This window comes from Balaenoptera musculus, chromosome 19 (genome assembly GCF_009873245.2).
Source record: "Balaenoptera musculus isolate JJ_BM4_2016_0621 chromosome 19, mBalMus1.pri.v3, whole genome shotgun sequence".
Lineage (NCBI taxonomy): Eukaryota > Metazoa > Chordata > Mammalia > Artiodactyla > Balaenopteridae > Balaenoptera > Balaenoptera musculus.
In genome coordinates, this window is record NC_045803.1 from 2,361,769 (window position 1) to 2,505,947 (window position 144,179).

General features: G+C 39.4%; 4 protein-coding genes, 1 long non-coding RNA gene and 1 pseudogene across 28 annotated transcripts in view; 2 read left to right on the forward strand and 4 right to left on the reverse strand.

Annotated features, from left to right (window-relative positions):
• Positions 1 to 322: 322 nt before the first annotated feature.
• Positions 323 to 15,523, reverse strand: ZNF471 (zinc finger protein 471). Of its 3 annotated transcripts, none has more exons than XM_036832235.1 (5): positions 15,482 to 15,523; positions 13,435 to 13,526; positions 9,376 to 9,502; positions 7,172 to 7,267; positions 323 to 4,261 (listed from the first exon to the last, which is right to left on the reverse strand). In XM_036832235.1, exons 2-5 carry the CDS (start codon positions 13,465 to 13,467, stop codon positions 2,241 to 2,243), a joined length of 2,277 nt encoding a protein of 758 aa, XP_036688130.1. In that variant the 5' UTR covers positions 13,468 to 13,526; positions 15,482 to 15,523; the 3' UTR covers positions 323 to 2,240. The 3 variants fall into 3 exon arrangements, with proteins under 3 accessions (XP_036688130.1, XP_036688129.1, XP_036688131.1); XM_036832234.1 differs by lacking the exon at positions 15,482 to 15,523 and adding an exon at positions 14,028 to 14,820; XM_036832236.1 differs by lacking the exons at positions 9,376 to 9,502; positions 15,482 to 15,523 and having other exon boundaries at positions 323 to 4,301; positions 13,435 to 13,503.
• Positions 15,524 to 26,004: 10,481 nt separating this feature from the next.
• Positions 26,005 to 79,896, reverse strand: LOC118885360 (zinc finger protein 420-like). The gene is given in 11 exon segments (XM_036833980.1): positions 26,005 to 26,300; positions 26,302 to 26,531; positions 26,533 to 27,142; positions 55,290 to 55,322; positions 55,324 to 56,371; positions 65,912 to 65,987; positions 66,763 to 68,078; positions 76,049 to 76,144; positions 76,393 to 76,519; positions 78,180 to 78,268; positions 79,564 to 79,896. Coding segments are annotated over 11 exon segments (3,756 nt in total). The 5' UTR covers positions 79,577 to 79,896; the 3' UTR covers positions 26,005 to 26,182.
• Positions 68,247 to 69,555, forward strand: LOC118885316 (annotated as a pseudogene).
• An 11,375-nt stretch (positions 79,897 to 91,271) lies between the features above and the next one.
• On the forward strand, positions 91,272 to 115,137 carry ZNF583 (zinc finger protein 583). Of its 9 annotated transcripts, XR_005017334.1 has the most exons (6): positions 91,291 to 91,766; positions 93,663 to 93,755; positions 104,695 to 104,821; positions 105,119 to 105,214; positions 108,819 to 108,874; positions 111,326 to 115,137. XR_005017334.1 is itself a non-coding variant. In XM_036832258.1 (5 exons), the coding sequence occupies exons 2-5, from the start codon at positions 93,747 to 93,749 to the stop codon at positions 112,801 to 112,803; spliced, it is 1,713 nt and encodes a 570-aa protein (XP_036688153.1). In that variant the 5' UTR covers positions 91,272 to 91,780; positions 93,663 to 93,746; the 3' UTR covers positions 112,804 to 113,807. The 9 variants fall into 9 exon arrangements, 8 of the variants coding, with proteins under 8 accessions (XP_036688153.1, XP_036688152.1, XP_036688156.1 ...); XM_036832258.1 differs by lacking the exon at positions 108,819 to 108,874 and having other exon boundaries at positions 91,272 to 91,780; positions 105,116 to 105,214; positions 111,326 to 113,807; XM_036832257.1 differs by lacking the exon at positions 108,819 to 108,874 and having other exon boundaries at positions 91,273 to 91,766; positions 105,116 to 105,214; positions 111,326 to 113,807.
• LOC118884582 lies at positions 110,487 to 121,423 on the reverse strand. Its single transcript, XR_005017336.1, has 4 exons — positions 121,383 to 121,423; positions 115,145 to 115,240; positions 113,801 to 113,887; positions 110,487 to 111,279 (listed from the first exon to the last, which is right to left on the reverse strand). It is a non-coding gene; the product is annotated as an uncharacterized LOC118884582 (long non-coding RNA).
• Positions 121,424 to 130,142: 8,719 nt separating this feature from the next.
• Positions 130,143 to 144,179, reverse strand: part of ZNF667 (zinc finger protein 667) — a 25,753-nt gene continuing 11,716 nt past the window's right edge. For all 14 annotated transcript variants that reach the window (XM_036832251.1, XM_036832254.1, XM_036832245.1 and 11 more), the window contains 3 exons: positions 142,548 to 142,674; positions 141,153 to 141,245; positions 130,143 to 133,532 (listed from right to left, as the gene is read on the reverse strand). In XM_036832251.1, coding sequence (XP_036688146.1) covers positions 131,953 to 133,532; positions 141,153 to 141,245; positions 142,548 to 142,674 — 1,800 coding nt within the window. In that variant the 3' untranslated portion in view covers positions 130,143 to 131,952. The remainder of the gene's footprint in view (positions 133,533 to 141,152; positions 141,246 to 142,547; positions 142,675 to 144,179) is intronic.

Below are 144,179 nucleotides of genomic sequence, written 5' to 3' on the forward strand. Positions count from 1 at the left end.
CCATCTTAAAATTGTGGCCAAAGGATGACTCATTTTCAGCTTCCTCCTGAGTCCCAAAGAGAGAGTATATGATTGGATTAAAGTGAACTGTGTACAGCTGGCAACACAAACAAAACCTCAGTGAATGACATCAGAACAGCCCAACCAACACAGCTGGGGGAAGGAGTCTGTATTTGTGTATGGATGGTTTCTATTTGTATTGTAGACAAAAACAACACATTTCATAATTTTAACTTTAAAAAGTTTATGTGCTTATAACTATGCCATCATATTACATAGTTATGAAAATTACATTCTCAATAAACTACAAAGCATTGTTTTGTGAGCATAGAGATCCACCTCATCCTTTCCAGTGACTGCTTAATAATCTACTGAAGTGATTTTCCACAATTAAGTAACCAATTTACTACTGCTGGACATTTAAACCGTTCCAAGTTTTTCAAAATTCTGTACTGAATGTGCTTATGCATCTATATTTCTGCACCTGTGCTTTTCGAGAAGATAAATTCCTAGATGTAGAATTGCAGCAGTGATTAATTACATTTTAAATACTGACAGGTCACACCATATTGCCTTCTAAAATGGCTTTCCACCTATTTACCCCCCCAATGTAATATAATAATATGGTTTCTCACATCTGCAACAGTACTGGATATTATCCATAAAATGTGTCCTGGTTTATGTTGGTGGTGAGGACTTTTAAAATTTCCATTTATCTGATCATTAGTGCAATTGAGATCCTCCTTTATTTAACTGTTTTAATTTCTTCATTTAAGAGTTGCTGTTATACTGTGTATCTCATCTTATCAGACTTTGTCAGACTGTGTATCTTACCTTATCCTTGCTACTTTCCAACAGCCCTTTTTTAAGGGCTATATGCTTCGTAATATATGGTTAAAATATATCTCAGTCTGTCATGTGCCTTTTAACTTTGAATACAGTGTCTTATACCGTGGAAAAGTTTAAATTTTTTACATGGTCCTATCACTCTGTCTCTTTTCATGACTTCTGGACTCTGTGTCCTGCTTACCAAAGCCTTCCTGAACTCAAAGGGATAGAAATATTCTACATTCTCTTCTAGAATCTTAATATTGTTTCCTATTACATCTTTAATCATATTGAATGAACTTCTCTGTAAGGGGTGAAATGTGGATCTGACCTTATTTCCAGTTGGATAACTGTCAAGCATCATTTAAGTAATCCATCTCTCCCCCTGACACATCAAAAATAATTACTTTTGCAATAAACTAAATTCATGGGTATACGATCTTTTTCAAAAATTTCCTTGTGATGCTTTCCTATTTACCATTCGACATGATTTTCAAAACAAAACTGTCAATGTAAAGATACCCTATAGGGATTGTGACCGGAATTGACTGTACAAACATGTTCACAATATTGAAACTTCCATCTAGAAACACAGATCTCCATTTATTCAGAACCTCTATTCTCCTTAACAGAGGTTAATAATTTCCTTCCTATATATAAAACCATGAGTAAATTCATCTATAATTTTTTTTCTTCTGGGTTTGATATTAGGGTTGAATTAGCCTCATGAAAGAAGTATTCCAAATACTGCAAAATAATCCATTTCAATTATTTTTTCTACACTCTAGAACAGCTTAATTATGATTCCTTGAAGGTTTAGAATTAACCTGTTAACCCAGGTGTCTTAGAAGAGGGCTACACTATTCAAGTTCTCTGTTTCTTCCATTTTAAATATTAGGAATTCTTACTTTCTGCCTTGAAAAAATATAGTCTTACATTCTTCCCAGTAAATTCTAGTTCTTTTGTTCCAGTCTTATCCAGAGTTCTAGACATTTCCTAAAACATATTCTATGTATCAGGTCACACTGAATTTCCTCACCAACAAAGGAACACAGCCTTATTTTGTGGTGATCTCAAGCTTTAAACATACTACTCATGCTAATCCTCATCATCCACATTGTTTCACTTCCAAAATTGTTATGATCTCCAAGTACATATACTGCCTTCCAGAGTTCATTGTTTAAAAATAACTTTCAAGCAGACTCTGAAGGATACTGAGCTAATATTATGGAGCACTTAGTCTGGATCAGGCACTGTGCTGAGCACTTTGTATGCATCAAGTAGTTCAAAATTTCATAGCAAGGGTTTTAAGAGAGTCATAAAATTACATTTACATTTTGAAAAGACCACTGTGGCAGTAGTGTGAAGAATGAACTTGAAGGGGACAAAAGAGGATGCAAGGAGACCAGTTATTAGACAATTGGAATAGTCCAGGTGAAATGACAGTGTTTTGGACTAGGGCAACGAGAATGGAAAGATGTGGATGAATTCCAAAAATATTCAGCAGACATATCGACAGGACTTGGTGACACAGAGGGTGAGGAAGAGCTGGGGGCCCGAGATGACTCTACAGCATGAATTTTCTGATGATGAGTAAGGTGCGCATTTTGTCTGAAGACCTTTCTGCATTCCTTACATTCGTAAGATCTCTCTCCAGTGTGGATTCTTCTATGTAGATTAAGGTGTCCAATCTGGCTGAAGGTTTTCCTACATTCCTTACACTGATACGGTTTTTCTCCAGAGTGAATTCTCTGATGAACGGTAAGGGATTGCCGATGGCTAAAGGCTTTACCGCACACGCTACATTCATAAGGTTTCTCCCCCGTATGACATCTTTGATGACAAATGAGCGACGATTTTGTTCTGAATGCCTTCTCACAGTCAACACATTCGTAGGGCCTTTGGCCAGTGTGAAGTCTCCGATGCTGAGAGCGGGATGAGCTATCACTAAAGGCCTTCCCACATTCAGTACATTTATAGGGTTTCTCTCCCGTGTGAACTCTCTGATGTTGAATAAGGCGGGTAGTCTGGCTGAAGGCTTTCCCACATTCAGTACATTCATAAGGTTTCTCTCCGGTATGAATTTTATGATGCTGTGCGAGGTGTGCTCTCTGGTTGAAAGCTTTGCCACATTCCTTACATTCATAAGGTTTCTCTCCAGTATGAATTCTCTGATGAGTAGCCAGCTGTGAACTGATGCTAAAAGCTTTTCCACATTCTTTACATTCATAGGGTTTTTCGCCAGTATGAATCCTCAGGTGACTAGCAAGGTGTATGCTCTGCCTAAAGGCTTTCCCACATTCCCTGCATTCGTAAGGCTTCTCTCCAGAATGCACTCTTTGGTGCTGAGTGAGTGAGGCATGATGGCTAAAGGCTTTCCCACAGATATCACATTCATACGGTTTCTCTCCTGTGTGAATTCTCTGATGGACAGTCAGGGATGAGCCATAGCTGAAGGTTTTTCCACACACATTACATTTGTAGGGTTTCTCTCCAGTATGAATTCTCCTATGCTGAATAAGTCCTATGTGATCACTGAAGGCTTTCCCACAGTCGATGCAGTCAAAGGGTTTCTCCCCAGTGTGATAATACCTCCAGTGACGGATAAGGGATGTGTTCTGCCTAAAGGCTTTCCCACATTCAATACATACATAGGGTCTTTTGCCAGTGTGACATCTCTGATGTCGTGCAAAGGATGAGCCATCACTGAAGGCCTTTCCACATTCCTTACATTTATAGGGCTTCTCTCCAGTATGAATTCTCTGATGCTGAGCAAGGTGTGCAGGCTGGCTGAAGGCTTTTCTACACTCCTTACATTTATATGGTTTTTCTCCAGTATGAATTCTTTGATGTTGAATAAGGTGAACATTTTGGCTGAAGGCTTTCCTACATTCCTTACATTCAAACAGTTTCTCTCCAGTATGTATTCTGTGGTGCTGGGCAAGGTGTTGACTCTGGTTGAAGGCTTTCCCACATTCCTTACACTCATACGGTTTCTCTCCAGTATGAATTCTCTGATGAACAGTAAGGGATGAGCTCTGGGTGAAGGTCTTCTCACATTCATTACATTTAAAAAGTTTCTTTCCTGCATAGACTTTCTTGTGTTTTATTACCATGGAATTTTTGGAAAAGCTTTTTTTATCTGACTTGTGATTATAAATATTCTCTTCTATATTGTCTAGTGGGACAAATTTCCCAGATTTGTTATATTTGTGGTCTATTTCCACTGTAAGGGTTTCTTTATGAGTGATTGTTTCTTGCCTGATAAATGTCTCTTGGCTTAACAACTGCCTCTCAAAAAGATCTTCACCTTTCCAGTCTTCTCCAAAAGTGGGACACTCAAGTCCATAGCTTATAATTCTCTCCATTAATACATCATCACACACAAACTGCTTCAGAGGTAATTCTTGTGTCTCATATACAGATTCCCAATCTGAAAGATTCAAAAAAGCAAATGTTTCCTTTATCATGGGCTATAACAAAGGAAACATTTAACACGGAAAAGGTGAATTGAAAATAATGAATCCCACAAAATGTATGATACACAGGCATGTCAACTGAACAAATATGCAAGCAGACCCCAGAGAATGAGACCTCATAGAGGAACATGGAAAAGGTGATTTAGAAAATTAAATGTAGGATAACAAAGTCCTGAAGTAGTAATGCAACGGTAATAATATGTTATGCCTATATGAACATAACAGGCTATAAATGAAACTCTTCCTCTATTCTTTCCCACTTCTGGGAGACTTGCATATATAGCTAGGCTAACTTTGTTTAAAAACCAATATCATCACATACCTACTACCGCTCAAAAATCTCTGTAGATTCCCAGAAATCACAAATACCTTGTGCTTTGTGACTTCCCTTGGGATTTAGGTAAAATCCTAGAGTCATCTCTTCATAATCAGAAAATAGTGTCCCTATGAACCATTTCCATGTGCCTTAATACAGTAAACTCTCTTCACTTCTCATAGATCCCTGAACTTCAGGCTGCATATTAAGGGATTTTCCCATTCACCTTCTCACTTTCACCAGGAAAAGTGGAAAGTAGGAAAAGTGTCACATCTTAATAGGGTTTTGCCATGTGTCTTTTTGTAGAAACTAGTCTTACAGTGATATGTGGGTTGGTATCACTATTATTAATCACGTTCTTATTTCCTGCCACATAAGTACCTGTCTTGCCTTGTGAGCTAGAATATAAGCTTTGGGGAAGGACTAGATGAGCCTTACACACTACTACTAAGTCACTTAACATGCATCACAGAAACTCAGGCATATATAAGAAATTCTCGATAAATCTATAAAGAAGAAATTTGTATTGAAGAGGTGACACTAAGAGAAAACTTTAGGGGAGAGGTGATATCAAGAAAGGGCAAAGGAGAAAGTGCTTCCCTTTCCCATCCTGTCCAGAGCAAATTATGGACTAATCCAATGCTCCCTAAATAGTTTTCTATTACATGTCAAGCATTAGGAACACTAGAGTGATTAGACAGTTGTTCTTGAGAAGTACAGAAAGTGATTAGGAAGACAAGGCCAACAAAGGAAGTAATCTGAGAAGAAGAAAATATGGAATATCAAATGCGAACCCATGTGGTAAAAAAGTAAAATTGGTATAAAAGTTCAGAGATGGGAAGGATCAAATCTACCAGAGAAGTTAAGAAAGACTCTGAGGTGTTAACAAGCTTCCTACCCCAGGTCATCTGTGGTATCAGGAACACCCAAGCTTCAAGAATTCTAGAACTGAGGCCATAAGAGTTCAGTGAACCAATCACCTACAGTTTTTCTTACATAGATGGGCTGAGGGGAGTAATACTAGAAAGAGAAAAACAAACCTGACAGCATCATCTACTCCTCCCTCAAATTCTTTCTTGTCTGTGAAGGCTGCATTCATCTCCAGCCTCGCATGGAGAGTCGTAGTTGTCCATTATCTTTTTGGCTTTTCTCAACACAGATGCTGAGATATCTTAGTCACTGAATTATACTTACATCTATACTGTGACTCAACATCCCAGCAGATTTACAGGCTTTATCCCCTTTCCCTCATCCTCCATCTATTCTTCACATGGCCAATTATTACCTCTTATCAGGAAAGTTCCTCTTTCTCTTTTCCTATTTAAGGCAGATGGCAGCTTCCTACATAACCAAAGTATAAAGAGTGTCTAAGCACAGCTTATTTCCCTCCTAATATTTGGGTATTTGGAGGATCCTGGAAGTCTAGGGTCCAAATCATCTCCAACTGTAAAGATCAAATACTGTTATAGAAGTGAAAAGAGAATTTCATAAAGGCATAATTATCACGTGTGATCCCAATATTCCCTTGTGTTTGTGAACTTTCGGTTCATTGGGGGAGGCAGAAAATAAGCATGTACACCAGAAAAAAAGTTAATTATAGGCTCTCCTAAGTGTTACAAAGAAAATAAACAGTGGCTTAGTAGAGAGTAATTGGGTTGGAAAAGGGAAAAGTTCACTATACAATGTGGTTAGGGACGGCCTCCAGTGAGATGATTTTTGAGCTCTGGCCTGATAGCCAAGCATGGACAGAGAGCTGACAGAGGAGTCTTCTAGGCAGAGAAAATAGGAAATTCAAAAGCCTGAGTCAGTAAAGAGCTTGGTGAGTTCAGAAAAGGTGACCATTGGGCTAGAGCAGTGCTTTTCAACTGCATGTCAGGCACTCATTGATAATGACATTTGTAAGACACATGGCACTGCTTATAATCCAGAGGCAACCAGACTTGGAACTCAGACTGCTGCTAGCCCCATGTGGTCTTCCAAGCTTAGAGACTCAGGATCTTGGCATACCTGTAACAAACTTGGAACATACCTGTATACCTTGCATAGTTTAGAAAACTCTGGGCTAAAGTATAGTGAAAAAACTAAAAAGTGATAGAAGATAGGGTTGGAGAAGTAGGAAGGAGCTGGTTACATAGGGGCTGGTGGGGTTTGGATTTTTCCTATTTGCAACAGGAAAGCAAAAAAAGATTTAAGCAGCAGGGTATGTTATGATTTTAGGTAGCATCTAATTTTAGAGTTAAGCAAAGATGTAAGAAGGAGAGAAGCTTATATAAGTCTGTATGGCAAAAGAAAAGAGGATGGGAAGGAGCTGGATAAAGATTTTTGCAGAATGAGTTATTAGAGAGAAGAGAGTCAAGTAGAAGAGAAGATATTTGGGGAGCCCATGCTAAGTAGTCAAGTTTCAGTTTTCTCCCAGGCTTGAGTCAAGGCGGCGTGACTCAAGGCTTGAGAAGTTTCTAAGAGCATAAGAAAGTAGGAAGTATCACCTTGGAAAATGGCTGAGCCATTACCTACAAAGAATTCCCCTATCTGGTTCTTCCACACTCACCTGGGAATGGGGTTCTTCTCATCTCACTCTTCATCTCCCAAGGCTCTTTCCCTTGCTCCAATAAGGAGATGACATATGGCTTAGAGATACAAAGTCCTGCATACAAAAATTGATATGAAAATTGGCCATGTTTTGGGCATTTCAGCTGGTTCCTTAATTCTGATGGAATGACATTACAGGAATGAATAGATCAAGGGGTGACAGACTATATAAAGCTTTTGGCATAGTTTAGTGGGACTGCCAACAGTCAATTCTATAAAAGTTAAACCATTTTCTAAGGGGCCGGGGCAGAAATTCAGCCCAGCATTTTCGGAGGATCATCAGACAGCAGTTAAGTGAGGTAATACAAAGGGCCCCTAGAGGACAGGGGGTTCGACCCCTGGTCAGGGAACTAAGATCCCACATGCTGCGGGGCAACTAAGCCCGCTCGCCACAACTACTGAGCTTGTAAGCCTCAACTAGAGAGGCTGCATGCCACAAACTACAGAGCCCATGCGCTCTGGAACCCACATGCCACAACTACAGAGCCCACATACCCTGGAGCCTGCGTGCCACAACTAGAGAGAGAAAACCCGCACGCCACAACTAGAGTGAAGCCTGTGCGCCACAATGAAGAGCCCACACACCTCAACGAAGATCCCACGTGCCACAACTAAGACCTTACGCAGCCAAAATAAAATAAATAAATAATAAATCTTTTTTTTAAAAAAAGGGGGCCCCTAGAGATAGTTTGGAGTTTGAGTCAGGTTAACTGCCTGATTTAAAGAAAAAAAAAAAGAATATTCTTCAGAAGAATATAACAGAATCCAGAGTTTCTACAATGCATTATTTACAGTGTCCAGGATAAAATCCAAAATTACTACATAAAAGGAAGAAAAAAAGAATCAGACTCAGAAAAAAAGACAATTAATGGAGACCTAACCTGTGATAACACAGGACTGATAACACAGAATCAGTAGACTAGGATTTTAAAACAGTTAAAACATCTATATTCAAGAATGTAAAGGAAAATATGCTTGTAATTTCTCAGCAGCGAAACAGAAATTATAAAAAAGAACCAAGTAAAAAGTCTAGAATTGAAAAATACAGTATCTGAAATACAAAAATTCTCTAGATGGGCTTAACAAGACATTGAAGAAGACATGGAAGGAATCAGTGAACTTGAAGAAACAACAATAGAAATTATCTAATAAATCAATAGAAAAAATTAGTTGAAGAAATAATGGCCAAAAATTTCTCAAATTTGGTGAAAGACATATTTAGTTTCAAGAAGTTCAGTGAACCACAAGCAGGTTAAAAGGGGCCTCTAGGCTGAAGCCCACGCGCCTAGAGCCCGTGCTCTGCAACAAGAGAAGCTGCCGCAGTGAGAAGACCAGGCACCGCAACGAAGAGTAGCCCCCGCTCGCCGCAGCTAGAGAAAGCCCAAGCACAGCAACAAAGATCCAATGCCGCCAAAGATAAACAAACAAATAAATAAATAAATGTAAAAAAAAGGGGGGCCTCTAGGAACTTTGCTGGTGGTCCAGTGGTTAAGACTCCACCCTTCCAATGCAGGGGGTGTGGGTTCAATCCCCAGCTGGGGAACTAGGATCCCTCATGCCATGCAGCACAGCCAAAAAAATAGTAATATAATAAAAAATAAAGATAAAACACCCTCCTAGGGGAAAATGAGGGAAAAAAGGGGGGGGGGTGGCCTCTAGACAACAGAAAGCTAATCCAGCCAATGGTGGGCCCCAGGGCTGAGAAGGGTCCATTTTAGTTTCCCTAAGAACATCTGAAGCAATTTTCATAGTTTGTGCCTCGCTAGTTCATTTATTGCAAGTTAATAAAAATATACAGATTTTAAAGCAATAGTCTGAATTTTTAACAATCCAGCTATACTCTTTGTGAACTTTGTTACGGTGGTAACAATACCATAGGACAGAGGAAACAAGGCAGCACAGGAGACCAGTGAGAGTCACATCACATCCTGTTCCCAACTGACTAAAGGGCACACTCATGAAGTATCTGATACACACCAAATTCACTTATTAAATCTGAAATTTTCATCAGTTCCTGAATATCCTCTTTGTTTCCCAGATTCAATTCTGACCTACACACAGTAAAAAAAAAAAAAAAGTTTCAATAATTAAAAAAAAACAAAAAAAAAACGTAAAGAGTCCCTAAGGGTAATTCTGAACTATGAGAGGGGAAAAAATCCTCACCCACTGATACCAGGCTCTGATAGTTCTCCAACATCATACTCCTGTATAAACTCCTCTGAGCAGGGTTCAGCCATTCCCATTCCTCCTGGGAAAAGTCTATTGCTACATCCTTGAATGTCAACAAGTCCTGAAATGACACAAAGACATTCTTGATCAACCAATGCTCATGTCCACACATGACTTCGAGTTGAAGTGTTAAGCTGTCCCTACTTTATGTGAGAAATAGCCCTTAGAGAAAAAAAAAAAAACTTAAACATATAATATTAAATGCTAACTTAAAATAGTACTTATTGAACTAAAATGCTAACCTAAAATGCTAAACTGCATTGTATATGATGGTGCTAATCCATTTCTCAGCATGGGGAAATATGGACAGGTGGCCACAGGGCAGTAAACAAGGGCTTCAAGTAAGGACGTATACCTGTGGTTGAACCTTCAAAAACAGCAAAAAAAGAATATCTAAGTTGATATTTTGTAAATGGTACTCTATGGGATCCTAGTGTTTCAGGGGAAAGAGGCATTGAACTGACATGGCTGGGGTTTTTTTCTTATGTAATAAAAAAATATATTTAGAATGCAATTTTTTTGTGCTGTACCATTAAGAATTAATTAGCATGCCAGGCCATACCAGAGTGACCTGGATAGCAATGTGAGAAATCACCCAGCATAGGACTACAACACATCCAACTTGTGTGCTGAATTTGAGTATAACAAACCAATATATACTTAGACAATATCAAAATGAAATAATTATAATTTTTACTTTCATAAAGACTTAATGTCCAGTTACCATCACCATCAGGTTGAGACAAATTTTTTTTCTTTTTTTTTTTAATTGAGGTATAGTTGATTTACAATAAGTTTCAGGTGTACAACGTAGTGATTCACAATTTTTAAAGGTTATACTCCATTTGTAGTTATTACAAAATACTGGCTATATTTCCCTGTGTTGTACAATATATCCTTGTGGCTTATTTATTTTATACATAGTAGTTTGTATCTCTTAATTCCGTACCCCTATCTTGCCCCTCCCCCCAGTAACCACTAGTTTGTTCTCTATATCTGTGAGGGTTGTGACAAATTTTTTTAAGTATTACGGGCATTTCATCTTCACATTTATTTCCACTGAAAATAAAAATCTTTGTAATGCTCAGTGTTGTCATTTGCAGCAACATGGATGGAACTAGAGGGTATTATGCTAAGTGAAATAAGTCAGACAAAGAAAGACAAATACTGTATGATCTCACTTATACGTGGAATCTAAGAAACAAAACAGAAACAGACTTTGTATAGATACAGAGAGCAAACTGGTAGTTGCCAGAGAAGAGGGGAGTACAGTATGGAAAAGTGGAACAAAAAAGAGTAAACTTACAGTGCAGAAACCTGACAAATACTACCTCAACCAGGTAATCAAGGTATAGTAATAAGTCATGTTGATAGTATGAACTCTTGATATATGATGAAAATGGAACTCTGTGATCTTCCTTCTAAAAACACATTACTCCAGTCTAACCAGGAAAAAAACATCAGGTTTGAGAGATGTTCTGCAAAATACCAGAGAACCTCTCAAAACTGACAAGGTCATCAAAAAGAAGGAAGGTATGAGAAACTGTCACAGACAAGGAGACAGAACTACCTAGAAGATAGAACTACTAAATGTATTGTGGTATCCTGGGTAGGATCCTGGAACAGAAAACGGATATTAAGTAAAAACTAAGGAAATCTGAACAAAGAATGGACTTTACTTAATAATAATGTATCACTATTGGTTCATTAATTTTAACAAATGTCCCATACTAATGTAAGATGTTAGAAACAGGGGAAGCTGATTGTGATGCATATGGATGCTCCCTGCTATCAGCAAATTTTCTAATATTAAAAAAAAGTTTAATTTTAAAAATCTATTTTAAAAAAGTAAATCCTGTAGGGACTTCCCTGCTTGCCTAATGATTAGGATTCCAGGCTTTCACTGCATGGCCTGGGTTCAATCGCTGGTGGAGGAACTGAGATCCCGCAAGCCACGTAGCGCAGCCAAAAAAAAAGTAAACCCTATCAAAAGGAAGACATCAAAGCTTTAAATTATCTCTAAGATTTTTAAATATACAAAGTCCAGCACTTAACTCAAAATAATGAGGCACATAAGACAAAATCAAGAGGAAAAAAATCAGAAAATAAAAACTCACAGAGGGACTTCCCTGGTGGTGCAGTGGTTAAGAGTCTGCCTGCCAATGCAGGGGACACGGGTTCAAGCCCTGGTCTGGGAAGATCCCACACGCCGTGAAGCAACTAAGCCCGTGCGCCACAACTACTGAGCCTGCGCTCTAGAGCCCGTGAGCCACAACTACTGAAGCCCGCGCGCCTAGAGCCCGTGCTCCGCAACAAAGAGAAGCCACCGCAATGAGAAGCCCGAGCACCGCAAGGAAGAGTAGCCCCCGCTCGCGGCAACTAGAGAAGGCCCCCGCGCAGCAACGAAGACCCAGCACAGCCAAAAATAAATTAATTAATTAATTTTAAAAAAAAGAAATACAAATAAAATTGAATGTAGTCTAGCAACAGAATCAAATATATACAGGAATTTAGTGTTAGATAAAGGTGGCATTCCAAATCAATGTGAAAGAGATGAATTATTCAATAAATTGGTCAACTGGACAGGCAACTGGGGAAAAAAAATGAACCTCTGCCTCACTTATCATGATAGGTTAAACATTTAATGTAACAATTTAATGTAAAAGTTTAATTTGAGCCTTACCCTCATAGAAAAATCATAAAAATCAAGTCTAAACTTATCAGAGTCTTAACTGTGAAGGGTAAAACAAATCTTTTAGAAGAAAAATAGGAGAATATCTATATGCCCTAGGGGTAGATAAAGATCTCCTACACAGGACACACAAACAAAGCACTAGCTATGACGGGAAAAAAAGTGTCTGTGTATGCATAGAAACAGAATGTCCCTGAATGAAATAACAGAAGCTGAGAATAGTTATTGTCTCCTCTTTTTTTTTCCGGGATCTTAGTTCCCCGACCAGGGATGGAACCCGGGCCCCTGCAGTGAAAGCGCTGAGTCCTAACCACTGGACCGCCAGGGAATTCGCAGTTACTGTCTCTTAAGAGAAGAATTGGGAGGCAAGAGAGAGGTTTTACATCTTGAATTTTGTACTATGTACATATATCACCAGTTAAAATTTTTTTTAATTTGCAAAAATTAAATAGGATAAGATTTTTTAGGTGAACAAATGAGGCTGGGAATTCGTACATAAAAAATAAAGGAAAATGTTTAAGAATTTAAGGATATAATCAGAAATTTGGACAAAATTCAGCTAGAGGGATGATTCCTGATGCATTCTAAGGACAGGAGAGGGCTATCCGATGCACATTTAATTTGGAACCCAACTCACTGATACTGAGACACCTTTATTCCATATAACAGAAACCAAATCTTTTCACAAGTGTCAACACTGAATTTAAAATGAAGTGGGGGGGCTTCCCTGGTGGCGCAATGGTTAAGAATCCGCCTGCCAATGCAGGGAACACGGGTTTGAGCCCTGGTCCGGGAAGATCCCACATGCCACGGAGCAACTAAGCCCGTGCACCACGACTACTGAGCCTGTGCTCTAGAGCCCGCAAGCCACAACTACTAAACCCACGTGCCACAACTACTGAAGCCTGCACACCTAGAGCCCATGCTCTGCAACAAGAGAAGCCACCGCAATGAGAAGCCCACGCACTGCAACAAAGAGTAGCCCCTGCTCGCCGCAACTAGAGAAAGCCTGCGCACAGCAATGAAGACCCAATGCAGCCAAAAATAAATAAATTAAATAAATAAATTTTAATAAATAAATAAATAAAATGAAGTGGGAAGAAGAGGGGGCTCTATGCCTCATCACACTCAGTTTTATTTACCCATTAGGCAGTCTGAGTTAAGGACAGTGCTCTCTGGGAGAAGTGGGAACCAGGCCCTTAGATAAGACTGTTAATCAGGGAATTTTCAAGAGGAAAGCAGCTTTACAAAGTCCTAAACAGTAAGACTGCCTTTCAAGAAGGAGAAATGAAATAACTAACCTGAGGTATGGCTTTCACTAGTTCAACTGTCATTTTCGCCTTCTTTTCCTGGCTTTTCTCTTGGAGAACAGCACTGTCCTGGAAGGGTAAGGCTGGAGGGAGAAAAAGGAGAGTGAAAAGATGAGGCCTTTGCACTCCCAGAATCACCAGCCTAAAAACTCTATCTTCTCCTTCTTCCTGCCAGCCTTCTTTGCTTCCACTGCCCACATAACTGGGAGATTATGGGCAACCGATGGCAGTTGAGGGGTATAACTTATAACTCTGTTTCTCTTATGCTCAAGGTCCTAAATTTAATCTTTTTTCTAAAAGTTGCTTTCCCATTCTTTGGTCTTATTATGAATAAAAATAATGAGATGTGCTAGGTACTCTGCATAGATTATCTTCTCTCACTTTATTTTAAAAATGATCCCATGAAATAGCTGCTTCCTCTATTTTATATTTTGTAGGTAAAGGTGGACTCTTTCCCTTCCTGTGTCCCTGCTTCATGCTTTGATACAGTCTTCAGTTTGAAAATCTGACTCCTAAATGCCACCAGAGGCCAGGGTGATCCACCTTCTCCTGCCAAACCCCCAGGGGCTTTGCTTTCCTCTCACCCTGGGACAGTGGATCCTTTAGCACCCAATTCTGCCACCTTCACTCTCATCTCTGTCTTCAAGCCCTCGGTTTCCCCTCCTTTTTGTCACCCAGAACTGAGGGTGTCTCCTGCTTCAGGCAGGAGCTCCAGTCACCCCGCCTCTTGCTTCTCACTGGAGCTCTTGGACTGGGAGCAGGGAATTCTACTCCAGGATCCTTATCCTGGCAACACACAATTCCATAAAGCAACACACACAAAGAAGCCAAAGCTATCAACCTTCCAAGTAGTTTCCCCACACACACCACAGTCACACAGGGCCAGTTACAACCATACAGGGTAACACACAGACACTGGCCCAAGACCTCACATACCTCCTGATCACACAGAGGACACAATCACAAGCACCCAACGGAAGGCACATCATATGCAGTCACATATATCACAGTCTCAGAGAGGCCATGGGTACAAACACACATGGTGATACACACACATCACACATATACCCCCAATCTTATTCTCTCACACACACCCATGGCTCACTGCCCCTCATCTCTGTCTCACTCACACCCACACTCTCCGCAACCTCACAGAAGCTATATGTGCAAGCCTTGTGGTGACAATCCATGGTTCACAGTCTCTCTCCTACTCACTTTGGTGTCACACCAACACATCACTAGTTTTCCTCTCTCTCTCTCTCTCTCACACACACATTCTTAATGGTCTCTGTTTCAGAGACACATGGATTTCTCACACACATAGATACACAAACACTGCAATTGCTACCTCTCTCACACACACACAATACACACCGGGGTCTCTGTCACACTCGGACACACACGGACTGTCATACAACCTCACACGCCGGACACACACACTCCAGTCTCACACGCTCACACAAACATGCTCTCGGTCTCACACACACACCCCCGCCCCCACGATCTCTCCCTCTCAGCCTCTCCTGGGGCCCCACACACTTGCTGACCTCTCACACTCGGGCACAGCCGTTTCCCTCACACACACCAACATGCTCTCGGTCTCTCACACTCACAGTCAGGTCTCTCTCTCGCACACACACCCGCCCTCACGATCTCTCCCTCTCAGTCTCTCCCGGGGCCCCACACCTGCTGACCTCTTACACACAGGCACACCCGTTTCTCTCACACCCACACCAACACACTCCGCTCGCACTCTCTTTGGACTTTTCACAGTCCAGTCTTGTCTCTCACACACACGCCGCTCCAGCCGCCCCACAGCCCCGAACCCGGTTCGAGCCGCGGCCTCGGCGCACCCGCGCGGGCCTCTGGGAAATGTAGTCGGTCCGGGAGCGACGGCGCAGCGGCGCCCAGGCCGGGGCTTCACTGCCGGGTCCGAGCCGCCGGCCTCGCCTGCCCTGCCCCGCCCCGCCCTCGGGCTTGGACACCAGACCACCCAAAACAACCCACAGGCCTCCCCCCGGAAGCCAGCCGCACTCACCCGAAGGACTTCGGAGCCGACGCCCGGGAACCGAGTGCGCAGGCGCCGAATCTCCTAGGTGGGCGGAATAAGGGGAGGGGTTAGACTCGAGGGGCGTGGGACGGGGCGTGGTTTAACGGAGAGGGGCGTGTTCTTAGGCTGTTGAGAATGGGAGGCGGAACTTTAGCGTCAGAGCGGGAGTGCCTGCGCAGGTATGTGACTACGCTCGAGGGGCTTGGCCCAGGGTTTCAGCGAAGAGATTACGATCTGGGGTCGCGGCCCAGGATTTCAGGGGCGTGGCGTGACTGGGTGCGAGTGTGCGCAGGCCCGTAGAATGCGCACTCGCCCCTCCCTCGCCTGGAGACCAGAAGCGTCCCTAGTTACGGGGTCTAAGCGAGGTGCGGCGGAGCCGCTCATGTACTCCTGTGTGTACCTGTGATTTGACGCTGTCTGTGTCCGTGTGACCGCCGTGTCGCTCCGAGTGCGGCCCTCTGAGCCTGTCTGTGGGAACGTGATTTTCTTTCTGTGCTAAGTTTTATGGCAGCAAGATCAGCGAGGGAACACCGAATGGGCTCTATTACCTCTGTGATAACAGCAAATTAGTACACTTCTCACCTGCAAAATGGGAATGTCGTTATTATCACTGTTCAGAAGCAGTGAATGAGACGCACGTCTTTGGACCAAATCACTGGGATTGAACCCCATTCTGCCCCTGACCAGAGTGTAAATGGTCCGTGGTATGGAAGACTAAGAAAACGGTAAATTAGTAGCTGCCTTGGACGTTGAAGTAAATAAGGAAAAGCCATTCAGGGGGATATAGCAGAGGAAAAAACCCCCACAAAGTCCCCTGACCTCTCAGATCTTACTTTCAAGTGAATGGAAACAGACCACCAAAGAATGAGTAAAATAAATAGTATATAGAATGTTGAAAAGGCTGTGGAGAAAACAGGGAAGAGGAATAGAGAGTAGAGGAAATTAGAGTATTTATTGTCAAAAAATGAGTAGTCAGGGCACTGCAACCTTTAACCATCATTCAAACTTTCATCCTGAATTTCAACATCGGCTCATTTGGGGAAGGGGGCGGAGGGAGATTCTTTACGTTGAATCTACTGTTATATTCTACCATTTCGTATTCACTTTGTTTGCAGTAACACTTTTATGTAGTCTTTCGGTTTGCATTTTCTCATTTTTCTATTTGAACTCAGAGACGCCTTAAGTATTACCCTCCACCAGTTCTGCCGTGGATATCCAAAATATTCTAAGACCATTTACTGAATAAATAGTCTTATTTTCCTGCTGATTTGAAATGTCCAATTCTGTTGTATACTAAATCTCTATATGTGAATCCAATCCATCTATTTCTGGACTCGGTATCTGTTTCATCCCTCACAACCCGCTCTCCTCTACGGAACAACTATCACACTGTTTTAATAGTGGGAACTTTATACTTCTGTGTTTGATAGTGGGTACCACATTTCCTACGTAAGGGTTCACCATTTGCAAAGTTGTGGTATTTATTCTCGTGGATTCCTCCTTTGTGTGGATTTTAAAATTGTCTTGGAAAATCTCCTAATAAATACTATTAGTACGTGGATTGGAATTTTAGTGAATTTATAGATTAATTGGTGGGGGAACAGACATCTTTGAAATTAAGAATTTTTCCTTTCAGGAATATAACGTTCCATTTACCATGTTGTTTTCATTCTCCTTTATTAATATTTTATAGGTATATATTTCATTCCAGTCTAGTATTTTTTTCATACTAAATCTATTCCTAAGGGTTATATTGGCTTCATCACCATTGGGAAGGATTTTTTTTTTTCTGATTACATTTTTAACTGGTTACTTGGGTAAGATTGCTTCTTCCTCTGTTCTAGATCAGACCGGATTTTTAATCCGCTTGTCAGTTCCCTTATTTTGTTGGTTGAATCTCTTGAATGTCTAAGCTGTACAACAATATAACAATTTTTTTTATTTTTCTATCCAACATTTACCTCTTATTTCTAGATTTAGTGTGTTGGCAAGTTTCTCTGATATAATACTTAATTGTCATGGTAATTATGGGTCTCTTTGTATTGTTCCTGTCTTGACCAGAAATACTATCAATATTTACCATTAAAAATAATATTGTTAGGCTTTTGAATCAAACTAAGAGATTTTATTCCATTTTGAAATTGCAGACAGTTTTCTCTGGTTTGGATGAAATTTATTTGTTGGAACCTACGGAGATGATCATTTCCTCTTTAACCTATCCATTTTCTGAGCTGTGTTAATAACGTGAGCAATCATTTATTCCTGGGTTGTGCCTTTTTTAGTTATGGTGGGTTACTCTTCAATGAAATTGCTGGATTAAATTTGTTAACACTGCATTTGGAAGTTCTGCATCTATATTGATAAATAATATTGGTCTATAGTTTTCTTATTCGATGCCATCCCTGTTGGGTTTTTATGAGTACATATATGTATGTATGTGATAATATTTACAAAAGTGTCTGGAATCATTCAGACCCAAGTTATTTTTAGTTACTTCTTGGGAAGAATCTTCAAATGGTAAAGACTTATTCAAGGGAAATTTTGCTCCATTTATTGTATATTAGTGTATTATTATATAGCATATTATAGTTCTCCACTGGGGCGATATCATCCCCAAGGGGGCAAAAATTGATTTTTTTAAAAAATTGATTCTTGGTGGGGGGAAAAACATTCCTTTATTCTTTAAAAGAAACAGACATACATAAACATATACAGTACTTCTGTGGTATTAAAATTTCATGGAGATGGGAATGATTAGAAAAAGAAAAGTCTAAAAAAAGGCTTCTTGGGAGGACAATACTGAAAAACAGTTTGAGAAGACACTGATCTATATATATATTTTTTGTTCTTTCATAAAGTAATATGTTCTTGTTTTATTTGAATCACTAGAAAATTAAAATTATTGAGTAAGAAAATATCAAAATTAAACTAACCCTCTGGTCAGGTGATTCAGATTTACAGCCATGTTTGGAATTCACTGTCATCAGAGATGCATAAGACTCCTGGATCTAGGATTGGCAGGTTGTTGGGAAAACAGGCAGAAACATAAAAGGCATTGTAGTTCTTTGATATAATACTTTGGGTGTGAGGCCCTTAGGAGAACTCTGGTAGAACTATGATTATCTTAGAGAAGGAAACCAGTGATGAGATACACAGGCGAGAGTAGGATTTTTCCACCCAACACTGTGTTTGGTGGACTCAGAATTTAGAATATCCACGTTGTTGACGTCATCAAAGTGAGCCTTGGCAGTTGGGAGACAGAGGTTCCTAAAGGAAAAAAAAAAAAGAACGCATCAGTTTAAAAAAAAAAAAAAAAAAAAAAAATCACCGTGGGAAACGCTGTCTGTTTCGCAGTACGGCAGCGCCACCTTCCGGACAGAGGCCCCAGGTGCAACGGCTCTATGTCCTGGAAGCCGAGATTTCTCTTTTGGAGGCCTCGTGAGTCTCCCCCTGATATCCGCAGGCCTGAGCAAGTCGACGAATGATTAGCAAGCAAGGGACCCCACCGGCTTCGCTGGCCAAATGAACATAGTATATTCAGGGGTGTAGCCGACCCGGCCCTGGCGTCATCTCAGTTTTACACGAAGGGGTGACAGTCACCCTTTCTGGGAAATTCTATCCCTATCTCTGTCTCCTAAAGATGCACTAGCTCTAGGGGCCTTTTGTCACAGAGGTTCCTCTGAAACTCCTGGACCCGATTTGTTGATATTTCGGCCAAGAAGAAGGCTAATGGTACCTGCTGATGGTGGCAGCTCTCCGGACCGATGACAACCTCAAAGAGGGAGAATAAAGGTCAGGTAGCAGAACAGGCCAAATGAAAAGCCATCAGCCTGCCTTAGACAACACTCTAAGGACCAGGCCTCACAAAACACTAAGAATCTAGAGGAGCAACGGCCTACTTTCTACCCAAACAGGAGAGAGAAGAAAGGGCAACTGATTTTATTAGTAATTGTTACATACTTTACTTTTTAAATTATTTTTTTGGAGTATAGTTGATTTACAATGTTGCATTAGTTTCTGGTGTACAGCAAAGTGATTCAGATATGTATATGTATTATGTATATATGTATTATTTTTCATATCCTTTTACATTATGGTTTATTACAGGATATTGAATATAGTTCCCTGTGCTATACAGTAGGACCTTGTTGTAATTTTTACATACTTTAAAAATCACAGCAGTTGGCTAAGACAGGGAGAAATAGGTCATACTAGTTGTCTCACATTTTAAGAGATACGATATGCAAATTGATGCAAAACAAAGCTTACGACTGTTAAAATAATCCTGGGATCTTAGATAAGGACTTTCCCCTCCCTAAGAACCAGAAAATATATTTCATGTAAAACAATAGTTCCTGGGGACCTCCCTGGTGGCACAGTGGATAAGACTCCACGCTCCCAATACCGGGGGCCCTGGTTCGATCCCGGGTCAGGAAAATAGATCCCACATGCATGCTGCAACTAAGAGTTCACATGCTGCAACTAAGGAGCCAGCGTGCCGCAACTAAGACCCGGTGCAACCTAATAAATAAATAAACGTTTTTAAAAAATTATCATCATTTATTTAAAAAAACAATACTTCCTATAAAATCTCTACTGAGATTGTGTCCAGTGCAGATGGGGGTCCCACTTAATACTCCAGGAAGATGAGATATTCATGGTTTTATTTTATTATTTTTTTAAAAGATTTTTTTTTTGATTTGGACCATTTTTAAAGTCTTTATTGAATTTGTTATAATATTGCTTCTGTTTTATGTTTTAGTTTTTTGGCCGCAAGGCATGTGGGATCTTAGCTCCCCAACCAGGGATCGAACCCACACCCCCTGCATTGGAAGGCTAAATCTTAACCACTGGACCACCAGGGAAGTCCTTCATGGTTTTAAAATACTGTCAGTTTAACTCTAGTCAACAAATATGCTCTAGGCACATGTTGGATCCTGAGAGTTCAGAAACCAATAAAATAGAGTGTCAGCCCATAAGGAGTTCATGGTCAAGCTAGAAACACAGATAGGCAGTCACTTTGTATTAGTCAGGTTTTTCTCCAGAGAAACAGAGTCAATAGGATGTATACAGACATAGAGATGTGTTGTAAGGAATTGGTTCACTTGATTACAGAGGTTGGCTAATCCAAACTCTGCAGGGTGGGCTGGCAGGCTTGAGACCCAGGAACACTGATGTTTCAGCTCCAGCCTGAAGGCCATCTGCTGTAGAGCCAGGAAGAGCTGATGTTTCGGATGAAGTCCAAAGGCCACCGTGAGAGAATTCTCTCTTGCTCAGGGGAGGCTGGTCTTTTTGTTGTATTCAGGCCTTATTATGGAGGACAATCTGCTTACTCAAAGTCCACCAATTTTAAAGCATGATTTTTTTTAACATAAATATATTTATTTATTATTTATTTATTTTTGGCTGCGTCAGGTCTTCGTTGCTGCGTGCGGGCTTTCTCTAGTTGCAGTGAGCGGGGGCTACTCTTCATTGCAGTGCATGGGCTTCTCATGGCGGTGACTTCTTTTGTTGTGGAGCACGGGCTCTAGGCACGTGGGCTTCAGTAGTTGTGGCATGCAGGCTCAGTAGTCGTGGCTCGTGGTCTCTAGAGCACAGGCTCAGTAGTTGTGGCACACAGGCTTAATTGCTCTGAGGCATGTGGCATCTTCCAGGACCAGGGCTTGAACACGTGTCCCCTGCATTGGCAGGCTGATTCTTAACCACTGCGCCACTAGGGAAGTCCCTCCACCAATTTTAATGTTAATCCCACGGGACTTCCCTGGCGGTCCAGTGGTTGAGATTCCACACTTCCACTGCAGGGGGATGGGTTTGATCCCTGGTTGGGGAACTAAGATCCCGCATGCTGTGCAGCACAGCCAAAGAAAAAATTTTTTTAATTTTCTAAAATGTTAATCCCATCCAAAAACACCCTCACAGAAACACCCAGAATAATGTTTGACCAAATATCTGGGCCCCACCCCATGGCCAGTTTTGCACGTTACACGTTCATACATATAGACAATGTGAAAGAGAGGTGTGGGTGTAAAAATGTATCTAAGTTTTGCATCAAAATATGAAAAGTAGCTCTCTTTCAGTTATGAGATCACAGATGGCCTTTGTTTCCCTCCTGTCATGTACTTGCACCATCAAAGTTCTCAACGATAGCCATATAGCACTTTAAAATACGAGAATTGAAATTGGGACATGGAAGCTCTTTTCTCTTTTCTAGAACATAAAACAGTGGAGGCTCCTCTTCTTACCCTTGGTAATGAGGCTTAATCTCAGATATTTAAGAAATCTTCAGTATGAATGAGTGCACTACTTTTTTTTTTCTTTTTTGGCCATGCTGCACGGCTGGTGGGATCTTATTTCCCCAACCAGGAATTGAACCCGCGTCCTTGGCAGTGAAAGCTCAGAGTGCTAACCACTGGACAGCCAGGGAATTCCCAGTGCACTACTTTTTATAAATGTTTATTTTAGTATACACACCAAAACAAGGTAGAAATCATAAGTAAACGGTTTGATGAATTTTCACAAGTCAACCTGCCCATGTAGGCAGCACCCTGAATAACAAAAAGAACATTACCAGCACCTTTGAACCCCCTGTTGTCCCTTCCAGACATCGTCACCTCCCCAAGTGTAACCACTGTCCCACTGGTTCTCCCAACTGGGGTGATTTTGCCCCCTCTCAGGGGACATCTGGCAACGTCTGGAGACATTTTTGGTTGTCAACTTGGGGAAGAAGGGCTCCTAGCACCTAGTGATTAGAGACCTGGGATGCTGCTAAACATCCTACAGTGCACAGGGCAGCCCCCTTCCCAAAACACCGATAAAACGTATCCGGCTCAAAATGACAATAGTGCCAAGTGACAATAGTGCCAAGGTCGAGAAACTTCAGTGTTTCAGCGTCATTATTTTGTGTTCACAGAAAGTTATATACAAGAATGTTCATAGGAGCTTTACTCATAATTCAAACATCCAGAAGCAACCTAGATATCTGTCAACAGGAGAATGGATAAACAATACATTATGGTTTATTAACACCATGGAATACTACTCAGCAGAGAATAAACTACTGAAAGATACATCGGTGAATCTCAAAAAGATTATATTGAGTGCGGGAAGCCAGATACACCAAAACAAACAAACCAAAAATTTATGCAGCCTGATTCCATTATTGGAAGAAGTGAGGGGAAAGGAAGAAAAAGAATTCTAAACAACAAAGTGGTTTCCTCTGAGGGCGATGAAAATGTATCTTGATTTGGGTCTTGGTTACAAGGGTGTATGTAGTCAATTGCCAGCCTGCATCAAACTTGAGTAGTGCAGAGAAGTAATCTCTACCCAAAGAGGGTATCTGAGATCGGAGATCTCTTTTCAAAAAGTTCCGCTTTGCAAGAAAGAGCTTTTTAAAGAATCTGGTGTTGCTTCGTGCAAAGGTCTGGCACTGCAGTTTACCCAATACTTTCAGGTCCTGTACAAATGGATTTCTGTCATGAAGATGTCATTTAATATCCTATAGATTATTGAGTACAGGTCTACGCCAGTCACTCCAGAAATTGTAATAACCTCTCCTGATTTAATCCACATCAATACATTTTGCTAAAGCAGAATTTTGATCTACTTTGTTTGGATAAGTACCTCCAAAAATCCATATCCACAAGCATTTCCTTGACTAGGTTGAGAAATCTTAGTGAATGCTTTGAATGATTCCTGAGTGTCTTTCATATCTTCCTATTATCCTTCCACGATTCAAACTCTGGGCAGTATTATAATCAGATTCTGGTTACCAGTCAGGCAAGCAGTGGATGGGCTAGGAGAGGCAGGGTTCCTCCAGATAAAGACCAGTTAAACATTGTAGTTGAAAGCTCTCTAGATCCTGAATCCTGACAGACGTCCTTATTCCAATAACAATCTCAGTCTTTTTCATTTAATGCCCTCTGTATCACACAAGCCACCCAGAAAGGGTATACATTTAATTATCAGTGTAGCTAGGCAAACCATGGGACCACTGTCTGATTTTGGGTTACAGCCGTCACAGCCCTAAGGCTTATGAGATTCCTTCAGCAGAACGGCATTAAGATCCCGAGTTCAAGTCAATGAATTAATAAGGCCCTCCCTGCATTCACTGATTTACTGATAAATATCTATTAATGACCTACAACATCTAAGGCACCTTTCTAGGGACTGGAGAAAATTCTTTCCCTCATGGAGATTACGTTCTGACACTGGAAAGATGCACATTAAAAAAATAAATATGGGGAATTCCCTGGCGGTCCAGTGGTTAAGACTCTGCTTTCACCGTTGAGGGCCTGGGTTTGATCCCTGGTGGGGGAACTAAGATCCCACAAGCCGCATGGCGCGGCCAAAAAAAAAAGTAGTATAATAAATTAGCAAACTAAGGGCCATAGAGAAAAGTGAAGCAGAGATGGTGGGGCAAGGCACATGGCTTGACAGGATTAAATTTAACCTACAATTTCTGAGGGAGCTAAACTCAGTTATCTTGATTTTCTTGAGTTTGCAGTCCTTTCCCCTTGACTTGAATGTACTTATTCCACTTGCCTCTGAAAACTCCTGTTTATTTTTCAAAGCCTAGCCCTGAAACATTTCTCTGAGAACTTTTCTGAATCTCAAAATCATTCAGTAGTGAATCCTTTCCCTTCTTAGACATGGTTCATTTTCTTGTACCACCCAGTACATTGTACTCTGGAGTTGTATGTGCAATTTAAACTCTGTGAAACCCAATTCTCTGCCCTTTGCACAAAACTTAAATTACATGACTGCTTGCTATTTGGATGAGTCTTGTCATCAAGAGAAAGTAAGGCAGCATCATGATATTGAAATCACAAGGTTGGGGGTGTATGTGGTAACTTATTTATCTATCTTAATGGCACCTAAAGCAACACCTGAGAAGTATCTGAGGACAAGGAAAGTTTGCACCAAACCACAAAATGTGAGTGTTGGGTCTCACCAAGGCCTCCTTTACTGTCATCTGAAGCCACGTGGATTTGTTAGAATGCATCCAGCTCTAGGAACTGTTTCCATTGCGGAAATCTTGCTACGGATTAATATAACTCACAGAGTGGTACAAGGACCTGGAAAACTTCTTAGTGAATGTGTGCAGAATCTGGAAGTCCACAGCTAGACCTCTCCCCTGGAGAAAGTCTTGTAAATGGGCCAGAAGCCATGGAGGAGATTCTCTGTGGACTTTTTGCAACGGCAAAAACTTAGAAACCACCCATGCAAAAGTGTTCATCAACCAAGGGATGGAGAGACAAGTGCTGGTGTGTTTGTACGGTGTGGTTGTACTGTGGTAAAGGGGAACCTCATTTAACGTGTACATGAATCTCAAGGTCAGTTTCAGTTGCAGGAAGAATTCAGTGTAATTCCCTTTATTTAAAGTTCAAAACCAGGAGAAAATAGACATTTCATTTAGGATTACATCCACAGGGGATAAAACAATAATGAAAAGCCAAAGAACTGTAACGTGACTTTGTAAACTGCTATCCTGAGGCACTGAGGGGTGAGAAAGAAATTGCGTTTCAAGAACACTCCATGGATTCGAAGGTGCTGGTAATATCCTCCATCTTGGCTTGACTGGTCAGTATGTAGGTATTTGTTTTTCTTCTCTAACTGGCGCATGCATTTTGTCAATGCTTTTATATATGCGTTGAAGAGAAAAATCAAGAAAAGTCCTATGTGCTCAAGTTTAGGAATATCCCCTAACATCTATCGACGATACCCCTTATATCCTAGTGCTGCTCCTTTGTGTCAGTCTCTTGATTCTTGTTCAAAGGTGATAAACGCAGTGATGAGATCTTTAAAATACAACAGTTGTAGGAAGTGTGGAAGAAAACTCAGGAAAGGACGCTGGTTGGCTAATTCAAAGCTAAACATGGGACCAAACCTGGGTGCCATTTTTAGGATGCAAAGCATTAAGTCGTGGCTGCTTGTTTTTTCACACTGTGCATCATCCAAGCCGCATCCCCCCGCCCCGCCATTTGAGGGGAGTTCTCCATTGCGTTTGAACTTGGTAGCATATGTCTCTCTTATCAGAACAGAAGCAAAAGCCAAGAGGTGATCTCTTTGCCTTGTCTTTGGCCGTCAGGACACCTGCATTTTAAACTTGGCTTCAGGGCGTTAAACGTGAGGTGACAGAGACTGAGGGCCAGTAAAGTTTCATTTGTGTAGCAGTGCTGTTCATTAGTGATGGTAGCAGTGTAGGATCTGTGTAGGAGCGGGAGGCCAGAGCTCTCCAGATCACAGGATGATGGTTTCACGGTCTGTTCTTAACTTGCCTTGCTTCCTCTCCCTTTTCAGAAGTGGGTTCGTTGCTATCCCATTCATTCAATTAGCGCTTTTTTAAAATTTATTTTTTACTTAAGTATAGTTGATTTACAATGTTGTGTTAGTTTCAGTGATTCACTTATACATATATATACATATATGTATATGTATGTGTGTGTATATATATATATATATATTCTTTTTCTGATTCTTTTCCCTTATAGATTATTACAAAATATTGAGTACAGTTCCTGGTGCTATACAGTAGGTCCTTGTGGGTTATCTATTTTTCAATGAGCTCTTGAGACCTTGAGAATAAACTGCTTTAGAGAGTCAGAGTCAATTGAGGCTGCTTGTTCCCAAGACCTGGAATGATGCTTAAATAACTGGAATAGTAACATTTTCAAGTCCCGTTGGCTTTTGTCAATGTTCTCCCGTAGGAATTCGCTGATGTCGAGTAAGGTGTGATGTGCAGCTGAAGGACGTCCCACAGTCGTGGCAACCAAAGGGCTTTTCCCCGGTATGAATTCTCTTATGCTGACAGAGTCGAGGAGGTGTTAAAGGCCTTCCCACACGTGTGGCGTCCAGAGGTGTTAAAGGCCTTCCCACACGTGTGGCGTCCAGAAGGATTCACTCCACTGTGAGTCCTGTCGTGCTCAACCAGTGAAGAGTGGCTACAGAAGGTCTTCCCACACACGTGACATTCGTAGGGTGTCTCTCCCATGTGACTGCTCCTGTGAAGGACGGAAGGGGACCTCCAGGTAAAGGCCCTGTGCACAGTCCTCACACGGATAGGGCTTTTCTCCGGTGTGAATTCTCTGATGCTCCATCAGGGAAGACGGACGGACGAAGGATTTCGTACACTTGCTGCATCCGTAGGGCTTTTCTCCGAAGTGACTCTTCCGGTGCCTGATGAGCTGGGCGCTCGGGGTGAAGGCTCTGCCGCAGGCCTTCCACTCGTAGGGCTTTTCCCCGCTGTGGATTCTCTGCTGGTCAACCAGGGCCAAGGGGCGCCTGAAGGCCTTCCCGCACTCGCCGCCTCTGGCGTGGGTGCTCTGATGCTGAGACAGGTGGGTCATCTGGCTGAAGGCCCGTCTGCCCTGTCCGCAGGCGTAGGGCTTCTCGCCCGTGTGGAAGCGCTGGTGCTGGGTGAGGTGGGCCCTCTGGTGGAAGGTTTTGCTGCACTCGCCGCACTGATAGGGTCCCTCTCCCGTGTGGATCCTCGGATGCTGGACGCCCGTCGAGCATCGGCGGAAGGATTTCCCACGCTCGTGGCGCCGGCAGCGTTTCTCTTCCCTAAGGATTTTCTGACAGACGATGAGGTGCGTCACGGTGCGGGAGGTTTTTCTGTATTTTCTACACCGCTGCTTGTTTTTTACGTCGCTGTTTCATGTTGGTATGTTTCTTCTTTTATTCTCTTCCGTAAAGACAATTCCTTGCTCTCCCGTGTTGACTCGCTCTCTGAAAACGAATATATAAATATATTAATATAAATAAATGTATATATTCCTACTCCTGGGAATCTATCCTTAGAAAAAGGCTCTAGTACTTAAGGATATATGTACAAGGACATTCATTGTCATACTCTACTCACAGAAAAAGCTGGAAACAAATACCCATTTATTCTTATTCTTATTTTTATCTTTTTTGTAATTAAAAATTGTTTTATTGTGGAAAAATACACAAAACATAAAATTTACCATGTTAACCAATTTTAAGTGTACAATTCAGTGGTATTAAGTACATTCTAATGTTGTGCAACCATCACCACCATATATTATTATTATTTTTAATTTGAAATGCATTTTATATTTTAACTTTTAAATTTTAAAAACTGAAGTATAGTTGATTAATAAATATCCAGTTAAAGTAGCTATTTAAGTTGATCTCTCATGAATGGGATTAGTGTCCTCATAAAAGGGACCCCTTCCACTGCCTGAGGGTACAGTGAGAAGATGGTCATCTGTGAACCAGGAAGTGGGCCCTCACAAGACACCAAATCTGGCAGCACCTTCATTTTGCACTTCCCAGCCTCCAGAACTGTGAATGTAAAGGTTTGTTGTTTAAGCCACCTGGTCTGTGGTATTTCCATTATAGCAGCTCGAGCAGACTAAGATAGACATCAAGAGTTCACGTGGCCCAAACTGCCCATGCAAGCTGGGTACTGTCCACACCACCAGCTCTCAGGTGGGGTGGGCCCAGCAGCAATCTTCCATGAGATGCGAGAGGTGCACCCAGGACTGGGCTTGAACAGATCTACACAGTATGGGTGAGCCGCACACACAGGTGGCCAGACCCCTGCACCATCCACCCTGGACGTGTTGATCCTTTGCTGCTCTGGTGTGTGTGCAGTGGTCACCCTGTTTGAAATTCTCCAATCATGGATCCTAATTTGCCAAGGGTATCTAAGAACATCTCTCTCTTTTTTTTTAAATTGAAGTATTGTTGATTTACAATATTGTGTGAGTTTCAGGTATGCAACAAAGTGATTCAGTTATACATATATATGTATATATCTGTATTCTTTTAAAACATTATTTTCCATTACAGGTATTACAAGATATTGAATATAGTTCCCTATGATATAAAGTAAGGACCTTGTTGTTTATCTATTTTATATATGGTAGTGTTTATCTGTTGAACCCAAACTCCTAATTTATCCCTCATGCCGTGCCCCCCCACCCCCACCCCCACTGCTTTCCTCGTTGGTTACCATAGTTTGTTTTTTATGTCTGTGAGTGTATTTCTGTTTTGTAAATAAGTTCATTTGTACTACTTTGCAGATTCCACATATGTCATAATATAATATTTGTCTTTGTCTGATTTACTTCACTTAGTATGATAATCTGTAGGTCCATCTATGTTGCTGCAAATGGCATTATTTCATTCTTTTTTATGCCTGAGTAGTATTCCATTGTACATATATACCACATCTTCTTTATCCATTCATCTGTCAGTGGACATTTAGGTTGCTTCCATGTCTTGGCTACTGTAAATAGTGCTGCTGTGAACATAGGGGTACATGTACCTTTTCGAATTATAGTTTTCTCTGGATATATGCCCAGGAGTGCGATTGCTGGATCATATGGTAACTCTGTTTTTAGTTTTTTAAGGAACCTCCATACCGTTCTCCTTAGTGGCTGCATCAATTTACATTCCCACCAACAGTGTAGGAGGGTTCCCTTTTCTCCACACCCTCTCCAGCATTTGTTATTTGTAGACTTTTGATGATGGCCATTCTGACCGGTGTGAAGTGATACCTCATTGTAGTTTTAATTTGCATCACTCTAGTGATTAGCAATGTTGAGCATATTTTCATGTGCCTGTTCTAAGAACATCTCTTAATTCACCTTGTTAAACAGTAAACTCCATGATGGGTTCTATTCTCTTAGAAAACCCCCATTCTTGGCCAGAATTAGAGATTGAATATGTTTGTTAATGAAATAGCTATTGGAAAAAAAAAAAAGAAACAGCTCTTGGATGGATATATTTATTCAATTAATTGGAGGACAGAGTAAGAACTTTCTGGAAGATAAAGAGAACAGAAACTTTGAGGAATGTTTTTGAGAAAACAGCCTTATGAAATGAATGAAGGATGAGGTGGTGAAAACAATCCAGAGAGTAAAGATGGAGGGCTGATCATAAACGGGTGTGTGGGGGGAGGGTCGGCAGGACACAATCACATTTGGAGGCTGGAGGTAATTATTTTAAAAGATATGAAAAAAAAAAAGATATGAGAGTAGGTTGACCACTGAGGATGAAAGTTGGATCTACTGGGGAGCTCAAACCAAAGACCCTCTGAAGGGAGATGTCCAAACACCTTAAAACTGCAGTCACCTCAGGGAGCAGCTGGCATTTTGCATGTACATCCTTCCCTCTGCTTGGTTCCCTACTCTCCTGCCTGTGGAGATCTTGCCTCCTCGGCCCTCATCACCCAGGGCTGGCTGTGTGCCTTGCTCCAAGAGGAAAGCTACTTCGGGCTCAGAAATGGAAATGCCTTTGGATAGAGAAAGAAATGGCAGTTGGCCATGCCATCATTATCCAAGAATTCAGCCACTACCACAGGAATCAGGATAAAAGTCCTTGTAAGAATGGCCAGGGACTTCCCTGGCAGTCCAGCGGTTAGGGCTCCGCGCTTCCACTGCAGAAGGCGTGGATTCGATTCCTGGTGGGGGAACTAAGATCCTACAAGCTGTGCAGCGCAGCCCCAAAAAACCCTAGAAAACAAAAAACCAAACAAAACAAACAACAAAGAATGGCCAAAGTTTAAAGGTTTCTGAAGGATGGGAAAGAGGAAGTTGTCCATTTCTAACTGTACTCTTCATGGAACATGGAACAAAAAAATGAAGTAAAGGCCACTATAGTCCCCCAGAGATTTCCAACAGAAGGAGGAAGATACAGCAGAAAACAGATGCCGAATTAAGGGCTGGACGCACTTACTCAGCCAGACCAGGTTCTGGTAAGTCTCTGACATCACAGCTGTGTACAGTTCTCTCTTTAGCGGGGTTCAGGAATCCCCACTCTTCTTGGGAGAAGTCTACGGCTACATCTCGGAATGTCACTGATCGCTAAAATGGCAAACACTTTCTTACTCACAAGGCCTGAGGGAGAAGGGCAAAGTTCTTGGCTGAAAAAAAGGAGGTACTACATAGGCACTGTGGTGTGTACTGTAGGATCCAGGTTTGTTTTTTATTTTTTTGTGTTTTGCCAAATACATGTACATACGTGTAGACAGTGAAAACCAACTCTTTGGGTAAAAGAATTATCCTATATTATCAACCAAATTGTTAAAACTGGCTGCGGGCCCTGTTGGAGGAAAGCATTTCAGGAACTTGTTTGGAAAACAAGGATTTTTGAGGAAAGCACGAACCATTCTGCCTCTAGACTGCGTTTCCAGCCTGCAGTTCTAATCGACAGATCCTGGCCCCGAGTTGCAATATCCAGCTGGATTTCCAGCCTCCAGCCAGCCCTGCTCAATTCAGTCTGGCCCCCACATGCTAAGTGGTAGAAGCCAATTCCTTAATCTATGTTGTTGCTACTGTTTCTCCTGAAAAACAGGGATCTTGTACAATTCAGTGGTTTTTGTGGACTGACAAAGACTCCTTAGTTTGTCTGAAGTCTGAAGACAAGGGGAGACTGTCAGCAACCCAGGACCTCAGTTCAATCCTGAATGGATTCCAACACACAGCTTTACGTATGTCTTCCTGTCTGTATAGTGTTTACTTGGGCCGTTAAATGTGTAAATGTATATAGACAGAACTTTACCACCTTCTGGATTCTGTAATTGTTTAATATGTTCTATAATGTCTAACACATCACATCTTTAAAAGCCATCTGTCCATTTATCTTTACATTTCAAAAAAAATCTGAATATACGGTCAGCATATACTTATGCTCAGTATTTAATGGTGAAATTTAAATGTAAGTACAATGAAATGTGAAAACTGTATACCCCCCCAAAAAAACTGGATTAAAAAAAAACTGGATTATGGATTTCTCTTTTTGTAAGTGCATTTCATAATTTACTAGAATACAGGAAAACATATTTGTTTAAATTTGTGTGCATGTGAAACAGAAGCTGTTCTCCAACTAGTAAGGAAAAAAGAAAAATCTCACTTCTTTTAAAATTTGTCCTTGGACGTGGGATTAAAGCTCGGGGCACTTGATAATCTGAAGTATTCATGAGGATCTCCGTTTTACTAGATGACTTTATTCTTTAGGGTTAGAGTTAACCTTTATTCTCTAGGGTCTCATTGCAGAAAAAAAAAATCATAACTGACGTGTGATATGCCTTCCAGAAGTCCACTGGTCATGCTCTCCTTCATGGGGCTTCTCTTTTGAAGAACCTGTGAATGCAGTGCTGAGAAGGAACTATATATATATATATATATTTAAAAGCCTCAAATCGGTGTCATTGCCTTGAATCTACCCACCCTGTAAAACATCAAAACAGAGCAGTGCCCAATCACACCTTTTTATGAGCACTATTGGTTCTCCAAGTTGTGAGGGATCCTACTGCGATGTCTCCACATCTGTTCCTCAAAATGGTCATTGATAATAATGACGATCATAACAACAATTACTGTTCTGAGTGCTTTACATGTATTACCTTCATGCTCCATCAGGGCTGAGGCAGCCCTTCCTCTCTGTCCAATATCTCTCCCTGAAAGGGCAGAATCCTGAGATGCAGAGTTGCGGAAGGAGAAAGGTGTGATAAGAGAGACTGGGTCTACTTTGCAGCTCCTGGCATCACTAGTTTAGAAATTCCTCCCTCCACAATATTTAAATAATGTTCAAAAGACTTCAGCATAGCTAATAAGCATGGGAAGAGGTGCTTGACATGATTTCTCATCAGCAAAATGGGATTTAATAGGACAATGAAAACAGAAGAATCCAGTCAAGTAGCAAGATGAAAAATTAATACAGAGAAATAAACACCTGATGTAAACACAAATAATTAAGAGAGGACATAATGGTAGGGGAAAAAAACCCATTTCCAGTGACAACAAAGAAGATACAATACTTAGGAATAAATTTAACAAAAAATGTGCAAAGCCTATATGACATAATCTTCCGAAAACTCTTGAAAGACGCAAAGTAGACTTAAACAAACACAAAGATACCCCTTTTTCTCAGATAGGAAGACCAAGCCATCACAGTGATGTCAACTTCCTAAGATGATGTGAACACTGTATTTGGTCTGTATACCCTCAGCTAAAGACAAAAAGAAGGCTCCCCATATTCCCCAAATAAGGATAGGTGTGTGTTAGCAATTCTGATGCTCTGTGCATTCTAGGACTAAGCAAGTAAGTAAATATATTGTATCAGTGGAAGACATGTTTCCTCCTATCACAGAACAGAGTTTGAATACAGAAAAGTGGAAATCTAGAATGAACTTTGCAATGGTGTACTGGAATTGAAGATATTTGTGATTGCACTTTTTTTTAATATAGATCTTTATTGGAGTATAATTACTTCACAATACTGTGTTTCTGTTGCACAACAAAGTGAATCAGCCATATGCATACACATGTCCCCATATCCCCTCCCTCTTGAGCCTCCCTCCCATCCTCCTTTTCCTACCCCTCTATGTGGTCACAAAGCACCGAGCCGATCTCCCTGTGCTATGCTGTTGCTTCCCACCAGCCAACTATTTTACATGTGGTAGTGTATGTATGTCAATGCTACTCTCACTTAGCTCCAGCTTCACCCTCTCATCCCATGTCCTCAAGTCCTTTTTCTATATCTATCTCTTTATTCCTGCCCTGCAACTAGATTCATCAGTACCTTTTTTTTTTTTAGATTCCACATATATGTGTTAGCATACGGTATTTGTTTTTCTCTGACTTACTTCACTCTGTATGACAGACTCTAGGTCCATCCACTGCACTACAAATAACTCAATTTCGTTTCTTTTTATGGCTGAGTAATATTCCACTGTATATATGTGCCACATCTTCTTTATCCATTCATCTGTCAATGGACATTTAGGTTGGTTCCATGTCTTGGCTATTGTAAATAGTGCTGCAGTGAATGTTGTGGTACATGTGTCTATTTGAATTATGGTTTTCTCAGGGTATATGCCCAGTAGTGGGATTGCTCAGTCATATGGTAGTTCTATTTTTAGTTTTTTAAGGAACCGCCATACTGTTTTCCATAGTGGCTGTATCAATTTACATTCCCACCAACAGTGCAGGGGGGTTCCCTTTTCACCACACCCTTTCCAGCATTTATTGTTTCTACATTTTTTGATAATGGCCATTCTGACCGGCGTGAGATGATACCTCATTGTAGTTTTGATTTGCATCTCTCTAATAATTAGTGATGTTGAGTATCTTTTCATGTGCCTCTTGGCCATCTGTATGTCTTCCTTGGTGAAATGTCTATTTAGGTCTTCCGCCCATTTTTTAACTGGATTGTTTGGGGTTTTTTGATACTGAGCTCCATTAGCTGTTTGTATATTTTGGAGATTAATCCTTTGTTTCATTTACAAATATTTTCTCCCATTCTGAGGGTTGTCTTTTTGTCTTGTTTATGGTTTCTTTTGCTGTGCAAAAGCTTTTAAGTTTAATCAAATCCCATTTGTTTATTTTTGTTTTTATTTCCGTTACTCTAGGAGGTGGGTCTGAAAAGATCTTGCTGTGGTTTATGTCAAAGAGTGTTTTTCCTACGTTTTCCTCTAAGAGTTCTATAGTGTCTGGACTTACATTTAAGTCTTTAATCCATTTGGAGTTTATTTTTGCGTATGGTGTTAGGTAGTAATTTCATTCTTTTACATGTAGCTCTACAGTTTTCCCAGCACTTATTGAAGAGGCTGTCTTTTCTCCATTGTATATTCTTGCCTCCTTTGTCATAAATTAGGTGCCCACATGTGCGTGGGTTTATCTCTGGGCTTTCTATCCTGTACCATTGATCTATATTTGTTTTTGTGCCAGTACCATACTGTCTTGATTACTGTAGCTTTGTGGTATAGTTTGAAATTGGGGAACCTGATTCCTCCAGCTCCGTTTTTCTTTCTCTAGATTGCTTTGGCTATTCAGGGTCTTTTGTGTTTCCATACGAATTGTAAAATTTTTTGTTCTAATTCTGTGAAGAATGCCATTGGTAGTTTGATGGGGATTGCAATGAATCTGTAGATTGCTTTGGGTAGTATAGTCATTTTCACAATATTGATTCTTCCAATCCAAGAACATGGTATATTTCTCCATCTGTTTATGTCATTCTTTATTTCTTTCATCAGTGTTTTATACTATTCTGAGTACAAATCTTTCACCTCCTTATGCAGGTTTATTCCTAGGTATTTTATTCTTTTTGTTGCAATGGTAAATGGGAGTGTTTCCTTAATTTCTCTTTCTGATTTTTCGTTGTTGGGGTATAGAAATACCAGAGATTCTGTGCATTAATTTTGTATCCTGCAGCCTTACCAAATTCATTGATTAGTTCTAGCAGTTTTCTGGTGGCATCTTTAGGATTTTCTATGTATAGAAAATTTTCTATGTATAGTATCATGTCATCTGCAAACAGTGGCAGTTTTACTTCTTCTTTTCCAATTTGTATTCCTTTTCTTTTTCTTCTCTGATTGCTTTGGCTAGGACTTCCAAAACTATGTTGAATAAGAGTGGCGAGAGTGGACATCCTTGTCTTGTTCCTGATCTTAGTGGAAATTCATTCAGTTTTTCACCATTGAGTATGATGCTTGCTGTGGGTTTGTCATATATGGCCTTTATTATGTTGAGGTAGGTTCCCTCTATGCCCATTTTCTGGAGAGTTTTTATCATAAATAGGTGTTGAATTTTGTCAAAAGCTTTTTCTGCATCTATTGAGATGATCATATGGTTTTTATTCCTTAATTTGTTAATGTGGTGTATCACATTGATTGATTTGCATATATTGAAGAATCCTTGCATCCCTGGGATGAATCCCACTTGATCATGGTGTATGATCCTTTTAATATGTTTTTGGATTCTGTTTGCTAGTATTTTCTTCAGGATTTTTGCATCTATGTTCATCAGTGATATTGGTCTATAATTTTCTTTTTTTGTGATATCCTTTCCCAGTTTTGGTATCAGGGTGATGGTGGCTTTGTAGAATGAATTTGGGAGTGTTCCTCCCTCTGCAATTTTTTGGAAGAGTTTGAGAAGGATCTGTGTTAGCTCTTCTCTAAATGTTTGAGAAGTCCATCTTATCCTGGAATTTTGTTTGTTGGAAGATTTTTAATTACAGTTTCAATTTCATTACTTGTGATAGGTCTGTTTATATTTTCTAATTCTTCCTGGTTCAGTCTTGGAAAATTGTACCTTTCCAAGAATTTGTCCATTTCTTCGTGGTTGTCCATTTTATTGGCATATAGTTGTTTGTAGTTGTCTCTTGTAATCCTTTGTATTTCTGCAGTGTCAGTTGTGATTTCTCCTTTTTCATTTCTAATTTTATTGATTTGCGTCCTCTCCCTTTTTTTCTTGGTGAGTCTGGCTAAGGGTTTATCAGTTTTGTTTATCTTCCCAAAGAACCAGCTTTTAGTTTTATTGATTTTTCTATTGTTTTCTTCATTTCTATTTCATTTATTTCTGCTCTGATCTTTATGATTTCTTTCCTTCTACTGACTTTGGGTTTTCTTTGTTCTTCTTTCTCTAGTTGTTTTAAGTGTAGGGTTAGATTGTTTATTTGAGATTTTTCTTGTTTCTTTAGGTGAGATTGTATTGCTATAAACTTCCCTCTTAGAACTGCTTTTGCTGAATCCCATAGGTTTTGGATCGTTGTGTTTTCATTGTCATTTGTTTCTATGTATTTTTTTATTTCTTCTTTGATTTCTTCAGTGATCTCTTGGTTATTTAGTAGCGCACTGTTTAGCCTCCAGGCATTTGTGTTTTTTACAGTCTTTTTCCTATAATTGAATTCCAATCTCATAGCATTGTGGTCAGAAAAGATGCTTGATACCATTTCAATTTTCTTAAATTTTCCGAGGTTTTATTTGTGACCCAAGATGTGAGCTATCCTGGAGAATGTTCCATGAGTACTTGAGAAGAAAGTGTATTCTGCCACTTCTGGGTGGAATGTTCTATAAATATCAATTAGATCTATCTGGTCTATTGTGTCATTTAAAGCTTGTGTTTCCTTATTTATTTTCTGTTTGGATAATCTGTCCATGGGTATAAGTGGGGTGTTAAAATCCCTTACTATTATTGTGTTACTGTCGATTTTTCCTTTCATGGCTGTTAGCATTTGCCTTATGTATTGAGGTGCTCCTATGTTGGGTGCATAAACATTTTAATTGTTATATCTTCTTCTTGGATTGATCCTTTGATCATTATGGAGTGTCCCTCCTTATCTTTTGTAACAGTCTTTATTTTAAAGTCTATTTTATCTGATACAAGTATTGCTACTCCAGCTTTCTTTTGATTTCCATTTGCATGGAATATCTTTTTCCATCCCTTCACTTTCAGTCTGTATGTGTCCCTAGGTCTGAAATGGGTCTCTTGCAGACAGCATATATATGGGTCTTGTTTTTGTATCCACTCAGCCAGTCTGTGTCTTTTGGTGGGGGCATTTAATCCATTTATATTCAAGGTTATTATCAATATGTATGCTCCTATTACCATTTTCTTAATTGTTTTGGGTTTGTTTTTGTGGGTCTTTTTCTTCTCTTGTGTTTCCCACTTAGAAAAGTTTCTTTAACATTTGTTGTAAAGCTGGTTTGGTGGTGCTGAATTCTCTTAGCTTTTGCTTGTCTGAAAAGCTTTTGACTTATCCATCTCACCTGAATGAGATCCTTGCTGGGTAGAGTAATCTTGGTTGTAGGTTTTTCCCTTTCATCACTTTAAGTATATCCTGCCACTCCCTTCTGGCCTGCAGAGTTTCCACTGAAAAATCAGCTGATTACCTTATGAGGATTCCTTTGTATGTTATTTTTTGTTTTTCCCTTGCTGCTTTTAATATTTTTTCTTTGAACTTAATTTTTGTTAGTCTGATTAATATGTGTCTTGGTGTGTTTTTCCTGGGGTTTATCCTGTATGGGACTCTCTGTGCTTCCTGGCCTTGGGTGACTATTTCCTTTCCCGTGTTAGGGATGTTTTCAATTATAATCTCTTCAAATATTTTCTCAGACCCTTTCTTTTTCTCTTCTTCTTCTGGGGCCCCTATAATTCAAATGTTGGTGCGTTTATTGTTGTCCCAGAGGTCTCTGAGATTGTTTTCAATTCTTTTCATTCTTTTCTCTTTATTCTGCTCCTCGGCAGTTATTTCCGCCATTTTGTCTTCCAGCTCACGTATTTGTTCTTCTGCCTCAGTTATCCTGTTATTGATTCCTTCTAGTGTATTTTTCATTTCAGTTATTACATTGTTCATCTGTGTTTGTTCTTTAGTTCTTCTTGGTCTTTGTTAAACATTTCTTGTATTTTCTCAATCCGCACCTCCATTCTATTTCTGAGATTCTGGATCATCTTTACTATCATTACTCTGAATTCTTTTTCAGGTAGATTACCTATTTCCTCTTCATTTATTTGGTCTTGTAGGTTTTTACCTTGCTCCTTCATCTATGACATATTTTTTTGCCGTCTCTTTTTTTTTTTTTTTTTTTTATGAGTGGGATTGTGTTCCTGTCTTACTGGTTGTTTGGCCTGAGGTTTCCAACTCTGGGGTTTGTAGGATATTGGGTAAAGCTGGGTCTTGGTGCTGAGATGAGGAACTCCATGAGACCTCACTCCGATGAATATTCCCTGTGGTCTGAGGTTCTCTGTTAGTCCAGTGGTTTGGACTCAGAGTTCCCACTGCAGGAGCTTTGGCCCGACCCCGGGCTTGTGAACCAAGATCCCGCAAGCTGCCAGGACTGGCAAACAAACAAACAAAAAACAACAATAACAGTAAAAAATAAAATTAGACTAGGAAACTAACAGATATGTTAGGAAGAATATAAAAATAAAAACATAGATGAACCAACAATCGGAAGGTACAACAGTACCACAATAGTAAAAAAGAGGAGGAGGGAAAAAAAAAGTCGGGGGGGGAAGGCTTTGGCTATGGAGGGTGGGGCCTAAGCAAGGGTGGGGTTTGGGCAGTGGGTGGGGCCAATGCTCAGGACCCACAGAGCTGGAAAAGGCCCTGGGGGCTGTGGGGAGTGGGGCTTAGGCTCAAGAAACAGAAGGGGCCCAGGCGTGCCCCCCACCCCTGGTCTCAGAAGGCAGGGGACCTCACCTGGGAGCCCAGCAGGCTTCCTGGGCTCGGTGGGCGGGGCAAACGCCCTCCTCTCATCTCCTGCTCCTCCGGTCTGGGAGGGCCCCTCCTGCCTGCCTCTCCTGATCTCCCGGCCTCCCTCCTATGCCCCCAGGACCCACACAGGCTGGATGGGGCTTTGAAGGGGGGGTATCGGCCTGGGAGCTCAGCAGGCTCCCTGGCCTGAGTGGACCAGGTGATCACCCTCCGCTCCCCTCCCGTTCTTCCTGGAGAGTCCCTCCCACCTGCCTCTCCTGATCTCCCCGGCCTCAGGGGCGCCGATCCCATCTGGCCTCCACTTCTCCTCCCCCCTCAGTCCCCCTACGTCCTACTGGTTCACTTTGGGGTTCCTCCCGTCTCCTTGGGCGTCAGAGTCCCTTACCAGTGGCGGGCAGGCGCCCTAGTTGTGGGGAGACGCTAACTCCACGTCTTTCCACACCGCCATCTTGACTCCGCCTCTTTGCACTGGTTTTAATATATGTAATCAAGATATAAAAACACAGCTGTATGTGAGTATGAATATATACATTAGGATAGGATAGTCTATCTGTCCCCTAATAAGGCCTAGAAACAATAACACTGAAGCAGTATTGAGCACATCCAGCTGCCACATCTTGGTTTCTAAGTACCATTCTGTAAAACGAAACAAACCCAGGACTCCATGGAGAAATAGAGACTCTAGGGCTGGGTCAGGGAAAGTACAATATATACCTGGACATCTTGTGATAGAAAGTAAGGAAGTGCTCATAAAATAACAGGGCATGTCAAAACCACACAGGAGCCAAGTTGACAATGCTCCCAATGGCTAAACCAGGGACAACTTGGGCAAAACAAATAATTATAGTATTGGCTTATAACCCACAGAATAAAATAATTAGCCACGAGCCCGTTCTGATATAAACAACTGAGTAGATAAGTGGAGAAGAGACAGCTTTTCTTTACAGCACACCAATTAATAAACATATAAGGAGTAAGAGAAAGAAAAATTCAATATTAGGTAAGCATAACAGTAATCACTGTTGCAGGTGAGAATGGATGATGAAATTAATGGGCAAAAATATGTTGAGAAACAGGATATTTGCTGCAGTCTCAGAGTACCTCCTCTCAGGATACTTACTAATTACAAGGACTAAAATAATTTTACAATGGAGAAACTTGTCAGACATCACCTCAACCGTGTTATCAAAGTAATAGCCCCCAGCTGACATGGTGTAGTCTGTGATAAGATGCACTTAGGAGGGCACATCACTTCTGTGGTCTTCATTTCCAAACTGAAAACTTCAATATAATCATGAAAAAACATCAACCATACCCAAGTTGAAGGTCATTCTATAAAATAAGTGGCCTAGGATCCTCAAAAAGTTTCAAGGTCTTGAAACACAAAGAATAACTAAGGCATTGTCATAAAATTGGGGGAAACTAAGAAAATCTGACAATATAATAAATGCAATGTGGATTGGATCCTGAAACAAAAAAAAGTACATGAGTGGGAAAGCTGGTCAAATTAGAAAAAGGCCAGTTGACGAGTTAATAGTATCTTGATTTTTTTAAATTAAAGTATACTTGATTTACAATATCGTGTTAGTTTTGTAATAGCAGTGGGTCAGGCAAAAGCTATAGCAGCCCCGCTCAGCCATTGGTCAGTGCAGCAGTGGGCCCCTCCCCCAAGCAAGCGACTGTTAGCAACTGTCAACCACTGACCTGTTAGTGGTCCTGCTCAGCCATTGGTTGGTGCCACAGTGGGCCCTTCCCCCCCTTCTGTATAAAAGAAGTCTGAATTCGGACTGAGGGAAGATGGGGTTTTTTTGAGGCGCTAGTCTGCTATCTTCTCAGTCTGCTAGCTTTCCGATTAAAATCATTCCCTGTTCTAACAACTCCTCTCCCGATTTATTGGCCTGTCGGGCAGTGAGCAGAACGAAGCTGGGCTCAGTAACAGTTTCAGGTATACAGCACAGTGATTCAGTTTTATTTATATATACATTTTCAAATTCTTTTCCCTTATAGGTTATTACAAAATATAACTCTTGCTTGACTGCTTTTCCTTTGTTTCTGCATTCCCTCCGTTCTCTAATAAGTAACTGTGCCTGCTCCTTGGGATTCTGGGAAGGCCTAGGAAACTAAAGCCTTTATTTCTACAAACAAGAAATGGGGTACAGGGAGGGGCTTTTGTACCAGGTAAGGCCCCACAGGGTCCTGCTGGATTTCAACCTCAGCCAGTGTCTCTGCATCAGGCAAACAAACCTGGTTTGGTAACACCATTTTACACATGAGCAAACCGAAACTCTGAAAAATTAAACGATTAGCAAAAAGTCACACAGCCTTTCTAGAGCTCAGAAAAGTCAACAAAACACTCCCAGAGTTGCGTGAGGCAAATCCCATAACCGCAGGGAGAAACAACTTTGCAGGAGAAGTCCACCAGACATATCCATGATGACACACCGACCCACGTGTCTCCAGCGACCACTCCCACCCGGCACTCTCAGAAGGCCCCTCCCCCTCCACCGCCCAGGAAGCCTTACCAGGTAACGCAAAACGCTTCCGCCGCTCCAGAAAGCCCCACCAACTACTCTATGCGCCTGCGCAGCCTTCCCTCATCCGGCCCCCGCGGGCACAAAGCCACGCCCCCAGGGACGACAGCGCGCATGCATGTCTGTCACTCGCGGATGCCTTCACTCTTCCAGAGACCTAGTGCGCTGAGGCCCAGAAATTCCGTCCCCTAGGGGGCCAGGATCCCACTGCATTCTTGTCTCCTGGAGCACGGAGGTGAGACTGCGCATGCGCACACGGAGGCTTCGCCCATTCCCAGGAGCCACCGCGGCACGCGGGCGGCGTCGGGAGACGGGTACCTCCGGTCGCTCAGGCATCTGGGGCGCTTCGGTTGCGTTCGTGGAAACTCCTTCGTTCGTGGAAGCTCCTCCATTCTTGGACTGTTTTCCTCTTGCTACACAGGCCAGCGGGGCAGTCTCAGGGTAGGGTCGCATGGGGCGGGGCGGCCGCGGCTCGGAACCGCTCCGGGGAGGGGTGGCCCGGGAGCTGGGCGCCGGGCGGACCGGGCGTCCGGGTCTGTGGGTTGGGAGGCCGCCCGAGTGGGAGAGTCGAAAGTAGTGCGTGCGGGCGTTATCAGTATGTTGGTGTTTATGAAAAAACTGTGTGTGTGTGTGTGCGTGTGTGTATGCATGCGTACGGAGAGTATTGTTAAAGTCATTATCGTTATTTGTATTAACTTTTATTAATTCCATCCCCAAGTAGGCGACTGAGGCATTATTGAAAAAGGCTCGTTACATACTTGGGAACCCGCACTGCTCACTAAACAAAGTTGTATTTTGACAGTGAGATCTTTCTTGGAGTTCAAAAATGGGTAGAAGTAGGTTCGAGATTCTGGTCTCTTTAAGTTTACTTTCTCCTCAGCTCAGCATTCCCAGTCTTGCGGGAGAGGGAAGGAAATGTCACGTCCTGGGACCCGCAGGAGTTCTTGGTTCTTAGGCCTGACCACCAAGTGAGGATCCTTGGCTTCCTGCAGGAAAGAATAAACAGTGAGCCAAAGAAAAGGGAACGTGAGATTATTCAGAGATTTACACACTGGGAAGGCAGAATGCTTACCATCTGGGAAAGTGAGAGCGGGCCCCAGGGCATGGGGTTGTTGTTTTTTATGGACTGAGTAATTTTACAGGCTGATGAGTGGGAGGAATAGTCTTGTTATTTTGGGGAAAAGTGGGGATTTCCCAGGAATTGGGCCACTGCCCACTGTTTGGCCTTTTATAGTCTGCCTTGGAACTGTCATGGCATTAGGGGGAGTGATTTTTCAGTAGTATAACGAAGGTATAGTGGGCTAGTGGTTAATGACAGGACTGTTGTGGAACCACCTTGGTTTCAGCCGTTTCCAGCTGGTTTTTATCTGTCCTAGCAGCTGCACCACTTCTTCATTTATCTAGCGGCTGTGTCCTGCCCCTTTCCCTGCTGTCTCACCAGGACTCTGTGCTTCCTCTGAGAGAGACCCACCAACGTGGACATTAGAAGTAAGGTTTTGTTTTATCTCAGTTAACTGCAACATCATGTTTCTTAAGTTCTGGAAACATCTAGCCTCTCCTGTTATAAAACAAAATTCAACCTAGTAAGTTTTCTTTAAACATCTTTATCGGAGTATAATTGCTTTACAGTGGTGTGTTAGTTTCTGCTTTATAACAAAGTGAATCAGTTATACATATACATATATCCCCATATCTTTTCCCTCTTGTGTCTCCCTCCCTCCCACCGACCTAGTAAGTTTTTTTTTTTTTTTTTTAATTTTTTTTTTTAAACTTTGGGTTTATTTATTTATTTATTTTTATGGCTGTGTTGGGTCTTTGTTTCTGTGCGAGGGCTTTCTCTAGTTGTGGCAAGTGGGGGCCATTCTTCATCGCGGTGCGCGGGCCTCTCACTGTCGCGGCCTCTCTTGTTGCGGAGCACAGGCTCCAGACGCGCAGGCTCAGTAGTTGTGGCTCACGGGCCTAGTTGCTCCGCGGCATGTGGGATCTTCCCAGACCAGGGCTCGAACCCGTATTCTCTGCATTGGCAGGCAGATTCCCAACCACTGCGCCACCAGGGAAGCCCAACGACCTAGTAAGTTTTAATTGGCTTTATTCAACAATTCATGAATCCGGCTGCATCCCATCAAACAACTAGAAGGGCACGCTAGGGAGTGGTATAAAATGGAATGCTTTTAGAGAAAGGAGGGTGGGGCAAGGAAGTCGTTAGCCAAGAAAGAGAGAGAGAGAGAGAAACAAAGAAGAAAGAAGGATTGATTGATTGATTGATTGTTTGTTTTGGGCCAAGATCTTTTGGTGGGGAAGGAAATGCAAATGTTTTACCATGCAGATTGCCTTTTCTGTCGGGGAGGAACCTGTGTGACATTACCTCATTGTTGATGACCAGAAAATTACAAACTGGTTGATTAAGATTACGTTTTTGCGGGGACTTCCCTGGCAGTCCGCTGGTTAAGAATCCGCCTTCCAATGCACGGGATGTGGGTTCAGTCCCTGGTCAGGGAACTAAGATTCCACATGCTGCGGGGCAATTAAGCCCGAGCGCCCGCATGCTGCAATGAAAGATCCCATGTGCCCCAACTAAGACCCGATGCAGCCAAAAAAGAAAAAGAAAGATTACGTTTTTGGGGGAAAGACTGAAACTAATTAAGTTAGGTATTAGGTCTAGGTTAGGTATTTTGGGCTTTAGCACAAGTGATGCCATTTTGGGCCTGTGGTGTTTCTTTTTAACGGGCCTCGTGAAACTTGCTTGGGCAATAGAGGCTGACACAGGGGCAAGGTCCAGGCCCTTTCATTCCATCAGGAGATGAGACTCTAGGTGTCCTCTTTCTCAGTGTCCCTTTCCTCTACTTTAAATGTTCATTTTTCATTCAGTGAATTAGTCTGAATGTCCACTGTGACCAGTCTTCTTCTAAACACCTTTGGGGTCAAAAATATGTTTCCTGGAGACTCTTCATCTTCTTGAAGTAGAAGTGAATTCTCAGTCGTCTTTGACCTTCTTCTCAGCCTTGGGATTGAGAGGAAGTAAGGTAGAAAATACTTCTGGTTGTTTCAGTCCTGGTAATGGCATAGCCTGCCTTTGGAAAATTTAGGGAATAGGAATGTGATTGGTGTCTTGAGCACGGAGGTCCACTTTTTCAGGATGAGGACATTTACTACGGCACTATAAAAGATGAAGTGTGGGATCGTGGGATCCTGTTTGAGGTTGATAGCTTAAGCAGGAGACAGGCTTCATCTTGTGGAAATAGCTCACCAGCTTTGTGTAAATGAGGAGCAAGACAATAAGCCCCAAAGAAGATTGGTGAGCTAGCTCTGTTTCCTGGAGGAGGGCTCTGTGCAAGGTGGTTTCATGTGCTCTGAATTTCTATGTGGTACAAGCAGGTTTGATTCTTTCCCCTCTGAATGTTGATAGCAAGCCATTTTTATTTTGTAAAACAGATTTTTTTCTTTTCAAAGAGGAAACTCCTATTTCCTTTCTTTTAGGAAAAGAAGCAGTATTTTCTCTACATATGCTATTGAGTCATATTATTCATGAAGTTACTAAATTGTATTTAAAGAGAAAACTATAAAAATATTTCAACAGTCTTTTATATATATGTATATACATACATATACACACATACCATACAGAAAAAAATTTTTTTTACCATTTTATTCTTGTTTCTTTCTGCGTTTTATTTTAACCACGTGAAATATTTATGCCTAAGGCTTTTTTAACCAATACACCTTATCCCTTTCATTCCATGCTATTCTTACTCTCTTGATATTTTTGTATGTTATTGTTGTAATCGAAATACAACTTACAAATAATAAAACACAGGTATTAACTGCAATTTCCCTATTGAGTATAGCCCTGTAACCACCACTAAAATCAAGACAGATTTCCATCACTTCTGAAAGTTCCTTCATGCCTGTTTTCCTACCCTCACTCTCAGAGGAAATCGCTTTCTTGTTTTTATGGCAATAGATTTGTTTGCCCCCCCCCCGCCCTTTTTTTTCTTTCTTTTAACTTCATATAAATGGAACCAAGCAGTGTGTATGTTTGGTGTGTCTGGCTTCATTCATTCAGCGTATGTTTTTTGAGATACCTTGATGATGTCTATTAGTTTAGTTTTTACTGAGTAGTATTCTGTTGTGTTAATATACTACAATCTGTTTATGTGTATTCCTGTTGATAAACATTTGGAATGTTTCTGGATTTGGGGGCTATTATGAATAAAACTATGAATATTCTTATACATGCCTTTTGTGATACTTCAGAAGATGTAGTAGTTATGGAAAAAATACTGGGATCTGAAGAGTATCAAGAAAAGTTGTTCATTAAAATAGTATAGTTTGTCTAATCGATGGTGATAGGACTCAGGATAGTGAGAGGTGCTAGTGTCTAGAAGGGGGATACAAGGAAACTTGGAGGTACTGGTACTGCTCTATTTCTTGATCAGGGTTCTCCTTACGTGGGTGTATTGTGAAAACTCACATACACTTAATGTTTTGTGACCCTTTGGTGTACATTTACATTAAACAAAAATCTCTAAAAATAGGGCACTCACTCACTCACTCATAATGAAGATTTCTTAAACCCCACATTTAAATGAGAAAAGAAAAACTGTTTATTTTTTTCTACTGGGATAATAAGTGCATCCATAGCACACTTTTAGTTGTCATTTTTTAAAAAAGTGTTGTGTGGTTATTGTTGAGGGTTAGGAAATAAGTGTCATCTGTAATTATACAACTCAGAACCACTTTTCGTATTTCATAAAAAATGAAAATATTTGATGTTTTTATATTCACAGTTCTCTTTTACATTGTCTCTTTGTATGTGTAAGTTTGTGAACTGCTGTTCTTTACATAGATGCATAGGTTTTTGATGACAGTGGTTTAACAATAATTTAATGGTTGCAAACTCAAAAATTTACTAAAAACCATGGATTTTTATACTTTAAAATGAGTTTTCTGGTTTTCACAGTATACCCCAGTGAAGCTATTAAAAATAAATAACATTTGGTAAAAGGTAAAAGTGTTAATGTATTTCTGCTACCATGGGGGTACCTTGGTGTTCATCAAGTTAACACAACAGAAGAAAGCAGTTTATGTGTTGCAGCTAAACTTTGCTTATCACTGCGGTGCAGAGATCATTCCATGTTCAACAATAACTTTCAGTGGCCTTATGTACTGTTGGTACAAACATGGTGCAGACAAGGTGTATGTGGAAAGGACAGACAGACACAGCACAGGGAAATCATAGTGGTTGAAATCACCGTGAATCATAGTTGTGTTAGGATTCAGTGAAGTCTCGGGTTATTGGAAAGGGAAACTAGCCGTGAGCTAGGCAACCTCAGTCCATCCCCTCACTCATTCCCCATAAGTAGCTAAGATGAAACCTGACTAATTGCACCTGTTGCAGGCCCTGATGGAGGCGGGCAGGGTGAAGTAATAACACATCTGCTGAAGATTTCAGAGGCAGGTTGTCTCTAACTTTTATTGCTACATAACAAACGACCTGAAAGGCAGTAGCTAGAACAAGAACCATTTTGTTATTTCCCATGATTCTGTGGATGAGGAATTTGAACTCGGTAGGATGGGAATGATTTGTTTCTGTTCCCAGTAATGCCTGCTGGGGCTGGAACACCTAAGATGGCCTCTTCATTCACATGTTTGATACTTAACCCCAGAATAGCTGGAATCCTTTGTCTCAGGCTCTATTTTTGCTGCCAGCTGGGTTCCTTGGCTTTATTCCATGTGGTCTCAGAACCTGTCCCTCTTCCCTTGGCCTTTTCAGATGGCCTTTCCAGCGTGATGACTGGACTTCTTGCCCTGGGCTTCCACGAGGGCAAAACAGAAGATGCCAAGTCTTCTTACACTTTTGGCCTGGAGCTGGCACAGTGTCACTTCTGTCATATTCTGTTGATTAAAGCCTCCAACCCAGATTCAAGGAAGAGGGACTGTATTTCATTTTCGTAAAAAAGTCTATTATCCTGATATTCATCCTGAAGGTCCACTAAAAGGAATCTACTTTAGGTTAAAGTAGAGTTGATCATGAGTGACTTCCAGCAAAGTCAGGGTGTGCTCATGTGATGCATATGTAGGATTCTAGAAACAACTGTGATAAGCATTGGGTTCTTTTTATTCATCCTGTTTATCTTGAACTTTTTCCTTATCATTAAGTATTTTTCTACACCAAATTTTTAAGAAACAGGTAGTATTTCACAGTATTGCTTTAGCTAAGCTGCTGTTGAGACAGAGTCCTGAATTAGTTCCTTTACATGCCTCCCAGCTTCCAATCCATTACCTGGGCTCTTTTAAGAAATTGTCATTTCAGGGATCAGAGACATTCAAAGATGTGGCCATTGGCTTCTCCAAGGAAGAATGGGGATTCCTGAATCCCGCACTGAGAGCTTTGTGCATAACTCTGGTGCTGGAGAATTATCAGAATTTGGTCTGGCTGGGAAGTACATCCAGCCCTTAATTCAGCATGTGATCGTGGGTGCGTCTTCTGTTTCTATTGAGAATCTTTGGTGAGGCTCTGAATTTCCATGAATTGTGCAAATTGGAATGAGCAGCTTCCTTTATCCCATCTGCCAAATATTCTTCTAAACTTTTTTTGTTGTTTAATCAGGCCTCTATTCTGATTACATTGTGGCCATGTCAAAATACTTGAGCAACCACAACATGGCCACTTCTTTATGCTTATTTTCACAGGCCTTTCTATTTCTAAGTCTGATATAATTTCACTATTGGAGCATGGGAAATTGCCCAGGATAATAGGGAAGGAAGAGATAAGACTCCCATTGCCAGGTGGCTAAGAGGAGCCAAGTATGGGTAAGCCATGCATATCATAGGCCATCTGGTTCTAGAGGGCATAGCACCTTTAAGATGTGAAAGATGCTCCCTTCAAATGTTTCAGACACATGTAGAAATTGAGGCTTCTCTAATTTGACTTCCTGTCGGGACACTGATCATCTGCTGTGATCACCCAGCATTTACATTGACTTGTATAAATGCCTGCAGCCTCAGACACACCTGTAGGTTTGTCTTTCCTCCTTATCTGTGGCAAGATTCTTTCAAATTCTTGATCCTGATTCTCACCAGCACATCCTTCTTTTTACATTTGGTCTTATATAAGGCTCTGTGGTTTTACAAAACACTATTCTTGGATACTGCTGTTTCTTTCTTGTAAAATGACCTATCTATTTGATTGTGTGAATGGATGTATTTGTTGAGCATTTATTCACTAACTTTTTTTTAAAGAAATTTATTGAAGTATAGTCGATTTACAAAGTTGTGTTAATTTCTGCTGTACAGCAAAGTGATACAGTGATATATATATATATATATATATATATATATATATATATATATATATATATATATATATATACTCTTTTTCATATTCCTTTTCCTTATGGTTTATCCCAGGATATTGAATATGTTCCCTGTGCTATATGTAGGCTCTTGTAGTTTATCCATTCTCTAGATAATAGTTTGCATCTGCTAATCCCAAACTCCCAATCCTTCCCTCCCCAACTCCCCCTCAGCAACTACAAGTCTGTTCTCTATGTCTGTGAGTCTGTTTCTGTTTCATAGATAAGTTCATTTGTGTCATATTTTAGATTCCACATATAAGTGATATCATATGGTATTTATCTTTCTCTTTCTGACTTACTTCACTTCGTATGGTCATCTCTAGGTCCATCCATGTTGCTGCAAATGGCATTATTTCATTCTTTTTATGGCTAAGTAGTATTCCATTGTATATATGTACCACATCTTCTTTATCCATTCATCTGTTGATGGACATTTAGGTTGTTTCCATGTCTTGGCTTTTGTAAATAGCTAACTTTTCTTTTTTTTTTAAACTGGCCATGTGTTTTCGGCCCCCAAGATCACCCTGCCTAATGATCCACTAGGCATAGTCACAGGACTTTGCATATAGTTGTATTCATGGCTGTGAAGTTAGGGAATAGTCAATAAAAACACCCACATTTCTGTTACCAGTTGCATATTTAGGGGTCCCCAGGATCACCTTCAGGTTTGATACTTCACTAGAAGGACTCACAGAACTTACTAAAAGCTTTTATACTCATGGTTACAGTTTATTAGAGTGAAAGGATACATATTAAAATCAGCCAAGGGAAGAGACCCATGAGGCAGAGTCCAAGACGGTTCTAGATGCAGAGCTTCTATTTGTTCTCTGACTGTGCAGTCATGGACAGTGTAAACTCCTCCCAGCAATGATGTATAACAGTATTCTCAGAGTATGGCCAGCCAAGGAAGCCCTCCTAACCCTAGTTGTCCATTCTTCATTGGGGCTCTGTCACACAGTCATGGTGGGTTGCTTATGTGGCCCACCTCACTCTCTAGTCCCTCTGGAGATCACACTGATACTGTGATACAGATCCCCACCATAAGTCACATTGTTTGACTGTCTGGTGTGGTCCATGTTCCCTACAGTAAATAGATACTTTTATCAGGCAGGACATTCCAAAGTGTCAGAGATTACCTCCCAGGAGCCGAGGGCAAAGGCTAGATCTCTCTTTGGGAAACATTAAATTCCTTAGGACACTACAGCTAAGATTTATTTTAGCAAAATGATATAAAGCAAAATCAGCAAAGGGAAAAAGGCTCATGGGGCAGAGTCTGGAGGAAACCGTGTGCAAGCTTCCAAGAGTCCTCTCCCAGTGGAGTCACACAGGATGTGCTTAATTCTTCTAGCCCAAATTGGTGACTAGTGTGAGATGTTTTCTCCTGGACAACATTAGAGACTCCGTGTCTAGGGATTTCACTGGAGGCTGGTCGCAAGGTACCCTCTGCGTAGTACATGCTAGAATTCCAGACTTTTGGAAGACGGCGTTCAGCATAAGCTACATTGTTTGCACAAATAATTTAGGCACAGTAAGCCACTCATATTAGTTCTAAGAATGGCAGGAACCCTCCCGAAATCCAAGTTCCTAGAGACCAGTCAGGGCCCACCTTGCAAGCAGGCCTATCTAAGGACAGCATTCTCAGGTCTGCCTATGCTAATTATTTTCTGAGTTTGTTTAAAAGTTTAGAAATTTGGAATTATTTTACATTTGAATTGGTGGAGGGGGGATTAAGACTTGTTTCCATAAACCTTGTGCAAAGTAGGAACTATAATTAGAAGGATCAAAGTTGATGTATGAGAGTGAATATAGTTTTAGTTTCAAAATTTGGTGATCTTTAAGTTGATAGAAAGCGAGGAAATGGAGCACATTTGTGATGTATTTATTGAGGAATCACTGGGATTGAAGTATAGCTTGAACTGTAAGTTGGAAATGTATAACTGGGTCTTAGTAGATGAAACTCAAGATCAGAGATGTATGTGTATAAATGCACATCTCTGATCTTGAGTTTCATCTACTAAAGGTCTTTGTTGTGGTGACAGAGCCTTAGGAGTGGAAGAAATGGATTCTCTATGGATAGCAGAGAAGGATTGATTAGTTGGTAGTAGAGAAACGAGAAAGTCCTGTGTTATAGTTCCAAGGCCTGCTATGGGAAGAGATGAATTTAGACACCTAGCTCACCTGATACCAGATCTGCTGGCACCTTGATCTTGGACTTCCCAGACTCCAGAACTATGAGAAATAAATGTAAGCCACCCAGTAATGGTATTTTGTTTTAGTGAGTCCAGCTGACTAAGACATCTATCTACAAAAAACCTACAGCAGACATCATATTTATGGATGCTTTTCTTCTAAGATCAAGAAAAAGACAAGGAAGTCTGTTCTCACTGTTTGTATTAAACATTGTCCTGGAGGTTTTAACCAGTGCAATAAGGCAAGAAAAAGAAACAAAAGGCAGACTAGAAAGAAAGCAGTAAAACTGTATTTGTGGGTTACATGATTACATAGAAAGTCCTATGGATTATACAAACAATTGCTTTAAAAATAAATGTTGGGTCTTCCCTGGTGGCGCAGTGGTTGAGAATCTGCCCGCTAATGCAGGGGACACGGGTTCGAGCCCTGGTCTGGGAAGATCCCACATGCCGCAGAGCAACTGGGCCCATGAGCCACAACTACTGAGCCTGCGCGTCTGGAGCCTGTGCCCCGCAATGGGAGGGGCCGCGATAGTGAAAGGCCCGTGCACCGTGATGAAGAGTGGCCCCTGCACCGCGATGAAGAGTGGCCCCCGCTTGCCGCAACTAGAGAAAGCCCTCGCACGTAGTGAAGACCCAACACAGCCAAAACAAACAAATAAATAGCTATTAAAAAAAAAATAAAAATAAATGTTTATCAAGGTTGCAGAATATAAGATCAATATATAAAAACCAATTACATTTCTTTATACTAGCATTAAAAATCAGAAATTGAAATTAAAATACTTATTAAAATAGCACCAAAAATGAAATACTTAAAAGACCTGTACACTAAAGACTACAAAACACACTTGAGAGAAATGTTGAAGAAATACAGAGATATATTTATGCATTGGAAATGCCAATATTGTTAAAACATCAGTTCTCCCAGAATTCATTTGTAGATTCAACAACATCTCAATCAAAATCCTTGTAGCCTTTTTAATAGAAATCAACAATCTGATTCTACCATTCATATGGAAATGCAAAAGTTGAATAGTCAAAGCAGTTTTTAAGTGTTTTTTTAATTTATTTTCTGGCTGCGTTGGGTCTTCATTGCTGCGCGTGGGCTTTCTCTAGTTGCAGCGAGCAGGGGCTACTCTTTGTTGCGGTGCGCGGGCTTCTCATTGTGGTGGCTTTTCTTGTTGTGGCACACGGGCTTCAGTAGTTGCAGTGCGTGGTCTCAGTAATTGTGGCATGGAAGCTCTAGGGTCCACAGGCTTCAGTAGTTGTGGCACACAGGCTTAGTTGCTCTGTGGCATGTGGGATCTTCCCAGATCAGGGATCAAACCTGTGTCCCCTGCATTGGCAGGCACATTCTTAACCACTGCACCACCAGGGAAGTCCCAAAGCAATTTTGAAAAAGAGTCAAGTTGGAGGGCTTACATTACCTGACTTCAGGACTCATAAAGCTACAGTCATCAAGAGAGTATTGGCATAAAGACAGAAAAAGGTTAATGGAACAAACTAGAGTCCAGACATAAACCTGTACATATATGGCCAATTGATTTTTTTTGAAAAAGAAGCAAAGGCAATCCAGTGGAGAATGGAAAGTGTTTTATCAATTGACGCTGGAACAACTGGATATCTATATGCAAAAAAAAAAAAACAACCAACTTTGATCCATCTCTTGCAGCGTCTACAAAAATTGACTCAAAAATATGATAGAGCTAAATGTAAAACCTAAAACTACAAAACTTTTAGGAGAAAATATTTGTGGCTTTAAGTTAGGGAAAGATTTCTTTTGATATGACACCAAAAACACAATTCATAAAAGATAAAAATGATAAATAATGACCTCATCAAAAATTAAGAATTTCTACTCCTCAGAACATACTCCTAAGATGAGAAGATAACAGCCTAGAAAAAATTTGCATTTCACAAATGTGAAAAGGGATTTGATCTGGAATATATAAAGAGCACTCAAAGCTCAAAAGCAAGCAAACAAACCAACTTTAAATGGGCCACAGATTTGAACAGATATTTCATTAAAGATTAACTGATGGCAAATAAATACATGAAAACATGTTCAGTGTTAGTCATTAGGGAAATGCAGATTAAAACCACAGTGAGATCCACCATGCATATTAGCATACATAAAATAAAAGGAATGTCCATATACCAACATTATGATATGGAATAAATGTTGGAAAGGATATTGTTTGTAGGCATGTCAAGGTATATGTTAATATAAAAATATACTTGGAATAATCTCAGTGTATTAGAAATATCTTTCACATAATTATACAAGATTATATATGCAATCGACTGATTTTATTATAGCCACTTAAACATTCTGTTGGTATAGTGAAGAACAGTTGTCACAGATCAAGAATAACTGAAACAGTAATAACTGATTGCTGTAATGACTTCATTCTGATCTTGTCAATTATTTATCCTAAAACCTAACAAAAGTTGGAAATAGAGAATATTGCTTTCTCTCTGTTTAGAAATTTTCACAGAATATATATGGTTGGAAGACTAAAGCAAAAAGAAGAAAAATTATGTTGATGTCATTCACAATGTAACAGAGGAATTTAAGAAGCATATATTTCAAGGACTATTAACATAATTTCCTACAAAACAAAAACAAAATAATACATTTTAGGACTGCAAGCAGTTCTTTCAAGCTTCATGCTTAAAGATTTCAGAGATGCTTAAATACAAACTTTAAAAATAAAGCAAAACACTGATATTATGAAATTTTCCTTTTTATACTTGACTGAAGGAAACCTCAAAAGTAATCATTGGATTTGGATATAGAGGAAGACATAGTTAGAACTGGTCTTCTTGAGACATAGGTTAAACTTGCTTAGCTAAAGTTTTGTTCAGTTCTCTTCCAAGGACAGCCTTTACAAACATTTGTATAAGTTATGTAAAAATTCAGAAATGTAGCTTTCTACTCATTTTTTTAAATTTCCATTTTAAAGAAAGCTGAGTAAAAGAAGACATTCCACATTTTCTAAAGAAAATGCATATGTTCAGGTGATTCTAAGTTCTTATTTTTTGTGGTTAATAATTATTTTTAAGTATCACATTCTGATTCTACCTATGTCATCATACCATTCTTCAATGCAAGGATCAAGTAATTTTTAAATATTTTCCTTTTAGTTAATCTGTGTAAACTGTGGAAGAATAATCAAACTTGGAAATAGATATGTTCTTCTAAATTCCGGAAAAATAATCTTCTAGTTTAAAAAATACTAATGAATATACTACTGGTTTAAAAATATTTCCATTTTAAAGAGAAAAAACTAAGATGTATTAATATGCTAGTTCTTAAGACTTTTTAAATTTAAATTCACAATTAACATGTAGAAAAGTACCTGGCTCTCATAGGTACTCAACATTTTTTTGTAATTTGGGAGGTTGAGGACATCTGCAAATCTTGGTTTCTGTTTATATATTGAAATTATGCAAGATTCAGAAAAGGAGCTGATGAATCTGCATGTTTTCAAACTTGGAAATTTGTATCATAGATATTTTCTATACACTTATAGTTTGGTAAATCTTTGCTCTTAACAACTGATAATATTACAGTTAAAAAAAAAACACTTAAGTGGATTCCCTATAAAATCTGTCCTTTTCTAATATTCAGTCAACTCTGGAAAACTTAGTTTTTTCTTTATAGGAAGTGAAGTATATATAAATTTGAAATTTATTGGTATCAAAAATGTAAAGCATTCAACCTTATTTTTGAATACTCTTTATGTGTGTTATTACATCCTCGTTTTTAACAATACTGTAGCATACTTTTACGAAATTTATAAGTGCTTATATTTTCTTTTTAAAGAAAAGGCTTCAAGGTTAATAAAACCTACTTCTCTGTTTAAATTTCAATTAATTTTTTTTCTTAATTCTGTCTGTTGGTGAGTTATGTTCATTTTCTACCTTTTCGAGGTCTCTGGTTCACTTATTATTTACATTGTTTGTAGTTTTCTTATCTATAAATGTATTTAAAGTAACTTTGAGTATAGATACGGTCACATCCCACGGGTTTTGTTTTATACTGCTCATTCACTTCATCGTGCTCTCATTGTTTCACTGAAGGAGAAAATAGGTAGTATGTAACATAAATATTTTGTTAATGTCTAATTTATTACATTTTTACCTGAGCTGTAGCCCTATATGATTTGTTACAAACTTCTCCACACCTTCCTCAACTTGATAGTTCAATGTTTAACTATTGTTTTTAAATGTGTGGTGTTTTATTCACTGTGTATTTTCTGATGCACAATAAATGATGAATGGGGATTTTTAAAAAACTTACATTCTTCAAATATGAATTTTCTGATTAAAAGAGACTTATGGCTAAAGAACTTCCCACATACCTGACATTCACAGGATTACTTTCTCTTTTGCTTTCTTTTATGTAAGTTAGAATTAGCTTAAACTAAAGGGTTTCCAAAATTTCTCTACTTTGATGGTTGCTAGCCAGCATGAATTTTCCAATTACTAATAATTGATAGGTAGTGTTGGGAAGCTTTGCTACATTATCATATTAATATGGTCTTTAATGTTGAATGTGATGGTGTTGAATCTGCTGATGAATGTAACATGAATTGAACCAAAAAGCGTTTCCACATTTCACAAGGTTGTACATGATTAGCTGATGTTCCTTGAGGGATGAGACCAGTGAAGTCTTTGCTTCACTTATTTATAGGGATTTTCCATAGCATGAATTCCTTAAAGTTGAGGAAGATGAGAGTGCCCGAAGGCCTTCCCACATTTCTTACATACATTAGGAATGAATTTTCTTATGTCGAGTAAGTTGTGAGCACTGACTAAAGGCTTTCCCACATTCCTTGCATTCATAAGGCTTCTCACCGGTGTGAATTATCTGGTGTTGTTTAAGCTGTGAGCCCTGCCTAAAGTCCTTCCCACATTCATTACATTTATAGGGTTTCTCACCAGTATGAATTCTTTGGTGGTGGTTAAGCTGTGAGCCCTGCCTAAAGGCTTTCCCACAAACCTTACATTTGTAAGGTTTCTTACCAGTATGGATCCTCTGATGTTGAGGAAGATATGAACGGTGGCCAAAGGCCTTTCCACATTCATTACATTTATATGGCTTCTCACCAGTATGGATTCTTTGATGTTCATTAAGTTGTGTGATACCTCTAAAGGCCTTTCCACATTCCTTACAGACATAGGGCTTTTCTCCAGTATGAATTCTCTGATGTTTAATAATCAGTGATAAGTAACTGAAAGCTTTTCCACATTCAGTACATTGATAGGGTTTTTCACCAGTATGAGTTCTGTGATGCACGTTAAGTTGTGAGAGCCGAACAAAGGTTTTTCCACAATCCTTACATTCATGGGGTTTCTCACCAGTATGAATTCTCTGATGTCTGGTAAAGAGTGAAACAGAACCAAAGGCCTTTCCACATTCTGTACATTCATAGGGTCTTTCCCCACTATGAGTTCTCTGATGTTGAGGAAGATAGGAACGGCGATGGAAAGCCTTCCCACATTGCTGACATTGATAAGATTTCTCACCAGTATGAATTTTCTGATGACTAAGAAGACATTTCTTCTGCCAAAAACCTTTTCTACATTCATTACACACATAGGGTCTACTTCCAGGTGGAACGTTATGAAGCAGGTTATGGGATGTTTGCTGTCTCAAAGCAGGTATTTCTTCATGAGTGATTATGACTTGACTGGAACTTCCTTCCTCATTTCTGTGATATGTTTCAAATGTGCCTTCACATTCCCAGTCATCTTGGAAACTGGGGTTCTCAGGATCTTTGTTTATAAATTTTTCCATTTTCTCCCATTGGGATACCCAATCTGAAAAATAATGAAAAAGCAGAGATGCTTTAGTTCCTGGTGTCAGTTAGAGCTTCTTTAGTAGAAATAGTTTTAAACTGAAAATAATGCTTATGAAAAAAGTTAAGTGTTCCATACAGCTCCCAAATGTGACTAAGCAGTTCCTGTTCTCCAAAATCCCCAGAGTTCCTGCTTTAGCAGGAAGGATGCAGCCAATCAGCAATGCATGCCTGAAACATTGATGGGATACTAGGTGGGCTCTGACCTGAAAGAGCTGCCCCCATGGCTGCAAGGACCAGACACAACCTCATCAGAGCAGCACGCAGGATGAGGTTGGGTGCCCTTGGCCAAGGAGCAGTGCACAAGCCCAAACCGGGAGCAAGAACAAGATAACAGCATATATTGAGAGAGGACATAAGTATGGCTTAAAATGCATCAAGAGATCAAGGAAGAAACAAAAAATCTTAACTGCTGAAAGGAAAACAAACCAAGCAAAGGACACTGACAAAGAACTAAATATAAATTCTAGCAATTGAAAGTACAGTGACTGTAGTTAGTTTTGTCAACTGGCATTCAGTATCCATTCCCACCTCCTAGTTGGCCTTCCTCTACTTAGGCTGGGAAAGTAATTTTCCAGCTCCTGGCACTGAGGACTCTGAAGGGAACTAAGTTTCCACCCTTTAGGTGCACTTGTGTGAAATTCAGATGACAGAAGCAACATTTTCTGCTACTTTGGCTATCAAAAGGTGGTTGCCGGCCTCTTCACTCCAGTTTCGAAGTATGTGTGGCAGCAGTGGTGGTGGTTTCATCGCCTTCCTTTCTGATCCCAGATCATAGCTAAGGCAGTGTGCACTTGAAGGTGGTGGTCCTAGTGGCAGCTCCTGCGTCTCTACATCTTGGCTGTGGCTGAGGTAGCACATCTTCCAAAGATTCAGTGTTGCCACGTTCTGGAAGGCATTTCTGGAGAGCCAGCTCCTGTAACCCTTCTAACAGTTTTTAAGCACCCATTTCCCATATTTTATATCTTTAAATACTTTCCTAATTTAAAAAAGACATACACATACACAGTCTTAATACTGATCTTAAGAAATTAGGAAAAAAACAAACCAGGATTTCAGGAGAAGATAAGCCAGAGCAACCCTTCCACTAAAAACACATTTAAAACTTACACCAAAAAATCTTTATCAAAGATCTGAAAAAAATAGCCCAGAATTATCAGGCAAAAATCTAAGGAAACTTGAGCTACCAACTCAAAGAGTACTGAAGCTGGTTTGCCCTGAGTACCAATCCTAATTTTAGTTGTCTTAGTCCATTTGGGCTGCTGTAACAAAATACCACAGACTGGGTAAGTTATAAACAACAGAAAATTTTTTCTCACAGTTCTGGAAGCTGGGAAGAATGAGCTCAAGTTGCTGGCACTCAGTGTCTAGGAAATAAATTCTTATGTTGAGCCACCATATTTTGGAGTCAAGCTAAGTTTGCAGCTTAGCTTGAGCCATAAGACAAAAGTAAAGTCAGTTTAAGATGGCATGCGAAAGGAGCCTCATTTTCTCTGTAAACCTTTGAGAAAAGAGTTTAGAAGGAAAACCTCTGAAAGCCAAACAGGTGAGGTGTTTTTTTTTTTTTTCCCCCTACAATGGCTTACCCCTTCTTCACTCAGCTACTAGGCCGCTGTCTCTTCACCACCAACAGCTATTCCCTTGTTCCAACGATCGATCACACTTGGCTTAGAATTGCTAAACTTTCCACATAGGAAGATGAGTGGGACCTGGTCATGCTATTGCTATCCAAATGCCCAGTCCCTTGAGGGGACATGGATACAGCAAAGTAAAGAGAATGGCTTGACAAATCAGGAAGGTGAAGTTTCAGAAGTAACTCAGACCTATTTCCAGCTTTACAAATCTCAAACTGTTGCTTCCAAAAATGCAGTCAAACACTTTAGCACTTCCCTGGAGGGTCAAGAGGGAGGAATCATGATGCTCAGGTGATAGTGAATTATGAGAGGACGGTCTTAACCAACAGCTGAGACTCCTGTCGTTCTCCAGTTTGTACACATCCCTCTGAGTGGCTATGTGTGGGAGGAGAGGGAGGGAATTAGCCACCCACACACACTCTGCTCAAGTGGAGTTGATGGCCACATCTTTGTGGCTATCCTGATAAGAAAAACTAACATTTTTATACTTCCGAGAGCTGAGTGACCACATGACCCTGAGAGGAGGGGCAAATTTACCTCAGAAAGGGAAAGAGGGCACTATAAAAAATTTTTCTCAGATAGCCTTAATGTACTGAGTCCAATACTAGTTAAATAAATCACCTAACAAACACCCATGGATTTACTCATTTAAAAAAGTATTTGAATGTAATCTGCAAATTTATTTCTGACAATGCAATTTAAATACAATTATTTTTTGAGAACACATACATCATTGTGAATGTTTAACATTACCACAGACATTTTCCCTTGTTCTGAAAAATTCTTCAAACGTAATTTTTATTAACTGTAGAGTAATCCACCACATGAATGGACATGAGATTCACGTGTAAGTCTATGACTTGCCCAGTCATTCTTGATTGTAGGGCACTCCTTTTAGATAAGACCTTAAGGTCTTTCCCAGAATCTGCTTCTAGACCAGTGGTTCCAAATTTCTGAGAGGTGGTATACATATATTGAGTCTAAACAGGGTGAGACTGCTGGGGTTGGAAGGGCAGCTGCACCAGTATCCTTAACTTCTCCATGCCTCAGTTCTCTCATCTTTAAACGGGATAGGTGACATTATGTACCTCAAAGTGTTGCTGTGAGGACTGAATTATGTGCTTACTATATTATAGTGCTTGCTACATAGTGATTAGCAAATATATATATGTGTATATATAAATCTGTATGTATATATACACACACATCTATACCTACAGATCTTTCTTCCTCAGTTTACTATGGGGTTATGGCCTGATAACCCCATGGTAAGTTGAAAATATTCTAAATCGAAAATGCAATTAATACACCTAACCTACTGAACATCATAGCTTAGCCTCGCCTACCTTAAACGTGCTCAGACCACTTATATGAGCCTACAGTTGGGCAAAATCGTCTAACACAAAGCCTATTTTATAATAAAGGGTTGAACATCTCAGGTAACTTATTGACCACTGTACTGAAAGTGAAAAATAGACTGGTTGTAAGTGTATCCGTTGTTTACCCTCAGAACCTCCTGGCTGCCTGGGAGCTGCAACTTGCTGCTGCCCAGCATCATGAGAGCATCATAGAGCATAGCACTAGACCAGAAAAGGGTCAAAATTAAACATTCAAAGTAGAGTTTCTACTGAATGCATATCGCTTTCACGCCATTGCTAAGTGAAAGAATCCTAAACTGAACCATCGTAAGTTGGGGACCATATGTATATATAGATATCTATATCGACATGTATCAGATCTATTTATCAATGGATATCAGTCAGTCTCTATCTTTCTCTAAACACACACACACTCTCTCTTCCTGAACTAACTCTAGTCAGGCTCCTCTAGGCCCCAGTCTTGGGCTCTGTCCTTCACCCATTTAGTCCAGTTTTAGGAAGAATTCCCCTAGGTCAGTTTATCAAGAACACCACCACCCGCCCCAATCCTTAACATCTCATCACTCTCGCCAGCCCTCAGCAAGAATCCTATCAAAGTCTTTTTAGCCAGATTCTCCCTCTTACCCTTGATGGTTCGTTTTAGTAACCGTATATCCAGTGACACCGCCCCCCTTCACTATAAATCCCCACTTGTTCTTGTATTTGGAATGGAGCCCAGTTATGGACAAAGGTCTCTCACCCTACGGCAATAATTCCTGAATAAAGTTTGCCTTGAGAAGCTTTCGATTCTGTCCGGCTCTGGTATTTTTTGACAATATACTGGGGAAGGCTCAGATAACTTTGGGAATCCATACAACTATAGTCCTCTTCCTAAGAGGAAAAAAAAAAAAAAAAAAAAAAGGCAAAACTGCCCCAAACCTTAGGTGGTTTGTGGGGTCTACAAATCCCAGATTAAGAATCTTTAAGAAGGAAAAGACGCTGGGATCCATTTGTCGCTGGACACATTCCCTGCCGCCATGGTCTCTGAGAAACGTAGTCCAGAAGCAGGATAGCCAGAACTTGGTCATCCCATAACCATCCCCGAACCCCCAAAATACCTTCCCTGCCACCTATAAAGAGCTCGGCCCCGGCCCCGGGCGGAGCGGAACATCGACCCGCTCTAACGCGGAAACAATCGCCCGGAAGCAAAACGCGCGAAGGCGCCGCGGACGAACCCGCTTCTAAACTCCAGGGAGCTTGGGCTCCTCAGCTGGAGAACACGGAGGCATCCGAGAGCGGCCCCACCGCAGTGCCTCCTGGGAAATGTAGTCCAGAGCCGGAGGGCCGGTCGCCCGAAGAATGCTGGGAAGACAAACCCGGACCGTGATTGGGCCCCCGGCTGCAGTTGGCTTTTGGGAGTGCAGTTCGGCGTGTCGCCCTGGTCGAGCTGGAGCCCGGTCTTCCATCTCCTCAACCTTGGCCCCGTCTGACCGCCCAGAACCGAATCTTCCTCCGTGAGTTCTGCCTGTGGGCCATGACCTGTCCTGCGTACTGCTCCGGGTATGAGCTGTGGGGCAGCCTGTGTGTGACAGAGGGGAGGCTGTGGGTCTGTGACGTGAGACGGTTTGGTCCAAGACGGTGCCAGTGACTGAGGGTGGGGAGAGGCAGGTGAGTGGATACACCTGCCTCTGTGTGGGTGGCGGATGGGATTCTGCGACCGTGGCGGAGCGTGACCGTGCGAGGAGGGCTTTGTATGTGACGTGTCTTTCTGTGTGACCGCAGGTCTTAGAATGTGTGGCCTTGGTTATGTGTGAAAAGTTGGTGTGACTCTCAACCTTCCTTCAGTCTATCAGTGTGACCGGAGTTGTTCAGAAACTGTAGGTTTAAGATAATAACATGAATGTGGGTTTCTGTTTGGTTGCCTGTGGGATTGTGATAACTACTTCCAGGTTTGCTTTCCCCACTTACAACTAGAGTAATAACGCCGAATTTCTTATTACCCTGAAGTTCTGCAGCAAAGCACAAACAACATAAAACATGATAAAAACATGACTTTTACATTAAACTCAAAATTATTATAGAGAAAAATTCAAAATCAGCCTAAAATGTTAAAACATGAAGATGGGTTTCAAAACAATTTCTTATCAATAGTATGGTACGGCCTGTCTTGGCTCAGCCCCAAACACCACAGTTAGTCATTTCCTTTTGCTGATTGGAATGTACCTGCAGAAATTCAGGAAGCCTTGGACTGCAGAATTAGCGTTACCCATCCTGAAGCGCTCATCTAGAATATACATGGCCTGGTCTGCCCACTCTCTGAGGAAGGACGCTTTCCCTCAGAAGGTCTCGAAGCTTGCCCAAGGCAGCGGTTTCTCCCTGAGCCAGACCCAGAACTCAGTTTCTATCCCTTAATATAGTTTTGTTTTCATCTGGCCTCATGGCTTCTGTGATGTCATGAAGCAAATGTCTGCTATCTCTGATATTGCTTTCTCTAAGGAGTTTACCACCTTGATTCCACCTATATGGGGCTGGAATAAATAGAGGAACATTTCCCTGTAGGCCTTGTATTTCATGGAAGGAAATTTTAGAGTCACAGAGATCTGACTGTAAATACCAACTCAACCACTCACATTCTACAAGTCACTTGTAGTTTGTGGTTTTCAGCAAGTCACTTTTCTACATGTCTTATTTTTTCTCCTACAAAGAAAATCTGACTGCAAGGTTATTTTGAGGAATTACGATTACTGATATTAAAAGTGATAAGTTAGCATAAAGAGGTTGAATCTCACACTTTAGTTGTTACTGCATCCCTTTTACATCTTCAAGTTTTTGAATCATGAGGATATACTGCTTATTCAAAATATCAAAGATATTTAAGCAGAAATAAAAGAGAACAATTGAGAAGTACTGAACAGTATTTAGAAGAAAATTATCTTGGGCTAAAAAAAAAAAGACAGGAGATATTTAAACATATCCTGCTAATAAGTTCCTGGATTCTAAGGATAGAAAGAAACTCTTGCCAAATGCTGGGACGGAAGCAGTTACTGTGGTAGGCGGAATTATGGCCCTCCAAAGATGTCTACATCCTAATCCCAGGAACCTGTGGGTATGTTTTTTTACATGGCAAGAGGGAATTAAGTAGCAAACAGAATTAAGGTTGTTAATCAGCTGGCCTTAGGACAAGATTATCCTGGGTTGTCCAGATGAGCCCAGTATAATCACAAGGGTCCTTAAAGGTGAAAGAAGGAGGCAGAAGAGTCAGTGTCAGAATGATGCACTACGTGAAAGACTCAGCTGGTTACTGCTGGCTATGAAGATGGAAAGGGGCCACACCAAGGAAGGCGGGTAGCCTCCAGAAGCTGAAAAGGCTAGGAAATAGGTTCTCCCATAGAGCCTCTAGAAGAGAACACAGCCCTGTCAAGACCTTGATTTTGGCCCACTGAGACCTGTTTCAGACTCTGACCTCCAGATAATAAATGTGTGTTGTTTTAAGCTGCTAAGTTTTTTTTTTTTTTTTTAATAGTAAGGAATTATTTATTTATTTATTTATTTATTTATGGCTGTGTTGGGTCTTCGTTTCTGTGTGAGAGCTTTCTCTAGTTGAGGCGAGCAGGGGCCACTCTTCATCGCGGTGCGCGGGCCTCTCACTATCGCGGCCTCTCTTGTTGTGGAGCACAGGCTCCAGACGCGCAGGCTCAGTAGTTGTGGCTCACGGGCCCAGCTGCTCCGCGGCATGTGGGATCTTCCCAGACCAGGGCTCGAACCCATGTCCCCTGCATTGGCAGGCAGATTCTCAACCACTGCGCCACCAGGGAAGCCCTAAGCTGCTAAGTTTTGATGATTTGTTACAGCAGCCACAGGAAATGAATACATCCCCATAAGCTAAAAGAAGCAGACTAGCATTGGGTTCCTCTTCTAGAAGATCAGAAGCCAGAATTCAGTGAAGTGACATCTCTGGATTACTGAGAAAAAAAACTATAATCCAAGAACATTCGACTAACCAAAAATATAATTTGTGAAGGTCCAAGAAACTCTTTTGGACATATAAGGATTCGGAGAATACCAACTATATAACATTTATTGAGATAAATATAAATACTCAATAAAATAGTCTAACCAAATTGCATTTGAAATAAATCTGTTAACCTCAAGACAGGGGAAAACAGTAAAAACAACAGTGGCCAGCAATGAATGTTACTCTGAATACTATATTTAAGTTTAAATGGAAATCATGAAAGGGTCTGACAGTAAGTAATATAAGCATCAAATACAGTAAGTCCCCTACATACGAACCTTCAAGTTGCAAACTTTCAAAGATGCAAACATGCATTTGCATATCCAATCACGTAAGTTAGTTCATGTGTCTGGCGTACATTGTCATGTGTATGCATCCTCTCCAAGTGGTTGTGCTTTTGTGTACTTTACTATGCAGTACTGTGTAGAGTACAGTAGTACAGTATCTTTATTTTAAGCCCAGGATGTCTGGAAGCAAGCGTAAAAGCAGCGGTGATGAAACTGGTAAGAAGCGCCAGCTGTTGTACTGTACTACAATACTTTTCAAGGTACTGGAAGATTAAAACTTTTATTTTTGTGTTTGTTTTTTACGTATTATTTGTGTGAAAAGTATTATAAACCTATTACAGTGCAGTACTATATAGCCGATTGTGTTAGTTGGGTACCTAGGCTAACTTTGTTGGACTTACGAACAAATTGGGCTTACGAACATGCTCTCGGAATGGAACTCGTTCGTATGTAGGGGACTTACTGTAAATAAGAGTAAAACTAAAAGCTTTGGACTATGAGTTTTCATTAGGTTAGTAAAATGGAGGAAATGTTAAAGAACAGGCTGTGAAGGAAGGGAAAGAGAAGGCAAGGATGGTCTCTTCTCAGAGGACAGTAGCAAAGAAAACTAATGATGGGTTAGAAAGTGTAACAGTGCTCTCATTCTGCCCAATAATGATTAAGAATGGGGAGATAACCACTACCGTAAGCACAGTGGGAAGTTCCAATTTAGCAAGAGAAAAGGAACATAAGGAAAAGACCAAGAAAACATAAATAGTACAAAGTAAAATGAAAGGAATAAGGTGGAGTTATTACACTACATAAAAATGTGAATTTCCCTACAGAAAAAGAAATTCGTATTTTGAGTTATTAAAAAATTAGCTATATGTTTTTTTATAAGAAATAACTAAGGGCTTCCCTGGTGGCGCAGTGGTTGAGAGTCTGCCTGCCAATGCAGGGGACACGGGTTCGAGCCCTGGTCTGGGAGGATCCCACATGCCGCGGGGCGACTGGGCCCGTGAGCCACAACTACTGAGCCTGCGTGTCTGGCGCTTGTGCTCCGCAACGAGAGGCCGCGATAATGAGAGGCCCACGCACCGCGATGAAGAGTGGCCCCCGCTCGCCGCAACTGGAGAAAGCCCTCACACAGAAACGAAGACCCAACACAGCCAAAAATAAATAAATAAAATAAATTTTAAAAAAAGAAATAACTAAAATGACAGGGGTTGAAAATAAATGGATGGGCAAAAACATACCAAGTAAACAAGGATAAATCATTATTATTAGTGTTACACAGTATGGAAATAAAATACCAAAAGGATTATACTAGGCCAAGGTTGGCAAACTTCTTATCTAGAGGGCCAGATAGGAAATAAATAGGCATTGTGGCCATAGTCCTTGTTGCAACCACTCAGCTCTACTGTTGTAGACAATATGTAAATAAATGAACATGACTGTGTTCCAATAAAACTTTATTTATAAAACAGGCAGCAGGCCAGATTTGGTTTGTTGACCCCTACACTTGGCAGAGTAGGATATTGTTAAGTGATAAAAGTATGATTCTTAAATAGGGGTTAAATTATATGTCTTTATAGGTCCAACAACATAAAGTAGAAAATCTCTGGATATTCAAGATTGTGGTTAAAAAATTCAATTTTAGGAAATTCTGATCCAGTATACCAAATTATATAAGAATGTGGAGAATTTTATCATTATAATCTACTGGCTTAAATAGAACCTTGTATCCAAAAAAGAATATACATTATTTTTCAATGTTATGGAACATATACAAAAATCAATCCTGTACTTAGCCACAAAGAAAAATGTTAAATACAAAAAAGTAGATACTTTCAGGCCACATTTACCAATCATAATAAAATAAAATTTGAAGTTACATCATTTAGGATGCTTTCAGCTGCAAGTTTACAAAATATCCAACTAAAAGTAACTTCAGCAATAAAGGTTTATTTTTCTTAGATAACAAGGCATCTAAGAGACAGTTCCAAATTGGCCTCATAGCTCAGTGTTAGGGTGCTGGGTCAGCTTCTTTGAGGTCCTCTCTTTTCTGCTCTTGGTTCCAAGATGGCTGCAGCAGCTCCAGGCATCAAGTTCTCAGAGGAAAATGTTTAAAAGCAAGAAATGAAAGAGGAGGGAGTCTTCCTAATGTATCTGTCTCTTCTGAATGAGGAAGATCTTTCCCAGAAGGCCCTGTAGATCCCTAGAACATACTGGCCATACACTGGAACATCTGGGCCATCTTGAGCTGCAAAGCGGGCTGAAAATTAGTATGTGACATCTGCAGCTTCTAAGACAAGACACAGATGCTGCCAATAGGAATGGGAATTGGGTATGGCTGCTAGGTAGGCAACCAACCCCTTCTGTCTGTGATAAGTTATAAAAGATAATCTAAAACAACCTGGAAACTAAGAAACAGTCTCCTAAATTTAGTTTACTCTTGGATCAGAGAGAAATAAAAAATGAGATTATTGTAGGATAACCACTTCCTATTTCATCATTTTCTGTTTTTGTTTTCTGTTAATTTATTCATCATCAGGGTGTTTGGTATTCTCTTTTCTGGCTTCTTAAATAGTACATTTAGTATATTTGAGTACTGTCTTTCAGGTTTTCATGTTTTGCATATACTTAAAGGCCGTAAAAGTTCCTCTGAGTAACTTCAGCCACATCACACATTTCTTGACATGTAAAAACTCTCATTGTCATTCTGTTCATTACCACTGATGGTAACTGCATGACTTAGTTTCTTGTTAACCCAAGAGTAATTTGGCTGGTTTTTTTTTTTTTCTTTTTAATTTCCAATAAAATTCACACTTGGCTATTGTTAAAATTATTACACTGTGGTGAGAAAATGTGATTCTGGTGTGTGTTAGAGACAAAATTTTTTCCAACCTTTTCATCTTTGACAATCATGGTCTAAAAAATTTGCATCCATATAATTTTTCTTCAATATGAATTTTATTACTCAGGATAAAGGACAACTCTGAATAAAGGAATTCTCACTTGCATTACATTCTTCAAGTCTTTCTCCAAGATATAAAGAGTAAGTTGTGATTAGCCTAAGCTAATGGACTCTTCCCATTATTTCCATTCATATGGTTGCTTGCTAACATAAATTCTCTGATGATTAATAAGGGATAAGTGCTGATGGAAGGTTTTTCTACATTTATTAAATTCACCTGTGTTTCTCTATTATGCATTCTCTGATGTTGAACGGTAGTTGAGTCATGATTTAAAGTCCTCCCACATTCCTTATATTCATAGGGCTTTTCCTCAGTATGAATTACCTGATGTTGAATCAGTTGTGAGCAATGGCTGAAGGCTTTCCCACATTCCTTACATTCATATGGTTTCTCACCCGTATGAATTCTATAATGTACAGTAAGATGTGAGACCCGTTTGAAAGCCCTACCACATACCTTACATTGGTAGGGTTTCTCTCCTGTGTGAATTCTCTGATGTTGCTTAAGTTGTGAGTTCACCCTAAAGGCCTTCCCACATGCCTTACATTCATAGGGTTTTTCACCAGTATGAATTCTCTGATGTCGAATAAGAGTTGAGCCTTGATTAAAGGCCTTCCCACATTCTTTACATTCATAGAGTTTCTTGCCAGTGTGAATAGTGTGATGTTGAATCAACTGAGAACGATGACTAAAGGTCTTCCCACATTCCTTGCATGCATAGGGTTTTTCACCAGTATGAATTCTATAATGTACTTTAAGATGTGAGATCCGATTGAAGGCCTTGCCACATTCCTTACACTGATAGGGTTTCTCACCAGTATGAATTCGTTGATGTTCAATCAACTGTGAGCTTCGACTAAAGGCCTTTGCACAATCCTTACATTCATAAGGTTTCTCACCAGTATGAACTCGCTGATGTTGTATGAAATTTGAACCAGAATTGAAGGCCTTTCCACATTCCTTACATTCATACGGTTTCTTGCCAGAATGAATATTCTCGTGTTGAATTAGTCGTGAGCCATATTTAAAGGCCTTCCCACATTCCTTACATTTGTAGGGTTTCTCATTAGTATGAATCCCTTGATGATTAATAAGGAAGTCCTCTTGCCAGAAGTCTTTTCTACATTCATTATATCCATAGGGTTTTTCTCCAATATGAATTTTCTGATAAAAAGTAAGAGATGCTTGCTGGTCAAAAGTGGACATTTCTTCATTATCGATTATCATTTGACTCAAATGTCCATCTGGATTTCCCTCTTGCCTGTCAAACTGACTTCTGCATTCCCAATCATCTTGGAAACTTGAGCACTCAAAACCATAACTTGTAAGGCTTTCCATTATCTGCCACCGGGGTGATTGTACTTCATAACTGTGCTGCTTTGGAGATAATACCTTAGTATCATACCTGGACTCCAGTACTGAAAAAGAACAAAACAAGTATGTATTTGTTTTTTCCTTTTCCAGAAAAAGTAACTTCTATAGTAAAAACTGGAAAGTTCAGACTCAGGATAATATCTGTAAGCTCTTGAATGTGACTAAGAAATTAGAAAATGGAGTAGAACAGAGAAAGAGGAAATACCATAGAGATGAATGAGGTAATCAGAGAGATTTTAAGAGTAGTTCTAAAATGTTAGTGTGGATCAGAATCACCACTGAACCATGGTTTTAAAAAATGAATGTTTCTATGAAACCCTAGAAAAGACACATATGAGTAACAGAAAGCAAATCATTTGTTGCCAGGGGCTGGGGGGTATGAGTAATTTTGTGGGAAAGAGCATAAGGGAACTTTTCAGGGTGATAAATATGTTCTCTGTCTTTTCTGTGGTGGTGGTCATGTAAGTGTATACCTTTGTTAGTAGCCACTAAAATACTGTACTTAAGATGCATGCATTTAATTTAATATAAATTATACCTCAATAAAGTAGACTTTTAAAAATGATGGAGAGGGGTGACTGGATACTTCTCTGGCCAGAGGAACATGATGGTGCATCTGCTTGACAGGGGATGTGGTGGTATAGGAGGGCTATTTTCACATGTCCACTGGAAGGTGTAATAACACAGCTGTGGTCTTCTGCTGTGATGCTTTCTGTCTCTGAAGTTTAGCTGAACACCGTGGCTAGAGCTAATGTCAGCTGGACCAGTCTCTCCTGGACTTTTCCACTGCCTAAAAGTGACCTTGGAAAAAGGAGGGCCTTGTTCCTTGTTTAGAAGATTAGGCCCAAATTTAATGGGGGTGGCCTCTTCCAGAGCAATATTCTTTGCTGGTTATTCAAACTGCAAGGAAAGGCTGAATGGTGTATTTGATCTTGATTCTACCCGGTACATGATTTCCATACAGTGGCCCGTTTTACTGCAATCACAGAAATCAGTCCCATTTAGTTAACAAAGAATTGGTTGCAGCTTCATGCAAGGAACTATGGGCAAAAGTGAATGGGTGCTTTTGAATGTGTTCATAAGTTATAGACAGAAGGCCAAAGGGGACTTTATAGGGGCATGTCTGCTTCCTGTGGTAGCATATCAGAGACCACTATTGGTTTTTTTGTGAAATTATTAAGCAAAAACTACTGGAATAAAAGATTACTTTGACAATGCAAGATGATGAAAAGTCTGTGAAAGAAGTATCAATTTTCTGGGAATGATGCTGCTGTCACCTCAGAAATTTGCACCACGTGAAGTTGTAAGAACAAAAAGAATGAAAAGAGCAAAAAGTAGAGGTATTGTGTGAAAAGAGCAAAAGTAGAGGTATTTTTTCAGACACCATGTTTGGTTGTTGAAGAGGGAAGCTCTCTTTACGGGTCTCTTTACTGTGCTCTAACAACTGTGCTAAGACAGATTCCAAACACATCCATTATAATGGCCACCTATGAACTGGTGGTCCATCTACTCAATGGTTAGCAACATCTGGCTGCCATCCTATAAAGAAGGGACCAAAAGATTGCAGTGGACCATGGAATATTAAAGCCAGCCTGGTGGACAGAAGAAAATTAGTTTGGGAATGTAACTATGCCCTAATGGAAATCTGGTTTTAGGAATTAAAGTGATAACACATTACTTGGTCTTTTTGGCAATGTGAAAAAAACTGCTGCCTCTAAGTACATGCTATTAAAAGCACTCCTCTCTCCAAACTGCCATATTTTCTGTCACAGACATCAGACACAGTTGAGTTTTGCTGATTTATGGCGGTCAGAGTACAGTGTTTATTCCATGAGCACTTTGCACTCATCTGAATTAAGCCATCTCTAATCATATATTGTGTTATAACTATACAAAGATAGTACTAACTTTCTAATTTCTGGCTTCTGTTCTACTTCTTGTAAAGTTGCAAAATAGCAACAATAATAATGAGGTCCTCTGTATTATTTTTATATTTTCCTGATAGGATCTGGTGCAGTTTTTAGAAGTTGATTATTTAGCATTAGTAGTTACTGTTTTTAAGAACCAATGAAATAATGTCTAAAAATCTTATGTATAGTCTTAGCATTAAAATGTTTTGGTTTCCTCATATGGAAACTCAAAGGATCCCAAATGGCCAAAACAATCTTGAAAAGGAAGAACAAAGTTGGAGGCCTCTCTCACTTCCTTATTTCAAAGCATATAAAGAGCTACAGTAATCAAAACAGTGTGGTACTGGCATAAAAGAAAACATAAAGACCAGTGGAACAGAACAGAGAGCGCAGAAGTAAACCCATATACATATTGTCAAATGACCTTCAACAAGGATGCCAAGACCACACAATGAGGAAAGGACAGGCTCTTCAACAAATGGGGCTGAGGAAATTGGATATCCACGTGCAAAAGAAAGAAGCAGGACCCTTACTTTATACCACATTTTTAAAAATAACTCAGAATGGATTAAAGACCTAAACCTAAGACCTAAAACTATAAACTAGAAGAAAACATAGGGGAAAAGCTTCATGACACTGTATCTGGCAATGGTTTCTTGGATATGGTACCAAAAGCACAGGCACCAAAAGCAAAAATAGACAAATGGGACTATATCAAACTTAAAAACTTCTGTGCATCAAAGGAAAAAAATCAACACAGTGAAAAGGCAACCTACAGAATGGGAGAAAATATCTGCAAACCATATAACTGGTAAGAGGTTAATAGACAATATAAAGAACTCCTAAAACTCAACAAAACCCAAATAACCTGATTTTAAAATGGGCAAAGGACTTGAGTAGACATTTCTCCAAAGAAGACATATAGATGGCCAACAGGCGTATGAAAAGATGCTTAACATCACTAATCATTTGAGAAATGCAAATCAAAACTATAATGAGGTACTGCCTCACAGCCATTAGGATGGCCACTATTAAAAAAAAAAAAAAGTGTTGATAGGGTGTGGAGAAACTGGAACACTTGTGCACTGTTGGTGAGAATGGAAAATGGTGCCGTCACTATGGAAAATAGTATAGTGGCTCTTAAAAAAAGTTAAAAACAGAATTACCATATGATCCAGAAATTCTACTTTTGGGTATATATCCAAAAGAATTGAAAGCAGAATCTGAAAGAGATACCTGCACACCCATGTTCACTGCAACTTTATTCACAATAGCCAAGAAGTAGAAGCAACCCAAATGTCCATTGACAGATGAATGGATTAAAAAATTGTGGCATATACATACAGCCTTAAAATGGAAGGAAATCCTGTCACATGCTACATTATGGGTGAACCTTAAGGACATCAAGCCAAGTGAAAGAAACCAGACACAAAAGGCCACATATTGTATGATTTATGCAAAATATTCACAATAAGCAAATCCATAGAGACAGAAAGCAGATTAGTGGTTGCCAAGCACTGGGGGCAAGGGGGAATGAGGAATGACTGCTTAATGGGTATGGGTTTTCTTCTGGGGTATGTCTAGGAAAAACACACTTGTCAACACCATTCTACTCTCCATACTTCACTTCTGACACTTCTGGTCACCAAATGTGTGTGGGTTTTTCGCTTACACCAAGCAGCCCTCCATCTCTCTGGTAGATACTGATTGGGCAACCTACAAATTCATTTCTGACACTATCTTTCTGCAGATCTCACAGATTAAGGGCTCAGTCTCACAAGACTGCCCCTACCAGTGCCCCACCCCCCACAAATGGAAGTTCCCACAACCCCTTCCATGGGTTTTAATCATTTGCTAGAATGGCTTGCAGAATTTAGGAAAACAGTTTACTTACTATATTACCAGTTTATTACAAAGGATGTAACTTACAACCAGCTAGATAGAAGAGATGCATTGGGCAAGATGTGGGGAAAGGCTGTGGAGCTTCCATACCACATCTGGGCACACCACCCTCCCAGCACCTCCATGTGTTCGGCAAACTGGAAGCTCTCTGAACCCCATACTTCAGGGACTTTTATGGAAACCTCACTATGTAGGCATGATTGATCAAATCATTGGCCATCAGTGACTAACTCAACCTCCAGCACCCCCTTCCCTGGGGTTGGGGGTGGAGCTGAGAGTTCCAACCCTTTAATCACATAATTGGTTCCCCTCTCAACCAGCCCCCATCCTGAAGCTATCCAGGAGACCCGAGCCACCAGTCATCTAATTAGCATATAAGAAGACACTTATGACTTCGGAGATTCCAAGGGGTTTTAAGACTTGTGTGCCAAAAACAGGGATGAAGAACAAATATTATTTCTTATTATAAATCACAATATCACAGGGTGATAAAAATATTCTGAAACTAGATAATGGTGAATGTACTAAATGCCATGAACTATACACTTTAATAAGTTGAATTTGTTATGTATATTTTACCATAACTTTAAAAAAATTAAAAAAACATTTTCCATAAAACTAAAAATGACCACAACTGGCTCAAGAAATGCAACACTTGAATGTTAGATTCAGTATTTCAGTATCAGGAGTTCAGTATTAGGAAACCTATTCATATAAGGGCAGATTTGTAGATGGAAAGAAAAAAAACTTAATAAAATATGAAAAGGTGGATCTTCTTTAACCTAAGAAAATATCCCTATCTCATTCCTATGGCTGATATTATGCTTAATGAAAGACACTAAAAATATTCCTATTAAGGTCAAGAACAAGATTAGTACGTAAAACCCCTCTTAACAGTGTTCTGTGGGTACTACATAATCAGCATCCTAATCAGGCAAGAGAAAAAAACCTGCAAGGTATAAAAATGTAAAAACATTATCACCATTTGCAGATGATATAATCGAATACTTGGAAAGCTCAAGAGAGTTACATAAAAAACTGTCATAAACAATGAGAAAATTCAGTAAGTTGGGTTTGCTACAAAATTCATCTGAAGATGTGAATGGCTTCTGTCATATATAAAAAAATAACCAGTTGGAGTATAAAATGGATGAATGCCATATTAGTCTATATTATAGATTATGCCAGTAACAGCAATAAATATAAACTACCTAGGAATAAATGTAATAAGACACGTACAAGATCTATATAAAGAAAATGTTAAAACCTTAATCAGGGATGGACATAAATGAACGGAAAAGCCTGTCGTGTTCTTCAATGGAAGACTCCGCATAATAAAATCAGTTTTCTCCTAAATTAATCTATAAATTTACAGTGATCACAGTAAGAAAAATTGCATGATTTTATTTTTTTTGAAAGCAAATATTCTGATTCTAGGGTTTGGATAGAAAAGTAAATGAGACTAGCCAGGAAAACTCTGAAAAATAAGAATGAAGAGGGACTAATTCTACCACATATTTAAAACATTTAAACTCTTAATAAATCAAAACCATAATGGTATAGACACATGGTTAGAGAGATTAATGGGCTAGAACATAAAGTCCAAAAATAGATCCAAATACAGAGGTGATAAAGCAGACGACAAAGGTGGCTTTATACATTAGTGGTGAAGAGATAAATGCTGTTTCAATAAGTGGAGAATAATCTGGAAAATAACATGAAATCACATCTTACACTGGGAAAAATTCCATATGGGTCATAAATTTCATCATAAATAAGCTAGAAAAATATCACAGGAGACTCATAACCTCAGAGGGTGAAGTTCTCTTTAAATATGACACAAATCCACATATCTAAGGAGTAAACAAATTGAGCACCTCAAACAAACAAACACATGCTGTCAAAACTCAAACGACAAAAGCAAAAAAATCTGTTCTGTGACATTTCAGGTGTGGTAGGCAGAATCATGGCCTCCCAGAGATGCCCATGTCTTAATTCTCGGAACCACAAATATGTTAGGTTACACGGCAGCACACAGCTTCTCTCCCCATGTTCACTCCACCCCTGATCTCACTCACTCCAAGGGGCCAACCACCATTTCAACGTGGATGAATCTACGACATCAGTAACGCTTAGTTCTTAGCTTCCCATTTGAAATTCTCTTGAATGCTGCAGAAACTGTTTATGGACATGATTTTGGTCTCGTGTCACACTGTAACTTTGGGTCTAATCAGGGAAGATTTTGCCCCCCCCCCCCCAGGGGACACTTGGCAATGTCTGGAGACATTTTTGGCTTCACAAGTAAAGGGAGGCCAGGGAAGCTGCTAAACATCCTGCAATGCACAGAATGACCCCCCCTCCACCCTAGCTCCAACAAAGAATTATCCCACTCAAAACGTCAACACCACTGAGGCTGAGAAATCCCCCGTCCAGAACAGGAGGACCCCAGGCAGAAGGGACAGCAAGGGAAGAAGCCTCGAAACAGGAATACGCTTGACGTTTCAAAGCCAGGATGCATACACTTGTATTGTCTGCTTTCGTGCTCCCATGGCAGAGCTGAGTACTTGCGACAGAGACCACAGAGCGGGCAAAGCCTGAAATACTTACTGTCTGGACCTTTAAACAAGACATTTGCCAACCTCTATGTTAAGGGAACAGCAAAGAGGCTCGTGTGGCTGTAACCGAGGCAGCAACATGGAGGGTGGTAGGAAATGAAATCAGAGTGGAGGCTGCAGGGCAGATTCTGTAGAGCAACTTAGTCCAACACAAGTTTCTGTGATACTGAAAATGTTCTATTCTGCACTGTCCAGTAGGGCAGCCACTAGCTACACAGGGCTACTCAGCATTGGCACTGCGGCTAGGGCAACTGTGAAATGGAATTCTACGTTTCATTTTAGTGAAAATTTAAAGAGCATGTGTGGCTGATGGCTACGGTACAGACACAGAGCCTTCTAGGCCATGGTATGGGTTTTGGGTTTTCTCTTGAGTGATGGGAAGCTGTGGGCAGGTTTTGAGCAGAAATGTGATACACCCTCACTGAAGTCTTGAGACGGTCCGGCTGCTGTGTGGAGAATGCACCGCAGCGGACAACAGTGCAGGCAGAGGCACGGGAAGGAGGCTACTGCAGTAGTTCAAGTGGTGCTGGGGGTGTGGGTGGTAGCAGTGCTGTTTGTTGGTGAGAAGTGGTTAAATTCTGGTTATATTTCAAGGCAGAGTGAACAGGATTTCCTGACAGACTGAATACATGTGTGAGACAGAAAAGTCAAGGGTGCTTCAGCAGTTTTTGACTTGAGCAATCAGAATAGAGTCCCCTGTTACTGAAGTGCAGAAGAAACGGGGAAGAGTATACTTGTTAGGAAGGATCAAGGACTCCCTTTTGGACTTAAGCTCAAAGTGTCTGGTGAACATCCAAGTGGAGTTGATAAGGCTGTAGGATATAGGTATCTGGAGTTTTAAGGGAGAAGCTGAACGTGAAGGTAATAATTTGTGTTGTCCAAAAGAACTTTCTCCAGTGATGGGAATATTCTGTATCTGCATTGTCCAATACTGTAGCCACAAGCCACCAAACAGCTACGGAACATTTGAAACGTGGCAAGTGCAACTGAGGTACTGAATTTTAAAGTGTATTTAATTGTAGGGAGTTCCCTGGCGGTCCAGTACTTAGGACTCCATGCTTTCACTGCCAAGGGCCCAGGTTTGATCCCTGGTCCGGGAACTAAGATCCCACAGGCCACGCGCCATGCCCCCCCCAAAAGTATTTAATTGTAATGAATGTAAATTTCAATGGCCACATGTGGCCAGTGGCTCCATATTAGACAGCACAGGTGTGAGTATGTATAGCATGGTCATGGAGAAGGTCCTGGGGAATGGAAAAAAACAGAAGAGGCCTAAGTCTGAGCCCTGGGGTGCTCCAGCTTTTACAGAAGCTGAGAAGATCCACCAAAGGAGGTTGAGGATGGTAATGAGGTAGGTGAGAACAAGAGGTAGTGATGACCCAGATACACATAAATGTTTCAGGAAGGAAGGAACAACCACTTTTGTCAAATGCTACTGATAAGCTAAGGAAGACGATGACCGAGACCAGACCTCTGAGTTTGGCAACTTGGAAGGAAAATTTTCTAACCCAAAAGGGCTGCCTCCTCGCCAGCCAGCCGGACACTTATCTGCAGTGGGTTCTCTCTCCCCACACATGCCTCACTCACCTGGGCACTGGCCTCCTGTCGCTACTTTCTCCACCATCCAGGGCTCTCTGCCTTGTTCCAGGAAGGAGATCACATCAGGTTTGGAAATGGCAAAACCTGGATGTGAGAAAAAAACATGCCACGTAGTTACGGTGCGGGGCCCCAGAGTTCAGACCCAGGGCCTGGTTATCGAGGAGGGGAAGTTGCAGGACGGGCCAGGGGAACATGTGAGTCACCTGAAGGCTGGGGAAGATGTAGCTTCAGGCCATAGAGCTACCCTTTAACCAATCAAAAGACACCCCAGAATTGACAAGAAGGAACAGATGTGCCCAGGGGTAACCTCCAAACTGACCACATCGCCTTACCCAGTGAGACCAGGTTGCTATAGATCTCCAACATCACATCTCTGTACAAATCCCTCTGAGCAGGCGCCAGCTGTTCCCATTCTTCTTGGGAGAAGACTACGGCCACATCCCTGAACAAGTCTGAACCCTGGAACAACAGGCAGGTATGTTATATGTGTATTTCAAGGAAATGTTTTTCGCTGGGATGAGAGGAGATGGAGGAGGTCTCTGCAAGAATGGGGTGTTCTGGTGAAAAAGAAGGCTGGGGCTGGAGGCCTTAGATGCGAACAAGTGACAGGAAAAGATGCGCACAGGTAAAAGAGAGGTTCAAATATTCTTGAACTTCCCTTTTTAATACAAACCAAAGCTCTTGTACTCAGTTCTGGGATGAAAATTAAAATCCAGCCAAATGGAGTTGCTCAGTTGTGACAGTATAATCAAGCACACTGCCTATTCTGTCCTCGGTATATGATAAATTCTCAATGTGAAACCTATCATTTGTACTTTTATGGAGTAACAACAACAAAACCCAACAATTTTTGGTAGACTTTCCCCAAAATGTTTTATTAAAAAATATTTTCTATCTTAGAAAACAGAACTTTCATTTAAGTCAAGAATTGCTTCAAGAGGTAGGCTCATTATGTGAAAGCGTATCACAAACATTTTTCCTTATGAGAAAAATCTTCAATGAAGATTACTTTATTAGCTGTACAATTTTCTATCAAGTGAAATAACTGACTCAACCATTCTCTTCCTTTGGATGCAGAGGTCTCCAAGGTCAGATCTCTTAAGGCTGGTTCAAAACTATGACTATGCAGATTCTGAACAATTTATCCATCTATCTGATGGATAGATGGATAGATCTATCTGAACATCTATCCATCTATCTATCTTTCGGTCCTCAGCTCTGCACTTTGCTTGCTTTTAAGCTCAAGAAGCAGACGGAGAATGACCAAGATTCCAATGCTCTGTTCAACCCCAAACTGGACCTTAATTCTGGCATCTTAATCTCTCCTAGATTCCCAGCTAAACTTCAGTTACACACCCAGTTGTCAATACAGGAGATGTCACCCCCCCACACACTGAAATTGAGACCAACCAATACCAGCTTCCCTGCTTTTTTGTGTGTGATCCCTCATCAGTAGCCATCACCATTTCATCAAACCTCAGTTCCTATAAGGGATGCTCTCATTTTGTGTAAGGAAATGGATTTCTTCTCCCTCTGGCCTCCCAGCAAAACAGCAAGCCAACAGAAGATATGGAATGCTATATAGAATGAATCCATGTGGGCATTGATCAGAGTGGATGGGGCCATGGGAGAGGGTACTAGCTGCCTGGTCTTTTTTTTTTTTTTTTTTTTTTAATTTTTGGCTGTGTTGGGTCTTTGTTGCTGTGCGTGGGCTTTCTCTAGTTGTGGCGAGTGGGGGCTACTCTTCATTGTGGTGCGTGGGCTTCTCATTGCAGTGGCTTCTCTGGTTGAGGAGCACAGGCTCTAGGTGCGCAGGCTTCAGTAGTTGTGGCACGTGGGCTCAGTAGTTGTGGCTAGCGGGCTCTAGAGTGCGGGCTCAGTAGTTGTGGTGCACGGGCTTAGCTGCTCCGCGGCATGTGGGATCTTTCCGGAGACCAGGGCTTGAACCCGTTCCCCTGCATTGGCAGGCGGATTCTTAACCACTGCACCACCAGGGAAGCCCTGCCTGGTCTTTTTATTCCCTAAAATGGGAACCTCTGAGAACCAGATTCTTGGATGGAACCCAGGTGGGAAGCTTCAGGATAAGGAAAGCAAATATTTACATGATTTTAAAACTCACAAGGGACATGACTGTCAAAATTTCATGGGTTGATGGGTCCTCCTCCTGGTTTCTCTCTTGGGGAAGGGCAGAGTCCTGAGATGGCAGAGCTGAGGGAGGAAAGAGCAAACATGAGAGGCTAGGCTTGCTTCACAGCTCCCAGAATGCCACGGTGACAAATGCCCACCTCCTTTACTCCCCACCCCCCAAAATTAGAGGGAGCTGGGACAAACTGTGGCCTTTTCCCAGCTCCACCCTGTTAACTGATGCAAATCTGAGGTGGGGATGCTCAGACCTGGTCCAGTGACTGAGGATGGTGTCCCAAGGACAAGGAAGGCCGTCCTTAGGCCAGGGAGCAAAGCCTGCCTGATCTGCATCAGCCCAGCCCACAATGAAACCTTCCCAGAACCAAAGCATTTAACTGTCTCATTCCCACAATGTAACACCTTTGGAAGTCTCCCTGGCTCTTACCCTAACTTCCTAACTCACAAAGAACCTTACAGCCATACGTAAGGCCGGGCAGACACCATCTGGTGGACCTTGCCTGAGTCAACAGATGTTTGCAGTGGGCAAATTAGATGGAGCAGGCCCCGTACTCCATTATCATCACATAAACGTGCCCCTGCCCAGAGATATAACAGTGAGCAAAACTGTGTGCACAATATTTGCTGAAAAAACAGAACCAAAGATTAGTACCTAACAGTTCACAAGTAGGCAAGTGGTTGAATCATTTTTGGCACAGCCGTATGATGGATGCCAAGCAACTATCAAAAATGATGTGGAACAACATCAACTGACAAATATATTCACAACTGGACCCTTTGTACAACAAGAGAACATTCAGCAAAAGAAGTCAGACCCACCCACCTACTGACACACAGGCTAACCCCCCCCCCCCAAAAGAAACCAAAACTGGAATGGAAAACCACCAAGTGTTAACAGTGATGCCATTTAACCACTTCCTGAGTTCATCAGTAAAACCGCAGTATTTTATAAAAGAGCTTAGGACAGTTCCTGGCATGTTACAAATATTTAATTCTAAGTAATGTGTAAATGAAATAATGATAAGTGTTCCTTAATATCATGTAGTAGAACTTTTTCCATATGACCACTTTTTTTTAAAGCATATTTGTATTATCTATAAATAGTCTACTACAGAGGTGGCCCGTGATTTACTCAACCATTTCCCCACGGTTGGACAAATTTTCAACAAGATCCTCTAAACTGTCTCCAAGTTGCTCCTTCTAAACTAGTGGTTCCAAATCTTCTGGGGTCTTGCAACTCGTTGACAATCTCATGAAACAAGACTTCGCCCCAGATCTTTTAAAAAGCACGCGTAAGAATAAACGCAAAACATCCGTAAGTATTTTCTGGAGGTGGGGACCCCCCCAACAGACACACCCACCTAAGGGGTCCATGGACCCGGGCTATGAGCCCTGACGCCGACAGGGGGCGCAAGGAGGGCGCGCGCCGCGGGGGACGATGGGAAGTGTAGTCCAGAGCCGGGAAAGCCGCACACCGACGATGAAGCGAGACGTTCGTGTTCTTCCCAGGCCCGCGACCCGCCCGGCCGCGGCGCCCAGTCCTGCGTGGACTCCGGAGCGCTTGGCAAGCTCCGAAGCCCCTCACCTGCCGCCTCCTCGGGTCCAGTTGCCCCCGTGGTCGCGCCCCGCGCAGCCCCAGGTGCGCTTCCCCCTCCGTACCGGCGGACTCGGGAGCCGGAAGACAGCGCAGACGCACAAAGCCCCTCGGCTGATGTGTCGCGATTGGGCCAGCGCCGCAGTCTCTTCTGGGAAACGTAGTCTCCAGGCTTAAAGGCCGGAACCAAACCGCAAGGCCGCGTCTCGCGATGCTTCGGGTGGGCGGGGTGCTTGCGTGCGTGGGAGACCGTCGGGGTTACGGCAGAGCGTGTTGGGTTCCCTGAGTCGCAGGGCGAGGGTCGGTCCGTTGGGCCCGTTGTCTGCGTGTGACTGTCTCGCTGATTGCAGGTGAGTGTGTGTGAGTGTGACTGGGCGCGCCGTGTTCGGGTCTCACCCGGTCGTTGAGTGTGTGACTGGGACCGTTAAACGCCAGGTACACATTTGTGTGTGGCTGTGTAGAAGTGGTATATGACAGAATTTTTCTCGTCTATTGTTAAATCACCGTTGCCGTGAAACAGCTATTTTATTGAAAGATTTGGAGGGAGGAAAAAGCCCGAGAGTTCATTTGGTAACTAATTTTAAAACACTATGTCGAAATACTTGTAGATTATGAAGGAGAATGCAGAATCAGCAAAAATGTTTTAAAGGAGTTGTCAAGGAGTTTCCTGTTATGAGATGACATTCTTCGGCTAAGGCCTCTAGTGCTACAACTTTGGTTTGTGAAAGCATGAGAAGCTCTGAACTTCACCCATCCCGGGACAGCGTGTTCCAGTATGGTCGGAAGTCCAATGTCCTGGTTGCCGGTCAGGCCCTGTTATACCTGGTCTGTAAATGAGGAAAGCATCCTTATCCAAGGTGGTACATTTGTCCTTGACCCAGGCCCACAGTCCAGAGACCTTGTCTCTTGATTTCTCGTAGAACATGTACTCTTGTGTCTCACTTCTTGAAACATTTTTTTGAGATCTGTGCACATGCATGTTGCTGCATGTCTGAAGGATGTCTTTTTCTCTAAATTAATTTAGAAATGTAATTTAAACCCAGTAAGAATACCAGTACTATTTTTCCATTGGAAATAGACAAGTTGATGCTAAAGTTCAAATGAAAAAATAAACATGCAAAAATAGCTAAGAATACTCTGAGAAAAGAAAGCTATGGTGTATGCTAACCTGATCAGATATTAAAGCATTCTAAAAACTTCTATAATTATACCTGCTGTGTGGTATTGGCTCATGAATTGTCAGGTGGAAGAGACTAGAAAGTCCAGAAATACCAAATATAGAGGCAAATCTACTCTGTAGTAAAGGTGGCAAATCATTGGGATAAAAATGAACTTTTTAATAAATAACCTTGTGGAATAATTGGACAGTCAGTTGGAAAAAGATAAAATTGTATTTTATACAACTATTATAATAATTATTATTATTATAATTATAATATTTATAAAATATTATTATTGTTGTATTATTGTATAATTATTATACAATTACTATACAATTTTATACATACCTCACATCATGCAAAAGAATAAACTCCAAATTGATCAGAGTTCTAAATTAAACCATGCAAATAGCAGACATGTACAGAGGTGAATTCTATTATAACCTGGATATGTGGAAAGACTTTCTAATTTCGACTTAAAAATCCAGACTTAATAAAAGACTGCTGCACTTGGAACATAAAACTAAAGCACTTATGTAAGGCAAAATACACCACGAACAAAGGCAAAAGACAGATGGCAAAATCTTTACAACTTTATAAATCTCAAATAAGGAGCTAATATTCCTAATATATAAAGACAGAAAGCCAGAAAATGCAAGCAATCTCTGAACTCAACTTAGTAGATTGTTTTTCCTAATAGCTTTGGTGTAGTGATTTCGAAACTGTTTTATGTGCATCATAGGATTAAGCAAATGAATAAATATATAGATGTGTTGGGAGCCAGTGTTTTACTATGGGAAAAGAGAGATATAAATAAAGGATAATGGAAGGTAAGGAAGAACCCTGTGATGTTGGGTTGGTGTGAACTCATGATTAAAAATGTGTCTGTGTACCTCACCCAGATCAGTGTTAACACCCATAGTGAGGGCATGCTGATATCATTTAGTTTTGTTAAGATGTGGTGGAAATGACAGTTTACCTCTATGGTCTTCCTCCCCAAAATGCATATCCCCAGTTTGATGACAGAACATCAGACAAATGCCAGTTCAGGGACATTAGACAAAATATCTGACCCAAACTCCTCAAAACTGTGAAGGTCATTGAAAATGAGGAAAGTCTGAGAAACCGTCACAACTAAAAGAAGCCTAAGGGGACACAACTACACTAGAAATAATGTATCCTGAATGAGATCCTGGAACAGAAAACGGACATTAGATAAAAACTAAGAAAAAAATAAAGTGTGGACTTTAGTTAATAATAATGTATCAATGTTGGTTCATTGTTAAACAAAAAACAGACTAATGATAGGGGAAACTGGGTGCAGAGTATGTGGGAACCCTCTGTACTATCTTTGCAATTTTTCTGTAAATCAAAAACTTCTAAAATAAAGTTTATTTAAATTAATTAGTCTTATTATTACTTTAAGAAAAAGTATTTATGTGCTTATGTATTTTCTACTTTTCTATTTGGCGAATGGGCCTGGAAGCAATGATGCCTCAGTAGCAATAAGCAGACCTTGGTCTTTAAATACAATTCTCTAATAAAAGGAGCCAAAGCTTCTTGGGGTAATGTCTGATTCCAGGACGATGGCAGGGAAAGTACAAGATGAGTATGGAATATCTTCTTGTGCCAAAAAGTAGGGAGATGCTCAAAAAATATCACAGAGGATTCCCTGCTCACAACTGTGATGGTGTGATAGTACTAAACTAGGTAACATGTAGGAAACAAGTCTTTTCAGATATTGGACAACTGGTAGTGCAAGACCTTGGTCCCCAAGAGAGGGAAGAACAAATGAGTTCCTACAGCTGCGATGGTTTTCTCCCTGGAGGTATATTCCAGACAATGCAGGAAGGAGGAACGTAAGCAGAGCACAACAGATTTGCTAAAGTGAGACAAACAACAGAACTCGGGGAAACTGAAGTAACTGGAATTTGCTGAGCAGAGTGTGGAAGAGGAAGGAAGAGGAAGGAGGGAAATACTCTGAGAAAGAACTCCAGAAATATGCATAGGAGTCTCCCTGAGTTTTTGGCTGAAAACTAAGCTGCACATAGATCTGTTTAAAGTGAAATTCTACAATACGCAAAACCGTAGGGACAGGAAGTAGATCAGTGGTTGCTTTGGTCCAGGGGTCCAGGGAAAGTCAGAAAAGGAATAGAAGGGGAATTTTGGGGATGATGGAAACCTTCCATATCTTTATTGAGGTGATGATTACATGGATGTATATGTTTGTCAAAGCTCTTTGAAGTATATTCTTCAGGATTCAGCTTGAAGGGGGCTTCTGTGGGCAAAACTGGGACAATTTAAGCATCAGTATAATTAGAGTTGCAGTATTACTCATCATGTTTCATATGTCCATACTAAAATAAATGATGAATGAATGAGATGAGAAAGAACTTACAGAATTCCAACTAGTAAATGTAGAAGGAATGATAGAGTTAGAAAATATCTTTCAACCATCATGGTAGTAATTGATTCAGGCAGAAATCTCATTGATTAGAAATCTGTTGCTAAAGATTGATGATGAACAGGATATCTCTGTAGTCTCAAATTATCTCCCCACAGATAACTTGCTACAAAAACAAAAATACTATAGCGTGATCACAGTTAATCAAATGATTTGAATTTGCAACTGTCTTCTGGACTGTAGGCTCTCGAGGTGTGAAATTCAAACTTGCTGTGCTCAGTCACTTCTTGATTTAATATAGTAACCAGATCTTGTCTCTAAGATGTTGATGTTTTGTTTGTCATGAACTTTTTACATTGAGCTTTATTTTAAAAAATATTTCATTGATCTATCATGTTTTTTTATTTCTGGGGGTTTTTTTGGTGCCCCATTAAACGTTGTGCTTGAAGGAGTGCTTCACTCACCTCACTCTAGTTGTGGCCTTGGCTTAAGCATGTTTGGGGGTGGGGGGGTGAGGAAAGGAAGGATGGAAGAACAGATGTGCTGCGGCATCTAAACTCTACCCTATTCTCAGGTTCCTGTCCCTTCTGTTCTTCGAGATAAGTTGTTTTCTTCTCACCTCTTTGAAAGACTCCTTGGCCTTTGAAAAGCTGTCTGATTCCAACAGTCCCAAACTAATCATTCTAAAAGCTGCGCTTTGTGCTTCACATATACTGACAGTGTAAAACAGATACTATTTTCCTTGTTTTGACTATGAAGTAAATGGAGATGGACAAAGGTTAAATGACTTGCTAAAGGACACAGAGCTGGTAGAGTGGAGAAGTTGGTATTTCCACAAAACCAGACCTTAGTACCTGTGGGTTCGGGAGATGCTGCCTCTGCCTTCTGAGTGATGAGTGAGCCAGTGTGGTGGAACCTTGGAGAAGGCATCTTCAGAGACAGAAGACATTTGCTTCATGATGTCATAGAAGCCATGAGGCCTCTTGGAAACAGAACCAAAGAGACTGGAGCCCTGGACTCTGGGCTGGGACCTGAGGGAGACAGAGTGTGAGGGCGCCCAGAGGAGAAAGTCACTGGGCCATTCAGGCTTGTGCTGATTATTCTAAGAAATAACCACAAAGGATAGGTTTCATATCAGGGCTTCTGGTCAGTCCTGTAGGGTAGGTCAGCTGGGATTCCCGAGGCTGTGAGTGTCAGGCAGCTGGATGACCCAACTGGGAACAAATTTGAATGGAACCACAAAGCCATAACAAGGCTGAAGGTGAGGAGCCCCAGGCACCCAAGTGGGGACAGGTTGTGGCCGGCCAGTATAACAGACCAGAGTCTTAACCTCTGTGGAGGTAAGATTGGGCGTTTGGTTTGGAATGTGATAGTTTGAAATGTCTGTTAGGTATATAAGTAGAAATATTGACCATGACTTCAGGAGAGATATCTGGACTGAAATCTTAAATTGAGAAATATTTTTATCGGGTAGCTATTTTGTATTCTGTTACATACTGAGGCATATCAGTTTTTCCCTTTCTACCTTTTATTTTGCTCAAAAGTTGTTTTCCTACTCCTAAATTATAAATGTCCATCTTTATTTTTCTGTAGAACTTTATGGGAATATTTACAATGCATTTATTTCCATCTGTTTGGAATTTGTTATGCTGTAAAATGTGATGAATCAAATGCTATCTGTAAAATCTGTACTTTGAAGATTTATTAAAGTTTTCTTCATGAGTAATTATCAACGATTAATTGTAAATATTACATGGTTATTTTAAAAGAATGACTAAAATTTTTCTTATAGTTCTTCTTTATCTCTTTTTCTTAATTTTAATACTCCTGTTATATTTTGGGTCATTTGGATTTATTTTTTATTCTCTGATGTGGTCTTTCATAGCTTTAATTTATTTGATTTCTGTATTAGTTACCTATTGTTGTATAGCAAATTACCCCAGAACTTAATGGCTTAAACAACAGTCAACATTTGTAATCTCCCACAGTGTCTGTGAGTCAGGAATTTGGGAGCAGCTTAGCTGGCTGTAGTCAAGATGTCATTTAGGGCTTCAGTCAACTAAAGGCTGAACTGGGACCAGAATATCTGCTTCCAGGTGTCTCACTCATGTGGCTGGTAAGTTGGTGCTGGCTTTGGGCAAAAGGCCCTAGTTCCGGGAATTGCCTGGCAGTCCAGTGGTTAGGACTCCACACTTTCACTGCCAAGGATGCAGGTTCAATCCCTTGTCAAAAAAAGGCCCCAGTTCTACTCCATGTGGGTCTCTCCATAGCGCTAAGTGTCTTTATGATATGGTGGCTAGATCACCCCGAGAATGAGTGATCCAGGAGCTGCAATGACTTTTATGACCAAGTGTTGATGAAAAAATTAACGGTTGATCTAAGAAAGAAATGGAAAATTTTATTCAAGCCAACCTGAGGATTATAACTGGGGAGACACTCTTTCAGAAAGCTCTGAGGACTGTTCCACCCATTAGAGGTCAAAGCACAGTTATGTAATTTTTTTGAGACAAAAGATTATATGTATTATACGTGTTATTTTATCAAATGACATTGACTGCTTACACAATCCAGATCTACACGTACAAAGCAAGTCATCAGTCATGGGTCATCATGCCCCTTATAAGACTGAGAAGGAAGGCTCTCTCCTAAGGAGTTGTGACCCTTTATGAGATAAAAAGGAAGGTTATCTCCTAAGGAGGTCTGGTTAATGCAGATGCACAATTCACAGTAAAGGGGAGGGAGGAAGCCCAAATGGGCAAAGAAAAATTTTGTTTTTAAATTTTTCTTGGCTTGCCATAAAACGTGAATTTTTATTTCATTGGAAGTCACACACCACCATACTTTGTTGGTCACGTAGACCAGTTCTGACTGAGTCAGTATGGGCAGAGACTACACAAGGGTATGAATACTAGGAGGCAAGTATCATTGAGGGCCATTTGGGAGGCTGACTACCACAGTTTCTTTCAAGTGTTGACCTAAAAATGTACAACATGAGAGTTGTGAGTTTAAGTTTTATTCAGTCTTAACTGAAGTGGATAGCCCGAGAGACACTCAGTAGCTCTGAGTGAACTCAGAGCTCCCAAGAGGTGTAGAGGAGGAGCCCCGGTATATGTATGACTTTGAGGGGCTAGGATATACATGCAGTCAAGTATACATCCTGGTAAAAGATTACTGCTAATCACGAAGAACAGATATCTCACGTAAATGATTTCAGTGCTTTTCTATGTATGGGAAGATGCAAGAGTCTGGGGTCGTTGAAATGCTTCCTGAGATATGCATCTTAACTGTCTTAAGGGCCTGTTTTGCTAAAGCACCGAGTGTCTCATACTGGTTTTTCATCCTCATTTCTCCTCGGGGTGCACTGTTGGTGGGTGACTGCAGTGGGTTGAGACTTAACCCTTGTGTAACTGGATGATGAGCGATACTCTTTGTTCCTTTTTTGTACACACAAGAGTACATGAATGTCTTAATGCCTCTCCATTCTATCAGATCCACAGCTGCCTTGTCAACCACTTCCCAAGAGATCACCCTGTACACTCTCTTGTGCCAAAATACATGCATAGTAACTCTAGCTCTCCTCTTCTATAAACCCTCAGCTACATTCGTGGTTTTGCTATATTCTTTCTCTCCATGATGGGACCTGCCATTATCACATGAATGAAATCAGCTGTGGGGAGGCCATGTCTTGCAGGGAATGTTTCTGGAACAAGGAATGGAAGAAACAACAGAGTGGATTCTAACCCTATCTTAGCTACTCCCTCCCTGTATGACCATGACCATGGACACCTCCCATAACTTTTCTGACATACAATCTCTATAAAGAAGGAAGCAAAACTGTGTGGGGTTTTTGGTTTGTATACTTTTGTTGTGTTTTTCTTTTTCATTAATAGCAGTTACTCAGAATTAACCCTGTGTTTTGCTGTTATTACTGACAACACTATATACGGTTCTTAGATTGCATCTCTCTCGCTGGTAGAAAATTCAAACATAGTTTCAGTATTTCAGTATTTTAATATTTTAAATATATATTTATTTGTAAAGAAAGTTTTATGGGTAATACAAATTTGAGTCCTCTAATTATTTGAGAAGGTCTTTAATTTCCTTCAAATTTTCAAGTATTTTACCTGATCTTTTTTCATCTTTGGCTATTGTCTTCATAGCTTCTGTTGTTATCTTTACATATAAGTCTATTCAGTCTATGATTATATGACCTTATTTCACAGGACTGTGTTTGTGGTTAAACCAGACTTACGGAGTTGTGCAACTAAACCACCTGGCACCTCTGTCCACTTATACTAGAAACCTAGGTGGTATCCTTGACTCTTACCTCTCATTACCCTCTCTTCATCCAATCAGATGCCAAAGCCTACTGAGTCTACCTTCTAGATAAATATAGTGTTTTTTTCCCCTAGTGAGTAGATTTTATTTGCTCAGTCCTATAGATTGAATGCCCCCCCCCACCCCTGCCCAAATTCAAAAGTTGAAAGCCAGTCCTCAATATTATGGTATTTGGAGGTGGGGCCTTTGGGAGGTGATTAGGTAACGAGGGTGGAACCCTCATGAATGCGATTAGTGCCCTTAAAAAGGAGGCCCCTAAAGCTCCCTCACCCCTTCCATCATGTGAGGTTACTGTGAGAAGATGGCCGTCTATGAACCAGGAAGCTGGCGCTTACCACCTACCCAATGAGCCTCTTCCAGCTGGATGTTCATCTGTACCCTTTATCATACCCTTTTATAATAAATGGGTAAACGGTAAGTAAACTGTTTTCCTGAGTTCTGTGAGCCACTGTAGGAAATTAATCAAACTTGAGGAGAAGAGTCATGGAACCTCCAATTTATAGCTGATTGGTCAGAAACACAGGTGACAACTGGGGTTTGTGATTGGCAGTCTCATGGGACTGAACCCTTAATCTCTGGGGTTTGATGCTATCTCCAGGTAGATAGGGTCGGAATTGAGTTAAGTTTCTAGGACACCCAGCTGGTGTTGCAGAATTGCTTGGTGTGTGTGTGTGGGGGGGTGCACCCTCACACATCTGTTGTCAGAAGTGTAGTGGAGTGTTCTTAGAAGAAAGACACACAGGAGTGTAGGTTTTCTTTTCAACAACCTAACAAAACATGTAAGATGTATTTAAAGCAGGGCTAAGAGGGAAATTTGGAGCACTAAATGCTTACATTAGAAATAAGGAAAGGTCTTAATATTCTAAGTTCCTACATCAAGAAACTAGAAGAGCAAAAATAAACCCAAACCAAGCAGAAAGAAAGAAATAAAAGAAAGGTTTTTTTTTTTGTAGATATATGATAAACTTTTCCTAAAACTTGCATGGAAAGGCACAGGCTCTAAAATAGCTAAACAATCTTGACAAAGAATAGTGGGAGAACTCAACCCAATATCAGTGCTTAACTGTATTGCTACAGTAATCAATACACACATAGGTCAATGGAACAGAATAGAGAAACCAGAAGTAAACCCTCACTGTACGCTGAACTTATTTTAACAATTTTATTGAAAATATAATTCACATACCATGAAGTTCACCTATTCAAAGTATACAGTTCAATGGTATTTCAGTATATTCACAGGGTTATGTAACTATCACAATTAAATTTAAAACATTTTCATCACCACAAAAAAGAAACCCTCTATCTATCAGTGCTCATTCTTCATCTCCTCCCATCAGCCCAAAGCAACCACTAATTTACTTTCTGTCTCTGAAATTTGCCTATTCTGGATATTTCAGATAAACAGACTCATACAATATGTAGTCTTTTGTGACTGGCTTCTTTCACATAGTGTGATGTTCAAGGTTCATCCACGTAATGTGTGTATCAGTACTTCATTACTTTTATTACTTTCGATGGCTGAATAATATGGGCATTTGGGTTGTTTCCACTCTGGCTATTATGAATAGTGCTTCTATGAACGATTTGTGTACTAGTTTTTGCATGCATGTATGTTTTCATTTTTCTTAGGTATACACCTAGGACTGAAATTGCTGGTTCATATAGTAACTCTATATCTTTACCTTTTTAAGGAACTTCTGGAATGTTTTTCCAAGGCAGCTGCTTCATTTTAAATTCCCATTAACAATGTATGAGGGGTTCAATTTCTCCACATCCTCACCAACACTTGTTATCTGACTTTTTGATTCTAGCTATCTTAATGGGTGTGAAGTGGTAAGTCATTTTGGTTTTGATTTGCATTTCCCCAAGGACTGATGATGCTGAGCATCTTTTTATGTGCTTTTGGACCTTTTGTTTATCTTCTTTGGAGAAATGTCTATTCAAATCCTTTGCCCATTTTTAAATTGTGTTAATTGTATTTTTATTAGTTACTTGTTAAGTATTCTTTACATATTCTGGATACAAGTCCTTGTCAGAACTGAATTTTTGATAAAGCTGCAAAAGCAATTTAATGGAGGAAGAACAGCATTTTCAACAAATAACGCCGGAGCCATTAGACATCCATAGCCACATAAGAAAAAAGAGAACTTTGACCTCACACCTCTTACAAACCTTAAAATACAGACTTAAATTTGCTCCAGTACTAACCCATGAAAAAATGTATCTTCATTGTTACAGTGAGGGAAAAAATGGTTCCTTCTGTCTCAGATTCCATATTCTATCTCTAATACTCAAGATTATGTACTTAGATTATTACATTAAATTTAGATATGCTAGGCAGACATCTGCTTGCTAATTATCGACTTGAAAATGATAAAAGTGTTTTTTATGCAAGTCACAGTAGATTTTGATACAAGCTTTGTAGAGGGTTCTGTCAACAGAAGGAGCTTAAAAGGTAATGGTTGAAAACGAAAAATGTTATCACCTATCTTCTTCAGGCTAAAGAGGCCCAATTTCTTCATACATTTGTGAAATGTGGAAAAGGCTGCAAAAACCTGGACGTTTACTGATATGTCTTAACTTGCATAATGTTTGCACGGTTTCAGAAAGCAAGAGGTAAGGTATCAGTCATAATTTCAATACTAAAACACAAAACCATCTAGTTTTTGTGGATTGTGTACCTTTTACTTTTTTATACATAGGAACAGTTTTCCAATTTTGCAATCTTAGTGTAATTGTAACAGCTCTGTTCCTCCTCAAAACAAAACTTAACCTAAGAAATATTTCTACAGGTTGCTTCATCATCACACGATTATTTTTATGTTGTATAGTTTCAAACAGATGTAGTTATTTATTTACTTCTCTATTTTTAGCCATACTGTTTATATTCAACATTTTATTACTATGTACAATGTTTCAGTAGCTTTGTGAATATAACATTTGCATTTTTACATTTCCTCAATATAAAAATTACCAGCTTATTTAATGCTTTTTGTCATTGGTTACTTTGGTGAGACAAGTTACATTGAAGCTCTGCATCTTATAACGCAATTTCTAAAGAGGTGAGGCATCAATGTGGGTTAGGACTAGAGATGGGAGTTTATGAAGTATTTTCAGACATAGGTTGAATAGGAACCAGAGGGTGTAACAAAGAACTAAGAACTGAAAGAATGATCTTTATACTCTGTTTTGCTTTTCTTTATAACGCGTATCAATTCCCAGTATATATTAGTACCTTTTTTTTCCTATTAAATTTCTCCCATAATAGAATGTCAGCTCCACGGGTGGGGATTTTTGCACGTTCACAGTTGCGTCCCCAGCACCTACAACAGTGCTTGGCACACAGTAGGCGCTCAATAAGTGGCGAGTGAAAAGATAGGGAGGACAGAAGAAACAGAAAAAGAGCAAAGAAAGAAATCCCGAGCACCTTATCTCTTAACTACGCCCGCATCCTCCCGGGATCCGCCCCCCCTCCGGCGGGCCCCAGCCCTCACACCCAGCCCCGCCAGCTGCGTTTTTCCAGCACCGGGCCAGGAGCCCCACCTGCTGCGCCCAGGCGCGGGCCCGACCATCGCGCATGCGCATCACAGCCGCGTCCGCTACTCCCGGCCGACGCGTGCACCGAGTCTGGACGCCTCCGCGACGTGAGCAAGCTGCACCTGCGCAGTTCGAGCCGGCCGATCCAGGTCCGGGCTGGATTCGGTGGCGGGGGCGGTGGGTCCGATGGCCTGAGAGGGCTGGGCGGGTGCGAGTTCTGGGTCGCAAGGACGGAGGATTAAGGAGCGTGGCAGAGACGACGCGAAAGGGACGAGGCAAGAAGCAGCCGTCGGCCCGGCGCCCGCGGCGAGTAGTCCCAGGATGCTCCGCGCCGCACCGCGCCTGGCCCCGGACTCCGTTTCCCAGCAGCCACTGCGGCTGGCGCCGACAGCCTGCCCGAGCGCTTTGGCCCCTTTGTGAGTCCGCCCGTCGGGCCAGAGATCGAGTCCACGCCCCGGCCGCAGGGCGCTCGGCTCCCCGTCTCCGCGAACGGTGCGGAACGAAGTGCCGACTCTCGGGGAGAAGGCGGTGAGGAGCCCGGGGTGGGTGCGCGCGCCTGGGCAGGCCTGCCGGGCGGGAGCGGGAGTGTGAGGGGGCCTGTGACGGTGGGAGCCTGGGTCCGCTGTGTGTGACGGTGTTTGAACAGAGTGAAACCGTGTGTGACAGTGTGTGAGGCTGTGTGGGACCGAGGGAGAATGTGTGACAGTATTTGAGAATGTGACAGTGAAACCTGTGTGAACAGTGTGACTGTGTATGGGACCGTGTGTGACAGTGTCACTGTGTGTGTGACCTTGTGTATGGGGCGCTGTGCGACGGTGTGTGAACAGAATTTGAGAATGTGTGTGACAATTTTTGTAACAGTGAACGTGCAACTGTGTGTTCACGTGAGACTGCTTGAGATTGTGTGACCCTAGGGGTGTGTGACAGTATATGGCACCATGTGTCATCATGTCAGTGACTGTGTGACTCACTGCGAGGGGTGGGCAAGCTACAGCTCGGGCGCATGTCCACAGGCTGCCAGGGGAGCTGCCAGCATGAGGGATTGTGTGGTTTGTGTGGTGGCTGGGAGGCTGTGTGGATGCTTTGGGAGGCCAGTGTGCGCCAGGATTTGGGAGACTGTTGTAGCGGGAAGACCGAGATTGAGATGAAGGGGAAGAGATGGAGTTTACGGAGAGGAGAGAGGGAGAGGGGAAGAGAGCTGGAGAGGAGGAGAAAGCCTTGGGCCTGGACAGCAGAAGACTGAGCTGCTGGACCTTAGTCCTCTCTGGCACAGAAGGTCTTTCCGTCCCTCTCCTAGTGAGGAATCGAAGAGAAAAAAGGACGGGGAGACCTACTGTGTGCTACTTATGAAAGTAAATGATTTAATGATATTTATTGCACACAAAGGATGTCCAGGTACTGTGCTAAATGCTTCATGTGGATCATCTCATGACCCTCCCAACCATTGATAGAGAGTAGGTACCACTCTGCTGAGGAGGAGATTGAAGTTTGGAATAGAGGCTGCAGAGCCAGTTGAGTGGTGGATCAGATGTTCAAGCATTCTGATCCACAAACCTAGTTGTTCTTACCACTAAGTTATGCTGCTTCTGAGATAATTTCTTTACTCTCCAAGGCAGTGAAGTTTAGTGGAAAATAATTAATGATTAAGGGGTTGTAGTGATTGTTTCTGCATATCCCTACCCCCAGCCCCTTCTGAGGAAATTTCTTAGAAAAGTTGAGAGATTGGTTTTCAGGTGCATTTTGTTATAAGCCAGGACCAGAAGCAGGATGTCCTTTTTGGTCCAGTGTCCTCCAGACCACATGATCCCTCTAATGCCTACTCTGTGTAAAGATGCTTTCTCTGAAGCATTCACTTTGTAGTTCTATCTCTCATCTTTGTAGAAAGGGTGGGAACACATTTCCTTTCAACGTCATCATCTGGTGTAAAGACTAATGAGTCAGACCTGGATTCCAGTTGGGCTTAATTACTTAATTACCATGAAGCATTGGATAATTTCACTGATGAATAGCCTTCATGTGTGAAGGGGGAAATTATCCTTATTTGGCAGTGCCATTCTGAAGGATAAATACTGTTACTTCTTATAAATATAAATGAGGTATCTTACGCACAGAAAGTTTATGTTGCATATTGAGATCTAAAAGCACGTGGGAGATTTAAGTGGAGTATAATCTATAAAAATATTGAATCACTATGTTGAACACCTGAAACTAATATAACACTATAAATCAACTATACTTCAAAAAATAAAGCACACAGGTGAAAGAATTATAAATTTAGGTAGGAATGACCAGTGCAGTGACACCTCGTATCTACTTCCGTGGTTGGGGAGAAGGGCACAGAGAAGGAAAGGAGAGTATCTAGGCTGGTGATGCTGGGAGCGGAGGGCAGGCCCAGCATTTCACGTTTTCTTTCTCCCTCTCCAGCTCTGTTTTCGCTGGACTCTGCCCTTCTCCCAAAGAGAAGCCGGAAGGAGGAGGACAGAAGGGCTGTCCTAAATTCTTAAAGCCATGTCCGAGGTAAGGAAGCTTTTCTTCTCTCTTCTCTGAAATGCCTTGTTTTTCAGATTTTATATGAACATTTTACTTTTCTTCTGAAATTTCCCATTCTAAAATTCCATTCATTCAGTGACCTGGTCCTCATGTTCTCCAGTCTAGTAAAAGGAGGTCCCCCAAAGCCCACTGAGCTTCCTTTTTTTTTTTTTCTCAGCCAGAATTTTCATCTTCATTCAAGAAACAGTTTAGCACTTCCCGTGGGTTAGGTGTTCTGTTGGGAGGTCTCAAGAGGCAAAAATACACTCCGTGGTGGAATCTGAAAGTCTTCCCTGTAGGGAAGTGAAGTGATTCACTGAGGTCAAGGTGGGTGTTCAGATGTGACCAACAGTTTAGAGCTTTTCCACAGACCTGGGTTTGAAAAGTAGACAAGGACTACTTGGGGAAGTCTTAGTTGTAGTATTGATACATGACAGGGTCGCTTGCTCAAGGTGATTTTGAGGAGTGGGACTTGTTGGGTCTTGAGTATTAAAGTGTGGGTCAGCTAGGGCAGGAGTGTTTTTCAGGCATTCTGCGGGCACTGAAGAGTAGGATTCCATGGGCGTAATGAGGTCCTGTTCTAGGGATATCCTGAGTTAGTAGCTGGTTACAGCTAGAATATTCTAGATCATGCAGTAAAGATTAGAGGAGTTAATATGGAAAAATAGCAGGGAATTTTTTGAAAAAGGAGAATAATAGGAGGGAGTATTGAATCTACACTAAAAAATGGCTATATACATCTGTAATAACAAATCGTAAATAACAAAAATAGTAAGTAGTATAGAATGAGAGCCAGAAGAAATAAATGAAAAAATCAGCATATAATGTCCAGAAACAAATGCAAATATAAATAAGAATAGAAAATATTTATTCATTCACTGAACATATAGTTATTTAAGACTTACTGTATATTAAGTGCTGGCAATACTGTGGTGAAAAAAATACTGTCTGTCTTCATGGAATTTAGTGTCTACTAGTTTGTTTATTACATAATAACGTAATGATGTTATTTTAAATCAGTGGAGAAGGACTGGAGTATTCATTTAGAAAAAAATTTTCTTCCTCATACTTTGAGGTTAAATACATTTTGTAGGTTAAATATAAAAAATAAAACCATACAAACTGCTACATCTTTTTATTTTCTTACATCTTAAGAAGATGACTCAGAAGCAGAAATCACCTAGAGAAGCACTGTGATGATTGATGATAAAAGTGCTCTATGTTTGCACTGCCCAATACAGTAGCAGCTAGCCACATGTGGCTGTGGAGCACTTGTCTGTAGTAGTGTGACTGAAGAACTGCATTTTTTTTTTTTGAATTTTTAAATGTTAATTGATTTAGATTTAAATAACCACATGTGGCTAGTAGCTAGTATATTAGACAGCAAAGATGTAGGTTCATAAAATGATAAAGCCAGGAAGAAAATTATGGGTGATCTTGTCTAAGACACTTGTTTTACAAATGAGGAAAAAGCCGAGGAAGGAAAGTGATGTATACACATCACTAGTTAGTGACTGTCAGATGTAGGAAGTTGTACTGTATATTGAGGGTCAGTAACACAGATGACGGTGAGAGATTTAAAGAGGGTGGTAGAAAATAATGAAGGACTCTAGGGAGCAGTGTGCTCAGTGTGATGGAGCACATCATTCACTCCTTTGTCCAGAAACTTTGTTCGCTTCCCATTTTACTTGGAATGAAATCCAGTTTCCTTACCTGGGCCTATAAGGTCCTACACGATCCAGCTCCTGGCTACCCTAGACCTCATTTTCTACAAGTCTTTACTGCTCTCTGTTCTAGTCACACTGGTCAACTTGCTGTTCCCCAAATGTTCCAAGCTACTTTCTATTTCTGAACCTTTGCATTTGCTCTTCCCTCTTCTGTAATTCTCCCCTAGATGATGACATGGCTGGCTCTCCCACTTTATGTATTGATAGATTTTTGTTCAAAAATCACCTCTTTGTTAAGATTTACATTACTTTCTTTTTTTTTTTAATAAATTTATTTATTTTTATTTATTTATTTTTGGCTGTGTTGGGTCTTCGTTGCTGCGCGCAGGCTTTCTCTAGTTGTGGCGAGCGGGGGCTACTCTTCATTGCGGTGCACGGGCTTCTCATTGCAGTGGCTTCTCTTGTTGCGGAGCATGGGCTCTAGGCGCGCGGGCTTCAGTAGTTGTAGCATGCAGGCTCAGCAGTTGTGGCGTGCGGGCTCTAGAGCGCAGACTGAGTAGTTGTGGTGCACAGGCTGAGTTGCTCCACGGCATGTGGGATCTCCCCGAACCACGGCTCGAACCCATGTCCCCTGCATTGGCAGGCGGATTCTTAACCACTGCACCACCAGGGAAGCCCTACATTACTTCATCTTACTTACTTTATCTTACACAAACACTCCTGTAACTTTCAGTTACCTTACCTTGTTTTTTGTCATAGTATTTAATACTACATGACACTGTATGACCATATGGGCTTTTTTGTTTTTTTTTAATTGGGGTATAGTTGCTTTACAGTGTTGTGTTAGTTTCTCCTATACAGCAAAGTGAATCAGCTATATGTATACATATATCCCCTCTCTTTTGGATTTCCTTCCCATTTAGGTAGCCACAGAGCACTGAGTAGAGGTCCCTGTGCTATACAGCAGGTTCTCATTAGTTATCTATTTTATACATATTAGTGTATATATGTGTATGACCTTATGTTTAGTGTCTTTCTCCTCTGTTAGAATATTAACTCCACAAAGGGAGGGGCTATATTCTGTTGACCTTTGTATTCCCAACTCTTAGAACAAAATAGGTAGTAGGCATTAAGTAAATATTTGCCAAATTAATATATGAATCAACAAAGGAATGAATTTGTGAGACCAGGGCAGCAAGAGCCAGCAGGCAACCTCTTCTCTCCTGCCACTGAATTGGTAATGGAAGAAGGAGAAGGCAGAGGATATGATGTGTAGAACAGACAAAGCCCATCAGCCCAAATGCTCTTTCTGGGATGCCACCCCAGACCTCCTGAATCACAGTCTCTTGTGGTGCTCTAAAGATTATATTTAAAGTATGCCTCTTATAAACAGTATATAGTCTTTGTTTTTGTTTTTCCTCCCCTGTGCTCACAGCCAGGCACTCGGCCCAGTGTGCCTCCCAATCCCCTATGCCTCCCATGATCCCTTGGGCCTCCCCCCAAAAAAGGTTGGCTGGTTTTTAAAAATCCAGTCTGATAATCTTGGTCTTTTTAAATAAGTGTTTAGTACATTTTCATTTAATGTATTACTAATATATTTGTGTTTAAGTATACCATGCAATTTATTTTCTACTTATCCCATCTGTTCTTTCTTCATTTCTTTTTTGCCTTCTTTTGGATAAATCAGGTTTTTTTCCTAGTTATCTTGTTAATTATACATTATTTTTCTTATTCTTTTAGTGGCCACTCTAGGATATGTACCATTGCTTGTTATGTAATGATCTTCTTTCTTCTTTCTGTAATCTTCCTTCTGTAATTGGTATTCTTGCCACTTTCTGAATAAGGTAAGTCCCCTATTATTAGTAGATATAATAATATCTTGGAACTAAACACACTATGGGGGACTTACCTTATTCAGTTTATAGTTAGTTTTGGGGCTCTTAATTTCTTCCTGTGTTTTGACACTTCCATTTTCCTTTTATTTCCATTTCCTTCCATTTTCTTTCTATGTGAAGAACCTTTATTAGTATTTCTTTGACTACCAGTCAACACTTTACTCCCAGCCTGAATTATTTTTTCATTAGGTCCTATTCTGACTGGGTCAGAATTGTGTAATTTAAACTGTTTTCTGATGTTAAGTAAGTTTGGGAAATCCTAGTCTCAATGGAGAGAAAAACTTTTAGGAATATATTTTGAGAAAATAATTAGAGACCTTTGTAGCATCCTAGTGAGAAATTAAGATTCATATAACTGAAAATAAGCAAGGGGATAGTAAATAAGATATGGCATATTTACATCATGTAATATCCATCTAACAAGTGATGTTATAAGAAAATGAATATGTATAGATAATCATAGACATGTCTGTATAAGGAAACATTTGAACAAATATATACTAACCAGATTTTGATTGCTTCTAGGTCGGGTGCCATGGTAGGTAGGTGCTGAGGGTTGAGGACTTCCAGTTTTTTACCTTAGAAAGGGAAAAAAATTCACTGAGGGTAGAAATACCAGACTTTTCTGTTTTTGTTCTTTCAAGCCATCACCATATTTTATAAATGTTATTTAATTATTATTTTTTATTGACATTGATTTACAATGTTGTGTTAATTACTGCTGTACAGCAGAGTGATTAGTTATACATATATACATTCTTTTTTTATCTTCTTTTCCATTATGGTTTATCATAGGATATTGAGTATAATTCTCTGTGCTATACAGTAAGACTTTGTTGTTTATCCATTCTATATACAAAGGCTTACATTTGCTAACCCCAACCTCCCACTCCATCCCTCCCCCAGCTGCCTCCCCCTTGGTAACCCTCAGTCTGTTCTCTATGTCTGTGATTCTGTTTCTGTTTTATAGGTAGGTTCATTTGTGTCATATTTTAGATTCCACATATAAGGGATATCATATGGTATTTGTCTTTTTCTGAGTTACTTAGTATGATAATCTCTACTTGCATCCATGTTACTGCAAATGGCATTATTTCATTCTTTTTTATGGCTGAGTAGTATTTCAGTGTATATATGTACCGCATCTTTATCCATTCATCTGTTGATGGACATTTAGGTTGTTTCCATGTCTTGGCTATTGTGAATACTGCTGCTATGAACATAGGGGTGCATGTATCTTTTTTAATAATAGTTTTGTCCAGATATATGCCCAGTAGTGGGACTGCTGGATCATATGGTAATTCTATTTTTAGTTTTCTGAGGAACCTCCATACTGTTCTCCATAGTGGCTGCACCAACTTACATTCCCACCAACAGTGTAGGAGGGTTCCCTTTTCTCCACACCCTCTCTAGCATTTGTTTTGTAGACATTTTAATGATGGCCATTCTGACTGGTGTGAGGTGATACCTCATTGTAGTTTTGATTTGCATTTCTCTAATAATTAGCGATGTTAAGCATCTTTTCATGTGCCTGTTAGCCATCTGTATTTCTTCTTCGGAGAAATGTCTAGGTCTTCTGCCCATTTTTCTGTTGGGTTGTTTGTTTTTTTGGGTTGTATGAGCTGTTTGTATAATTTGGAAATCAAGCCCTTGTTGGTCACATCATTTGCAAATATTTTCTCCCATTCTGTAGGTTGTCGTTCCATTTTGTTTATGGTTTCCTTTGCTGTGTAAAAGCATGTAGGTTTGATTAGATCCCATTTGTTTATTTTTGTTTTTACTTCTATTGCCATGGGACACTGACCTAAGAAAACATTGGTACAATTTATGTCAGAGCTTGTTTTGCCTGTGTTCTCTTCTAAGTTTTATGGTGTCATGTCTTATGTTTAAGTCTTTAAGCCATTTTGAGTTTATTTTTGTGTGTGATGGGAGGGTGTGTTCTAACTTCATTGATTTACATGCAGCTGTCCAGATTTCCCAACACCACTTGTTGAAGAGAATGTCTTTTCCCCATTGTATATTCTTGCCTCCTCTGACAAAGATTAATTGACCATAGGTGTGTGGGTTTATTTCTGGGCTCTCTTCCGTTCCATTCATCCATATGTCTGTTTTAGTGCCGGTACCACACTGTTTTGATTACTCTAGCGTTCTAATATTGTCTGAACTCTGGAAGGGTTATGCCTTCTACTTTGTTCTTTTTCTTCAGGATTGCTGTGGCAATTCTGGGTCTTTTATGGATCCACATGAATTTTAGGATTATTTTTTCTAGTTCTATGAAAAATATCATGGGTAATTTGATAGGGATCACATTAAATCTGTAGATTGCTTTGGGTAGTATGACCATTTTAACAACATTAATTCTTCCAATCCAAAAGCATGGGATATCTTTCCATTTCTTTGAATCATCTCAGTTTCCTTTATCAGTGTTTTATAGTTCTCAGTGTATAAGTCTTTCATCTGCTTGGTGAGGTTTATTCCAAAGTAATTTATGTTTTGAGTTGCAATTTTAAAAGATTTTTTTTTTACATTCCCTTTCTCATATTTCACTGTTGGTGTAAAGAAATGCAACCGATTTCTGTATGTTACTGTTGTATCCTGCTACCTTGCCGAATTCGTTTATCTGTTCTAGTAGTTTATGTGTGGACCGTTTAGGGTTTTCTATATGTAGTATCATATCATCTGCATATAATGACAATTTTACCTCTTCCCTACCAATCTGGATATCTTTTTTTTTTTAATTTTTTAAATTTATTTTTATTTTTGGCTGCACTGGGTCTTCGTTGCTGCGCACGGGCTTTCTCTAGTTGCGGCGAGCGGTGGCTTCGTTGTGGTGCGCGGGCTTCTCATTGTGGGGGCTTCTCTTGTTGTGGAGCACAGGCTCTAGGTGCGCGGGCTTCAGTATTTGTAGCACGCAGGCTCAGTAGTCATGGCTGGCAGGCTCTAGAGTGCAGGCTCAGTAGTTGTGGCGCACAGGCTTAGCTGCTCTACGGCATGTGGGATCTTCCCGGACCAGGGCTCGAACCCATGTCCCCTGCATTGGCAGGCGGATTCTTAACCACTGTGCCACCAGTGAAGCCCTAATCTGGATATCTTTTATCTCTTATCTGATTGCTGCGGCTAGGACTTCCAATACTGTGTTGAATAGAAGAGGTGAGAGTGGGCATCCTTGTCTTGTTCCAGATTTTAGCAGGAATGCTTTCAGCTTTTCACTGTTGAGTATTATATTGGCTGTGGATTTGTCATAAATAGCTTTTTTTATCTTGAGGTATGTTCCCTCTGTACCCATTTTGGTAAGAGTTTTTATCATGAGTGGATGTTGAATTTGTCAATGCCTTTTCTGCATCTATTCAGATCATGTGGGTTTTGGCTTTTCTAATTGTTCATAGTATTCCCTTACGGTTTTTTGTATTTCTATGGTGTCAGCTGTTATGTTTCCTTTTTCATTTCTTATTTTGTTTAATAAAATAAGTTCTCTCTTTCTCCTTGAAGAGCTTGGCAAGAGGTTTGTCAATGTTGTTTATCCTTTCAGAGCACCAGCTCTTAGTTTTATTGATTTTTTCTATTTTTTTAAATGTCTTTTATTTATTTCCTCTCTGATCTTTATTATTTCATTCCTTCTGCTGACTTTAGGTTTTGTTTGTTTTTCTTTTTCTAATTCTTTGTGGTAGGTTAGGTTGTTTGAGATTTTTCTTGTTTTTTGAGGAAAGCCTGTATTGCTATGAACTTCTAAGAACTGCTTTTGTTACATTCTGTAGATTTTGTATGGTTGTGTTTTCATTGTCATTTGTCTCAAGGTATTTTTAAATCTCCTCTTTGATTTCCTCATTGACCCATTGGATTTTTAGTACCATGTTGTTTAGTCTCCATGTAATCATTTTTTTCTCATTTATTTTCTGTGGTTAATTTCTAGTTTCATGCTGTTGTGGTCAGAAAAGATGCTTGAGATAATTGCTATACTCTTAAATTTGTTGAGGCTTGTTTTATGCCCTGGTATGTGGTCAGTTCTAGAGAATTCCATGTGCACTTGAAAAGAATGTGTATTCTGGTTTTTTTGGATGTAACGTACTGAAAATATCAATTAAGTCTAACTGTTCTGTTGTATCATTTAGTATCTCTGTTGTCTTATTGATTCTCTGTCTGGAAGATCTGTCCATTGATGTGAGCGGGGTGTTAAAATCTCCTATTATTATTGTAGTCTTGTCAATTCTGCCTTTATTTCTTTTTCTTTTTTATAAATTTATTTATTTATTTATTTATTTATTAGCTTCATTGTGTCTTCGTTGCTGCACACGGTCTTTCTCTAGTTGCAGCGAGTAGGAACAGGGGCTACTCTTTGTTGCTGTGCGTGGGCTTCTCATTTCTCATTGCAGTGGCTTCTCGTTGCGGAGCATGGGCTCTAGGCATGCAGGCTCAGTAGTTGTGGTGCATGGGCTTAGTTGCTCCACAGCATGTGGGATCTTCCTGGACCAGGGCTCAAACCCATGTTCCCTGCATTGGCAGGTGGATTCTTAACCACTGCACCATCAGGGAAGTCCCTCTCCCTGTATTTCTGTTAGTATTTGTTTTACGTACATGGGTGTTCTATATTAGGTGCATATATGTTGATGTAAAACCCTCTTGTATTGATCCTTTTTTCATTGTATAGTATCCTCCTTTATCTTTCTTTACGGCTTTTGTCTTAAAGTCTATTTTGTCTGATATGAGTATTGCAACCCCACTTTCTTGTCATTTCCTTTTGCATGAAATATCTTTTTCCATCCCCTCACTTTCAATCTCTATGTGTCCTTTGCCCTAAAGTGGGTCTCTTGTAGGCAGCATATTGTAGGCTCTTGGTGTTTTTTCCAACCTGCCACTCTGTGTCTTTTGATTGGAGGATTTAGTCCATTGACAGTTAAGGTAATTACTGATAGATACGTATTTATTGCCATTTTAAACCTTGTTTTCCTGTTGATTTTATATTTCTTCTTTGTCCCTTATTTTTCCTTTTGTGGTTTCATGATTTTCTTTGGTATTATACTTATGTTCTCTTCTTTTTGGTTTCTGTGACTCTATGTTTTTGACTTGTGGTTACCCTATTTTTCAAGAATGTTAACCCCTTCCTATATCTACTTGCCTTAGACTGGTAGTCATATAGGCTGAAACACATTCATTCTAGGAAAGAAAAAGAATCTACACTTCTTTACTCTCCTCCCCCACATTTTATGATTTTGTTGTCCTGTTCTACATCTTGTCCATCCTTTTGCTGTTCGTTGTGGTTACCATCATTTTCACACAGATTTTTGGATTTTTTTCTTTAGTCTGTGTCCTGGCTTATTTAAGTAATTTACTTTCCAATTGTGATTTTTTTTTCTTTCCTATAGATTCTTACTTCTTTTCTATTTAGAGAAGACCTTTCAATATTTCCTTTAGGATAGATTTAGTATTTTAGTTTTTGTGTGTCTGAGAAATTATTTATCTCTCTTTTTATTCTAAATGATAATCTTGCTAGGTAGAGTATCCTAGGTTGCATAGTTTTCCCTTTCAGGACTTTGAATATATCTTGCCACTCCCTTCTGCAGCGTTTCTGTAGAGAAATCACCTGATAGCCTTATGGGGGTTTCCTTGTAATGAACTCTTTGTTTTCCTCTTGCTGCCTTTAGAATTCTCTCTTTAACTTTTGCTATTTTTATTGTAATATGTCTTGGTGTAGGTCTGTTTCGGTTTATATTGTTTGGGACCCTCTGTGCTTCCTGTACCTGGATATGTGTTTCCTTCTTTAGGTTTGGGAATTTTTCAGACATAATTTTTTCAAATACATTTTCGATCCCCTTTTCTCTTTCTTCCCCTTCTAGAATCCCTATTATGTGTAGATTGGCATGGTTTATATTATCCCATAGGTCTCTCACATTGCTTTCATTTTTTTTCATTTGGCTTTCTGTCTGCCGTCCTTGTTGGGTGATTTCCATTATTCTGTGTTCCAGGTCACTTATTCATTCTTCTGCATTATTCATTCTGCTATTCATTGTCCTTAGCTTTCATCTCTGCAGATGAGTTTTCTAATTTTTCGTGGTTCCTCTTTATAGTTTCTAGTTCCCTTTTACAGTACTCTGCATTTCTGTCGATAGTTTTTCTTACTTCTCCAGTATTTTCATTATCTCCTTTTTGAAATCAGTGTCTATTAGAATGAAGAGGTCTGTTTCACTGTTTGTTCTTTCAGGGGAATGCTTTTGGTCTTTTAACTGGGAGTGGTTCCTCTGCTGTTTACCAACCAGTGTGGAAGGATTTCAATATTTGACAAGTCAGTTCAGCTGTTTAGGGCATCTGCATATCAGCTCAGCTTAAGAGTAGATTTTGCTCTGTGACATGCCAAACCTGTGAAGCATATACCAAATCAGACAGCAAGCCTTGATAAGTCTGAAGCAGATTTACCACATTAGGAAGAATGCCCATTTTCAATTTCTAGGGAGCAGACTAGGTTATCTTCCATGCTATAAAGATCCTTAATGTAACATACAGTGGTATTTGAGAGCTATGTTTTAACATTTAAAAAACTCTTGCTCATTAGATGTGCACAATTCAGTATGTTCCTCTAGTGAGAGTTGTAGGTATTTTTTGATGCACTTCATTATCACATTTGAAATGTTCACTCTTTAACTTAATTAGTAGTGCTTAAAATTACTATTATTTTGTCTTTTAGGTAGCATAAGTTACCAGCTGTCTTTGAAACTTAGTGATGTTGTCAGAGCTGTTATGTAATCTTTTGTTGTCCCTGATTGTTCTCCGTAATGGCATATATTGTTTAAGTTATATTTTTGCAAAATCACCATAAAACTTTACTGTTTTTATTATATTTGTATTTAATTTTTGAAAACCAGTTATAAGCATCAAATATATTTTAATATATACCTTATTGATATAGCTGGAACACTGACCATTCCATTGTAGAATTTGGGAAAATGCTGGTTTAGACCATGTACGTCCTGTAAGGCATAACTCATGTTTCTGCCTCCTCTTTGAAGCCTTTTTCACTGCCCCAGTCTATCCTTATTTTCCATATTGAGAAATGCTCTTCTAGCATTTAGTATAAATAACATTTTACACTTGATTGTTTACAGTGTTCTGTTATTGCCAATTTTCGTGTGTATCTTTTCTCCATCAGTAGAGACTCTGAAATTGTATACTTTCCATGACAGAATATCAACACTAAGCACAGAGAAGTTGTCTAGCAATTACTTGACATGTGTTGCTCAGAACCCAAGATACTGACAGAAAATTTCACTACCTGTAGTATTTCTCTCCAGAAGTATAGACAATTTAACTTTTTAAACTATGCTCATGCGATGGTACGAACACTAGTTGAGCAAGAATATGTTTATGTCATTTCAGGATTTGGTGACATTTGGGGATGTGGCTGTAGATTTCTCTCAAGAGGAGTGGGAATGGCTGAACCCTGCTCAGAGGAATTTGTACAGGAAAGTGATGTTGCAGAACTATAGGAGCCTGGTATCACTGGGTAAGGAGGTCTCCCTGTAATTCAGAATCTGCACGTAGGGCTGCTTTCCAATGTAATGTTTGGGAAACCTCTGATAAAGTTCGCTAAATTTCTGATTTTTGTGCTCCCCCAAATAAATTTAGTTTTGTAGAATTGGCAGCTTCATTAGACTGTCCGTGCAACTTCATCTTCCCCATTCTTCAGAATACTTCACCTCTTCCTCAGCTCCCTTCTATAGTGGCCTCACCTTCCTGATGACCAAGCAACTTGATCTAATTTACGGGCCTGGCTAATTCCCCTTTTATTTCTTGTAAGCAGGAGTTTCAGTTTCTAAGCCAGATGTGATCTCATTATTGGAGCAAGGAAAAGAGCCCTGGATGGTGAAGAAGGAGGGGACAAGAGGAGCATGCCCTGGTGAGTGAGAGAGAACTAGTGAGGCAGAGGCCATTGCAAGGAAAAGCTCAGCTATTCTGGAAAGTTCCAGCTCATAATTGATGTTTCCTGGGTAGCCCGGAAAGGCTCAAGGCCTGGGAAGAAACACTGAGGTGTGTCTAGTGTGAGTTCCCCAACCTAACTCTCCTCACACATTATGTGTGTATATTTTCTCTCACACTTAACTGTCTTCTCTGATAACCTTTTCTTATTCTCTGGATGCAGATGTCACAGTTATCTCCATGTCCTTGCTTTTTAGTTTTACACACGTTGCTCCATACTATGTTTAAAAATCCAGACACAGCAGTGCATATTTTTTCCTTTTTGGTCACTCATTCCTTTTAGATTGAAGGATTGATTCATTTACTTATTCACTTAATCTTGATTCACTGAATTTCTACTTTCATAAAATCATTTTGCTCAATTTTTAGGATTATTCAGAGGTTTATAAACCATCAAAGAAAAAATAAAGCATTTCCAGTTGTATTTTCAAGTCTGGGTAACTGGAAAGTGATAGCATTTAATAGAAACAAGTCAGAAGAAAGAACAGGTTGGTAGAGGAAAAGATGAATTTGGCTTGGGACAATAAGAGACTTATTTTTAAGAGATGGGGAGATTTCCAAGGGAAGATATGCAACGTATGATTGGAGGGAGATGGAGGCTAAGAAAAACAAGTCTGATTTAGAGATGTTAGTGTGAAGGAATGAGGTCATAGTCTTAGAGTTTGAGAGAAAAATCCTGGTACTGGGGCCTTTGTGAGGAAGTGGACCTTTGACAACTTTCTCAGTGTCCTCTCTGGTAAATAACCTCCCTATAGTTTCTTCCTTGGGTTAAATTATATAAATTTTAATTTTTCTAGTTAGTTACCCTTTTCATTTAGGTGACAGATTTATTTCTATGAACCTGAGCATAATAATCCCTTATAATTTTCTTTTATATTTAGTAATTTCCAATTTTAATTTATTTTACATAGCTGTTCTTTTTTAAAAAATTGTTTGCTACTCATTAATCAATTTTGTTTTTATTTACTTTTAAAATCCAGCTTTTGGACATATCTGTTAAATATAAAATATAGTGTCATCATTCTTCTCTTTTCTAATTCTCTATTTTCTGCTTTTCTCTTTACTAATTCTGTCCTTCTAATTTCCTTAGGTTTATTTTGTTTTCCATTTTGCTGAAAAAAACTTAAACTATTAATTTCATTTTCTCATTCACTAATGAAATTATTAGTTTTAATTTTCCTCTGAATATAGCTTTAGGTGACTTCCATAGATTCTGATATGTAGTTGTTTTTCTTATTTCCATTTCCTAGACAACCTATTTTTTTAAAAAAATTCCCTTTTACACAAGAGTCGTTTAAAAGAAAATTTTCTGGTTTTATTGTATCTTGATCAAATTGTTTTATCATATTTGATCAGGATAGTAATTAGTACTAATTCTACTCTCTAACGATTTGAGGATTTTATATGTCCTAATATAGCGTTAGTTTTTTTAACCGTTCCATAGGTTCCAAGGTATAGTCTCTATTTTCAGTGTAAAGAGCTTATTACATGAGTTTTACTTTTTTTATTATGTTACGAAAGTCTGTCTTTACTTAATCTTTCTTGATTCCATCTATAATTTTTTCTTTCTTATTTATTTATTTATTTATTTTTGGCTGCATCGGGTCTCAGTTGTGGCACATGGGATCTTTCGTTTATTGCGCACAGGCTCTTCACTGTGGTGCTTGGGTTTCTCTCTAGTTGTGGCACGCGGGCTCCAGAGTGTGTGAGCTCAGTAGTTGTGGCACACAGGCTTAGTTGTGGCACGCAGGCTCAGTAGCCCTGCGGCATGTGGGATCTTAGTTCCCCAACCAGGAACTAAGAAGGAGGATTCTTTACCACTGGACCACCAGGGAAGTCCCTATAATTTTTTTCTTAATAACTTTAATTATTTTCATACAGTAAATTGCATTCATATAAATTACACAATGTGATGAGTTCTGACAGTTGTATACGTCCATGAAACCATCACCACAATCAAGACATAAAACGTTTCCGTCACCCTGAAAGGTAGCTTGTACCTCTTTGCAGTTCATTCTTCTTCACTCCTGGCTCCAAACACTAATCTGATATTTGTCTTTTTAGATTACTTTGCATTTAAACTAAATGGAATCATACTGTTATGTGTGGCTTATTTTGTCATCAAAATTATTTTGAAAATCATATTGTTTCATATATAAATAATTTACTCCTTTTGTTTCTGAGTAGCAGTCTATTGTATAGATGTTCCACACTTTTTCCATTCACCTGTTGATGCTCCTTTGGGTTGTTTGCAGTTTTGGGCTATATGTAGTGGTCACATACAGGACTTTGTGTGGACATACGTTTTCATTTCTCTTAGGTTAATATCTAAAAGGGGAAAAACTGAGTCATATGACAGGAATATGTTTAACTTTTTAAGAAACTGCCAGATAGTTCTCCAAAGAGATTGTATCATTTTCATTCCCACCAGCACTGTAGAAGAGTTCCAGTTGCTCTACATCCTCACCATATCTTGGTGAGGTGTTTTTCTTTTTTTAAATAATTTTATTGAAGTATAGTTGATTTACAATGTTGTGTTAATTTTTGCTGTGCAGCAAAGTGATTCAGTTACATATATATATTCTTTTCCATTATGGTTTATCACAGGATATTGAATATAGTTTCCTGTGCTACACAGTAGGACCTTGTTATTTATCCATCCTATATATTGATATAATAGTTTGCATCTGCTAATCCCAAAATCGCAATCCTTCTCTCCCCCACCCCTCCTCCCCCTTGGCAAACACAGGTCTGTTCTCTAGATGAGTCTGTTTCTGTTTTGCAAATATATTCTCATTTGTATTGTATTTTAGATTCCACATATAAGTGATACCATATGGTATTTGTCTTTCTCTTTCTGACTTACTTGGCTTAGTATGATGATCTCTAGGTCCATCCATGTGCTGCAGATGGCATTATTTCATTCTTTTTTTTATAGATGAGTAATATTCCATTGTGTGTGTATGTACGTATATGTGTGTGTGTGTGTGTATGTATATATATACACATACATATGTACCACATGTCCTTTATGCATTCATCTGTTGATGGACATTTAGGTTGTTTCCATGTCTTGGCTATTGTACATAGTGCTGCTGTGAACATAGTGGTGCATGTATCTTTTTGAATTATAGTTATGTCTGGATATATGCCCAGGAGTGGGATTTCTGGATCATATGGCAAGTCTAGTGTTTTGAGGAACCTCCATACTGTTTTCCATAGAGGCTGCATCAATTTACATTCCCACCAACAATGTAGGAGGGTTCCCTTTTTGGTGAGCTATTTTTAGTTTTATCCATTCTAATGACTGCGTTATGGTATCTCGTAGTTTTAGTATGCATTTATCTGATGATTAATAATGTTGAGGATCTTTTCATGTGCTTATTGGCCATTCATATATATATTGTGAAGTATTTGTTCAAATCTTTTGCCCATGTTTTATTAGGTTGTTTTATTATTATTGTAAAAGTTCTTAATACTGGCATACTTCATTTTATTGTGCTTCACTTTATTGTACTTCGCAGATATTGCACTTTTTACAAATTGAAGTTTTGTGGTGACCCTGCGTTGTCAGATGATGGTTAGTATTTTTTAGCAATAAAGTGCTTTTTAATTAAGGTATGTAAATTGATTTTTTTTAAGACTTAATGCTATTGCACACTTAATAGACTGCAGTATAGTGTAAACATAACTCTTACATGCACTAGGAAACCAAAAAATTCGTGTGACTTGCTTTATTGCAACATTCATTTTTATTGGGGTGGTCTCGAACTGAACCCATGATACCTCTGAGGTATGCCTGTATAGTCCTGATACAAATTCTTTGTCATTTATGTGCATTGAGATATACGTACCAATTGTGACTTGTATTTTTATTTTCCTACTACTGTCTTTTGAACATCCAAAGTTTTCAATATTTGTGAAGTCCAAATTATTGCCTTGGTTTGTCCTTTTTGTGTCATATCTAAGAAAGTCTTGCTACCCGCAGATCACAGACATTTTCTTGTGTTTTCGCCTAGGAATTTTTATCATTTTGGCTTTATATGTTCCATTGAGCTAATTTTTGTGTCTTGTGTGAGGTAAAGGTTGAAGGTTTTTTTTTTTTTTTTTTCCAATTTGGATATACAGTTTCTCCAGTACCCTTTCTTTTAAAGACTTTCCCCTCCCCATTATATTGTCTTGTTGGTACCTTCATTGAAAATCGTTTGACTGTATATGCATGCATTAAGTTCTAAACTCTGTCCTTTCACCAGTACCACAGTCTTGATTACTGTAGCTTTATAGTAAACTTTGATATCAGTTCAATTTGTAAAATCACTTTGACTATTTTAATAGATCATTTGCATTTCCATATAAATTCTAGGATGAAGTTGAGAATTTCTACCCAAAAATCCTGCTGGGGTTTTGTTTGGGATTGTGTTGAATCCATGTATCAGTTTGGAGAGAACTGACATCCTAATATCATTTTTTTCAATTCCTGAGTATTGTTTATTTAGCCATTTTTTACAGTCTTAATTTCTCTTAGCAGTGTTTTGTCATATCCAGTGTAGTGGTCTTATATTTATAAGAAGTATTATATTTATATATCTATATATATAAAAATATATACTTATATCTAAATTTTTTTTCCTGAGAGTCTTTCATGTTTTTTTGGTGCTCTTATATTAAAAAGACCATTTTCCAATTGTTTGCTGCTAGTATGTAAAAATGTAAATTGATTTTTTTAATTTATTTTTTTTATTGAAGTATAGTTCATTTACATTGTTGTTAGTTTTATATTTACATCTTTTGACCTTGTTGGATTGATTTAGCAGTTGTTCTAGTAGTTGTTTTATAGGTTCCTGAGGATTTTCTGCATGAACAGTCATTTTTTTCTGCAAATACAGTTTTATTTCTTCCTTTCTGATCTTAATGTGCCTTCTTTTTCTTGACTTATTGTAATAGCTAGGACCTCCTGTAAAATGTTGAATAGAATTGGTAAGAGCATATATACTTGCATTGTTATAAGGGGAAATGTATTCACTCTTTCACTGTTAAGTTGATGTTAGTTACAGATTTTTCATAGATGCCCTTTATCAGCTTGAGGAATTTCCTTTCTGTTCCTGGTTTGCTGAGAATTTTTATAATAAACAGGTGTTGAATTTAGTAAAATACTTTTATATCTATTGAAATGATATGATTTTCCTTTTTTTTAATCTGTTAATGTGGTGAATTACATTGATTTTCATATATTAAACCAACCTTGCATTCGTGGGGCAAACTCCACTTGGTTATGATTATGCTTTCATATTTTCCTGGATTTTATTTGCCATAATATTATATAGGTTTTACATTTATGTTCATGTGCTACATTGCTTTTGTAAATCAATCATAATAGGAATTTTGGTTTTACTATAAATAAGGTGAGAAACCATTGGAAAGTCTTGAACAGAATAATAGGTGATTTGATTTGGGAATGAAAAGGGTAAGGCAAATTAAGGCCAATGGCAGGTTAATAAAACGAAGAAATTTGATACAAAATTACTTCTATATGAAGGCATCTTAGCTTGAGTATCAATTGAAAACTTACATTTGGTTGGAACATATCACATAAAAAATGATACTCAGGAAGACCGTTTTCAGGCTGCAAAAGTTTAACCATAGAGTTTTATGTACAGCCTATGGCAATTAATGGTACTGGGAGTTTTTTAGCCACACTGACATGAAATTGGTTTTTTAAAGGTAATGAACTTAACTTGAATGCAGGATAACTAGCAGCAGGAGAGGAAGGGTGTTTGCAGACTGTTATATTAATATATATATAAAAGGATTATTATGATTTTGATAGTTACCTTAATAGTTACGCATGATACTTATTTTCTTAATAAATTTTCCTTCATTCTCATTCTCTGTAATCTCATTATTAGACTGCATTTAACAGCTGTTAAATCCTTGAACTTCTTATGTAGTTCATTCACCAATTTGTGCTTTAGAGGTTCTTCTTTTCTAATGCATAAATACAAAAGACATTTGTTTTCTTGGTATCTTTTAGATTGGGAGTATGCATTTAAAAACAATGAATTTTCATCAAAGCAAGTTATTTATGAGGAATCATCCAAAGTAAGGACAATGGGAAGAAGCCATCTTAGTTATAACCTTGACTGCTCCAGTTTGAGAGAAGACTCTAAAACTGAGGACTGGTTTAAGAACCACTTGGGAAGTCAGGAGATACATTCTAGTCAATTGATCATCACTCATAAAGAAATCCAGAGTAAAGATCAAAGTAATGAATATACTAAATCTTGGCAAACTTTCCATCAGGATGCAATCTTTGATATAAAGCAGAGTTTTCCCACCAAAGAAAGAATACATAAGCATGACCCAAGAAAGAGAAGCTACCGGAAAAAATCTGTTGAAATGAAACGTAAGAAAGTCTATGTAGAAAAGAAACTTTTGAAATGTAATGAATGTGAGAAGGTTTTCAACCAGAGCTCATCTCTCACTCTTCATCAGAGAATTCACACTGGAGAGAAACCATATGCATGTGTTGAATGTGGGAAAACCTTCAGCCAGAGTGCAAACCTAGCTCAACATAAGAGAATACATACTGGAGAGAAACCCTATGAATGTAAAGAATGTAGGAAAGCCTTCAGCCAGAATGCCCATCTTGCTCAACATCAGAGAGTTCATACTGGAGAGAAACCTTATCAGTGTAAAGAATGTAAAAAAGCCTTCAGCCAGATTGCACACCTGACTCAACATCAGAGGGTTCATACTGGGGAAAGACCTTTTGAATGTATTGAATGTGGAAAGGCCTTTAGTAATGGCTCATTTCTTGCTCAGCATCAGAGAATTCACACAGGAGAGAAGCCTTATGTATGTAACGTGTGTGGGAAGGCCTTTAGCCATCGGGGATACCTAATTGTACATCAGAGAATTCATACCGGAGAGAGACCCTATGAATGTAAGGAATGTAGGAAAACCTTCAGCCAGTATGCACACCTGGCTCAACATCAGAGAGTTCATACTGGAGAGAAACCTTATGAGTGTAAAGTATGTAGGAAAGCCTTCAGCCAGATTGCATACCTTGATCAACATCAGAGGGTTCATACTGGAGAGAAACCCTATGAATGTATCGAATGTGGGAAGGCCTTTAGCAATAGTTCGTCACTTGCACAACATCAGAGAAGTCATACCGGAGAGAAACCTTACATGTGTAAGGAATGCAGGAAAACATTTAGCCAGAATGCAGGCCTTGCTCAACATCAGCGAATTCACACTGGAGAGAAACCTTACGAATGTAACATTTGTGGGAAAGCCTTTAGCTATAGTGGATCTCTTACTCTACATCAAAGAATTCATACTGGGGAAAGACCCTATGAATGTAAGGATTGCAGGAAATCTTTCAGGCAGCGAGCACACCTTGCTCATCATGAGAGAATTCATACGATGGAGTCATTCTTGACTCTTTCCTCTCCCTCACCCTACGTGTCCAGTCAGTTGCCAAGACCTGTAGGTTCTATCTCCTAAATATGCCTTGAATCTGACTCTAATTAATTTCCATTCTGTCATCTTTGTCCAGTACACTACAATCTATTTGACATCGACTATGGAAATAACTTTCTAATTGATCTCCCTGTGTTTACCATTTCCTGCTAGTAGTGCATATTGCAGTCAAACTTGTGTTTAAAAAGTTTAATCATATCACTTCTCCTTCATTAAAACCCTTCATTGGCATCCCATAGGTCTTAGGGCAAGGCACACATTACTCAAAATAGCCTAAAAGACCCCCAAACCCCCAATACCTTGTTCCAGTCTACATTTCAGAGTCCCATCTCATGTCAATATCCATCTCATTCTTTGGCTACTTATCAACATTAAGAATTTATAGTGCAGCATCAAATAGATCTGGGTTCCAATTCTTACTCTTCCATTTTCTAGCTCTCTAGTTTTGGAGAAACATTTTGTCCCTTGTAAGCTTCAGTTTTTTTATTTATATTATGGAAATAATAATGGTACTACCTCAAGTTAATGGGAGGATTAAATGAGATAATGCATGTGAACTGCTCAGCAGAGTGCCTAGTATAAAGTAATCAGTAAACACTAATGTAAAATAAAAAGGTACTATGATAAAAAGATCATCTCAGCAATGATTATCTGCGAAATAACAAAGCAACCCAAAAGACTGTAAAGGTTTTTGATTAGGAACAGCAGTCATTGTTCTAAAGGTGGGTGATAGTATCCAGCACAGCAGAGTTAATGTTGGAGTCCATGATGACAGAGTAAGATGGGGGCTTCTGTTTCAACATGAATACACAGAGATATGATTTTGTTGATAAGAAAAACTAACTTCATTATATAGTCAACAGTTTTAAGAAGCCAGGTGTTAAAAATCACTTGTAATACGTAAAATTTACTGAGATGTATTCATCATTTGCATTTAAACAAAGGCAATATAGTTTTTAAAAGAGAGAAAACTTTAAAAGATCAATAACCAAAGAAGAAGAGAAAGTAAAATTTAACTCACCTCTCCTAATTCCAGGTAGATGAATTGTATTAAACCCATGTCGTTTAAATAGAAAAGTTGTTAAGCTTCTAAGCTGTAACTCCAAAACTAGAGGGAAAAGAAACCAAAACTATAGGTCAAAACTCATCAACATGGATATGCATCAAGTTTCAAATGAATATGAATACCTTTAGATGGGCATGTGTTTTCCAGTTCTCCACAATTCAAACCGCTACCTGTTCCCTTACATCTGACTTGTTTTACACTTTATATTACTTCCTGAATCCTGAAGGCTTTGAGCATGCAATCAATGCAGTAACCAGTTCTCTTGTGAACATAAGTACAAAGAAAATGACCAAAGTTTAATGGAGGATTAAAAGAATAGACATTTTATCCTTCTGTAGGGGAAGACTCAGTATTCTACAGATGTTAGTAGGCCCCAAATTAATAGATTCTTTGTACCTGACAAGACTTTTTTAAGGCTTGAAACATTGTGTTTGTCAACATACACACATACACATTGACAACATACACACATAAAGGAAATATATAATAAAGGTGATATTTCATGTCAGTGGCTTAACAGTATTGGTAAATGAGATTCTGCTCAAAAAAATTATTTCTGTACAAAACAATCGCCTCATTCTTTTATCCAGATGCAAAACAGACTCATTAGAGGACACCGTAACATGCTTTATAATCATGGAGAACAATCTTCCTAAATACGACATGAGATCCAGAAGCCACACACACAAAGATTCTAGGTGTGACTATATAAGAACTTTAATAAGCTTTTATATAGTCAAAGATAGTACAAACAAAAGGTTTTTAAACATTAGAATTGGAAAAAAATCATTAAAATATGTTTAACCTATGAAGTTCGTATCCTTAAGGTAAAAGTGCTCCTACGAGTCATTTAGAAAAATGACACCTCCTCCCCTCATGGGCAAAATGGTATAAAGGCAACAGGTGACTGATGAAAGTGGTAAGTACTGAATCTCACAAGGATCAGAACACAAGTTAAACAAATGAACTACCATGTTTCAATATCAGATTGATAAAATTTGCATTGCAAAAGCATAGGAGAGGAGGTACTTCTGTGTACTGATGTAAGGGTGTATGAATTTGTACAGTATTTCTGAAAGGTAACTTGTCAGCATCAAAAATTTTCATTGGGAAAATCAAGGTTTTCTTTTGCAGTTAAACACAAGTTTATCTTTCCTCCATATCCTATTAAACAGATAAAACAATTTAAAAGGTATCAGAAAAGAGCAGAAGTCATCAGTGGATGAAAGAATCAAATTTTATAAAAGACAAAAGGGAAAAGAGTGCTTATTCATGAAATGTTGCAGAAGAAGCTGTTACCTGAAATGTTGGCATGACAGGGATTTCAGTAATGGGAGTCAGTCTGTCCAAAGGGTCCCTAGAGAAGTTCATGCTTTGAGTTGGCTTGTGTAGAGGCTGGATAATAAGGAGACACGATGACAAGACAGTTAATGATTTTTTATGTGAAAGTTATGTTAGTACCCCTGCCAACAGCTTTCCCACTCTACCCTCTCTTCTGTAAGTAAATTGAAATGGATCCTTCCTTCACACCATTCACAAAAATTAGTTCCAGTTAAATAAAATCCTGAATGTTAAATAGTAAAGTATTAGAAGAAAGTATAGTACCATATGCTTATGACTTTGCTGTTGGACACATCTTCCTAAATTAGACAAAAATGAAAGCCATAATGAAATTCATTATATCAAAAGTTAGAATGCTTTTAAAAAGACAAAGATAAGAAACAGAATGGGAAAAAATTGTAATATAATACAAAGGGAAAGATGTAAGAGTACCTATAAATAGGTAAAGGACAACCAAGCAAGAATAAAAATGAACAAAGGATTAAGAATGCGCAAGTCAGAAGAAATACACATGGACCATAAATATGAGTCCCTGCTTAACCTTGCTAGTATTGAGAGATGCAAATTTACATAATCTACAATAATAAAAAAAAACTTGGTAGTTGTGTAGAGAAATACTCTCATCAGTGCTAATTTGCAGGCACTGAAGTTTTAAAAATGCTCACTATAACCCCTTTGGAGGGCAGCACAGTACATAAAACTGGGAACAATCTAAATTTTCATCAATAGAGGCATAACTAGAAATACTAGCACCAGTTTAAAAGAATGGACTGGTAATATTGGTATGGATTTGACTAAAAGACACTGATTGAAAATGGAAAATTTCCAGAATAATAGAGTATTATATATTTAAAATATATTTCTAATACATTTATATAAGTAGGCAAATACTTAGAAAAAGTCCTGAACAGACACATCCAACTGATAGTGTTTCTTTGGGGGAGGGAACTAGAATTGGACATTCTGGTCAAGAGGGTAGATTTACCATTATCTGTAATGTTTGAAGTTTTAAATAAGAATGTTAAAATTTAAAAAACTTAAACTATGAAAAAATTCAACAAACTCACGGAGAACTAGAGCAGCTAGAGTGAGAGTTGGCAGCCTAAGTTGAAACCTTTTTTGGAATTTGGAGAATTTCTCATCAACTCACCAGCCCTTCCCATGCAGGCAGAGATCCCAGTAAACCTTTTCATTCAGGGAAACATCTACAATGAGAATAACCAAAGAACCTCCTGCTATCTACCTAAGATAATCAAACCATATCATTCTTAAATGTGAACAGACAGCTAAGGATCACCACAGATGAAGAAAAGTATCAGCATAAGGACCAAGAGAGAGACTAAACCAGAGTAGGGAAAGTTATATAATGAGAAGAAAACTAAAAATTTATGTTAGTCTGAGATTTGAACAGATGTTGCACTTTTAAAGCAAATATGGGAAGCTACCAAAAAGAATAAGACAGAACTCCTAAGAATGAAAAAACATTACTGCTGTAATAATAGAAGGTTTGAAAGAAAATTGTGGAAACTCTTCAATTTCATAAATTGAAAAGTTAAATGAGAAACAAAAGGGACCTGGAAGTTTAGAAGGTCTAACATCTAATTAATATGAGTTCCAGAAAAAAAATTAAGAGAAAATATAATTGGAATGTATCAAATAAATGATTAAGAATCTTTCTAAACTGAAGAAAATTATGAGCACTCAGCTAGAAATAGCTCACTCAATGTTGGGCAGGCTTAAGTGGCAAAAAGCACAATTACAATAGAAAAAAATGACACCCAGAAATACGCTCGTGAAATTTCATAATACTAAAGATGAGGCCATCCTAAAAGCTTTAAAAAATGGAAATTTCTCCTGATAAAGAATAATGATCAAGATAGCATTAGCCTTCCCTCTGATGAGCAATATTAGATTGTAGAATACAGAACAGCACCTTCCATCTTACGAGTTAAAACTGCTTTGAATCTAGAACTTTATACCCAAACAGTAATTAAACATGAGGCCAAGTACTGATATTTTGTATTACCAGTTTACTTCAGTTTACTCCCACTGTCTTTTAATAGGGTATTGAATGATTAGCTTCAGCAAAATTTGGATGGAAAAGGAAAAAAACAGGAAAGGCTTTAAACAGTGGATCTAACCTAGTAAAGTGGTGTTGAGGATGAATAGGATGATCACCCTGCAAGAATCAGACCAAATTACTGGTAGGTTAGATATCCAGGGAGTCAGTGAAGAGGAACTTAAGGAAGAATGAAAGGGGTGGGTTACATTAAATAGAATTAATACAAAGTTTGAGGATTTTAGTAATATGGTGAAGACAAAAGTTCGTCAGAAGAAAAGAAAATTACTGGCTCTGGGGAAAAAAAAAAGGAGAAGCCATACCAGATATTATGGTCCTAATATAAAGCAAGCCCCCATAAAGTGTGACATGACTTTGGAGAATAACTAGAATATGAAAAAAAATCCATATGACTGATACAAGGAATAGATTCCTTTAAGTGGGTACTGGGATCATAACATTGGACTTGCAGAGCAGAAAATGTAATCGTCACACGTTGCTTGGCTCTGACTCTTCAGAGAATAATATTTACGTGGTGATAACGATCTAACGCTATTTTATTTCCAACTTTAAAATAGACAAATCACTGAAGTCTCTATGTGTATATATATCTGTCTACATATCTAATATCTACTTAATAATGTAAAGGCAAAATATAGCTGATATAGACTGGATGGTGGGAGGTTGACAGGGAAATAAGAGCTTGAAGCAAGGATAAGGGGAAATATGCTCATTGTATATAGAGGGGATTCAGGAGATGTCTAAAGTCGATAGAATAAGAAATGTAGGTTAACTGTATTTCAAGTTAAAACACATCAGAGGAGCTAATATAACTCACTTAGTGGGATGAAGTAAATCCTTACCTTTCATAAGAAAGGCTCAGTGTATAAAGTTGATAAATTTACAAATAAAATTACAACAACTGTAATCAGGATTATGACAGAAACCCAATTCAAATCAGCTTAGGAAAAAGGTATTTATTAGTTCCTATAACTCAAAGATGCAGAGCATGTATGTTACAGTCTCAGGTAGGCTGCATGTAAGTGTTCAGACTCTTCAGAGATTAGTAGCTCACAGCTCTGTGTTCAGTTGTTTCATTCTCTGGCAGGTTCTGTCTCTTGGTAGGAAGAAAATGGCATCTGATGATATTATACTTTAAAAATTCTTAGAGCTTTTAATCTCAAAAGCAAGATGACCTTCTCTTTCTGAGCCTCCATGTCAATCCCTGGGAGGAAAATATAATTTGTTCCAGTTTATGCTATGTGCCCACTCTGGACCAACCACCAGATCCAGGGTAGGGGGTACTCTGGCCAAGCTGGGTCAAGTTCGCATGCCAGGGGAATTGGGTCATTGGATGGCCAGTTAACAAAATTCCCATGGGATGGGGGTAGGGTGGAGGGCAGTTGAGAATCAGTTCCCATAAAGAAAACAACAGACCTGAACTGACAGGTTCAGGTGCCCTGATATAAGGGCATCACTGATTCACTAAGTGTGTAGATATACCTATCTTTTGCTGCAGAGATACTGTGTGTAATTACAGGGAGCTCCCTCAGCCCCTGTAGCAAGGGTAAGTTAAATTTCCAGGGGTCAACTGGACTCAGTACACAGTTGCTAGTAATTAAGCTATCTTGCCAGACTCCTGAGATGGCTGCACGTTGGACAAGGTAACTCCAACAGCAAAAGACTAGGGCTTGGGTGACAAGTGGCTGAGCCTCACCTGCACCATTCATGCCAGGAGACATCTGGGGAGCTCCCTTTAAAGACCTCCAAAGAAGGCTTTCTGCACAGAGGATGTCAGAGACAGCCAACAAAAAGTGAAGCTGTTTACAGAAAGGATAGCAGATCTGCTCTATAAAGGGGATTGCCTTCCAGTTTAGAAAAACTCCATTTTCCCCCTCCCTTTTCATGGTCTCTATGGAAGAGTAGCAGACTGGTGCATTCCCATAAGGAGGCAAATTCAAATGTATGTATGAGGAGCTTTTAAAAATACTAACTTTGAATTTAAAATGGTGGGACCAAGATATCTCTATCCATTTCTCCTTTCTGAAACCAAGTGAAAGCAACAAGAATAAGAAACAGAAGGAAACTCCATCTTCGATGAAGTAAAGAAACATCTATAATTCTGAGTCTCAAAATCCACAAGGAAATGCTGCTAAATGTGGTGAAAATCCTGGGAGAGGAAACTGATGATGCATTGATGAGCACAAAATACCTCCAAAGCAGTGGCATATCTGGAAGGGCAAAAGAAAAGGCACCTCAACTGAAGCCACAGTATTACTCTGAAAAGTCTGGCTTTAGAAGTCTCCATAAATTCTGTTTACAATTGCAAAAGAGGGGCAGGGGTGAGGAGCTGGAGCGTTCAAGGAGGAAACACATGGGTTTTGAAGAGGTGATTTATCATCTGACAGAGGAGAGGGAAGCTGCGAATGATGTGCAGGACTGCAAGGTAAATGCTAAACCCTTGCTACTCAACATGTGGGGCATGGATGAGCAGCATCAGCCTCACCTCGTAATTTCTTAGGATTCCAGAATCTTGGGCCTTAATCCAGAGCTAGTAATTCAGAATCTGCATCTTACAAGATGCCCAGGTGATCTGAATACACAGAAATAAATGAGAATCACTAGGCTAAAACAAATTTCCTACTAGTCTAGAACACAGGCCTTTGGTAAACAGCCAGATCAGGAAGAGCTCTACTCATTCAAAAATGTAGTCTAGTCTTTCAGAGACCCTATGGACTGACAGTAGACCCAGATTTAGAAATTCCTCTTACTAAAATTGAACAAAGTGAGGAAAAAAAAACAATATACTAGCATCGCTGAAAGAGGAAAGTGATACCACCTTATATCACACACTATGAGAAGTAGAATACAGAATTAACAGAGCCACATTAAAAGAACATGCCAATATCTTTGGCACTGTCTGTCCTCTGGAAAAGTGGCATAATGGACAAAAAGTAGGCAGAAGAAATTCTGAAGAACTTTACTAATATATCTCAAGATGGGCAAGATGTAGGCAGCACTGGACAAAGGTACATAACATTCCTCTAAGTAACCTTCATTCTAGATAAATACTAGTTTGAATAGGAAAGGCAAGTTGGCAGTATCTATCAAAATATGCCTATCTTTTGATCCAGCAATTTAATTCTCCAAAAATATTGGTAAAAAATTGCAAAAGCATATGTGAAAGACTGTTAATTGCAACCCTGTTTTTAAAAATAAATCCTAGTTCCACAGTGAGGCCTACCCTAACTAAATGCTTATTTGAGATCTGCACTGCTGGTGAAGATGGAATTATAGAGAATTGTTTACCCTCCCATCTGAAACAATAAAACACTGGACAAAACATGAAACCTTGGCATTCAAGACATTGGATAACAGGCAATGAAACAGAGATCCCTGAAAAATGGGAAACAAATGAGTACTATGATTTCCCCAGATAACTGCATGGAAACTTTCCAGGCTGTGGCCTCCCAAAGTTGAGGAAATTAAGCTAAAAGTCATGGAGACTGAGGTGACTGGAGTTCACAGGATGAAGTGCCTGAAAGCTCTTAGAGGAAAAAACCCTAGACATCTGCAGAATTTTTAGCTGAATTTTACCTGAATACTCATCAGAACATGCATGTGAAGAAATTACCTGAAGCTGGGGGAAAAAACTGATAGAACTACAAAAATAAATAGACAAATCCAAATCTTTAAAGTAAAGACTGTTACAAGAAACAAAGGACACTATGTAATGATCAAGGGATCAATCCAAGAAGATATAACAATTGTAAATACATATGTACCCAACATAGGAGCACCTCAATATATAAGGCAAGTATTGACAGATATAAAAGGAGAAATCCACAGTAATACAATAATAGTAGGGGACTTTTAACACTCCACTTACATCAATGGATATAAATAACACACACTTAAATAACACAGTAGAGCAAATGGACTTAATTGACACCTATAGAGCAGCAGTCCCCAACCTTTTTGGCACCAGGGACTGGTTTCATGGAAGACAATTTTTCCACGGACTGGGGTTGGTGAGACAGATGGTTTCGGGATGATTCAAGCACATTTCATTTGTTGTGCACTTTACTTCTATTATTATTACATTGTGGTATATAATGAAATAATTATACAACTCACCATAATGCTGACAGGAGGCGGAGTTCAGGTGGTAATGCGAGCGATGGGGAGTGGCTGTAAATACAGATGAAGCTTCGCTCGCTCGCCTGCCGCTCACCTCCTGCCACACGGCCTGGTTCCTAACAGGCCACGGACCGGTTGGGGAGCCCTGCTATAGAGCATACTATCCAAAAGCAGCGGAATACACATTCTTTTCAAGTGCACATGGAACATTCTCCAGGATAGATCACATGCTAGGTGGCAAAACAAGCTTCAGTAAATTTAAGAAAATTGAAATCATATCATCTTTTCTGACCACAATGCTATAAGGCTAGAAGTCAACTACGAGAAAAACTGCAAAAAACAGACACGTGTAGGCTGAATAAAATGCTGCTAAACAACAAATGGATCACTGAAGAAATCAAAGAGGAAATCAAAAAATACCTAGAGATGAAAACATGACAATCCCAAACCTATGGGACACCACAAAAGCAGTTCTAAGAGGGAAGTCTACAGTGATACAATCTTGACTCAGAAAACAAGGAAGAGCTCAAATAAACAACCTAACCTTACATGTAAAGGAACTAGAGAAAGAAGAACAAACAAAACCTAAAGTTAGTAGAAGGAAAAAAATCATAAAGATTCAGAGCAGAAACAAATGAAATAGAGACTAAAAAAAATAGAAAAGATAAATGGAACTAAAAGCTGGTTCTTTGAAGAGATAAATAAAATTGATAAACCTTTAGCCAGATACATCAAAAAAAAAAAGGGAGAGGGCCCATTTCAATAAAATCAGAAATGAAAAAGGAGAAGTTACAACCGAAAACAGAAATGAAAAGGATCATAAGAGACTACTATGAGCAATTATAGGCCAATAAAATGGACAACCTAGAAGAAATGGACAAATTCTTACAAAGGTACAATCACCCAAGACTGAGCCAGGAAGAAATAGAAAATATGAACAGACCAATTACCAGTACTGAAATTGAATCAGTAATTTAAAAACTCCCAACAAACAAAAGTCCAGGACAAGACGGCTTCACAGATGAATTCTACCAAACATTTAGAGAAGTTAACAACTATCCTTCTGAAATGATTCCAAAAAACTGCAGAGGAAGGAACACTTCCAAACTCATTCTGTGCAGCCACCATCACCCTGATACCAAAATCTGACAGAGAATTCCCTGGTGGTCCAGTGGTTAGGACTCCGTGCTTCCACTGCAGGGGGGCCCAGGATCAATCCATGGTCAGGGAGCTAAGACCCCACAAGCCGTGTGGCGTGGCCAAAAACAAAAAAACAAAAAACAAACAAAAAACTCAGACAAAGATATCACAAAAAAAGAACAATTACAGGTCAATATCACTGGTGAACATAGATGCAAAAATCCTCAACAAAATACTAGCAAACCAAATAATACATTAAAAGGATCACACAACCAATATCAAGTGGGATTTATCCCAGGGAGGCAAGGATTTTTCAATATCTACAAATCAGTCAATGTGATGATACACCACATTAAAAAACCAGAAAATGAAAACCATACGATCATTTCCATAGATGCAGAAGTAGCTTTTGATAATATTCAACATCCATTTATAAAAACTCTCCAGAAAGTGGGCATAGAGGGAACATACCTCAACATAATGAAGACCATATATGATAAAGCTAACATCATAATCAATGGTGAAAAGCTGAATGCATTCTCTCTAGGAACAAGACAAGGATGCTCACTCTCGCCACTTTTATTCAACATACTTTTGGAAGTCCTAGCCACAGCAATCCAAGAAGAAAAACAAGAAAAGAAAACCCAATTGGAAAAGAAGAAGTACAACTGTCACTGTTTGCAGATGACATGATACTATACATAGAAAATCATAAAGGCACTACCAGAATACTAGAGAGTTCATCAATAAATTCAATAAAGTTGCAGGATAAAAAATTAATATACAGAAATCTGTTGAATTTCTATACACTAACTACAAAATATCAGAAAGAAAAATTAAGGAAACAATTCCATTTACCACTGCATTAAAAAGAATAAAATTCTGAGAAATAAACCTATCCAAGAGGGCAAAAGACCTGTGTAAGACTGATAAAAGAAACTGAAGACAATACAAACAGATGGAAAGATATACAGTGTTCTTGGATTGGAAGAATCAATATTGTTAAAATGACCATACTACTGAAGGCAATCTACAGATTCATTGCAATTCCTATCAAATTACCAATGGCATTTTTCACAGAACTAGAATAAAAAAACTTTTAATTTGTATGGAAACACAAAAGACTCCTAGTAGCAAAAGCAATCTTAAGAAAGAATGGAGCTGGAGGAATCACACTCCCTGACTTCAGACTATAATACAAAGCGACAGTAATCAAAACCAGTACAGTACTGGCACAAAAACAGACAGATCAATGGAACAGGACAGAAAGCCCAGAAATAAACCCACACACTTATGGTCAATTAATCTACGACAAAGGAGGCAAGAATATAAAATGGAGGGCTTCCCTGGTGGCGCAGTGGTTAAGAATCCGCCTGCCAATGCAGGGGACATGGGTTCAAGCCCTGGTCTGGGAAGATCCCACATGCCGCGGAGCAACTAAGCCCGTGCGCCACAACTACTGAGCCTACGCTCTAGAGCCCACGAGCCACAACTACTGAGCCCACGTGCCACAACTACTGAAGCCTGCGTGCCTAGAGCCCTGCTCCGCAACAAGACAAGCCACCACAGTGAGAAGCCTGCATACTACAACAAAGAGTAGGCCCCGCTCGTCACGACTAGAGAAAACCCGTGCGCAGCAACAAAGACCCAAAAAATAAATAAAATAAAAAAAAAAAAAAAAAAAGAATATAAAATGGAGAAAAGACAATATCTTCAATAATAAGTGCTGGGAAAACTAGACAGCTACATGTAAAAGAATGAAATTAGAACATCTATAACACCATATACAAAAATCAACTCAAAATGGATTAAATGGGGTTTCCCTGGTGGCGCAGTGGTTGAGAATCTGCCTGCCAATGCAGGGGACACAGGTTCGAGCCCTGGTCTGGGAAGATCCCACATGTTGCGGAGCAACTAGGCCCGTGAGCCACAATTACTGAGCCTGCGCGTCTGGAGCCTGTGCTCCGCAACAAGAGAGGCCGCAATAATGAAAGGCCCGCGCACCGCGATGAAGAGTGGCCCCCACTTGCCGCAACTAGACAAAGCCCTCGCACAGAAACGAAGACCCAACACAGCCATAAATAAATAAATAAATAAATAAAAATTGTATAACTTAAAAAAAAAAAGATTTATAAAAAAAAAAAATGGATTAAATACCTAAACGTAAGACTGGATACTATAAAGCTCCTAGAGGAAAACATAAGCAGAACACTCTTTGACATAAATTGTAGCAATATTTTTTTGGATCCTTCTCCTAAAGAAACGGAAATAAAAGCAAAAATAAACAAATGGGACCTAATTAAGCTTAAAAGTTTCTGAACGGCAAAAGAAACCATGAACAAAACAAAAGACAACCTAGGGAATGGGAGAAAATATTTGCAAATGAGGCAACCACAAGGGATTAATTTCCAAAATATACAAACAGCTCATACAGCTCAGAATCAAAAAACAAACAACCCAATAAAAAAAAAAAAAAAAAGACAGAAGACCTAAACAGACATTTCTCCAAAAAAGACATACAGATAGCCAACAGGCACATGAAAAGATGCTTCACATTGCTAATCAGTAGAGAAATGCAAATCAAAACTACAGTAAGGTATCACCTCACACCAGTCAGAATGGCCATCATCAAAAAGTCCACAAATAATAAATGCTGGAGAGGGTGTGGGAAAAAGGGAACCCTCCTACACTGTTGGTGGGAATGTAAATTGGTACAGCCACTATGGAGAACAGTAAGGAGGTTCCTTAAAAAACTAAACATAGAGTTATCATATGATCCTGCAATCCAACTCCTGGGCATATATCCAGAGAAAACTATAATTTGAAATGATACATGCACCACAATGTTCACTGCAGCACTATTTACAATAGCTAAGACATGGAAACAACTTAAATGTCCATCAACAGATGAATGGATAAAAAAGATGTGCTATATATGTACAATGGAATACTACTCGGCCATAAAAAAAAGAATAAAATAATACCATTTGCAGCAACATGGATGGACCGAGAGATTATCATATTAAGTGAAGTCAGACAGAGAAAGGCAAATATCATATGATATCGCTTATATGTGGAATCTAAAAAAAATGATACAAATGAACTTATTTACAAAACAGCAATAGACTTACAGATACAGAAAACAAACTATGGTTACAAAAGGGGAAAGGTGGAGGGAGGGAATAAATTAGGAGTTTGGGATTAAGAGATACACACTATTATATATAAAATAGATAAACAACAATGACCTACTGTATAGCACAGGGAATTATATTCAATATCTTGTAATAACCTATAATGGAAAAGAATCTGAAAAACATATATATATATAAATATATATATAAAACTAAATCACTCCGCTGTACATCTGAAACTAACACAACATTGTAAATCAACTATACTTCAATTTAAAAAAATAAATAGACAAACTACAATTATAATAGATTTTGACATGCATCTCCCAAAGAACAAGTTGACTGAAAATCAGTAAGGGCACTGAAGACTTGAACAACACTATCAGCCAACTTGACCTAACTGACATTTAAAAAACACTCCACCCAAGAACAGCAGAATATGCATTCTTTTTAAATGCACCCAGAACATTTACCAAGATAGACAATATTCCAAGCCTTAAAACACATCTCAATAAATTTAAAAGGATTCAATTCATACAAAATGTTTTCTAACTAGAATGGATTAAGTTAGAAATCAATAATAGAAAGATAATTGGAAAATCCCCCAAATATTTGGATCTAAATAGCACAATTTTTAGTAACCCATGGGTTAAAAGAGAAATCAAAAGGCAAAACAGAAAGTATTTTTAATTGACTGAAACTTGTAACAGCATATCAAAATATGTGGAATGCAGCTAACACATTACTTAAAAGGAAACATAATATTACTGTCTAAGTTGTAAAATAAAACTCTCAAATCAATGACTTCAATTTCCACCTTAACAAATTAGAAAATGAAGAGCAATGAAACCCAAAGTTACCATAAGAATGGAAATAAAGAAATCAGTAGGAAACAGAAAAGACAAAAGCAGGTCAATAAAACCAATAAATCTTCACTCAGACAATATGAAAAAAAAGATAACATACAAGTTACCAATATCTGAAATGGCAGAGATGACATCACTACAGTTATTAAACGGATAAGGGAATATTGGGAACTTTATGTAAATAAATTTAACCACTTAGATAAAATGGAAAAATTTTCTTGAAAGAACAAAACTGCCAACCTTACTCAAGAATAAATAGATAATTCTTCAACTTATTCCTGGTTTATCCTTTGTCAGGTGCTTTTTATAAAGGAATAAACGTTTGACTTCTTGATATATCTGCCACAACTAGTAACAGACCCAGTTTCCCACAGCAAATTTTATAACCTTCATGAAATAAACACAAAGTTAAACTCACCTTTTGGGATCTTAAATAATGAAGCAGGCGAGGTAGATGAGCTTTTGTCTGTCAACAAAAAGAAGATCATTAACTTTAAATTCATAGTCAAGAAATGTCAAAAGCAGAATTAATGACCATGGAACATAAACTGAAAAACTTGTATCTTGCAAACGAATTTGAGGAAATATACAAAATAGGATTGAGTGTACAGTCTACCTTGGCTTTTTCCAAATAGCTCCTTGTTCTCTTCTAAATGACTCAAAGTTCATTCCATCTTTCGGCAACGTGGCAGGAGTACTGGGAATCAAACATACTGGGGCAGTAAGAAATGACCGAGGCGAACTCAGCACAAGGTCATCAAGCAGATGCCCACAGGATGTAGGTTCTGTGTCATGTGGTGCCAGCGGTGGAGGAAAAGGTGGGCTTGCTCCTCGAGGTGGCGGGGCCCGAGGGGGGTGGCCCGAGATGCAGCCAGAGCAGTGGAGGGGTCTGCACTTTAAGAAGTTAAATTACATGTCAAGTTCTTGACTTTAAAATCAGGTGGGAAATTGGGGGCTTTCTCATTTCTAACCTGTTACATCTGCCTGAATTGCCTGAATTTCTGCATATGTATCTGAGAAAGAAGAAACTGCTGAAGAAAAACCCACACGTTTGAAGATTAAATTACTTGATGCTTATTAGCCAATTTCTGAATTCTTATGTATTTCCAGGAGTGTGTGACATATCAGAAAACGGCACAGAAAGTATCACATAATGGTTCTTTCCCATCATGATTTAAATCCCAGCATTTTCAGTTACTTCTGTGATTCCTCTGTACTCATTACAGTTGACCCCGAATCACTTGGGTCTGAACTGCATGGGTCCACTTATTCAATAGTAAATTTAATTCTGTATCTATTAAAAAAGTAGAATTTGTAATTTAAACCTTCCAAAGATTTTCAGATACCATGCTGTTATTGCCAGTTTAGTTCTGTATGAACAGGGAATATACTTTATATATAACTAAATTTTAAAAATTTATTAAGATTTGTTTTACAGTCTCTCTTGGTGAAATGTTCCATGTGTACTTGGAAAGAAAGTATTCTACTCTTGTGGAGTGGAATATTTTATAAATGTCAACTCATTAATTTGGTTGATCATGTTGTTCAGTTCTATATTCTTACAGATTTTCTACTTGTTCTATCAGTGACTGAGAGAGAAGTGGTGAAGTTTCTAATGATTATTGTAGACTATTTACACTTTTTTTTTTCCTTTGAGAAATTTGCACCTCTGTAGTTTGATGCATATACGTTTAGGATTGTTATGTTTACCTGGAAAATTTATTGTTACGTAGTGTTTGTCTTCTTCCCTGATTATATTCCTTACTCTGAAGTCTACTTCATGATATTAAAAGTGAATTCAGCTTCCTTTTTACCAGTGCTTGCATGATCTATCTCTCCCCACTACTTAACTTTTACCTATGCCTTTAAAGTGACTTTCTGCTAGACAGCATATAGCTGTGTCCTGCTTTTTCATTCAATCTTATAATCTGTCTTTTAACTGGTGTGTTTTGACCATTTATATTTGATGCAATTTTTTATATATTTGGATTAAAACCCATCCATCCTCTTAACTATTTTCTAATTGTTCTGCCTATTCTTTGGTTTTTGTTCTTTCTGCCTTCTATTGGGTTAACTGAGGATTTTTAATTATTCCATTTTATTCTATTAACTGCTTACATCTCTTTAAAATGTTTTAGAGGTTACTGTAAGGTTACAATATGTCTTTAATTAACCAGAATATATCTCAAGTAATGTAACATTAACAAGTAAAGATATTACACAATGTATTTCTTAATTTCTCCCTCACATCCTTTGTGCTTCTGTCATCTATTTACACTGATATATGCTATAGCATACTGTTTTAGACAGCTTTTAGGTATTTAGATGTTAAAAAAAAAAAAAACTGTCTTACCTTTATTCCATTTCCAGATCTCTAAGTGCATCTCCTTCTGTTTAGAGAACTTCATTTAACAGTTCTTTTAGAGTAGGGTCTTCTGGCAATGTATTTTATGCTTTTTCCTTCTCTGAGAAAGTCTTCATTTCTCTATCAATTCTGAAAGACATTATCATGAAAAATTTCATAAAGACAGTTTTTTCCCCCTTTTGTTCCTATGTAACATCTTTTTAAAAAAATCTTTCCTTGTACTCTTTGAGCTTTATAGATTTTTGTTCTGGTGTCATTATCCATTGTTTATTCAAATATTTCTTCTCACCCAATTTCTCTATTCCTTCCAGGAATCCAATTCTGCATGTGTTGGACCAACAGATCTTTTCCCACAGCTCTTGGATGATCTGTTCTTTTCTGTCACCCCTGCCCTCCTCTGTGTTTCAGTTTGGCTCTTCTTATTGACTTACCTTCAAGTTCACTTATTCTTTCCTTGGCTATGTCAAGTATACCTATGAGCCTGTTGAAGGTATTGTTCCCATCTCTTTACTGTGTTCATTTCAGTATTTCCGTTTGATTCTCATAGTTTCATCTCTGATCAAATGACCCATCTAATTTGCCTGTTGTACACTTTTTTCATTAGAGCCTTTAACATATTATTTAAAATTCTGTGTGAGGTAGTCTGGGTCTAGTTCTTGACTGCTTTTTCTTTTGGTGGGTGGTGATTTTTCTTGTCTTGTAAATGTTTATTTTTTGGCCCAAACCCAGGTATCTTGTGTAGGACAGTAGAAACAGAGGTAAACAGATTTAAGCCCTAGAAACGGTCATGTCATTTCTTCTGTTATGCCTTTCATGTAGGAGGTTTTCATTAATATAGTTAAAAATTGGACTAGGTTTAAGGTTGCTCCTTGCTGTGGTTACCCTAAGTTCATCACAGCCTTCAAAATTCACTAGTGATTCCTTAGAGTGAGGGCATGTTTTCCATGGGTTAATCTCAATGTCTGGGTGACCTTCAAATTTCAGTGTTCTCTTTAGATTATGCCTTAGAGACAGGCCAGCTAAACTAAGATATCTTCATTCATTCATTCAATATTATTGAGTGCTTACCACTTCCTATGTGCCAGTCACTGTACTAAATGCTGGAACTTGTAACTCCCCTAATACTCCACAACCCCTCTGCCTTTAGTTTGTACCTCTGTACTTTCTCTCTTGCCTTCAATAGCCTCCCAACTTTTGTGTGCCTAGTAAATATCTATTCTCCCTTTAATACTATCGCTGTCTCCAAAAGTGATCCATCACCATGGAGTTCATCATCCTCTATATTACCTGTGTACCTTATATGCTTCCATATTTAAATATCCTGTATTCCCTAAACTGTAAATGCCTGCAGACAAGAACAGTGTCTTATTAGTACATATTAGGTTTGTGACCATTGATTTGGAACCAACCTCTATGGCAGATAGACAGAGGACTTAACTAAGTAGAGGGGTGTGTGTATAGAACGATAGGGAGAAAAGACATGCCCCTCCATGAGCCTTCTCTATGCTGTTTGCTCATCCATTTGCTTGAAGTGTTGATTTTTTATGCTGATCTTGCAGACTGATATGACAAGTTCAAATGGAAAATTGTTCTATTATCCTACATGCATGCTCCCTTCACAAATCCAGTTGTTGTCTTCTCAGCTGTGGTCAAAGTTAGAGGGACCTAATCCATGTGGTCAAACATTTCACAAAGTTGTCTTAGATACAGGTGCTTTCAAAAGTAGCTTTTGCAATAGAAAAACGCACACAGAAGACTCCAACTGTATATAACCCAATTCCAAAAAAGAATTCTGATTTTATTTCTTACACATTTTGCACAAACTGGAAAGAAGCACTGGAAACTATTATATATATGGTGAACAGCTGACATGAAAGAGCCTGGCGCATAAATGCAGGGTTTTTCCCAAGTATTAGTCAGTTTAGGTTGCCATAACAAAATACCATAGACTGGGTAATGTAAACAAAATTTCTCACAGTTTTGGAGGCTGAAAGTCTGAGATCAGGATGCCACAAGGTTGGATACTGGTGAGGGCTAGTTTCTCGGCTTGCAGATAGCCACCTTCTTGCTGTGTCCTCACATGGCAGAGGTCTCTGGTGTTTCTTCTTTAAAAACACTAATCCTATTATGAGGGCCCCACCCTCATGACCTCATCTAACCCTTATTATCTCCCAAAGGCCTCAATTCCAAATACAATCACATTGGGGGTTAGGGTTTTAACAAATGAAATTTTGGGAGGACACATTCAGTCCATGACTTCCCATTCTCCACCAATCATTTGTTGCACACCAGTGTTTTCACGTGAAAATACCAATGTTTATTCATGTAAATATAAATTCATTTTCAAACAAAACAGTAACAAATGATTTCTCCTTGTTCTGCAGCTCCTCATTGTTCAGTACATCCTGGTTTTTTTCCCCCCCCATTAGCTTGTCCCAGGCTTGTTAGATTTTTCACACCATTAAGATCATACGTCTTCATATCCATAGAGACAGTATGGTAATGACTCTATTGCTCCACACAATTATGAGTGCTATCTTTACTCAATCTTCTTTATTCTCAACCAGAAGTTTCTGTCAGCTGAAAACGGCACCCTGGTTTGTGAGGAAATCCCGTCTGTGTGATACTTTTAGTTCTAAGGGACAAACTCAAACTCTTTCTTCACATGACCTTAAATCAGGCTCACAGCTCCATCCAGAAAAATGGATTTACAATTCACTTTGTTGTACATAACCAATGAAATAGCTTTAAAATTACATTGGAAATAAAGTATCAGTTATTTTTATCAAATGAAGAATGTTCTTCATTAAAAATGACTGATCCAATCATCTGAGCTTGCTATTTTGAAACAAAGAACTATGATAAAGTCACTGCCTCAGTTGATTTCAAAACCTCAGGTCAAAATCACCAATGACTTTTGCTCTTTGGCTTTCAAAGTGGGACACATCATTAAACTGTCCCATTTTTACACAATTTATGTTATAGACAAATGCATTTTCCCATGCCTCTGTCTCTGCTACTTTGCTAGCCTCCCTCTTAGCTTTTACATATTTAAAACAATCTTAAGCCTTTTCCTCAGAATGTGTATTCTGATGTCGAATCAAGGATGAGCTCCGACTATATGCCTTCCCACATTTACTACACTCATAGGGTTTCTCTGAAGAATGACTTCTCTGATGCCGAATAAGATCTGAGCCACTGCTAAATGCCTTCCCACATTCATTACATTCATAGGGTTTCTCTCCAGTATGACTTCTTTCATGTAGAATAAGGGATGTGCGTTGGCTAAAGGCCTTCCCACACGTTTTGCATGTATATGGTTTCTCTCCAGTGTGAATTCTTTCATGTTGGGCTAGGTGTGCACTCTGACTGAAGGCCTTCCCACACTGATCACATTCATAGGGTCTATCTTCAGTATGAATTCTCTTATGTCGAGTAAGAGATATTCGGTGACTGAAGGCTTTCCCGCATTCCTCACACTGATAGGGTTTTTCTCCAGTATGGATTCTCTGATGTTCAATAAGAAATGATTGGCGGCCAAAAACTTTACTACATTTATTGCATTTGAAAGGTTTCTCTTCAGAATGAATGTTTTGATGTATTTTAAGGTTGGCAGTTCCAGAAAACATCTTCCCACATTCCTTACATTCAAACAGTTTCTTTTTCTTTGTATGAACTTTCTGATGTTGAATAAGGGACGAATGCCGGTTGCAGACCTTCTCACATTTATTACATCTGTATAGTTTCTCTCTATTATGAATTCTTAGATGTAGAGTAAGGGTTGAAAGCCGCGTGAAGATCTTCTCACATTTATCACATTTGTAGGGTTTCTTTGAAGCGTGAATTCTCTGATGAAGCATAATGGATGAAATCCTATTAAAGGATTTCCCACATTTTCTGCATTTATAAGGATTCTCTATACGGTGACTTCTCTGCTGTAAACTCTGACTTAAGGCCTTCTCACTTTCATGAGTCTTCTCTCCAGTATGAATTCTTTTATGTATAACAAGGACTGATTTCTTACCGAACCCTCTCCCACATTTATTGCATTTATGTATTTTCTTTCCATTGTGAATTTTCTTATGAAGTAAAAAAGATGACATTCGAATGAAGGCTTTCTCACATTTTCTGCACTGGTAGACATTTTGGACAAGGTGGATTTTCTGATGTATACTGAGAGATTGGCATTGACTCAAGGCCTTCCCACAGTCAAAGATTTCCTTTTCATCATGACTTTTCCCATGTAAAATAAGGGTTGTTCTTTGAATGAAGCTTTCCCCACATTTATCACATTCATAGCTTCTCCTTCCATTGTGAATTTTTTGATGAAGAATAAGGGATGAGATCTGTCTGAAAGCTTTTCTACAATTACTGCATTCATAAGGCTTCTCTCCAGTATGAGAGTTCTGATGAAGTTTAAGAGCTAAGCTTTGACTAAAGAATTTCCCACAGTAGTTACATTTTAGAGATTTCTTCTTTGAATGCACTTTCTTGGGTTTTATTAGGACTGAATTTTTCTTGCAGCCTCTCTTTCCTGTGGGAACTTTTTGTGGTGCAGAAACTGGTTTCTGATAGATGCTTTGCCCAGATTTGTTGCACTGATATGGAGATAACTTCTTGGTCTCACATTTAGACCCTAAGTCTGAAAGACATCAAGAAATTCAATTTGTTTTCCTGTGCTAGAAAAATAAAGCTATTTGCAATCATTATCATAATAACGATGATAATCAGAATAACTTTTTAGTGTCTTATTATAGTTTTAACACAGTAAGGGCTTTATAGAAACATTTAATAACTGAAATTCAGGGAAGCACAATTGGAAATTAATAAATAAAGGTTTTATTTAGAGAATAAATGTATACCATATACCACATTAAACTCCATAAATTGTTCAGTAGATGAATGTAGTTTTATTATAGGAAATGTCCAGAAAAGGCAGAAGGTAAAATACAGACAGAAGGTAAATTACTGGTTGCCTGTGGCTGAAGGTGGGAATGGGGATTATCTGTAAATGGGCATGAGGGATCTTACTGAGGTGACAAAACTGTTCTAAAACTGGTTTATGGCGATGGTGGTACAACTTGGTAAATTTAGCAAAAACTACTGAATTATACACTTAATATGGATGAATTTTACAGTATGTGGCTCAATAAAGTTGTAAATTTTTAAAATGTATTATTAAAATCGAATCTTAAAAAAAACCAAACTTGACTTCTGGTTTCTGGCTCCTCATGTAAAAGTTTGGAAGTCACCATTTTGTCCTACAACTCTTCTTAGATCCATTATAGAGGGGAGGGCACAGGGCGAACCACTTCCTCCAAGACTGGAGAGACAAACTGAAGCTTACTGGAGCAGAGACTCACAAGCACAACCACCACGGGAACCTGTGCTGGGGCAGGAAAACCTGAACTATAATTAATGAACTGTTGGAGGCTCAGTGCCAACAACTCTGAGAGTTAAAAACTCCAGGGGGACCTAGTCAAAGCAGCCCACACAATATGGCGAGATTTACCTTTAGGAGTTTGATCAGATTCTCACCTTAAATATAGGAGAAAAATTCTCTTGGGCTGCCTCCAGGGGGTGGGGAAAAGGAATCATTTTGAAATATGCCAGATCAGTCTGTTCCTCTTAACAAGGCCTGCCCTCAGGGGACACTAGGTAGGTAACCAGAGCCTACCAGGCTGAGGTATTATCAGAGCTTAATTGACCTGGGGAAGGAAAATATCCAACTCCACCTGGCTCTAGCCAGCTTGTCCCACCTAATGTGGGAGGGAAAAACAGAATCACTTGTGATGGTCACAATCCAGAGAAGTCTCACTAAAAGACTGAAAACCTAATCATAAGACTAAAGACTTCTCCCCTCCCCCACCTCACCATCACATCACTAAAGGCCTATTTAGAGCAGTTCCTTTTAAATGGTATATCATGGCTGACTATCAAGAAATAATTAGAAGACATACCAAAAGGCAAAAAACACAACTTGAAGAGACAAAGCAAGCATCAAAACCAGATTCAAATATGGCAGGGATGTTTGACTTATCAGGTCAGAAATTTTAAACAAGTATGTTTAATATGCTAAGGGCTCTAGTGGATAAAGTATACAGCATATTAGAAGAGATGGGCAATGTAAGCAGAAAGATGGAAATCCTAAGGAAGAACCAAAATGAAATGTCAAGAGATCAAAAACACTTAAGCAGAAATGAAGAATGCCTTTGATGGGCTTTTTGGTAGAACTGACACAGCTGAGGGAAGATTCTGCGAGTTAAAGAATTTATCAATAAAATCCTCAAAACCTGGAAAGCATAGAGAACAAAGACTGAAACAACAGAACAAAATATCCAAAGACTGGAACAATTACAAAAAAAATAACATATCTGTAATAGAAATACCAGAGGAGAAGAAAGAGAAAAAAGAACAATGACTGAAAACTTCCCCAAATTAATGTCAGACACTAAATTACATATCTAAGCTGCTCAAAGAACACAAAACAGGATAAATGTTAGGAAACCTATACCTAGGCATATCATTTTTAAACTGCAGAGTATCAAAGGAAAATTCCTGAAAGAAGCCAGAGGGAAAAAAGATCCCACCTACAGAGGAACAAAGATTAGATTTACATTCAACCTCTCAGAAACCATGCAAGCAAGAAGAGAGTGGCATGAAATATTTAAATTGCTGAGGAAAAAACCCCACCAATCTAGTAGTCTGTACCTTGTGAAAATTTCCTGCAAAAGTGAAAGAGAAAGACTTTCTCATATAAACAAATATTGTGAGAACTTGTTGCCAGTACACGTGCCTTGCAAGAAATGTTAAAGAGGTCCTTTGGAGAGAAGGAAAATAATGTAAGTCAGAAACTCAGATCTACATACAGAAAGGAAGAGCACTGAAGAAGGAATAAATGAAGGCAAAAAAAACCCCTTTTATTATTTTTGATTAGTCTAACAGATAACAGTTTATTCAAAATAATGATAGCAACAATGTATTTGATTACATATGCTTATGTATTTATCTTATGTGTGTGTGTATGCTAATGTATACTTATATATAAGTGAAGTAAATGACAGCAATGATAGAGGGGATGGGAGGAAGGAGTTAGCATTATTTTAAGGTACTCATGCTATCCATAAAGTGGTACAGTGTTATTTAAAAGTGGACATGGATTAACTGTAAATGTGTATTGTAAGCTCTAAGGCAACCACTAAAAAGAGTTTAAAAAGTAAAAAAAAAAAAGTATAAAAAAAGAAAGTATGCTAAGGATAGAAAATAGAATCATATGAAATGTTCATTTAAAATCACAAAAGGCAGAAAAGAGTGGAAGACAAAAACAGAACAAAAAATAAAGGTAACAAATAGAATACAGTAACAAAATGGTAGATATAAATTCAACTACATCAATAATCACTTTAAATGTCAATGGTCTAAATGCATCAATTAAGAGATTTTTCAGAGTGCATAAAAAACATGACCCACCTGTATGCTGTCTATAAGAAACCCACTTTAGATATGGAGACACATATGGATTAAGAGTAAATGAATGGAGAAAAGTAGACCAAGCTGACACTAATCAAAAGACAACAGGGCTTCCCTGGTGGCGCAGTGGTTGAGAATCTGCCTGCCAATGCAGGGGACACGCGTTCGAGCCCTGGTCTGGGAAGATCCCACATGCCGCGGAGCGACTAGGCCCATAAGCCACAACTGCTGAGCCTGCGCATCTGGAGCCTGTGCTCCGCAACAAGAGAGGCCACGATAGCGACAGGCCTGCGCACCGCGATGAAGAGTGGCCCCCACTTGCTGCAACTGGAGAAAGCCCTCGCACAGAAACGAAGACCCAACACAGCCATAAATAAATAAATAAATAAATAAAATAAAAGACAACAGAAGTAGTTATATTAATTCTAGACAGAGCAGGCTTAAAAACATGGAAAGTTATCATGGATAAAGAGGGGTATTACATAATGATAAAGGGGTCAATTCTTTAGGAAGACATAATAATTCTTAACATGTATGTACCTAACAACAGAGCATCAAACTACATGAGACAAAAAGTGATAGAACCACAAGGAGAAATAGATGAATCCACTATCAGAGTTGGAGACTTCAACACCCTCCTCTCATAAATGGACATATCCAGCAGGCAGAAAATCAGTAAGGACATAATGGAACTCAACCACACCACCATTCAACTGGATATAATTGACGCCTATAGAGTATTTCATCCAACAGCAGAATTAACATTATTCTCAAGCTCACATGGAACATGCACCAAGACAGACCATACTCTGGGTCATAAAACACACCTTAACAAGTTTAAAAGAATAGAAATCATACAGTGTCTGCTCTCAAACCACAATGGAATTAAATTGGAAATCACTAACAAAAAGATGACTCGAAAATCCCCAAATACGTGGAGATTATACAGCACACTTCTAAATAACACATGGGTCAAAGAAGAAATCTCAAGAGAAATTTTAAAATACTTTGAATTAAATGAAAATGGAAACACAACTTATCAAAATGTGTGGGATGCACTGAAAGTAGTGCTTAGAGGGAAATTTATAGCACTGGATGCATATAATAGAAAAGGACAAAAACCTAAAGTCAAAAATGTAAGTTTCCCCCCTAGGAAACTAGAAAAAGAGCAAATTAAATCCAAAGTAAGAAGAAAAAAAAGAATTAGAGCAAATCATTGAAAATGAAAACAGGAAATTAATAGAGAAATACAATGAAATAAAAAGATGGTTCTTTGAAAACCAGTAAAATTGTTAAGTCTCTAGCTAGACTAACTAAGAAAGAGAGAGAAGACACAAATTAATATCAGAAATCAAAGAGGGGACATCACTACATATTCCATGGAAATTAAAAGTATAATAAAAGAAAACTGAACAATTCTATGCCCACAAATCTGATAATCTAGATGAAATTGATCAATTCCTTAAAAAACATAATTTGCCAAAACTCACACAAGAAAAAGATGATGTGAATAGGCATATATCTATTTAAAAAACTGAATCAGTAATTAATAAACTTCAAAAACAAAAAGTACCAGGCCCATTATGTGTTCACTAGTGAATCCTACCAAACATTTAAGGAAGAAATCATTCCGATTCTCCATAATCTCTTTCAGAGGACAGAAGCAGGGGGAATACTTACTAACTCATTGTATAAGGCCATCATTACCTTAACGCCAAAACCAGAGACATCACAACAAAGTAAAACTACAGACCAATATCCCTGGATAAATACTGATGCAAAAATCCTAAACAAAATACTAGCAAACCAGATTCAACAGCACATTAAAAGGATCATACACATGAGCCAGTGGGATTTATACCTGGAATGCAAGGATAGTTCAATATGGGAAAATAAATGTAGTCTATCACATTAACAAATTAAAGGACAAAAACCACATGATCACCTCAACTGATGCAGAAAAAGCTTTTGACAAAATTTAACATGATAAAAACACTCAAAAAAATAGGAATAGAAGGAACTACCTCAATTCCACACCAAAAACTGTTTGAACCAATCAATGAATTCAGTAAAGTGGCAGGATACAAAATCAACACCCGAAAATCAGTTGTGTTTCTATACACTAACCATGACCACTCCGTAAAGGAAACTGAGAAAACAATCCTATTTATTATAGCATCAAAAGAATAAAATATTTAGGAACAAGTTTAACTAAAGAGATGAAAGACTTGTACACTGAAAGCTACAAACATTGCTAAAAGAAATCAAAAGATACAAATAAATGGAAAGACATCCTGTGCTTCTGGATTGGAAGACTTAATATTGTAAAACTGTCCATACCACTCAAAGTTATCTACAGATTCAATGCAATCCCTATCAAAATCTCAATAACATTTTTTTGCAGAAATAGAAAAAAGTCCTAAAATTCATATGGAATCTCAAGGGACCCTGAACAGCCAAAACAATCTTGCAAGAGAGGAATGAAGTAGGAGGGCTCAGACTTCCTGATAATTAAGATGGTGTGGTAGTAGCATAAAGATAGATGTGTAGACCAATGGAAGAGAATAGAGAGCCCAGAAATAAACTCTTGCAAATCTGGTCAAATGATTTTCAACAAGGGTGCCAAGACTATACAATGGGGAAAGAACAGTTTCTTCCACAAATGGTGTTGGGAAAACTGGGTATCTACATGCAAAAAATGAACTTGGACCCCTACCATACACCATATACAAAAATTAACTCAAAATAGATTAAAGACCTAAGTGTAAGACCTAAAACTATTAAACTCCTAGAAGAAAACATAGGGGAAAAGCTTCAGGACATTGGATTTGGCAATGATTTCTTAGATATGGCATCAAAAGCACATGCTACAAAATGAAAAAACTGACAAATGAGACTACATCAAACTTAACTTTTGCATGTCAAAGAAAACAACAGGGAAAAGGCAACCTATGGGTATTGTAAATCATATATCTGATAAGGGATTAACATGCAAAATATATAAAGAACTCCTACAACTTAAAAACAAAGGACAAATAACCCTGTTAAAAAAATGGGCAAAGGACTTGAACAGACATTTCTCCAAGACAGACAAATGGCCAATAAACACATAAAAAGATCCTCAACATCACTAATCATTAGGGAAGTTCAAATTGAACCCACAATATCACCTCACACCATAAGGATAGCCACTATCAAAAAAAACCAGAGGACTTCCCTGGTAGTCCAGTGGTTAAAACACCATGCTCCCAATGCAGGGGGGCCCGATTCAATCCCTGGTCAGGGAACTAGATCCCACATGCCTTAACTAAGAGCCTGCATGCTGCAACTGAAGAACCCACATGCTGCAACTAAAAAGAACCCACATGCCACAAATAAGACCTGCGTGCTGCTACGAAGATCCCACAAACGGCAACGAAGATCCCGTGTGCCACAACTAAGACCTGGCGCAGCCAAATAAATAAATAAATAAATATTTAAAAAAAAAAATAACAAGTGCTAGTGAGGATGAGCAGAAGTTGGAATCCTTGTGTACTATTGGTGGAAATGAAAAATCGTGCAGCCACTGTGGAAAATGGTATGGAGGTTATTCAGAAAATTAAAAACATAACTACCATATGATCCAGCAATCCTACCTCTGGGTACATACCCAAAGGAACTGAAATCAGTATCTCAAAGAGATATCTGTACTCCCATGTTCATTGCAGCATGATTCACAATAGCTAAGAGGGGAAGCAACCCAAATGTCTATTGACAGATGAATGGATAAAGAAAATGTGGTATATACATACAATGGAATATTATATAGCCTTAAAAAGAAGAAAATCCTGTCACATACTACAACATGGATGAAACCTTGATGACATTATGCTAAGCAGAAAAAAGCCAGTCACAAAAAGTCAAATACTGCATGATTCCATTCATATGAAGTATCCATAGTAGTCAAAATCATACCAAGGGCTGAATGGAGAGGTAGGAAGAACTAGTATTTAGTGGGTACAGAGTTTCAGTATTGCAAATTAAAGTTCTAGATAACTCTTGGTCAACAATGTGAATATACTTAACAGAACATTTAAAAATGGTTAAGATGGTAAATTTAACGTTATGTGCTTTTTACCACAAAAAATAAACTCATAAATCTGTAAAAAAAAACCACAAAAAAATTTTAAAAACCCATAACTTGACCAACCAAAGAGGAATCTACGAGAAAAGGGAATGAGTTCTTGAAAAGCAGTCAAAATAAACAGTTATGGAAAAGATTTTTAATTTTTTTTTTAAGGATTGAAGAAAATGATGCAAGTTTGATCATTTGAAATGCTATCATTAGAGAAATCAGAACACACTTTCTCTGAAGGGAAATATGAAAGCTGAGGCAGGGGACTGGATAGGTGGGGATGAGGCTATTAAAAGCTGAGCTTCTGGAACTGGAAGCTGGGGTTCAAACTCCAACTCTGCTGCCACTTCCTAGCTGGGTGACCTTGGGCAAGTCACCGAACCTCTCTGGCCCTCAGTTTCCTCATCTATAAAATAGGAATAATACTACTACCTACCTTATAGGGTTGTTGGGAGGAACCTGTACTTAAATGAGTACCTAATAAGGAGCTTGTTTAATGTTGGTTATTCTCCCTCTTGTGGCTCATACTGAAGAGACTTGCGTTTTCTGCACAAGCCTGGGGCCTCTGAGGTGGAGAAAGTGTCTCTCAACTATTATCTTAAAGATGCTGCCCTCTCATGATGGAGGGCACCCTTACAGAGAATGCCAGCTTCTAAGCCTTGGTTCTCTGTCACTCACCCAAGTCTCTGCGTCTTTTCACTGGCTCCACCATCCAGGGTGCTTTCCCTTTTTCCAATAAGGTGATCACATTTGGCCTCCGAAAGGAAAGTCCTGCACACGGGAAAAACACTGGAACTGAGCATGATGTGGGCACCACAGCTGTTAGAGCCAAGCTTTGTGTCAACAAAAATGGAGTTTATTAGTGCAAGAGGAGCACAGAGGATGTAAAGGATAGGCGGAGAAGAAGAAGGATGAAAGTTCAGTCATAGCCAGCAGAGTTATACATTTCTAACTCTACAAAGCCAACTATTTTCATGAAAAGTTGGACCAGAAACTCCTGAGGCTGGTTATTCAGCTACTGCCTTTCTGCTCCCAAGCCCACCGTTCTCTGATCTGCTGTAATCCACACTTCTGTGCCAGTTGCTCCGTGTCAGCATCCACCAATAGGGGTACTGGCGGTTTCAATTTATGCTTTTTTTTTCCCTGCACTTCCAGAACTAGCCTCATCTTGCGCCCTCAGGAGGATAAACCAGGCAGCGCACCCCTCTCCTTCAGAAGTCTGAGTCCCTTCCTCAAAGTCCTAAAAACTCTAAACTCTTCCCTCTGTCCTCCCAGCCCTAGGATGGTGGCTGTGTCCTGCAGTTACCATGTGTGTCTAATATTCACCTTTTAATAGTACCTGTTAAGTCAATACTTTAAATTTTTTCTCTTAAAAAGAACCCAGGTGTCCTCAAAAGGTTACATATATAGTTACCATATGACCAACATATACCACTCCTAGGTATATACCCAAGAGAAATGAAAATATGCATCCACACAAAAATTTGTATGTGAACATTCATAGCAGCAGATTTGTAACAGCCATACAGTGGAAACAAGCCAAATGCCCACCAACTGGTGAATGGATAAACAAAATGTGGAATATTATTTTGCCATAAAAAGGAATGAGGTATTGATACACGCTACCATGTAGATGAACATCAAAAATATTACCTTAAGTGAATGAAGCCAGACACAAAGGACAACATATTTGATTCCATGTTTATGGAATGCCAAGAATAGGCAAATTCATAGAGACAGAAAGTGGATTAGTGTTTGCCTAATCTGGGGGGATTAGTGGGCAGGGGGAAATAAAAAGCGACTGATGATGGGTATAGGCTTTCCTTTGGGGATAATGAAAATGTTCTAAAATTGACTAGGGTAATGGATGCACAACTTTGTAAATACATTAAAAAAATCACTGAATTGCATACTGCATATGAGTGAATTGTATAATATGTAAATTATACCTAAATAAAGCCATTAAAACAACAACAACAAAAAACTGGAGTGGCTTCTGTTTTCTTGACTAGACTGATTGATTCATGCCCCACGATGGGCCAGCTGTGGATTACAGGAGCAGGAGAGCCTTACCGAGAGAAACCAGGTTCTGGTAGTTTTCCAACATGACATCTTCATACAGATCCTTCTGAATGGGGCTCAGCCATTCCCACTCCTCCTGGGAGAAGTAGATGGCCAAATCCCCAAATGTGACTGGTGCCTGAAATGGAAAATCACATGTCCTTTCACTGTGGGCCTGTGCTTCCACATGGCTGGAGAAAACGTTAGACTTCCAAACATGGGAGATACATGGTGCCAGGATTCTATTAAGGAAACATTTGCAGTTCTGAGATCAAAAGGGGCAGGTGTATTAAACAAAACACAATGCAACATGATAAAGATTTTGTTGCATAAAAAGCATGTCAACTTGGATTTACGGAGCATTGACAAAGACAAGGTATTTTTCTAAGTACTCTGCATGTACTGGCTCATGTTAGCCAGTGACTGGGGACCACAGCAACGTTACAGATGAGGAAACTGAGGCCCAGAGATGTGAGGTGACTTACTGAAGATCTAAGAGCTTGTAAATGAAGGAGCTGGGGTTCAATTTGGGCAGTCTGGCTTCTGATTCATGTCCCCAACCACATGGGACTGCGTTATACATGGCAAAAGTTTATTTGCAGATGTAATCAAGGTTACTCATCAGTTGACCTTAAAATAGGGAGAGTAGCCTGGATTATCCAGGTGGACCCGATGTCATCACAGGAGCCCCTAAGAGCAAAGAATTTTCTCCAGCTGGTGGAAGAGGAGAGCAGAAAGGGAAGTCTGGGAGATGTGAAGGATGAATGGGGTGTGACCTGTTGTTGCTGGTTTGAAGACGGGATAAAGGGAGCCACATGAAAAGCGGGAGGGGGAACTAATTTTGCCAATAACCGATGAGTTCAGAAGAGGACCCTGAGCTTCAGATGAGACCACAGCTGCTGACACCTTGATTTCACCCTTGTGAGACCCAAAGCAGAGGATCCAGCTAAGCCAAGCTGTGTCTGAACTCCAAGCCACAAACTGTGTGATAATAAATGTGTGCTGTTTTGAATGGCCAAGTTTGTGGCAATAGGGAATGAATACACATAACTTAGAGGGCAAAAGTGTCTATTATGAGAAACTGCACTGAAGAGGCTTATTGTAGAAAATCACTTGATCATCTAAAGTCTTGAAACGTGCTTATTTCAGGAGGCTGGCTCACTGGCCTGGCTCCGACTAACTCAACCTGAACACAGGGTTATGAGGAGTCTCTTAGAGAGATGTCCTCCTGGTGAAAATGGGGGGTACATGTAAAGACAAAGCAACATCAAGAGATTAACTCTGGAGCACAGCATCCAATCCTCCTCTGCCCCAGCAGGTCCCACCTGGGCACTCATGTCCACCTCGAGAAACCATGGTGGCTCTGGTCTTCTCTCTGGGGAGAGTATTCCTCCCAGCACAGGCAGAGACCCTGGAGATGCTGAATGAATAGGTGAAAGGTCATGTGCACACTGAGAAAAAAGGACAGGGGGCCGCTGAGTGGCTACCTGGGTCACTGGAGCCCTTCTCACGCTCCCACGCCTGGTGGTGGTGATGGAAGGAAACCAGGGACTATGTCTTGGTTTGGTCTCCGTGGGGAAGGATGTTTCCGTGGAAGGAAAGCAAATGGTTTCTTACAAGATGGAACTTTCCCAAAGGACGAGG

Excerpts from the sequence above, each read along its gene's own strand:
- ZNF471 (XM_036832235.1), bottom strand. The coding sequence starts at position 13,467 with ATGACAGTTGAACTAGTGAAAGCCATACCTCAG. Across the intron at positions 7,268-9,375 it reads TCAGAGCCTGGTATCAGTGG|GACTTTGTATCTCTAAGCCA; the intron begins GTGAGGATTTTT and ends TTTTGTATGCAG. Across the intron at positions 4,262-7,171 it reads GAGAAGAACCCCATTCCCAG|ATTGGGAATCTGTATATGAG; the intron begins GTGAGTGTGGAA and ends TGAATCTTTCAG.
- ZNF583 (XM_036832258.1), top strand. Across the intron at positions 104,822-105,115 it reads TAGGAGCCTGGTATCACTGG|CAGGAGTTTCAGTTTCTAAG; the intron begins GTAAGGAGGTCT and ends ATTTCTTGTAAG. Across the intron at positions 105,215-111,325 it reads GACAAGAGGAGCATGCCCTG|ATTGGGAGTATGCATTTAAA; the intron begins GTGAGTGAGAGA and ends GGTATCTTTTAG.